Below are 144179 nucleotides of genomic sequence, written 5' to 3'. Positions count from 1 at the left end.
AATTTGTTAGATCAATCCTTATTTTGTGGACATTTGAGCTGTTTTTAATTTTTCATGATTACAAACAATGCCAGGATGAATACCTTCTTTACATAAACCTTTGAAAATTGCATTTCTATAGGATACATTCTTAGAGCTCCTTCAAGGAACTGACATGAAGGAATGATAGTTTTTCATTTTAATAGATATTGCCGGGCTTCCCTGGTGGCACAGTGGTTGAGACTCCGCCTGCCGATGCAGGGGACACGGGTTCGTGCCCGGGTCTGGGAAGATCCCACATGCCGTGGAGCGGCTATGCCCGTGAGCCATGGCCGCTGAGCCTGCGTGTCCGGAGCCTGTGCTCCGCAACGGGAGAGGCCACAACAGTGAGAGGCCCGCGTACCGCAAAAAAAAAAAAAAAAAAAAAAATTGCCAAATTGCCATCATAAAGGTTGTATCAATTTATATCCTAACAGTATATTCAGGTCCCAATTTTCCTAGGGGTGGGTGGGACTCTATAGGCAATCTGTTCTTATCAGAGAGATTGCAGAACCTCGAGATTCTTCATTCAGTTCTGTGAATGTCTGCAGTTCACACATCTCTCTGGTTTCTAATAAATTAACATGAATAGCAGCTCGAAGGTTTGCCCAAAAAAGGCCACACTTACGCCTATCCTTGGGCCATTCCAAGTATGCTTTCTTTTCCATGAGAGTTTTCAGCTTAGGATACCTAGTAGGAATACAGTAGAGCGGAATGGGTTCCAGTAAGATAAGAATTATGTAATCAGAACTTTCATGGAAGAGATTGTGATGGGCAAAGTAGAGTTCATAGTGGCACCACTCTGTCTGGACAAAGTTGGGAGACAAAACAAAGATGGACTTATAACTTTTCTCAATGCAGTTTATAGTATCTTCAGTAATGCTCTTGCCAGGGTCAGAGTTTCCCTCATGAAGGCAAATCAGGACAGAACTATCTTCTTTCTCTATATTGGGAATCAATTCATACTTCACCCAGGCAGAATCATGTTCACTGTATGAAATAAACACATGGAATTGGATATTTCTCTTGAGCTGTTCTTGGGTTGTCTTCCTAACCCTGTGCCATGTCTGTGTCCATTGACCTAGCATCCTGAGATACCAGGGCAGATCAAAGTGGAGGCAGCAGAAGGCCACAGCCGTCCCCAGAACTAGCATGATAACAACAATGGTGACAATCAACAAAGCTGTGTTGCAAGATACTTCAGGAAGATGAACATCCTTTAACTGAGTCCCCTTTAGATTCAAAGGGTATTCACAGATGTATGAATCTGACCACCCAACCATCATGCCCTCTGAGTATTTTTCAAGCTGAATAAAATCTCTTAATTCACAAGTACATCGGAATGGATTTCTTCCTACATTTAGAGTCTTAACTTCCTGGCAGCTCTGGAAAAAATCCAGAGATGGGCTGAGAATTAAGTTCATTTCAATGTTCAGAACTGAGAGTCTTCTGAAATGACTGCACCCAGGAAGATCAGTTAGAAAATTAAATGCAAGATTTAGCTCTTGCAAGGATGTCAGGTGAATAATGTCTTTAGGGACAGTTTGAATTTTGTTATTATTCAAGTCAAGTATTTGAATATTTCTGGGCAAGCACCTGAAAACAGAATCAGCAAATTTGTTGGATGACAAGTTCATGGTGATCAAGGTTTCTGGCCACAAGCAATTTTCATCATTTTCATGTTGTAACAGATTTTCACTCAGATCTAAGTGCCTCAAGGATGTGTTGCCGGCAAAGCAACTCACTAAGGAAAGTGTCTCCAATTTATTGTCCTTCAAAATGAGAGTTTTCAAATGAGGCAGTTGGATAGATTTTTTAAACACGTCATCTGTTAAGATATTGTTAGCAAAATTTAAATATTGGAATCTTGTAGGATATATAGGGAACAGCATGTGAGGCATTTGCGCATCTGATATTGTCAGGTTTTCTATATCCATTTTGGTAAAAAGCAAGTAGACTCTCTCCTGTGGGATATTAAAAATTCTGAAATGTACATTCTCCAATTTTATAGTTCTCATTACAGTATTTGAGTAGTCAAATGAATTATGGTCAAGATAAACCTTACCTCCAAAAGTCACATGTTGAATCTGGAAGTATTCTACTGACGTATGCCAAACAAATTGGAAGATAAGCACAAGATCATCCCAGGGTAAATCAACTTTATTAAGTAACAGAATGGATGTCTTGGCATTCTCTAAAATAAGATTTTGCTGAGTTTCATAACTTGCAAATTGGCTTTTGCCATCTATATTAGTAATTTCTAATATTTTTGAAGTCTTCATTCCATCACGCAAAAGAACCCAGAAATTTGTGTTCATTGGTAAAACAATGTGAAGTTTTGTTGTGTTTAAGATGGGCAGGCTACCTTCTTCATAATGAGAAAGAGTTCTCAATCCTAAGAAGACAGTATTTAGATGCAAATGAGCAATTTTCTGGAAATCTGATTTTTGTATTTTTGCCCCACTCAAACCTAGGATTTCCAGGTGTGACATGTTGCCAGTCTCCTCGCAGGTAGGCACAGTGTCAAAGTCATTGAAGGACAGATCTAAATGTCTGAGACCTGCCAGTGAGAACCAAGTTACACTCTTCAGTCTGTTGTAAGACACATCTAAATATCTTAACTCCTTGTTGAATTCAAAGGTCTTGATATCCAGCTCTTGGATTCTGTTATGGCATAGAATCAAAACTTTCAGTTTAGAGAAGGAATGAAAATCTGAACACTGGAGTTGAAAAAGGAGGTTGTAGGACAAATCCAGTATGGTTGTGGTTGGGGTCAAGTCTTCAGGAACCTTTCTTAAAGACGTGTTGGAGCAGTTGGTAGTCAATTCTGTTTCTTCTGGCAGCTTTGAAGCCCCACTATGCACTAACGTAACAATACTACAAAATACGTAAATGCTTCTGATATGTTTCATTGTAATTCTGAGGATTTTATCACTGGTTCACCTCAGATGACTTTTTTCACACATCACCTCATATGAATGAGGAAGGTGAGTTCAAATCCTGGAAAGACAACATATAATGTTAAGTGGTTATGTGATTTGTTAAACCCTGTAGGATTTTTTTTTTTTTAATGCCAACATCTGACTATATTCACCAAGAATTTGGATTAGGGTTCCAACCCATTTATTGAGTCTTTGACTTGATCTCAGAACTTGGCTCATAGATTTCCAAGCCAGGTACTCTGTCACACCCCCATCACTGAGGCTAGTCAGGATTCCCAGAAGGGAGATAGATATATAATAGTTGGCAGAAGTTCCTCTCACCCAGTTCAAATTAGGAACTGCGTTGCTAGGTCATATTCAACACCCCCCTGCCACATCCCCTTTTGATAGCCTGAAAGCTTTAAGAAAATGAAAAGAAATTTTTAAAAATTAAGTTTTTTTTAGAGCAGTTTAAGATTCACAGCAAAATTGAAAGGAAGATACAGAGATTTTCCATATCCCTCCTGCCTCCACACATGCACAGTCTCCCCCATTATCAACACACCCACCGGAGTGGTGCATTTGTTACAATTGATGGACCTACATTGACTCCTCATAACCATGCAAAGTCCACAGTTTATGCTATCATTCACTCCTGGTGTTGTACATTCTAAGGGTTTGGATACATTATGGATACATAATGATGTGTATCCATCATTATGGTATCATACAGAGTATTTTCATTTCCCTAAAAATCCTCTATGCCAATTCATCCTCCGCCCACCCCAAAACCGCTGGCAACCACTTGTCTTTTTATTGTCTCCATAGTTTTTTTTGTTTTTGTTTTTGTTTTCGTTTTTGTTTTTTGCGGTACACGGGCCTCTCACTGTTGTGGCCTCTTCCGTTGCAGAGCACAGGCTTCGGACATGCAGGCTTAGCGGCCATGGCTCATGGGCCCAGCTGCTCCGCGGCATGTGGGATCTTCCCGGACCGGGGCATGAACCCGTGTCCCCTGCATTGGCAGGCGGACTCTCAACCACTGTGCCACCAGGGAAGCCCTGTCTCCATAGTTTTGCCTTTTCTAGAATGACATATAGTTGGAATCATACAATATGTTCCTTTTTCAGATTGGCTTCTTTCTCTTAGTAATATGCACTTAGGTTTCTTCCATGTCTTTGCATGGCTTGACCGTTCATTTCTTTTTAGCACTGAATAATATTTCATTGTCTGGATGTACCCCAGTTTATCCTTTCACCTACTGAAGGACATCTTGGTTGCTTCCAAGTTTTAGCAATTATGAATAAGCTGCTATAAATATCTGTGTACAGGTTTTTGTGTGGACATAAGTTCTCATTGAAAGTAATTCTTCATCACTGAGTGCTGTGGGCCCCTGAATTAATGCCATGAAGTTGTTCTTCAACTTTGTATTTGTGAACATAGAGAGTCTCTTGAGTGAATATCTGACTTTCAGTAACACTTACCCATGTGTATAGAAAGTCCAAAACACGGAAATAAACAGAATGGTTCCTGTCCTTGCGCCTCCATATGTCTTTAGGTTGGTGGCAAAAGCAATCTGGATCACTGCCAAATAGCGATAATGATAGGAACAATTTCCATTTCTTGAAGCGTTTTGATGTGTTAAGAGATATACTAAACCCTTCACGTATATTATCTCACTTATCCATCACAAAACTCTGGGAGAGAAGTACTATTACCCACATTTTATAGATGAAGAAACTCATGGATGCAGAATTCTGAGGATTTTGAGAGAAGAATCAGGCTTCAAGTGTTTGATTAGACACAGAACAGAGGTGGTTGGAGAACTAAGAATTTCATATTATTATTCAAGATATTTTTTGAGTACCTACTCTGCCAGGCACTTTTTCTAGCCACTGAGGATATAACAGTGAATAGAACAGATAGAATTTCTCTTCTGACTCAGCTTATATTCTAGTAAGGGGTAAGAAAGGAGAGACTATACACAAAATAATAAATTTATCTGTTAGGTGGTGATCAGGGCTAGAAAGAAAGTAACTAAATGAGGGGACCTGAGGGTGACTGGGGAGAGATATTTTGTACAGGATGGTCTAAAAAGGCCTCACAGGACCTTCATGCCAAGATCTAAACGGAGTGAGGAAGTGAGCCACTTGTTGTCTGGGGATAGAGTATTCTGGAGAGAGAGAGCAGCTACAAGTTCAGGGACCTGATGGTGGGGGCGGGGGCATGTTTGGAAAATGTGAGGAATGACTTGTGGAATTGGGGGAGGTGGATTGAAGATGTCAGACCTTGTAAGGATTGGGGCTTTTCCTCTGACTGAAATAAGAACCCAGTACAGCATGTAGAGTGGAGGAGTGGCAGATTCTGACGTACATCTTAAGGAGTCCTCTGCTTGTCTGTTGGAAATGACTGGAAGGGCACAAGCCCGGCAGGGAAGATCCCCGGGACACTAGGGAATAATTCATGCAAGAAAGAAGGTAGAGAGGGAGGTGGTGAGAAGTGGTTAGATTCTACTATTAAATTAGTAAATTCTTCAACTTTACGTCCTCCCACACCAGGCACTCTGAAAACACAAGGGAAGGTAACTAGCAGTGGTGAGAGTTTTCCTGCTTCTACTTGCATGTGTTTAATACGCATTGACCCTCATTCTCCCTCAGACTGGTCACTCCCATAGACAAGCAGGCGGAACAAGAGGCAAACTCACGGTGTAGTGAGACTTCTCTGTACTGTTCATGCTGTCCCATTGTTCTGAGAAGCTGTGTGTGTGTGTGTGTGTGTGTGTGTATGCACCCACGCAGGGATGGTGGGGAGAAAAACTGGCAGAGCTAACACAAAAGGATACCTGGAATATTACTCGCTCTCATCTGGATTTTTCTTTCTCTAGAACCTGTCTGGTTTTATTGTTGTGGTTGTTCTTGTTGAAGCGAAGAAATTCTAGAAAACATGTTGATATTTCCTAAGATAACTTACAAATGAAAATACTTTATAAAATTGTTTCATAGAAAATAGGAAAAGGGAAACAGAAATGTCATGTCAAGCATCCTGTGACGTGAGTGTGAAGAGAGAATGTTGATTTTTGATATTCCTTGTCCATTGTGCCCTCAGTGGAAGAGGACCATGAAAGGCACTGGTTGGGGGTGGGGCTGAGGAGGGGCGAGCCCAGAACTGGCCTTTCACTTTTCCACTGAGATAGTCCCTCCATGTTTCTTTCCTCCAGTCCATCCCATGCAGCCCTTTCTTGGTCATCTTTTTCTGTAACATTTAATATACCATCCAATGATCAAAATAAGAACAAATATCAACATAATAAAAGAGTCTCGGGGCTTCCCTGGTGGCGCAGTGGTTGAGAGTCCGCCTGCCAATGCAGGGGACACGGGTTCGTGCCCCGGTCTGGGAGGATCCCACATGCCGCGGAGCGGCTGGGCCCATGAGCCATGGCCGCTGAGCCTGCACGTCTGGAGCCTGTGCTCCACAACGGGAGAGGCCACAACAGTGAGAAGACCAGTACCGCAAAAAAAAAAAAAAAAAAAAAAAAAGAGTCTCTGTGATATAACGTTATGTCCATGGTTATTTTCCAGATTTTAGGAATCCAGCAAAATAAATTTGTTGCCAATACCATCATTTTAATCCATACCCACATTTAAGATGACCTGAGTAATTGTTCTGTTTGATGAATCTACACATTTATTCAGCATGTCTGGTAGCATCTCCACGCCATGTTAACTCTCATGCAAATGAGGCAGTAGCCACCTACCGCCTCAGTAGTTTGGAGAGTTTGGATAACAACTACCATTCACTGACTTTCTGTAGATTGATTCCTACAACCACCACCTTGTAAGGTAGGTGCTATCACTGTTCAGCCTTTACAGGTAGAGAAGGTGGCTCTCAGAGAGGCCCTGTAACTGCCTCACAGTCACAACTTAACCCTTGGTGAGTGCAGAGCCTGGGCTCTTAGCCACTCTGCTATCTTGTCTCTCTAGGGTGAGTCAAGATAAATCTGTTTTCAAAATACACTATAATACATTAATCAATGAAATTATAGCTCACTACGTCATACTGAGTCTTTAACGTTTCCTTATACACAGTTCAAGGAATCCAGTGAATAAGTCTGCAAGTGCCACCCAAGTTTTAGGTCAGTTACTTACAAGGATTGACATGGATTGAGCCATTATGTTGAGCACTGTCTTGTTGAAGCCACTGTATTTTGGGGTCACTTGTTACAGCACCCTGCCTATGTCCTACCTAATGTACTATTGCACTTAGAATGAAATCCAAACTCCCAATACTGGATTATAACGTCTCCCAGGAGCTGGTCTTGATTCCTTCTGGGATCTCTTTTCATATAACTCTTCTCCTGACCCTCTGCATGCCAATCATACTGCCCTTCTCTTTGTTCCTTGGCCACATCATGCTTGCCCCAACCTCAGGGCCTTTACCCTAGTTTTTCCCTCAGCTTGGGATGCTCTTCTCTCATCCTTCCTTGGCGGGATCTTTCTTATCATTTAGGTCTTGGCTTAAAGTTTATCTCCTCTAAGGAACCTGATTTGACCACCTAATCTAAAGAGGCCATTTTGGGCTTCCCTGGTGGTGCAGTGGTTAAGAATCCGCCTGCCAGTTCAGGGCACACAGGTTCGAGCCCTGGTCCGGGAAGATCCCACATGCCGCGGAGCAACTAAGCCTGTGCGCCACAGCTACTGAGCCTTCACTCTAGAGCCCGCGAGCCACAACTACTGAAGCCCACAGGCCTAGAGCCCGTGCTCCGCAATAAGAGAAGACACCTCAATGAGAAGCCTGTGCACCGCAACGAAGAGTAGCCCCCGCTTGCCACAACTAGAGGAAGCCTGCGTGCAGCAACAAAGACCTGACGCAGCCAAAAATAAACAAAATAAATAATTTTTTTTAAATGGAAAAAAATGGCCGTTTAGAGTAACTTGGTGTTCATTCCCTTCAGCCTATTTTATTTCTCTACAAAGTAGAGCACTTACCACTTTCTGAAACTTTTGTTCGTTTATTTGTTTGTTGATTACATCCCCACCACTCACACCCATGAGAGAAGGGGTCTAACAATCTTGCTCATCTCTGTATTCCCAGCACAGAGACTAGTGCCTGGTACATCACATGTGCTCAGTAAATACATTAATGTATATATGAGTAAATGAATGATCTCAATTTTTTATTCCTTAGCACAATGCGGTACATAATATGCTCTCAAAAATATGTATCGGATGAATTAATTGGAGTTATGAATTCCTGTTATGATGCAGTGCATGGTAATTAGAGAATGAGTTTAGTGATAGGAATTGATCACTAAGGCATAAAAGAGATAATGTATATAAACCACTTGGTATCACACCTAGCATATCACAAATGGTAGCAGTTATCAGGGCCAAGACTAGGGTGATTTAAGGCACATATTTTAAGAGGCACCAAGAAACTCAGTAATCAAGATAAATAATATTTTAATTAAATATTTTTAAATTAATATAAAATCCATAATGAACAAAATATCAAATTTTTTCATAAAGACAGGGTTAGTATTACTGATTTTTCCTCTTGTCTCAGGTTCCAGTGTGGCTTGGTAGGACATTGGCATTACAGTCATTAAGAAGATGAGGTGGGGCCTCCCTGGTGGCGCAGTGGTTGAGAGTCCGCCTGCCGATGCAGGGGATACGGGTTCGTGCCCCGGTCTGGGAGGATCCCATATGCCGCGGAGCGGCTGGGCCCGTGAGCCATGGCCGCTGGGCCTGCGCATCCGGAGCCTGCGCATCCGGAGCCTGTGCTCCGCAACGGGAGAGGCCACAACAGTGAGAGGCCCACATACCACAAAAAGAAAAAAAAAAAAAGAAGATGAGGTGTTTTTAACATTATTATCTCACAGAGTACTTCAGTTCATAGAGACTTACCTTAAGTTGCTCCTATGTCTAGGAGCTATGGCCCTTGAAAAATGCCAGGTAAAGCAACTGGATTGTAAAGCAATCCAGTTGCTTTACCTGGAATCCCCTGAGTTGAGATGTCATAGCTTTCATGTTTTACCCATGTTTTACTCTTCTCTCTGTCCAATACCACAACCTCATCTGAAACTTATTCTAAAGAAGTGAGAGAGGGCTTCCCTGGTGGCGCAGTGGTTGAGAGTCTGCCTGCCGATGCAGGGGACACAGGTTTGTGCCCCAGTCCGGGAGGATCCCACATGCCGCGGAGCGGCTGGGCCCGTGAGCCATGGCTGCTGGGCCTGCGCGTCCGGAGCCTGTGCTTCGCAACGGGAGAGGCCACAACAGTGAGAGGCCCGCGTACCGCAAAAAAAAAAAAAGAAGTGAGAGGAACTCTTTCTGAACTTCTCTTAATATAATAAAATAAAAAGGTCCTGTCTCTCAGGCAATGCATATAAATTATGGCATTTCATTTAAACATTTTTAAAAGTAGGACAAACTTTTGATGAAAGATGCAGTCAATAAATATGTTACTATCATAGTCATGCTACTGTTACTGGGTGCTGAAAGCAGGTGAAAAACAAAATGACTTTCTTTAATAGTTTATGATTTAAAAGTCCAAGTCAAAAGACACCATGAAATGATTATTGGTGGCTTGCCAAAGAATACTTAAACATCTAATTTCTCTTTTCCCAATGATGCAAAAGAAAATGGAGAGGGGGTTAAAAACCCATCGAATGTTGAATAATCTTTACAACATAAGAGTAAGAAAGACTGACATTTTATGAGCGTTTCCTGTTCACCTGGCATGGAGCTAAATGCTTTCCATACATTCATTATCTTGTTCAGTCCTCTCAACAACCCAACAAAATGATGGATACTTTTATCCCCATTTTACAAATGGAGGAGCTAAAACTCAGAGGTTAAGTAACTTGCCCAAGGTGAGCCAGCGAATAAGCGGTAGAGCATGAATTTGAACCCAGACCTATCTGGTTCCTTCGGAATCCAAATGGAAGGCATTTCAAACTCTGAAATGAAATAGCTTAGGAAAAAAAAAAAGAAAAAAGAGAAAGAGCTTAGGGTGTGATTACCGAGGCTAATTCCGTTGCCAGAACTAATTACCACTGTGGCCTCTTCCTCTCTTCCCACCTTATGTGCCTCTCTCCGAAGCTATTTATACTCTGCTAGGTGTCATAAATTTCCAGAAACCAGCAAAAGGAAACCCAAACTCTCAAGCACCTGCAAGACAATTCCTCAGATCAATAGTGATCAATAATAAGCCCAAGGTCACTCACTAATCATTAACATTTAGATTAGTATAGGCAAAATAATAAATACTGAAAATCTGAACAAGGCTACTTTCCTCCCATTTACTGAATAAGTCTGAAAAATCTGAAAATCTGAACAAATCTACTTTCCTCCCATTTTCTTTAGAAAAGACCCATGCAGCCCTTATTTCATTTTCATGAGTGTTACAGCAAACAAAACTGAAGAGTTCTTACCCTCAGGCGTGCAGGGTCTCCGTCAGAGCTGCAGGTGTGGATGATTCATAGACAGGACTAGAATTGGCTGGAGGAGTGATTGAATCAAGCTTTTCTGTGAAGCTTACGCTCCTTTGCCCTCTACTGCATACTGGTGGCATTACATGTTGCATGAGTTCATACAATCTTAGATCACTTTTTAAAGAATTGCAGTAAAATATACATAATGTAAAATTTACCATTTTAACCATTTTAAGTGTACAGTTCAGTGGCATTAAGTACATTCACATAGTTGTTCACACATCAGCATCACCCATCTCCAGAACCTTTTCATCGTTCCTCACTGAAACTCTATATCCATTAAGCAGTAACTCCCATTTCTCCCTCTCTTCAGTCCCTGGTAACCACTATTCTACTTTCTGTCTCTATAAATTTGCCTACTCTAGGTACCTCAAATAAGTGGAATCATACAATATTTGTCCTTTTGTGACTGGCTTATTTCATTTAGCATAATGTGTTCAAGGTTCTTCCATGTTGTAGTATGTATCAGAGTTTCCTCCCTTCCCTTCTTAAGGCTGAATAATATTCTGTTGTACGTATATACCACATTTTGTTTATCCATTCATCCATCAGTGGATATTTGGGTTGTTTTCACCTTTTGACTATTGTGAATAATGTTTCTATGGACATGGATGTGTACAAATATCTGTTCAAGTCCCTGCTTTCAGTTCTTTTGGGTAGATACCTAGAAGTGGAATTGCTGGATCATATGGCAATTCTACATTTAACTTTTTGCAGAACTGCCATACTGTTTCCCACAGCATCTTAGAGCACTTTGATGGTGCTTTACTTCAAGGTTCGAATCAGTCATGCCGTCAAATCAGTCACCCATCAAATTGGGTGGGAAGGCCAAGTGATAAGAAGAAGAACTAGGAATCTGACTGGAAGAGAGTGGGAAGGGGTTTATTAGAGGCCTTGTCTTGAAACGAAGTGGTAAAACAAGCATGACATTTTTTAATGTAGACTGCAGAGAACAGATCAGTTTTTTCAAAGCAACACTTTTTGAGGTTTTATTTATACTTGACTTTAGGTTCAGATGACACTGCTGGAGATCACTAAGGAAGATGAAAATTTCCAAATGGATTTGTCCACAGGGGGTGATGGTCAATTTTTAAATGGATAATTGTAATAGGTTTATGTAAATGTAAAATTGGGGGGTCCTTAACACAAAATTTTTTTCACAATTATGTTGAGGTTCTTTAGTAAAAATGTATGTATTTCTACATATATTGTAGGGATAAAATCATACAATGAATAACTATAAAGAAAAACAAAAAAAACAGTCTGCTCTACTGCCCACCTAAACATATACAAACATGTCTACGTTCACATATACATGAAGTCAGGTGCTGGATGCATGCCCGTCGGAAATATTGGAGAGAGTGTTGTTAGCTTGTTGGATAAGCTCTAAAATTTCTTTCATCTCAGAAATTCTCAAACGACTCTGATTGGTACACATATTCTATACAACCCTCTCAAGAAAAAATAATCACTTGGGGTTTTTCATGTCCAAAGACATATTCTTCCTTTTCTCATAGCCCAACATTTTTAAACATTCTACGCTCTCAGTGAATGGGGAATTCTCTTTACTTATTTTTAATTTCCAGAAACAAGTCAAGTTAGAGAGTAGTATTCTGTGTCGTCATCATCATCATCGTTGTGATCACTATAGCTTGCATTCTTCCTAAGTGCAGAAAGTATTGCAAATAAGATATTGGCTAATCCTCACTACAAAGGACATAGAACATATATATGATTCCCATTTGACAGATGATGAATCTGGTTCAGTCAGAATAAGAAACTTGCCCAAGGCCATCCTCTGGTAAGAGATGGAGTCAAGATCTAAAACTGAGTCTAGGGACTTCCCTCGTGGCCCAGTGGCTAAGACTCCGTGCTCCCAATGCAGGGAGCCTGGGTTCGATCCCTGGTCAGGGAACTAGATAGCACATGATGCAACTAAGAGTTTGCATGCCACAACTAAGATATCCTGCATGCTGCAACTAAAGATCCCACATGCCACAACTAAGACCCAATGCAGCCAAATAAATAAATATTTTTTTAAAATAAATAAAACTGAGTATATCTGGCTCCAAAGCCCACAATACTCACTACTTCAGGTACCTAAGAGTTTGTATACTATTTCCTCTGCCTTCACCTGGAATTTCTAAAATCTTTAAATCCTTATTTGCAATTAGCAGTAAGAATAGTATGCTCAGAACCATATGTGCTGCTATCTTTGGCTAGGAATTTTTTTTATTCCCTTCAAATATCTTTGTCCATTTTCCTTCCTTTTTTCCCCTTCTCCTCTTACTCTGGGCTTCAGAGATATCTGCCCTGATATCCCTCCACCTGCCGCCCCACCCCCCCCCACATACTCAGTCATTCAGTCACTCACATACATTTCTTCCCTTATGCCTTCCCCTGATTTTAGACTTCTACCTGCCGTATTTCTGCCTTCATATAAAATTTGCAACCAACAGAGAGCTTTGGGTTACCTCAAGTGGATGGAGGTTTATTTTAAAGATAAAGCTCTTGCAGTCTAGCACATGGTCTAGTATGAAACATATGTTATTTGGGTAGAGTTCCTCTAGTTTAGTTATAAGTATCAGTAAGAGAAAATAGTGACAGAAGTTTTTTCTGAATTTCTAAAAAACAAATATAAGCGAATAAAATTCTCACATGGTTAGGAAATTCAAATCATTTATCATTCATTTACTACACTCAGTGAGTATAAGGAGGGGAGAAAATTTTAATTCAAACAAATAAGCAGTGGAAACCTAATAATTTTGCAGAGATTTGGTACTTTATTACCAAGGACTATAGCAGCATTGTCCAATAGAATATAGAAAGAATGCAAGTCACATAAGTAACTTTAAATTATCTAGTAAACATGTTTAAAATGACAAAAAGAAATTGGTGACATTAATTTTGATTATATATTTTATTTATTCCATTATATCAAAATGTTCGCATGTAAAAGGAAAAAACTACTAACAAAATAGTTTACGTTCTTTTTTCGTAGAATGTCTTAGAAATATGATGTGTATTGGGCGGCCCGGAGGAAGATGGTGGAAGAGTAAGACGCGGAGATCACCTTCCTCCCCACACATACATCAGAAATTCATCTACACGTGGAACAACTCCTACAGAACACCTACTGAACGCTGACAGAAGACCTCAGACCCCCCAAAAGGCAAGAAACTCCCCACATACCTGGGTAGGGCAAAAGAAAAAAAAGAATAAACAGAGACAATAGGATAGGGACGGGACCTGCACCAGTGAGAGGGAGCCGTGAAGGAGGGAAGGTTTCTACACACTACAAGCCCCTTCGCGGGCGGAGACTGCAGGTGGCGGAGGGGGAAAGCTTCGGAGTAGCGGAGGAGAGCACAGCAACAGGGGTGCGGAGGGCAAAGCGGAGAGATTCCTGCACAGAGGATCGGTGCCCTCAGGCACACACCAGCCCGAGAGGCTTGTCTGCTCGGCCACCGGGGCGGGCGGGGCTGGGAGCTGAGGCTCGGGTATCGGCTTTCAGTCGGAGCGCAGGGAGAGGACTGGGGCTGGCGGCAGGAAGAGAGCCTGAAGGGGTTAGTGCACCACGGCTAGCCCGGAGGGAGTCCGGGGAAAGGGTCTGGAGCTGCCGAAGAGGCAAGAGACTTTTTTCCCTTTTGTTTCCTGGTGCGCGAGGAGAGGGCATTAAGAGGGCTGCTTGGGGAAGCGCCGGAGACAGGCGCGAGCCGCGGGTAAGGCGCGGACCTCGGAGACGGGCGTGGGACGCTGGGGCTGCCGCCGCCGCCGCGGGGCCTGTGTGCGAGCGCGGGTCACTGTCCGCCCCGCCTTCCGGGGGGCCTGTGCACCCCGCCACTGCCGGGGTCCCGGGACCCGGGGACGGCTTCCGGGAAAGCAAACGGAGCGCCACGGGCTGCTGCAACGTCACGCCGGCCTCTGCCGCCGCAGGCCCGCCCCACACTGCGCGCCCCTCCCTCCCCTCTTCCTGAGTGAGCCAGAGCCCCCGAATCAGCGGCTCCTTTAAACCCGTCCTGTCTGAGCGAAGAACGGACGCCCTCCGGCGACCTACGCGCAGAGGCGGGGCCAGGTCCAAGGCTGAGACCCGGGAGCTGTGAGAGCAGAGAAGAGACAGGGAAATCTCTCTGTGCAGCCTTGGAGGCAGCGGATTAAAGCTCCACGGTCCATTTGATGTGCCCTGCGTCTGTGGAGTACATGAATGGACAGCGAATCATCCCAAATTGAGGAAGTGGACTTTGAGGACAAGATTTAAGACTTTCCCCCCTTTTCCTCTTTTTACAACGAATTATCCCAAATTAAGGAGGTGGACTTAGAGAGCAAGATTTCAGACTTCTCGCCCTTTTCCTCTTTTTACAACGAATTATCCCAAATTGAGGAGGTGGACTTGGAGAGCAAGATTTTTGATTTTTCCCCCTGCTCTCTTTTTGTGAATGTGTATGTGTAATCTTCTGTGTAAGATTCTCTCTGTATAGCTTTGCTTCCACCATATGTCCCAGGGTTCTATCGGTCCATTTTTTTTTTCAATAATTACTTTTTAATTTTAATAACGCTACTATATTTCATACTTTATTCTATTTTACTTTACCTGCTCTTTCTTTTTTTCCTACCTTCCCTTCCTCACTCCCTCCCTCCGCTCCTCCTTTCCTTCTTTCTTTTTCTTTCCTCCCTCCCTCCCTCCCACCCTTCTTCTTTCCACTTTCTTTTTCTTTCCTTCCTCCCTCCCTCCCTCCTGTCTTTCTTTCTTTCTTTCCTTCCTCCCTCCCTCCCTCCCTTCTTCCATTCACTCTTCCTTTTGCTTTCATTCCTCCCTCCCTCCTTTCTTTCCTTCTTTCTTTCCATCCTTCCTCCCTCCCTCCCTCCTTTCTTTCTTTCTTCCTTCCTTCCTTTCTTCCCTTCTTCCTTTCTTTCCCTCTCTCTTTCTTTCTTCTACTAATTCTTTCTTTCTACTTTTTCTCCCTGTTATTCTGAGCCGGCTGGATGAAAGGCTCTTGGCGCTCCAGCCAGGAGTCAGTGCTGTGCCTCTGAAGTGGGAGAGCCAACTTCAGGACACGGGTCCACAAGAGACCTCCCAGCTCCACATAATATCAAGCAGCGAAAATCTCCCAGAGATCTCCATCCCAACACCAGCACCCAGCTTCAGTCAACGACCAGCAAGCTACAGTGCTGGTCACCCTATGCCAAGCAACTAGCAAGGCAGGAACACAACCCCACCCATTAGCAGAGAGGCTACCTAAAAACATGATAAGGCCATAGGCACCCCAAAACACGCCACCAGACGTGGAACTGTCCACCAGAAAGACAAGATCGAGCCTCAACCACCAGAACACAGGCATTAGTCCCCCCCACCAGGAAGCCTACACAACCTACTGAAACAACCTTAGCCACTGGGGACAGACACCAAAAACAACGGGAACTACAAACCTGCAGCCTGCAAAAAGGAGACCCCAAACAGAGTAACATAAGCAAAATGAGAAGACAGAAAAACACACAGCAGGTGAAGGAGCAAGATAAAAACCTACCAGACCTAACAAATGAAGAGCTAATAGGCAGTCTACCTGAAAAAGAATTCAGAATAATGATAGTAAAGCTGATCCAAGATTCTATTTCCAAGATCCATAATCTTGGAAATAGAATAGACAAAATGCAAGAAACAGTTAACAAGGACCTAGAAGAACTAAAGATGAATCAAGCATCGATTAAAAACACAATAAATGAAATGAAAAATACTCTAGATGGGATCAATAGCAGAATAACTGAGGCAGAAGAACTGATAAGTGAGGTGGAAGATAAAATAGTGGAAATAACTGCTGCAGAGCAAAATAAAGAAAAAAGAATGAAAAGAACAGAGGACAGTCTCAGAGACCTCTGGGACAACAGTAAATGCACCAACATTTGAATTATAGGGGTTCCAGAAGAAGAAGAGAAAAAGAAAGGGACTGAGAAAATATTTGAAGAGATTATAGTTGAAAACTTCCCTAATATGGGAAAGGAAATAGTTAATCAAGTCCAGGAGGTACAGAGAGTCCCATACAGAATAAATCCAAGGAGAAATACGCCAAGACACATGTTAATCAAACTGTCAAAAATTAAACACAAAGAAATCATATTAAAAGCAGCAAGGGAAAAACAACAAATAACACACAAGGGAATCCCCATCAGGTTAACAGCTGATCTCTCAGCAGAAACTCTACAAGCCAGAAGGGAGTGGCAGGACATAATTAAAGTGATGAAGGAGAGAAACCTGCAACCAAGATTACTCTACCCAGCAAGGCTCTCATTCAGATTTGATGGAGAAATTAAAACCTTTACAGACAAGCAAAAGCTGAGAGAGTTCAGCACCACCAAACCAGCTTTACAACAAATGCTAAAGGAACTTCTCTAGGCAAGAAACACAACAGAAGGAATATACCTACAATAACGAACCCAAAGCAATTAAGGAAATGGGAACAGGAACATACATATCAATAATTACCTTAAATGTAAATGGACTAAATGCTCCCACCAAAAGACACAGAGTGGCTGAATGGATACAAAAACAAGACCCATATATATGCTGTCTACAAGAGACCCACTTCAGACCTAGAGACACATACAGATTGAAAGTAAGGGGATGGAAAAAGATATTCCATGCAAATGGAAATCAAAAGAAAGCTGGAGTAGCAATTCTTATATCAGACAAAATAGACTTTAAAATAAAGACTATTAGAAGAGACAAAGAAGGACACTACATAACGATAAAGGGATCGATCCAAGAAGAAGATATAACAATTGTAAATATTTATGCACCCAACATAGGAGCACCTCAATACATAAGGCAAATACTAACAGCCATAAAAGAGGAAATCGACAGTAACACAATCATAGTAGGGGACTTTAACACCCCACTTTCACCAATGGACAGATCATCCAAAATGAAAATAAATAAGGAAACACAAGCTTTAAATGACACATTAAACAAGATGGACTTAGTTGATATTTATAGGACATTCCATCCAAAATAACAGAATACACATTTTTCTCAAGTGCTCATGGAACATTCTCCAGGATAGATCATATCTTGGGTCACAAATCAAGCCTTGGTAAATTTAAGAAAATTGAAATTGTATCAAGTATCTTTTCCAACCACAATGCTATGAGACTAGACATCATTTACAGGAAGAGATCTGTAAAAAATACAAACACATGGAGGCTAAACAATACACTACTCAATAACGAAGTGATCACTGAAGAAATCAAAGAGGAAATTAAAAAATACCTAGAAACAAATGACAATGGAGACACGATGACCCAAAACCTATGGGACGCAGCAAAAGCAGTTCTAAGGGGGAAGTTTATAGCAATACAATCCCACCTTAAGAAACAGGAAACATTTCAAGTAAACAACCTGACCCTGCATCTAAAGCAATTAGAGAAAAGAACAAAAAAACCCCAAAGTTAGCAGAAGGAAAGAAATCATAAAGATCAGATCAGAAATAAATGAAAAAGAAATGAAGGAAACGATAGCAAAGATCAACCAAACTAAAAGCTGGTTCTTTGAGAAGATAAACAAAATTGACAAAGCATTAGCCAGACTCATCAAGAAAAGAAGGGAGAAGACTCAAATCACTAGAATTAGAAATGAAAAAGGAGAAGTAACAACTGACACTGCAGAAATACAAAAGATCATGAGAGATTACTATAAGCAACCCTATGCCAATAAAATGGACAACCTGGAAGAAATGGACAAATTCTTAGAAATGCACAACCTGCCAAGACTGACTCAGGAAGAAATAGAAAATATGAATAGACCAATCACAAGCACTGAAATTGAAACTGTGATTAAAAATCTTCCATCAAACAAAAGCCCAGGACCAGATGGCTTCACAGGCGAATTCTATCAAACATTTAGAGAAGAGCTAACACCCATCCTTCTCAAACTCTTCCAAACAATATCAGAGGAAGGAACACTCCCAAACTCATTCTACGAGGCCACCATCACCTTGATACCAAAACCAGGCAAGGATGTCACAAAGAAAGAAAACTACAGGCCAATATCACTGATGAACATAGATGCAAAAATCCTCAACAAAATACTAGCAAACAGAATCCAACAGCACATTAAAAGAATCATACACCATGATCAAGTGGGGTTTATTCCAGGAATGCAAGGATTCTTCAATATACGCAAATCAATCAATGTGATACACCATATTAACAAGTTGAAGGAGAAAAACCATATGATCATCTCAATAGATGCAGAGAAAGCTTTCGACAAAATTCAACACCCATTTATGATAAAAACCCTGCAGAAAGTAGGCATAGAGGGAACTTTCCTCAACATAATAAAGGCCATATATGACAAACCCACAGCCAACATTGTCCTCAATGGTGAAAAATTGAAACCATTTCCACTAAGATCAGGAACAAGACAAGGCTGCCCACTCTCACCACTCTTATTCAACCTAGTTTTGGAAGTTTTAGCCACAGCAATCAGAGAAGAAAAGGAAATAAAAGGAATCCAAATTGGAAAAGAAGAAGTAAAGCTGTCACTGTTTGCAGATGACATGATACTATATATAGAGAATCCTAAAGATGCTACCAAAAAACTACTAGAGCTAATCAATGAATTTGGTAAAGTAGCAGGATACAAAATTAATGTACAGAAATCTCTGGCATTCCTGTACACTAATGATGAAAAATCTGAAAATAAAATCAAGAAAACACTCCCATTTACCATTGCAACAAAAAGAATAAAATATCTAGGAATAAACCTACCTAAGGAGACAAAAGACCTGTATGCAGAAAATTATAAGACACTGATGAAAGAAATTAAAAATGATACAAATAGATGGAGAGATATACCATGCTCCTGGATTGGAAGAATCAATATTGTGAAAATGACTCTACTACCCAAAGCAATCTACAGATTCAATGCAATCCCTATCAAACTACCACTGGCATTTTTCACAGAACTAGAACAAAAAATTTCAAAATTTGTTTGGAAAAACAAAAGACCCCGAATAGCCAAAGCAATCTTGAGAACGAAAAATGGAGCTGGAGGAATCAGGCTCCCTGACTTCAGACTATACTACAAAGCTACAGTAATTAAGACAGTGTGGTACTGGCATAAAAACAGAAAGATAGATCAGTGGATCAGCATAGAAAGCCCAGAGGTAAACCCACGCACATATGGCCAACTTATCTTTGATAAAGGAGGCAGGAATGTACAGTGGAGAAAGGACAGCCTCTTCAATAAGTGGTGCTGGGAAAACTGGACAGGGACATGTAAAAGTTTGAGATTAGATCATTCCCTAACACCATACACAAAAATAAGCTCAAAATGGATTAAAGACTTAAATGTAAGGCCAGAAACTATCAAACTCTTAGAGGAAAACATAGGTAGAACACTCTATGACATAAATCACAGCAAGATCCTTTTGGACCCACCTCCTAGAGAAATGGAAATAAAAACAAAGATAAACAAATGGGACCTAATGAAACTTCAAAGCTTTTGCACAGCAAAGGAAACCATAAACAAGACCAAAAGACAACCCTCAGAATGGGAGAAAATATTTGCAAATGAAGCAACTGACAAAGGATTAATCTCCAAAATTCATAAACAGCTCATGCAGCTCAATAGCAAAAAAACAAACAACCCAATCCAAAAATGGGCAGAAGACTTAAATAGGCATTTCTCCAAAGAAGATATACAGACTGCCAACAAACACATGAAAGAATGCTCAACATCATTAATCATTAGAGAAATGCAAATCAAAACTACAATGACATATCATCTCACACCAGTCAGAATGGCCATCATCAAGAAATCTAGAAACAATAAATGCTGGAGAGGGTGTGGAGAAAAGGGAACACTCTTGCACTGCTGGTGGGAATATGAATTGGTACAGCCACTATGGAGAACAGTATGGAGGTTCCTTAAAAAACTACAAATAGAACTACCATATGACCCAGCAATCCCACTACTGGGCATATACCCTGAGAAAACCATAATTCAAAAAGAGACATGTACCAAAATGTTCATTGCAGCTCTATTCACAATAGCCCGGAGCTGGAAACAACCTAAGTGTCCATCATCGGATGAATGGATAAAGAAGATGTGGCACATATATACAATGGAATATTACTCAGCCATAAAAAGAGACGAAACTGAGCTATTTGTAATGAGGTGGATAGACCTAGAGTCTGTCATACAGAGTGAAGTAAGTCAGAAAGAGAAAGACAAATACCGTATGCTAACACATATATACGGAATTTTTTAAAAAATGTCATGAAGAACCTAGGGGTAAAACGGGAATAAAGACACAGACCTACTTGAGAATGGACTTGAGGATATGGGGAGGGGGAAGGGTAAGCTGTGACAAAGCGAAAGAGAGGCATGGACATATATACACTACCAAACGTAAGGTAGATAGATAGTGGGAAGCAGCTGCAGAGCACAGGGAGATCAGCTGGGTGCTTTGTGACCACCTGGAGGGGTGGGATGGGGAGGATGGGAGGGAGGGAGATGCATGAGGGAAGGGATGTGGGAACAGATGTATATGTATGACTGATTCACTTTGTTATAAAGCAGAAACTAATAAAAAAATATGATGTGTATTTTACAATTACAGCACATTTCAATTCAGATTTGCCACATTTTAAGAACTCAGTAGTCACACATGGCTAGTGGCTACCATGTTGAACAGATAGGGCTAGAGTCTTAAGTTAATAAATGGCCATCCTACAATTAACCAAAAAACTGGAACTCTAATTCACCACAAAATATTTCCCGGTAATGCCAAATATTGCTATTGCTTATTTCCTCACCTCCCTGATTCCAGCTCCTTCTCCCTTTCTCATCTGACCCTGTTCACTCTGCAAATGATCCCGTTCTAGAAACATCTATCAGGACCTGTGTCCTCAGAAATTATCCCAAAGGCTTTAGGGGCAAGAAAGAGAAAAAAATCTGTATAGATATATAGATAGATAGATATTTTGGAATGGGGAGAGAAGAGAGAGGATAAGCAAAGACTAAAGAAATATTAAAGAGGAAAAGAGAGAAAAATGGAAGGTTTGGAAAAGCCAGAAGGACAGCAGATTAGAAAAGGAAAAATCAAAGAGCTGGGAGAAAGAATGGAGGACAACAAAATGGAGAAAATTAGGATGGAAGGCAAGGGACAGGAAAGAGGAGAGACCAAAAGAAGGGAGAAAATAAAATATATAGGTTAAAGAAGGGAGTGGCAAAGGACCACAGTAGAGCAGTAAAGAGGAAAGTCTAGATTTCTCATTCAGGTGCTAATTATTATTATAACTTTATTAGTGAGTTGCTTGGCGTTTATCTTAGACAAAGTTATAGAGAAATTCAATGATGTATTGGTTGGCCAAAAAGTTAGTTCGGGTTTTCCATGTTAAACCTGAACTAACTTTTTGGCCAACCCAATAATAAACGTCCTATAAGACACATCAGCGTAGGATTCTCCCTGGATTTCCGTGTTTGCCTCCAAACCACATGGCAGTGTTTTGGCTGAATATGAAAAAATTACACACTGAATCATGCTTACTAAGATATGTTCCAAAACATCCAGTGGTCTGCTAGAGCCGGCTTACTCCAGCTCATGAGAGCCAATTTTTAATTTTCAAGAATTTGGTGGACTTTCCTGGTAGTGCAATAGTTAAGAATCCTCCTGCCAATGCAGCGGACACAGGTTCGAGCCCTGGTCCGGGAAGATCCCACACGCCGCAGAGCAACTAAACCTGTGTGCCACAACTACTGAGCCTGTGCTCTAGAGCCTGCTAGCCACAACTACTGAGCCTGCATGCCACAACTACTGAAGCCCGCATGCCTAGAGCCCGTGCTCTGCAACAAGAGAAACCACCACAATGAGAAGCCTGTGCACCAGAACAAAGATTAACCCCCACTCGCTACAACTAGAGAAAGCCCACATGCAGCAACGAACACCCAACACGGCCAAAGATAAAATTAATTAATTAAATAATCAAGCCCCCCCCAATTAAAAAAAAGAAAGAATTTGGTGAGCCAGTTGTTAAAAACAACCATTATTAAAAATTAAATTGTAGGGCTTCCCTAGTGGCACAGTGGTTAAGAATCCGCCTGCCAACGCAAGGGACACGGGTTCGAGCCCTGGTTCAGGAAGATCCCACATGCTGTGGAGCAATTAAGCCCATGCGCCACAACTACTGGGCCTGCACTCTGGAGCCCGCGAGCCACAACTACTGAAGCCCGCGTGCCTAGAGCCCATGCTCTGCAACAAGAGAAGCCATCGCAATGAGGAGCCCGCGCACTGCAACAAAGAGTAGCCCCCACTCGCCACAACTAGAGAAAGCCTGCGTGCAGCAACGAAGACCCAATGCAGCCAAAAATAAATTAAAAATATAATAAACAAATTTTTTAAAAATTAAATTGTATATACTTGCAATTAAGTAAACTATATTAAAAACAAAAGTAATAAGTACTCAAAACCCATCACTTCCTAATTATTTTACTATATATTTACTATTATGATGCTCTTGAAGTTATTTACATCTGTAGTATCTGTATGGTGGAAATATACACAGTGGTATATTGCTGGTACATCTCCTTCCAACCCCACCTTTAGTGACATCATATTGGAACCTTGAAAATGACCACACAGAGTATTTACACCATGAAATTGGCAAAAACTATAAATCAGGACTTTGTTTTGTTAATTTTCTGGAATTATTTTTGGAGAATCTGTTGTTAAACATTTACCAGCACACCACTGCCTCTGGTATCATCTATATCTAGCAAAAAAAAGGAAAGAAAGGAAATCATTTCTCTAACTCAATGGTTAACTCTTTAAAAAAGCTATCTCTTACTTTTGGTTAAATCATGTTCAGTGTTTACATTCTTGTGGTATGTAAATATTGGGGCACAGCTGAAAACTATATTGTATACTATGATTACAACTCCACGATTACACTTAAGTCTGACTTGTAGTTGATGCCATTCTGTAACGTCCTTGCCCCTCTCTCCTCTCTTAGATTTATTAGATTGTCTGTTTTCTGGAATGCGTGGCATCTTCTTTCTTGATTTTCACCTGTTGTTGGAACACATCTTCCCATAGTTTCCTAAGAAAGAGTGCTTTGACGGTTAATTTGGAGCAAGAACGTAAATGTCCTGCCTCATATTTGGTTGATTGTTCGGCTGGATCTAAATTTCTAAGTTGCAAATAATTTTCTCACATAATTTTGGAGATTTTTCTATTTTCTAGCTTATAATATTGTATTGAAAAGTGCAATGCCATTTTGATTTCTGTTTCTTTGTACATGCTTCCTCCCTTTCTCTCTCTTCCCCCACTCCCTCCCTCCCCTCCTCTCCACCTCTCCCTCCCTCACCCCCAGTTCTACCTGCCCTCTCATTCTTTCTTTCTATGGAAGCTTTTAGAATCTTGTCCTTGGTGTTCAAAAATTTCAAGGGAAAGTGCCTTATTCCTTTCATTTTGCTGGGCACGTTTTGGAGATGCAGGTCCTCCCATGGAATTTCTCTATTTTATTTCTTGGATAATGTCTTCCCCTCCATTTTCTCTTTCTGGAACACCCATTAGATGGATGTCGACCTCCCTGATTTAGCTTTTTTTTTTTTTAATTTATTTTATTTTAATTTTGGCTGCGTTGGGTCTTCGCTGCTACATGCGGGCTTTCTTTAGTTGTGGTGAGCGAGGGCTACTCTTCGTTGTGGTGCGTGGGCTTCTCATTGCGGTGGCTTCTCTTGATGTGGAGCACGGGCTTTAGGCATGTGAGTTCAGTAGTTGTGGCATGCGGGCTCAGTAGTTGTGGCTCGTGGGCTCTAAAGCACAGGCTCAGTAGTTGTGGCACACAGGATTGGTTGCTCTGCGGCATGTGGGATCTTCCCGGACCTGGGCTCGAACCCGTGTCCCCTGCATTGGCAGGTGGATTCTTAACCACTGCGCCACCAGGGAAGCCCCCAGATTTAGCTCTTATTTCTTATTTTTTTCTCTTGCATTTGCAATTTATCTTTTTGTTCTAATTCCTTAGAAATTCCCTTAGTGTATTTTCCAATGTTTTAATTTATTTGGGGGAGGGGACTATCATATTTAAGTTCTAAGAAGTCCCTGTATCTTCAAGTTGTCTTGAAAGAGAGGTGAACATCCTCATGGGCCAGATGTGACAACATCATCAACATGCAGCACTCCTGTCCCCTGACTCTCAAAGGCACAGTGCCTGGGACCTTGTTGATTAACTTTGATAATGGATTTTTTTTTTTTTTTTTTTTTTTTTTTTGCGGTATGCGGGCCTCTCACTGTTGTGCCCGCTCCCGTTGGGGAGCACAGGCTCCGGACGCACAGGCTCAGCGGCCATGGCTCATGGGCCCAGCCACTCTGCAGCACGTGGGATCTTCCCAGACTAGGGCACGAACCCGCGTCCCCTGCATTGGGAGGCAGATTCTTAACCACTGCACCACCAGGGAAGCCCCAATAATGGATTTTTATTAAGGGTAGTCATCCACTTGTGTGTAGGTGTTAACCTGGGGAATTCAAGAAGCGACTGTGTCCTAGTATGAGGATGAAGTCCATCAGAGAGCTCAGGAACAGCCAAGGAAGGCAGCGATGAGCTGGTCCAAAGTGTCGTGGAGACACAGGAAGAAACAGTCCAGAAAGAGAGCAGGCGAGGTAACAAGGAAGTTCAGCACACCTCTGAAACCCTCAGGAGGGACAGATTTCCTGTCACCACAGAGGTTGGGGGCCCAAATTGTTTTACTTGAAAATAAAAGGAAGTGGTAATCCCACAACTAGAAACTTTGGCGACAATCATGTTGCACTAATGAGGTTGAAGTTTTTCATGTGTTTCTTTTCTAACTGGATCCTGTTTGGAGCTGTCCAGCTCATTGTCAATATATCAGTTGGGATCTTAGTGATTTTCTGTTTTATCTTATTAGTTGTTTCTATAACAAAGGAAAAGAGAATTTTATCTGTGATGTTAGCTACCGGTTTACTTCCCAATTTATTATTTCCCCATTTGTCATTTTTAGTGGTTTTTGTTTGCTTATTCATTTGCTTGTTTGTTAACATAGAGCTGTTTCCAGCAGGGTTTTTTTGTAGTCAAATTCTGTCCCTTTTATGATTTTCTTTAATCTTAGAAAGCCCAGGACAATTTAGACTGAACATGATCAGCAGCTCAGCTCCAGTTCTACATTTGGTGGCATAAGATAATGAAGATAACAATAATTGCAATAATAATGACATCATTATAAGAGATAGCATTTATTGAACTTTTGCTTTGTGCCAGCCACTGTTCTTTGACATTACTTATATTAACTCATCTAATGCTCCTAACAACAGTATGAGACAGGTATTACTATTCCTATTTTACATCCAGGGTAACAAAGCAGAGAGGAATTCCATAACCACTCAGGGTCACTAGAAGGAGATGGAAGAGGCAGAATCCAGGCTGGGGTAGCCTGTCTCAGGAGTGTTCCTCCTACCGACTGTGCACCTCCAGCCCTAGAGTACGGAGCCAGACCCTGACTTTCCACACATTATACCTCTGGTTTCTTAACAATCCTATAAGAGAGGTATGGTTACTATGTCATTTTACAGGTGAGGAAAAGGAGCCTGGAAGATGTTAAGGAATTCATCCAAAGACACAGAGTTATAGAGAAATTGAGCCAGGATTTAATTCCAGAATGCTTATCTGCAGAACCCAGCTTCATAACCTTTATTCCCTGCTGCTTTCACGTCTAATGGAGACCTAGTTTTGTTCTCCTAAACCCCATTTCCTTTCTTTGTTGGTTGTAAAAATTTTAAGTATAGAAAAATGTAAAAGCAAAAGCAAGCATCAAGCACAGGCAAGTGGTGATAATGTTTTTGTATATTTTCATCTAGACTTTTTTCTCTGCCTATTTTTAACATATTGAAACCATCCTGTGCATACAATTTTGCATCCTATGTTTTTCATTTATATTTTAATATAAGCATTCTCTTATGTTAATAAAGAAAGACTTCCTATACCTTTTTTTAGTTTGTGGTAAAAAACACATAACACAAAATTTACCATTTTAGCTGTATATACTACTTTTTTTTTTTTTTTTTTTTTTTTTTTGCGGTATGTGGGCCTCTCACTGTTGTGGCCTCTCCCGTTGCGGAGCACAGGCTCCGGACGCGCAGGCCCAGCGGCCATGGCTCACGGGCCCAGCCGCTCTGCGGCATATGGGATCCTCCCAGACCAGGGCACGAACCCGTATCCCCTGCATCGGCAGGCGGACCCTCAACCACTGCGCCACCAGGGAGGCCCTGTATATACTACTTTTAATAATTGTAAAATACATCACTAAATGAGCCCAGCACATCCTTCCATTGTTGTAAATTTGGAGTGCTTCAAATTTTTCACTGTTAACAATGACTCTGCAGTTAACCTATTTGTAAAGAAATATTTGTCCACATTTCAATTTATTTCCTTAGGATGGATTTCTAGAAGTGGAATTACAGGTCAAAGATCATGAATATATATATATATATATATATATATATATATATATATATATATATATGTATGTATACACACACACACACATATATATGTATACATATATATATATTCCAAATTAAAGGCCCATTCCCTTGCAGTCTTGTTAATATAACAAGCTGATAAAAATGGAACTATTTTAATTTCAATGTGGTCGCGAACCCTGCAGTGAAGTGTGAGACTAGATAATTGCAACCCTTTGCTGACTTCTAGCCAATAAAAAAGATTGGAAAGTCTGAGAGAAATTAAGGATTAGAAGAGGATTTTGGAGAGGGTTTTTGGTATATTATGAATTCCCTCTTACCTCAATCCTAGGAAAAGGGGCTTCAAAAGAACCACTTGGAAAGTTGGCCATGTGAACTTTGCCCTCTGGGGGACGTATTGTAAACAGTCTTTAATTCATACCTGGAAATCTAAAGGTCTTGGCTAGCTACTCTAAGGGTACATTTTACAAATAATGAATTTAGGCTTAGAAAGTTAAATTATCCAATGTCATTCATATAAGTAATGGAGTTAGCATTAAAACCCAGATGCTGCAAATCAGAGCGTGCTTATGTACCCAATCTGCAATGTTTTTTTCTTTTTTAATTAATTAATTTATTTATTTATTTATTTATTTTTGGCTGTGTTGGGTCTTCATTGCTGCGCACAGGATTTCTCTAGTTGTGGCAAGTGGGGGTTACTCTTTGTTGTGGTGCACGGGCTTCTCATTGTGGTGGCTTCTCTTGTTATGGAGCACAGGCTCTAGGCACACGGGCTTCAGTAGTTGTGGCACGTGGGCTCAGTAGTTGTGGTTTGTGGGCTCTAGAGCACAGTCTCAGTAGTTGTGGTGCACGGACTTAGTTGCTCCATGGCATGTGGGATCTTCCTGGACCAGGGATTGAACCCATGTCCCCTGAACTGGCAGGCAGATTCTTAACCACTGTGCCACCAGGGAAGTCCCTGCAATGTTTATTCTCCTTTACCTGTGACATCTTTCTTACTTTCCTTACTATATATTTGTTCACATTTTGAACTGATTCTTCATCTCCCAACTTTGAATTCTTGAGCAGGAGATTCCACAAATACAATTTCAAGCTCCAAGGGGCCTCCCTAAGACCACTTATGAGATCAGATATTTACATATAGGATTGATCTAACTTCTCAAAATCTTGAGTTTGTTAAATAAACTTTAATTGACTTTATAACTCCCTTTGAGGATTTTTTTTAGACTTGCAATATGGAATGAGTTGAATTGTGTTCCCCAAAATTCATTTGTTGAAGTCCTAAACCCCCGTACCTCAGAATGTGACCTTATTTGGAAACAGAATCATGAATATTATATTAGTTAAGATGGGGTCATTAGGATGGGCCCTAAGCCAATATGATTGGTGTCCTTATAAAAAAGGGAAGTTTGGACACAAACAGGCATAGAGGGAAGCCCATGCAAAGAAACACAGAGAGAGACAGTCATCTATAAGCCAAGGGGAAGAGGCCTGGAACAGATCCCTCCGTCCCTCAAAAGGAACCAACCCTGCCAACAGCTTGATATTGGACTTCTAGCCTCCAGAACCGTGAGCCAATAAAATTCTATTGTTTAGGCTACCCGGATTTGGAGCCCTAGCAAACTGATACACAACTAGTACTGAACAATTGAAACTTGGTTATGAAATATTGAAGTTCAATACAGGAAGGGCATTCATCCTAGAGAAAACAGGAAAATCCAGTTCTAACAACTGTTGCAACTTCCATTACACAACGAGAGGTTTCATACATTTTTAGCATATATTTCATGGTTTTAAGTTGCTTTCTATTATAAATGAAATATAAATGATGACTTTCCTATAGCCCTAAATTTTAACTCCATAGCTTGACTTTTGAGACCCTTGACAATATGATCTTAATCTAACTTGCCACGCTTATATCTCACTGTTGTTTTTCATAAACTTCATGGTCCAGTCAAATTAAGATACCAGTCCCAGAATAGGCCTGGGTATTCCCGTGTCTTCTCCACATCTTTCTACTTAGAATGGCCTTTTCATTCTTCATAATTACACACTGAAAAATCCAACAGTCTTCTTTCAAGGCCCAGTGGAAAAACCGTCACTCCTATGAAGATTTTTTTCACTCAATCTAAATGGTCTCTGAGCTTCCATTTATGTTTTTGTTTCATTATTTTTATTTTAGTTATCTGCATACATGTAATGTCCTCTGACTGACTGTAAGTTTTTTAGGGCAAGAAACAACTAGCACAGGTTAAGTGTTACGTGGGTTTCTCCTCCCAAAAGTGAAGACTCAGACAAGAGCTTTGTGTGTGGGTCATTTGTTCTGAGGACGTTATCTCAGGGCTCAAGAATGAGGAGACTGAGAAGAATGAAACAAGGAAGAACGGAAAGCCAAGCCAAGAGTGAGTTATTGAGCTGGATACTCCTGTGGGCAAGTAAGTTTCAATCCCATGGGGGAGTCTGAGGAATGGTCTAGACTATGCCTCATTTTTTTTTACCCAAGAATAAAAGAGAAAGGAAAATTTATCTAATGACTCCCATCCCTTTAGAAGTCAAGGATCTCTTCCTAGGGTATCTCTTGTACTTCCAGGTTTGTGCATAGACCATAATAGCTGAACAGGCTTCTACAAACGTCCTGTAGAGTGGTATTAGTGACATCATGGGGGATAAAGTGAGAAGTAGATGGTGCAGCTATGACAAGGTGCTGCTGGGCTACACCTGCCTAGCACTGGCTGCCAGAGTAAGTCTCTAGAGACTGACTGATGAGTATGGAAAATAGCTGATATCATAAAGCTGGGGAAGAAAGTCTGATAAAGCCCATTCCTTGCACTGCTCCAATCTGCTCATGCCCTATTTTAATAGTTTTCCCAAAGACAGGGATGCTGTGTATAGAAGCAGTACACAACGACTATATTCCTCCCTCTGATCAAAAGAGCAAAGTCTCTCCTGCATGCTAGTTCAGACAACTAGAATCTTAGGAAGATATCCAGCCACAGAAAACCAGACTCAATTTCCATTTAGCCTGAAGTGCAACACACTCTTGGTTTGCAACCCTGAGACAAGTATTCTACTGCAAGTAGTTTATTTCAGAGGTGTTCCCAGGAAACACCCTTGGAGGAATGAGGATATGAAGTAAAAATAGAAAGGAAGCCAATAAAGTCATTTCTACCATAGAGAATCAGAATTCCATCCTACTGGGGGATTCAGGGAGAATGTAAAGTATACCCCGGGTTTGTCTCTCCCAAAATGGGTGAGAAAGTTGTGGTATTTATCTGCCAATTCCTTTCTGGCATTGGTTGATGGCTGCTTCCAAGGACAACTTCCAGCACTTCTGAATTGCCCTTTGTGTGGACTAAGTGGCTTCTCATGGCCAAGAAGAAAATCCCTCAGGCAAAGAGTCTCCAGTATTAGCAATAAACAGCCTTCAATATGCAGAGGCAAATGCTGAGTGGAAATGAGGAGGACACCAATAGCTTTAGAAATCTGCTTTAGAAACCCAGCTACAAGTATAAAATGCATGGAGTTTTCTAACAATGACCCTGGCACAAAGGGACATTTATCAACTGAAGTTGTTTGAATAGGTGCTTCTCTTGATTACATGATAAATTCAATGAATTCAGTCCTACCAAAGAAATAGGTGAATCCTGATGAATATAGATGCAAAAATTCACAACAAAATACTAGCAAACAGAATCCAACAACATATTAAAAGGATGATACACCACGATCACATGGGATTTAACACAGGGATGCAAGGATTCTTCATTATACACAAATCAATCAATGTGAAAACCATATTAACAAATTGAAGAATAAAAACCATATGATCAACTCAATAGATGAAGAAAAAGCTTCTGACAAAATTCAACACCCATTTATGATAAAAACTCTCCAGGGGCCTCCCTGGTGGCACAGTGGTTGAGAGTCCGCCTGCCGATGCAGGGGATACGGGTTCGTGCCCCGGTCCGGGAGGGTCCCATATGCCACGGAGCGGCTGGGCCCGTGAGCCATGGCCGCTGAGCCTGCGCATCCGGAGCCTGTGCTCCGCAACAGGAGAGGCCACAACAGTGAGAGGCCCGCGTACCGAAAAAAAAAAAAAAAAAAAAAACTCTCCAGAAAGTGGGCATAGAGGGGACTTACCTCAACATAATAAAGGCCATATACGACAAGCCCACAGCAAACATCATTCTCAATGGTGAAAAACTGAAAGCATTTCCTCCAAGATCAGAAGAACAAGACAAGGATGTCCACTCTCGCAACTCTTATTCAACATAGTTTTGGAAGGCAATCAGAGAAGATAAAGAAACAAAAGGAATAAAAATTGGAAAAGAAGAAGTAAAACTGTCACTGTTTGCAGATGACATGATACTATTTATAGAGAATCCTAAAGATGCCACCAGAAAACTACTAGAGCTAATCAATAAATTTGGTAAAGTTGCGGGATACAAAAGTAATGCACAGAAATCTCTTATATTCCTATAAACTGATGATGAAAAATCTGAAACAGAAATTAAGGAAAGACTCCCATTTACCACTGCAACAAAAAGAATAAAATACCTAGGAATAAACTTACCTAGGGAGGTAAAACACCTGTACTTAGAAAACTATAAGACACTGATGAAAGAAATTAAAGACGATACAAACAGATGGAAATACCATGTTCTTGACTGGAAGAATCAACATTGTGAAAATGACTATATTACCCAAAGCAATCTACAGATGCAGTGCAATCCCTATCAAATTACCAATGGCATTTTTTATAGAACTAGAACAAAAAAATCTTAAAATTTGTATGGAGACACAAAAGACCCTGAATAGCCAAAGCAGTCTTGAGGGAAAAAAATGGAGCTGGAGGAATCAGACTCCCTGACTACAGACTATACTACAAAGCTACAGTAATCAAGACAATATGGCACTGGCACAGAAACAGAAATATAGATCAGTGGAACAGGATAGAAAGCCCAGAGATAAACTCACAAACCTATGGTCAACTAATCTATGACAAAGGAGGCAAGGATATACAATGGAGAAAAGACAGTCTCTTCAATAAGTGGTGCTGGGAAAACTGGACAGCTACATGTAAAAGAATGAAATTAGAACACTCCCTAACACCATACACAAAAATAAACTCAAAATGGATTAGAGACCTAAATGTAAGACCGGACACTATAAAACTTTTAGAGCAAAACATAGGAAGAACACTCTTTAACATAAATCACAGCAAGATCTTTTTTGATCCACCTCCTAGAGTAATGGAAATAAAAACAAAAATAAACAAATGGGACCTAATGAAACTTACAAGCTTTTGCAAAGCAAAGAAAACTACAAACAAGACAAAAAGACAACCCTCAGAATGGGAGAAAATATTTGCAAACGAATCAAAGGACAAAGGATTAATCTCCGAAATATATAAACAGCTTAAGCAGCTCACTATTAAAAAAATAAACAACCCAATCCAAAAATGGACAGAAGACCTAAATAGACATTTCTCCAAAGAAGACATACAGATGGCCAAGAAGCACATGAAAAGCTGCTCAACATCACTAATCATTAGAGAAATGCAAATCAAAACTACCATAAGGGATCACCTCACACCAGTTAGAATGGGCATCATCAGAAAATCTACAAACAACAAATGCTGGAGAGGGTGTGGAGAAAAGGGAACCCTCTTGCATTCTTGGTGGGAATGTAAATTGATACAGCCACTATGGAGAACAGTATGGAGGTTACTTAAAAAACTGAAAATAGAATTACTATATGACCCAGTAATCCCACTACTGGACATATACCCTGAGAAAACCATAATTCAAAAGGAGTCATGGGGCCTCCCTGGTGGCGCAGTGGTTGAGAGTCCGCCTGCCGATGCAGGGGATACGGGTTCGTGCCCCGGTCTGGGAGGATCCCATATGCCGCAGAGCGGCTGGGCCCGTGAGCCATGGCTGCTGAGCCTGCGCGTCCGGAGCCTGTGCTCCGCAACGGGAGAGGCCACAACAGTGAGGGGCCCGCATACCGCAAAAAAAAAAAAAAAAAAAGGAGTCATGTACCACAATGTTCACTGCAGTTCTATTTACAATAGCCAGGAGATGGAAGCAACCTAAGTGTCCATCATTGGATGAATGGATAAAGAAGATGTGGCACATATATACAATGGAATATTACTCAGCCATAAAAAGAAATGAAAGTGAGTTATTTGTAGTGAGGTGGATGGACCTAGAGTCTGTCATACAGAGTGAAGTAAATCAGAAAGAGAAAAACAAATACCGTATGCTAACACATATATACAGAATCTAAAAAAGAATAAAAAAGGTTCTGAAGATAGGGGCAGGACAGGAATAAAGGTGCAGACGTAGAGAATGGACTTGAGGACACGGGGAGGGAGAAGGGTAAGCTGGGATGAAGTGAGAGAGTGGCATGGACTTACATATACTACCAAATGTAAAATAGCTAGCTAGTGGGAAGCAGCCACATAGCACAGGGAGATCAGCTCGGTGCTTTGTGACCACCTAGAGCAGTGGGATAGAGAGGGTGGGAGGGAGACGTAAGAGGGAGGAGTTATGGGGATATATATATATATATATATATATATATATGTATAGCTGATTCGCTTTGTTATACAGCAGAAACTAACACACCATTGTAAAGCAATTATACTCCAATAAAGATGTTAAAAAAAATAGGTAACTAATAAGAACTGCTGTATAGAAAAATAAATAAAATAAAATTCAAAAATACAAAAAAAATGAAATAGGTAAATCACTCATGTGGTAGAAATTAACTGTTTAAACTGATGAAATTTTAACATTTCACCAAATTTATTACCACATATATATGGGGAACTGGGGCCTGAAAGGACATACACATTTTTATTTACATCCTAAATTCAGAATCATGTTTATATCTATATTGATGCAAAATAAAGTCATTGCTGGAGCTTCCAAAAGCACCAACATTTTTTCCGAATGCAGCAGAGGAATATTTTTAGATTTGTGTGTGACTTATTTCTTTTGCTTTGTCCATCAGTTTAATATTAATGGATGCTCTTAGATTAGCCCAAAAAAGTCCATGTTTGCTCTTCTCCTTGGGCCATTCCAAATACGTTCTTTGTGCCATGAGAGCTTTGAGCTTGTGATAGCTGCTAGGAACAGAATACTGTGGAATGGGATCCAGCAAGATCAGGATTAAGTTATTAGATCCTTCATTGAAGAGATTGTGATGGGCAAAGTAGAGTTCATAATGGCACCACTCACTCTGGACAAAGTTGGGAGACAAAACAAAGATGGACTTGTAACTTTTCTCAATGCAGTTTATGATATTTTCCATGATGCTCTTGCCAGGAACAAAGTTTCTCTCATGGAGACAAATTCTTATATCTTCTTTTTCTAGGTTTGGTATTAACTCATTCTTCACCCAGGCAGAATCATGCCCACTATATGAAATAAAAGCATGGAACTGGACAGTTCTTTGGAGTTCTTCTAAGGGTACATTCCTAGCCCTGCGCCGGGTCTGGGTCCACTGACACACCATCCTGAGATACCAGGGCAGATCCAAGTAGATACAGAGGACAGTCACGGTAACAGCCAACACTAGCCCAGGGACCCCAATGGTGACAATCAGCAGAGCTGTGTTGCAGGATAATTGAGATACATGGAAGTCCTTTAGTGGGGTTCCCTTATAGCTTTCTGGATAATCACACTTATAAGAATCAGGCCAACCCTCTACCACTTCACTTGATACTTGTTCTACACTTTGGATAAAGTCTCTTAACTCACAGGTACATTGGAATGGATTGTTCCCTGCTTTTAGGGACCTAATCTTCTGGCAGCTCTGGAAGAAATCAGCTGATGGGTTGGAGACTGAATTATAGTCAATGATCAGTATGGAAAGGCTGCTAAAGGTACCACATCCAGGAAGGTGGGCTAAAGAATTGGAAGCAACATTGAGTTCTTGCAAAGTTTCTAGACTGGTGACATCTTTAGGGATGCTCCTTATTCTGTTACTGTGGAGATCAAGAACCTTGACCCTGGGAGGTAAACATCTGAAAACAGAGTCAGTAAGTATATTTGAAGACATATTTAAATTTAATAAACTTCTGGTCCAAGGGCAATTTCCTTCACTTTCATCATACTTTAGGGAATTCTGGCTAACATCCAATTGTTGTAGAGACTTCATCTCCTTGGTCATATGAACTATATTTGCGAGTTCTTTTAACTGATTCATTTGTAAACTGAGTATCTTCAAATTAGCCAGGTTTGCACAGTTTTTAAAAACCATGTCTGTTAAGAGATTGTTGGAAAAATTCAAATACAGAAGTGGGCTAATTTGGGATGGGCAGACCATGTGGACCATGTGTGCAGCAGACACTGTGAGATGCTGGATGTTCATATTTGAAAGGATTTTATAGATATAACCTTGTGGAAGACTGAACACATCATTGACAACTTGGTGTATAGATAAGGCCTTCAGTGAAGTACCAGAATAATCAAAATCTCTGAAGTCAACGTGACCTTGTAGTTTCACATTTGAAATTGAGAAATACTTGATGTTTGTATGCCAAACCAATTGGAGGATCATAATGAAGAAATTCCAAGTTGTTTCAATGTTGCTTAAAGTAAGATTTGATAACCTTGAATTCTTTTGAAGTTTTGACAGAACATTTTGGAAAGAAGAACACCCATTATTATCTGGCACACATTTGATATTAGACAGTTCCAGACTTACGGCGGTACTAACTGACACATCCAAAATAAAATGGAATTCATTTCTTGTGGGGAAAACTATGTGCAGACTCTGGGTGTTAAGGTCTCGGAGGCTCTCAGGGTCTTCTTTTTCCCCATATGTGTCTCCTAAGACCAGTAAAACCTTACTGATGTGCAAATAAGCAATCGGCAGCATGCTGGATTTTTGTAACTGTGTGGCACTCAACCCCAGAAATTCTAGTTGAGACATGTTGCCAAGCTCTTGGCATATGGGCAGAGCATCAAATGCATTAAATGAGAGGTCTAAGTGTTTGAGGTTCAGAGTAGGGTGGCAGGAAATCTTCTCCAGCTTGTTGTGGGACAAATCCAAGTATTCCAGTTCCTGGTTAAATTTGAAAACACTCATGTCAAGATACTGGATTCTATTATGAGAAATTATCAAAATCTTCAGCTTTGATAGTGATATGATGTCAGAAGTCCGAAGTTCAGAAATGTAGTTTTGTGATATATCTAAGATTGTTGTGTTCAGGGATAGGTCTTTGGGAACATGGGTAAGACCTGTTTTTGATCTGTCAACTAAAAATTCACTTTCATCAGATAACTGGGTTCTGATCTCAAGTATTAATATGAAGATGATGGCAAAATGGAAGATGCTAGAATTCGTTTTAGTCATTTTGTAACAGTAGACAATCCTAAGCGTAGTTGCTATTCTTCAGAGCATCTTGATACACATACAGATCCTAGGGGGAAAAAACTCAACATTAATTGACTGTATTAAATTAGGCATGGCTGACATTAACCATTTTTTACTAGAGACTCATTAAATGAAGGCTACATTATTTGGAGTCACACAACCTGAAACCAGGAAAATGTACATATTTATAAGCAATTATACTATCTCTAATTGAATTACTTTTAATATGGATGTGTAATGGGTTGAATGGTGACCCTCCCCCCAAAAGAGATATGTCTGCCTCCTAACCATGTCCTAATCTCCTAACTGAATATTATCTAATTTAGAAAAAGGGTATTTGTAGAGATGATTAAGTTAAGAATCTTGAGAAGATCATCCTGGATTATCTAGGTGGTCTCTAAATCCAATGACAATTATCCTGATAAGAGAAAGAGGGAGCATTATTTACAATAGCCAAGATACAGAAGCAACCTAAGTGTTCATCAATAGACAAATGATAAAGATGTGGTATACGTATACAATGGAATACTACCCAGCCACTAAAAAAAAACAATGAAATCTTGCCATATGCAACAACATGGTTAGATCTAGAAGGTATTATGCTAAGTGGAATAAGTCAGACAGAGAAAGACAAAAACCACATGATCTCACTTATATGTGGAATCTAAAAAACAAAACGAACAAAATGAAAACAGATTCATAGATACAGAGAATAAATGTGTGCCAGTGGTGAGGGGGATGGAGGGTGGGAGCAATAGGTGAAGGGGATTAAGAGGTACAAACCACCAGTTATATAATAAATAAGTTACAGGGATGTAATATACAGCATAAGGAATATGGTCAATAATATTGCAATAATTCTGTATGGGGACAGATGGTTACTAGACATATCGTGGTGATCATTCCATAATGTTTTCAAATGTCAAATCATTATGCATTACATCAACTACATTTCAGTTAAAAATAATAATTAGAATTTTTTAAGCATAAAAAATTATAAAAAAGAGAAAGGCAGAGGAATATTTGACAGAGACAACAAAGACATGGAGAAGAAGGCCATATGAAGATATGAAGATAGCCATATGAAGGCAGAGAGTGGAATTATACACCCACAAGGCAAGGAATGCCAATAGCCAGAGAGCCACCAGAAGCCGGAGAGGCTCTGGAGAGAGTGCAGCCCTGCTGATGCCCTGAATTTAGACTTCTGGCCTCCACATCTATGAGTGAACAAGCTTCCGTTGTTTTAAGCCACCAAGTTTATGGTAACTGGTTACAACAGCCACAGGAAACTAATACAGTTGGGTTTACACATTCAAGGCGAGTCCTCTGACCCCAACCTCCCCAAGATCCTTTAGAGCTCACACTAGGATTCACAGCCGGTGTACTTTCTACATTTGATACGTACCCCCACCATGGCTTTTTTGAGAGTTCCGTCCCTGTGTGGTTGAATTAGGATTCTTTTTGTATTACCTTTTGTTATCTACACACAGTTTGGTGCCTAAATTTGGTCTTATTCAAAAGACAAGGATGTCCACTCTCGCCACTCTTATTCAACATAGTTTTGGAAGTCCTAGCCACGGCAATCAGAGAAGAAAAAGAAATAAAAGGAATACAAACTGGAAAAGAAGAAGTAAAACTGTCACTGTTTGCAGATGACATGATACTATACATAGAGAATCCTAAAGATGCCACCAGAAAACTACTAGAGCTAATCAAGGAATCTGATAAAAGTTGCAGGACACAAAATTAATGCACAGAAATCTCTTGCATTCCTATATACTAACAATGAAAGATCAAAAAGAGAAATAAGGAAACAATCCCATTCACCATTGCAACCAAAAGTGGCAGGGGGAGGGGTGGTGGTGGTGGGATGAATTGGGAGATTGGGATTGACATATATACATTAATATGTATAAAATAGATAACTAATAAGAACCTGCTGTATAAAAAATAAATAAAATAAAATTCAAAAATTCCATAAATAAAAGAATCCTCCTGCCAATGTAGGGGACACAGGTATGAGCCCTTGTCTGGGAAGATCCCACATGCCAAGGAGCAACTAAGCCCATGCACCACAACTACTGAGCCCTCGTGCCACAACTACTGAAGCCCACGCGCCTAGGGCCCGTGCTCCACAACAAGAGAAGCCACCGCAATGAGAAGCTCACACACCGCAACAAAGAGTAGCCCCCACTTGCTGCAACTAGAGAAAGCCCACACGCAGCAACAAAGACCCAACGCAGCCAAAAATAAATAAAATAAAATTAATTAAAAAAAAAAAGTAAGGGTGGTATTTTTATGTCATTGTTTGTATTTGGCTGAAAGACCCAGACATGTCCCAAGTCTTCCTCTCTAGCTTCCTGAAAGAGCTACTCATACAAGGAGAAATATTTCAGTGAGAATAAAAATAATACTCAGTTACTGCCTGGGCCAGTGCCTAATATCTCAGAACAGAACCATCCTGTATAAGCTATATTGAAGTAAAAGTGGTTTGGGCTTATGGCTCGAGTAGGTTTCCCTACTTATTCCTAAACCTGAATCCAAATCTGGGGATCTTTTAACTTTCTGGCCAAACTCCAGAGTTCAAGGAAGCAGTGATCAGCACCGTCAGGTATGGTGCACAGCGTGTGACCGGAGAGACAAGGGGCAGAGACAGGATCCCACACACAGACGTGAGTGCTTAGCACACAGTGAACCCATCACAAGCAAGATGAAAGCTGTCTTTGTTTCCTTAACAACAGCAACCATCACAACAAATTTAAATTTATAAAACTGAGACAGCCTGGGAGCTGGGACCCTTTGTGGCAGTGCTGCAGTGCTTGCATCTGGACAAATGACTCCTCAAGCAACAAAAAACACCAAAACAACTATAAGGGACTAAAAATAACTGCAAGCATGTGCAGTTGGGGCAAATTCTGGACAAAAGACACAAAAAGACCAAAAGAGCCCAGCTGCTGCTTCTACAGAGCCTGGAGCAAAAACAGGGTGTCGGGAGCAAAAACAGGGTGTCGGGAGCAAAAGCAGGGTACTGCGCATGCCCCCTGTACACAGCACCACTAAGGGGAGGGCAAACCACCAAGCCACGCCTCCAGCGACCCCCTGGACACACCCCTAACCTCACCCCATATAAGGAACCAGCTCGCCGCCCCCAACCTCGGGCCAGCAAGCAAGGGAAACTGTTACTTGTTCTTGCTCCCTTCTGCTGCGGCAGGGGCCCCAATAAAGCCTTGCCTGAATTTCCTGTCTGGCCTCTAGTCAATTTCTATTTATTGGGGAAGGCCAAGAACCCCGGTCAGTATCAAAACTGCCTGTCTTCAAGCATTTAATGAAAGCATGGCTTCAGTTTTCTATCTAGCTTAATTAGTTGACTCAAATATCTTCTATTTGCTCAACCTCCATTTTGCCCTTTCATTTATAGTCATTATTTGAAGCACTCTGTTTATGAAACCATCGTATTACACCTGAGGAGATCAATGGCCAGCTCTTTTTACATTCCTTTCTGTTTATGCCTGACTGTCCCATCCCTTTAATGGGAAGAGATTTGTTAACTAAGTTAGGGGCCACTCTTTCCCGAGGGGCAAGGGAACCACGCTCATCACCAAATGGTTCTAACAAAAAGCAAAAAGGAACAGATAAAATCTGAAGCTAAAATAGAAGCCTTAGTAGACCCTGGAATGTGCAATATCGAGGTTCTGGGCTTGGCCAAAGATATCCAGCCAGTGATTATTAAGTAAAAAGGGTTATACAGTGTCTAAATATAAAGTACAAATTTCTTAAACCTAAGGAAGATCTTCAAAAATGTTTGTAAGTAGGGCTTCCCTGGTGGCGCAGTGGTTGAGAGTCCTCCTGCTGATGCAGGGGACACGGGTTCGTGCCCCGGTCCGGGAAGATCCCACATGCCGCAGAGCGGCTGGGTCCGCTCCGCAACGGGAGAGGCCACAACAGTGAGAGGCCCACGTGTGGCAAAAAAAAAAAAAAGTTTGTAAGTAGATTAACAAAATAGGAGGCCGCTGGTCTGACTAAACTGACCATAGCTGATATTCAGACCCTGATAGGAATTTTGTAAGAGGCCTTCTCCCCTAAGCTAAATAAGGAAAAGTAAAACTTTCCAACATAGGTGAATGGTTATGTCAGTCCTTCAATATCATTGAGGTAACCACCCAATTCTTTGAAAATTCTTTGTAACAAGTGTCCTTGTTTTACAAATGTAGTCTTTACAGGACCAGAGGTGTAGTTCCAAAAATAATCCAAAACCCACCAATCCTTTTGCCACTCCCAAAGCCTTCCCTATTTATCTTAAGAGGCTTGAAAGTATTAAACAAAGGCGAAACAAAGTCATCCTAGGAGGAACTTGCCTGTACCTTTGAGATGCAAATGTCCTATCTGGTCTTCTCAGGAACCCTAATCTCTGACATCTTTTTAAATGGAAATTTTAAAAAAGAGGGTAAAGTAATTTAGAACTTGACTGGTCAAGGTAAATAGAAATCTTAAGTGCCTTTTCTGTAAACACTAGTAAAAAGGGTTTGTTCCATCTGCTAGAAGCCCAGTTTGAATCCAGCCCCTTGTAACTGATGGCTTTTATGCTATACCTGACTGAGGGCTGAAATTTTGAAATGGGTACTATAAGGCTTCTGTGTTTGTTTGTGTGTTCATATGTATCTATATGTGTGTTGTAGGTGTATGATATTGCGAAAAATGAATTTGTAAAAGAGCTCTACTTAATAGGCTTAAAAAAATTAAGTGCTTATATAAATACTCAGAAACAGAAAATAATCTGGCCAGAATGAATTTCAGGTTCATGTTATCTGGATAATATTCACTACTAAACTGATATCTGGTATTGAAGGTGGCTTAAGCTTGTTGGTTTGATTAATATAGACATGTAAGAGTCATCAATGTTAAGTATAATACTTCTATCGTAACTAGGTTTTTTTTTTTAAGCTTTTTCCCCCATACATTTATTTATTTATTTATTTATTTACTTACTTACTTACTTACTTATGGCTGCATTGGGTCTTCATTGCTGCACACGGACTTTTTCTAGTTGCGGCGAGTGGAGGCTACTCTTCCTTGCGGTGTGTGGGCTTCTCATTGCAGTGGCTTCTCTTGTTGCGGAGCATGGGCTCTAGGTGCACGGGCTTCAGTAGTTGTGGTATGTGGGCTCAGTAGTTGTGGCTTGTGGGCTCTAGAGCTCAGGCTCAGTAGTTGTGGTGCACGTGCTTAGTTGCTCTGTGGCATGTGGAGTCTTCCCGGACCTGGGCTCGAACCCACGTCCCCTGCATTGGCTGGCGGCTTCTTAATCACTGCACCAGGGAAGTCCTGTACCTAGGTTTATTAGAGGTCATATAAGACCTTATTCTATCTGTTACAAATTTGTCAACAAGAAAAGTAACTCAAAGTGAAAAAAACTTTTAAGAAAAGTGTTTTTAGTAAAAAAAAGGTGTGAAGAATGAAAAATACTGAAAAGACTTATACATGATCAGGATTTTCTAAGATTGGATTACATTTAGTTGGGTAAATGGATTTTGTTGGGAGTGGGCTGGGACAAGTCTGGATTTGGTTTCTCCCTCCACAGTTTTCTTGAAATCCTGCTTTTAATAAGAGATAGTATGAGTGTCTTTGCCTTTAAGTGATCTGTATTTGTTTTTGAGATCTTTTGTAACTTTAGTTAAGGAATAAGTATTGTCTCACAGTGACCTATGATCTTATGTGCCAAGTGTTTTAAAACTTTTTGACAAACTTCCCAAATGTCAAATTTTAATTAAGTATCTTTTGATTTCCAGCTAACTTTAGAGGGCCCCTGAGGTATCTTAAAGAGAAATATTTAACTAGGATTATTTGGTATGTTAAGTTAAATGTAATCATTCATAATTCTGGTTATTGTAATCAAGTTTCTTTATCGATTACACTGTAATCAGATGTTTAACCATACCTTTTAAGTCTTTTGTCATTTATAGATATTTTTGTACTCTGATGCTGTTACAAAAAGTGTTTCATCATCAAGGAGATTCACAGAAAGGCTACGGAAGCAGTTACAATGGTTCCACACCAAGATGATGGCTCTGCGAGGATTCCAGCCCATACTGACTTAAAACAAGGAGCTGTCCTGCCCCTGGGGCGCCTAGATCAGGCATCCAGAGATTTTTACTCTGACAGGCAAGGTCAACGCCCCTACTCAGCCTTGAAGCTCTTACAGAAGACGGAACATTGCCCTTCTGCTTCCCATAAGAATATGGGAGTAAAATCTCTGAGCGGGGAATGAAACAGGAGGGAAGGGGGCAAGTCACAACCTTTGAAAGAATGACATAGCCCAAGGACATGACATAAACTGATTAGAACAAAATGGGCCCAAGATGGCGGACAACTCAACTTCCGCTAGACCTTGAGCCTCGGTATATGCTCACTGTAACACATCAGCAAGCTAAATGACACACCCACAGGCACCATGACAGTTCCAAGATGGACCACAAGGATCAAAAACTGGGTGGTGGTCCAATTCCTGGAAATCCCCTTCCCTTCCCAAAATAGCTAGAATACTCCTTCCACTCATTAGCCTATGAAATTACCCACCCCTATAAAAACTGACAACCCCATACCCTGGTGTCTTTCTCACCTTCTGAGATGGCCTACACTCTTGTCTGTGGAGTGTGTTTCTCTCTAAATAAATCCACTTCTTACCTAAAAGAAAAAAGAGAATTCTATAATTAAGAAGCCAAAGTGTTGCATACAAGAGGAACTGAGTTTTAGGCACTTACAGGAGCTATAAATTGTATATATTAAATTTGCTAGATCAGTGAAAAATCAATATTTTTTGTCAAAGTCCTAATGACCAGCACTGAATCTCATCTGTAGTAGAAACTCAAAACTATTTTATTGCCAAATAAAATTATTATTTGCAAAGTTGATTAGTAATAGGGTGCTTTAATTAGAAAGTATAAAAATATCTCCAGGTGTGTTTATGTCTATTTTCATGATTATGATAGGTTTAGCCTCACCCTTTATGATCCAATGCATCAATACATGCGAATCGCCTTTGTTTGAAGACTTTGGGGGCATCCAGTCAGGACTTTGACTTGTCTTAATAGCTAATACTCATACAATCTGGCCCATTAAGTTCAGTCCCACAAATATTTATTGAGAGTTTTCTTTGCACCAGGGCAACTAGCTATTAACCACAGCCTGAAAGGATCAGAACCAGTTCAAGAGCTTTTCTGCTTTGTTTCCTATGTGGTTTTGTGAACTTTTGCTTTCTGTTGTAAAGATGCACTCACAACTCTTTGGGTCCAATTGCGGATAGCCTGGGAAACATTTTCAAAACCTGCAATTCCCCCTGACTAGTAGCACCCCAGGATAGTTTCAGTGGTCTGAGAAAACAGAACTAAATAAATAAATAGCTTGTGGAAACAACCCAGAGAAAAAACTCAGATGAACCTGCCCATAAAAAACAGACGAGTCATTCGGCAGCACGGCCTCCAGGAGTAATTTACCTATAACCCATTGTCCTCAGCATAATCACTGCGAAGGGATAAACCAAGAGGACAGGATGAAGAGCAGTGTTACCTGAAATCAACACCTCGCAGCTCTAGAAGAAACCCATGAGGAGACGTTTGTGACCCAAATATTCATCTCCCAACTGAAACATATCTCCTGAAAGCAAATCACTCCTGAGATGAGGTTCATTCAGGAAAAAATAACACACACACACACACACACACACACACACAGACCCTTTCTCTGACTTAGGACAAGGAGCTGATAAATAAGTACATATCAGAAATAAACCACTTACAAAAACACCCAGGATTTAATCATAGAGATGTGCGAGACTTTTGTGTCTAACGACTCATTTTACCATTATTTTATTTTATAGAATTTAAAAAGATGTCGCTTACCAAGATGCCCTGTTCCTCTGTCCTGTTGGTAGTCTGTAGGAAAATCAAGTACTTCCTGAAACGTTTATTTCACTGGTAACCACGTTTAATGTTTGGGGCTGGGGTGGGGAAGCTCTTTCACGCCACCTACTGAAACCCACTGAAATTACATTACACAGTCAGTGTAAACGTACTTTCTCCTATTCAATGTAGAGAACGGTCTGCGGGTTAATTGCTAGACCCAGCATTAAGATAGAATTGCCTCTCCGTGGCTCTCCTTCACTACAGTTAGTTCACTACTGTCTACACTAAGGAAGTGAAGGAGGTGGTGCTAATAATCCACAGATGATTTATTGGCTGAATTCGAAATTGCTGGTGGAGGTAGGGGTCCTGGCCTGAAGTATTCCAGGTGCTTTGCTTATCTTATTGCCATATATATATATATATATATATATATATATATATATATATATATACAATTATTTATTTATTTGTTTATTTATTTTTGGCTGCGCTGGGTCTTTGTGGCCGTGCACAGGTTTTCTCTGGTTGCGGTGAGCAGGGGCTACTCTTCGTTGTGGTGCGCAGGCTTCTCATTGCAGTGTCTTCTCTCGTTGCGGAGCACGGGCTCTAGGCGCGCGGGCTTCAGTAGTTGTGGCACGTGGGCTCTGTAGTTGTGGCTCGCGGGCTCTAGAGCACAGGCTCAGTAGTTGTGGTGCACGGGCTTAGTTGCTCCGTGGCATGTGGGATCTTCCCGGACCAGGGCTCGAAGCCATGTCCCCTGCACTGGCAGGCGGATTCTTAACCACTGCGCCACCGGGGAAGTCCATCTAATTGGCTTTTGATCAGGCCACTATTAAAGGTGGCTGAAACAGGGAAGAGGGAGGGGTCAAGATCAAAGTTTTGCTAAAACTCATTCATAGAGAAGATCACTCATGGGCTTTTACCAAATGGATGCTAATCATGTCTTTTCCGACAAACTGGTTTTCAGAGAAACTCTGGTGCTCAAATTTTTTTCCATGGATATTTCAAACTTTCTTCAAAAAGTGATTTTTGAAATCTCCATGTGAAAAACACGCTAGCTAACATTCTCTTTTCTCCGATAAGGTCTAAGACATTTCCTGTGGGTTCGTTGATGTTGTCGGCATGCTCAAGGAATCCAACCTGATAACTCCACTCTGGTCTTTTAAAACAACAGTAACAAAATAACAAATGGGCAAATAAAGCTAAGAAATGCTAGCTAGCTGTCTTCCTCTGAATTTGTGCTCAGCCTGGTGCTGCATGATGTCCTATACAAGCTGGATGCAATTCTTGCTGGAATCAGCTTTTCTCTCACAGCAAGCAAAGTCAACTTCCCTAAGAACCCTGAGATTCTTTTTGACTTGTACTATTCTGTCTATCTCTGTTTCCTCCTATCCCCTCACAATTTGTTTAAGGGGGAGGCATGTCTATAAATATATTTCTGTGACTGAAAGAATGTACGTCCTCCCCCCCCTCCACTCTCACTTACCATTACTTCCCCCAGGTCCATAACTGGAGATAAGGGAGCTCTTTGATTAACAATTCAGTTCCTGGCTCCCAAAAGGCATTTGACTTTGTGAACCAAATCTAGAAACTAATGCCCAGGACAGAGAAGTCAGCAGGGCAGAAAGAAAGCACTTTAACACTCAAAAAGTCCTATGTTTCCCTTCAAGCTCATCCCCACTCTGAGTTGCCCACCCGCCTCTTTTTTTTTCTCCCTATTATCCAATAGGTCAGCAGTCCCCAACCTTTTTGGCACCAGGGACTGGTTTCGTGGAAGACAATTTTTCCACAGAAGTGGGTGGGTGGGGGATGGTTCAGGCAGTAATGTGAGCGATGGGGAGCGGTGGGGAGCAGCAAGTGAAGCTTCACTCGCTTGCCCACCACTCACCTCCTGCCGTGTGGCCTGGTCCCTAAGAGGCTGCAGACCTGTAGTGGTCCACAGCCCGGAAGTTGGGGACCCCTGTAATAGATAACCAGGGGACAAACATACTTGTAATTATGTACACCCAGGCACTGATATATCCACCTCTCCTAAGGAGAAACTTTAATTCTCAAAGAACATGCTTTCTTTTAACTTTTTAAAATATTTAAACCAATATATCCAAAATATCATTTTAACATGCCATCAATATAAAACATTATTAATAAGATATCATATATAATATTCTTCATTCTAAGCCTTCAAAATCCAGTGTGTGTTCTACATTCACAGCCCATCTCATCTGGGCTCCCCACATTTCAGGTGTTCAAATGGGCACACATGGCTAGTGGCTCTACCATATTGGATGGCCTGAGCCTAGACGGAGTTATCACAGCCATGAAAATAAGTACAAGCCTAAGTCCAGTCAATAGCAGCTCAAAGAGCTAACTCAAAACAGAGGTTCCATATCTTAGACTCTAGGCACCTCTTTACTTCTCTCAATAGCAGTTTCTGCCCACTCTTGATTCCATACCCAGGTGTTTCTTTTTGGATCCAGGGCAATGTAAATATTCTGCCAATTACATGTGACCTGTACTTGTTTATTTTTTTAAACAAAAGTCTTATTGAGATATAATTCATATACCATAAAAAATTTCACCCATTTAAAGTGTACAATTCAGTGACTTCAGATAAATTCACAGAACTGTGCAACCATTACCACAAGCAATTTAGAACATTTTCATCACCCTGAAAAGAACCACACCCCTTAGCTGTCACCCTCCAATGCCCCATTTGCCTCAGACCTAGACAACCACTATAGATTGTACTAGTCTCTATAGATTTGCCTATTCTAGATATTTCATATAAATGGAATCATATTATAAGTGGTTCTTTGTGTGGTTTTTTTTCTTTCACTTAGACTAGTGTTCTCAAGATCCATCCATGTTGAACCATGTGTCAGGATTTCATTTTTTTGTTGCTAAATAACTTTCCATTGTATGGATATACCACATTTTATTTATCCATTCATCAGCTGATGGATATTTGGGTTGTTTACACTTATGGCTCTTATGAATATATAAACATTCATGTACAAGTTTTTGGTAGACATACTCTCTTGGGTATATACTTAGATACTTAGGCATGGACTTGCTGCATCGTATGGTAACTGTGTTTAGCCTTTTGAGGAGTTCCAGGCTAGCTGCACCATTTTACCTTTCCACCAACAGTGTATAAAGGCTCCAATTCTCCACATCCTTGCTAACACCTATTATCATCTGACTTTTATTATAGCCTTCTTACTGGGAATGAAGCAGTATCTCATTATGGTTTTAATTTGCATTTCCTTGGTACCTAATGATATTGAGCATCTTTTCATGTGTAGATTAGCCGTTTACATATCTTCTTTGCAAATTTGCTGAACTTGTGTATTAGTTCTAATGGTTTTTTAGTGGATTCCTAAGTATTTTCTGCAATTAAAATCATGTCATCTGCAAAATGTCATCTTCTTCCTTTCCAAGATGGATACCTTTTAACATGTTCTTGCCTAACTGCCCTGGCTAGCACTCCCAGTACAATGTGGAACGGAAGTGGTGTGAGCAGACATCCTCATCTGGCTCCAAGTGTTAGGGAAGAGCTTTGAGAACCATTAAGTATGACGTTAGCTGTGAGTTTTCCATTAAGTGTGATGTTAGCTTTTTATCAGGTTGTGGAAGTTCCCATCCGTTTCTAGTTTGTGAGTGTTTTTTTTTTCTGGAAGAGGCAGAAGTATTGTTTCTTAATCAACAAGGAAGAAAACAAATGCTCTGACCCCAGTGTCCTAGTTTGGGAGATGCCTCTCCCAGTGGAGTTAGTTCAGTTGACCCTTGGACAAAGCAGGTGTTAAGGGTGCCTAATATGACTATAACTTTACAGTTGGCCCTTTGTAGCTGTGGTTCTGCATCCTTGGATTCAACCAACCACAAATAGTGTAGTACTGTAGTACATATTTATTGAAAAAATATCTGTGTGTAAGTGGACCAGTGCAGTTCAAACTCATCTTATAAGTTCAAGGGTCAGCTGTACTCACAGCTGTGTTCCATTCCTTCCTTCCCTCCCTATTTTCCTGACAGAAAGCACAATTCCTCTCTCCAACCTGACCCTAGAGTTCAAACTGTGCCCCATGAAGCTGGCTGGGAATGAAAAATGACATCACTAGGACATTTAGCATTTAGTTAATTCCCCCTTAACTACTTAAAATTTTCCAGCAATTTTTTTTTAAGTTGCCACCTGAGTAAATCTTAGGCTAAGGCCAACCTGTCTCCAGCTACTGACCTGAGGGGAGGGTTCCTCTTTTAGCTTCACGAAATGTTAACCAGCAACTTTGTACACAATCTTGGTCCAAGTTTTTTACTGTTGGCTTAGGATAAATTCCTGGAAGGAGTAAATAAATGTCTTGGATGGTTTTTCATGTTTATTGATAATTTCTATCACTTTTGTGAATTACTTGTTCATGTCATTGCCTATATCAGGGTTATGATTTTACTATTTAATTATACATTCTCTTTTATGTTACTGACACTAACCCTCCATCAAACTTTTGGCAAACATCTTCCCTCATTGTTTATCTTTTTATCTCATGATCTTTTGAACCAATAAATACGTAACTTTTTATATAAACAGGTAAGTTGACTTTCTCTTTGCTACTACTGTCAGTTAGTTGTGTGCTGGTGAACCAGGTTACAAAACAAAAATAAAAAGCCTGATTTTTTAGCACTTGCCAATATCTATGGTGTAAGTATTTCCAGTATAGCTGATTTCTAGCTACCAACTGACCTGCCTGCAAAATTTCTGAATATTTAACCACTGGTTCTCACAAGTGTGTACAAACCAGCTCCAGCAGACTACTGCTATATGTTGCTTTTAGGTTTAGAGAGTTCTTCTTCAGAACAAGGTCAGATAAATATATGTGTATATGTTCTCCTCAAACATAATTTTTCAGTTAATTTGATCTTTTTATTATCCAAGTAATAAATGTTTACTGAAGAAAACAGGAAATATGAATAAATAAAAACAAAATTTCAAATCAATAATAACTTACCATATAGAGATAAACCAATATCATTTTTGGAGCAACCATGCAGACTTTTTAATATATATATAAACATGCTTTAGGCTCTTGATGCCTGTTGCCAAATTGCTATTCAGTAAGATTGTACAGTTTACATACATACACACACACACACACACACCTGCCCCCTCAGATGGCACTGGAACAAGTATTCTGTTTTGTAATCTGCTTTCTTTTTAAAAAATTAATTAATTAATTAATTAATTTTGGCTGTATTGGGTCTTCGTTTCTGTGCGAGGGCTTTCTCTAGTTGCGGCGAGCGGCGGCCGCTCTTCACCGCGGTGCGCGGGCCTCTCACTGTCGCGGCCTCTCTTGTTGCGGAGCACAGGCTCCAGACACGCAGGCTCAGTAGTTGTGGCTCACGGGCCTAGTTGTTCTGTGGCATGTGGGATCTCCCCAGACCAGGGCTCGAACCCGTGTCCCCTGCATTGGCAGGCAGATTCTCAACCACTGCGCCACCAGGGAAGCCTTAATCTGCTTTTCTTAATCCATAATGCATCATAAATGTCTGTTTATATCAGTAAATATCCACCTACAGCTTTGTTATTATTGGCTGAATAATATTCCATTTTATTTACAATGTATTTTTAAAATATTTTAATTAACAATGTATTCAAGCAATCTTTTTAAGTTGTCTCCAAACTTCACATTATTATCATAAACAACTCTGCAATAAGCAGCATGTTCATCCATTTTCTTAGGATGTGTATGAGCAATTATTTCCTTAGGATACATTCCATGAAGTGAACTCTCTGAACCAACTGACATAAATCCATACCATTTTTCTCTATTGCTATGAATGTCTTTTTTATTTTTATTTTTTTTGTTATGTCTTTTTTAAATGATTATTTAATCCAAACTTAGAATAGATTTTTAGGTTGTTCATCTGCCATATAATTCAATAGCCTACTGACAATTTTGGTTTCCCTTCTTGTCTGTTGGTTCTACTGATTATGGTATAGGGTATTGACTGGAACTTTTCCTATGACTTGGGTCCAAAACCAAGGACTAGGAAGTGTTACTTACCCCATAGTCTAAGGAGAGCTCTCAACAATTCGGGCCAAGCACTTCCTAAAGCAGTTGAACCAGACAGTGCAATCCCCACCATCACCCCATCCTCACATTTCCCAGGTACATATACATAAAGGGGCAGCAGTGAGAGAGTCAGCAACATTGAGATACCAGTGTTTATGATGTAAGGCTACACCCTATGATATGGAGAAAGGAGAAGACCTTTAGATGGAATTGGAGATTGAAAATGTTAAGTTAGAGTGCACTGTTAATACCTCAGAAGGGCTGAAGATGTCTGAAATTTGCTCACAAAAATTACTTCATATTTAGACTTGACTCTGTTGAGATTCCTTACCCCGTGCTTAAAATGCAGGAGGCGTGGGTTTGATCCCTGGTCTGGGAACTAAGATCCCACATGCCATGAGGCCAAACAAATAAGCAAAAAACAGAAAGTCCCTGTGGCTTTAGAAATCCCTTTAAGTCTCTTTATCTGCCTGTAATTTATTCTCATTCTCTTCTGATCAAACCAACCTCCAGAAATCTAGACAGAAAGTGACTTCCTCCTTTCCCAGTGTTGCGTTCTGTGTTCTCATTAAGAATCACTCTCTCCATTTATATCCCAGTCATCCAGTCACTGTCTCTTAGTCATGCTCTCACACCCCTCCATCCCATCTTCTCTGCCAATCTCTCCTTTTTTTGGACTTCAGAACTTCAGAACTGTGAGAAATACATTTCTGTGGTTTAAGGCACCCAGCCTGTGGTATTTTGTCAGGGCAGCCTTCGCAGACCCCTATACCACCCTTCTCGACAATGGTCACGAGGCAGGTAACCCTGCTCCCCACTCCTCAATCCCCATCCTCACCCACCACCATGACACCAGGTCATGACAAAGAGCTTGACTTTTGTTCTAACTGCAAGGGGAGGTCATTAGAACGTTTTAAGCAGGGGAGTGGCTTAAAATAATTTATACTTTAAAAATAATTACTCTGATTGCTGTTTGGAGAATGTATGAGGCAAGAGTAAAAGCAGGGAGGCCGGTGAGTTTACTGCAGTCACACAGGTGAGAGATATTGGTGGCTTAGTCGGGACAGCGGATGCTCCGCTCCAGGTTACAGAGTGGAACATGCACACTCTGTCCCTGATGGCCTGCAGACTCAGCTGGGGGTGGCAATAGAAAAAAAGGGAGGGAAGAATAGGACAAAAGCTGCGTGGGTCCATGAGACACTTCTGTATCCTTGAAATAAACACGCCCTTTCCCAAGTTGGTATCTGCTACTTGCAACTGGAAGAATTCAAAAGAGGAATCAGAGGATTCCTGGAGATAGAACATCTTTCTCTAAAAAACAAACTGATCTCTTATGATAGAGCTTTCATATGTCTGAAATGTGTATGGTTTCATATGTGACAAAAATACAGGTTTTGTTTAATTCTATTTGAAAATGCCAAAATTCTATATTTTCACTGTCAACAGTATTTTGTGGGAAACATATTGGAACCATTTAAAAATATTTGATCACTTAGAATGTGTGACATAGTTTGTTTGCTTTTTTTATGAATTTATTTATTTTTTATTTATTTTATTTTTGGCTGTGTTGGGTCTTTGTTGCTGCGCACGGGCTTTCTCTAATTGTGGCGAGCGGGGCCTACTCTTCCTTGTGGTGCGCAGGCTTCTCACTGAGGTGGCTTCTCCTGTTGCGGAGCAGGGGCTCTAGATGTGCAGGCTTCAGTAGCTGTGGCATGCAGGCTCAGTAGTTGTGGCTCGCGGGCTCTAGAGCGCAGGCTCAGTAGTTATGGTGCACGGGCTTAGTTGCTCCGCAGAATGTGAGATTTTCCCAGACCATCAATCAAACCTGTGTTCCCTGCATTTGCAGGCGGATTCTTAACCACTGCACCACCGGGGAAGTCCCAGTTGTTTGCTGTTTTGGTTTTGTTTGTTGGCTTGGGGATTTTTTAGTTTAGGGAACAAGTCCAACAGAGGCTAACCATTTGGGAGAGGGCCTGTGGAAGAAAGTAAGTGCTCTCCTGAAGAGAGCAGACAGAAGATGACTCTAATACAATTTCTTTAAGGCTAATTTCTTTATAACTATTAATTATGAAACCAGTTTATTGAATGAGCTAAGTCCAGAAGGAAAGGGCTTTATTTTTCTCTCTAACCATAGCTTTACAAGAAAGTTTTGTTGAATCTCTCCCTCTATAAGGATCTATTCAGGATCTATCCTGAATCCTGCATCCCATAGATTTTAGTGACAAGTCTCATTTTAGTAACTGCACCTCTATTTCAGGCATTGAAATGTCCAGGCCAGTCCAGTTTAACATCAGTCTCACACCTAATTCAAAATTCTGCTTGGCCCTGGCTCAGGCCTTTCTTGCAGTGAAGCGGGGAAGGAGTGTGGTCAATATCATCACTCTTCCTCCATCTTCTCTGCCTTCTCTATATTCTGGATGTTCCCAGGCCACTGTAAGTGAAGAGAGTATTAGAGAAAAAGGAGCAAGTCTCCCTGCAACTAACTACTGGATAAGGCAGGCAGGGTATCATGTCTCTGCCTCTGATTATGGCGGAGTTCAAATGTTGGCTCTTTCACAGGATGCATCTGTGGGTCATTCAGAGGCCTTGGGGGGATCCCACATTGCACAGCTCTTTGATGCAAGTGGCACATTCTCTGGCTGACCTCTTGCAGCATCCCCCTGACCCCCCAAGTCATACGCCTCTTCTCCATAACCCCTTGCCTCTTAGCAGTATTGTCCCTTTGCACAACAGGCTGCCCTATTAGCTAAGGTCGTATCATGACAACTCAAGCCCAGATACCCTTCCCATGGTCATTATGGCCCACAGGAAATCCACAACACTTCTGCCCTGCCAAATAATGGGAGGGTAAGTTGCAATCACTGCTTCCTTTCTTTCCTCATCCTGCCATTTCGGGCTGCCCAAGCCACCCTCTTACCTCCTGAATTCTCCAGGTGAGAAGCACTCATCCATTCATTCATCAAATATTTATCAAGCACCTATATTTGCAAAGCATTGTTTGCCAATAGGTGACACTCATCCAGCTCTTCCAAGAGCTCTCACTCCATACTCTGTCTGCCGCACTGGACCTGTGCATTCCCGTTACTCTGCAAGCTTTCAGGCTCGGAGTAAGATGTGAGGTTACTCTTCTCCTAAGCTTAGAGCCCATCTCGTTTGCCTTTGGAATAAATCCAAAGCAATTTCCCCATAAGTCTAGAACCTCTGCATAATGACTCTCTAATCACCCTTTTGAAGCCAGTCTTCTGAAAATGGGTAATATGAGTTGATAGTTACTGATAGTTGCTGACCTCTTTCTGCTATTTTTTAGTAATTCCAGCCTGGCTGTGTCTAATATCTGTTTAAAATGTGGTGATATTTACTGCCTTTTGTCAGCTTTGAGGCATTTGCCAAAATTCTAACACAACCAGATAACTCCTATTCAATCGGTTACAAATACATTTGGCTCTGAGTTTCCTTGGCAAGCCAGTAAATCATGTCTTTGGCCTCAACAGCCTATGACTAAGACTCTATTTCCCTTTATATACATAGACTACCAATGCCATGAGTCGTTACTGATTAATTGCATATTTGTGTAGCAAAGTCAAACATTTTATAAACTATTACTCAGATGTGAAGAAAAAAAAAGTATCTTTATTTTCCATATCTGGTCTAATTTTTCCCCCAGCCCCAAAGCAGAGCAGGATAACAGAGCCGACCAGAGGCCGATGAGGATCCACAGGACACTCCAAGTACCACTGCGTACAGTTCTGAGGTTGACTCTTTCCTGCCGTGAAGTTTCATAAACTCCTGCTCACACAAAATCCTCTGGGGAAAGGAGAAGAGAGGGGAAATGTCCTTGAACGACTGAGCATTTACTCAAAAGAGCTTGTTTCAATGTGAAACAGAATGGTTCAACCAGAAGAGACTGAGCTACCTGTCCCCAGCACGTTTGAGCACCACCACAGCCCCCAGTCTGGTCCCCAGTTCAACTGGAACACAGTTTGCATTGAGGGCTTCCTGAATGCATGGAGTTAATGGAGGCAGCATCCACAATAACTTGAAAGCACAGTGTCTATCAGAATCCAAGTTAATAATGGTTTCTTAAGTTGGACTTCTGATCTTTTTATTTTTTTAAGCTTTCACATCATCATTTTCAGTGACTAGTATTAATTTAATATTAAAAGCAGCTCTAATATTAGCCCAAAAAAGTCCATGTTTGCTCTTCTCCTTGGGCCATTCCAAATACGTTCTCTGTGCCATGAGAGCCCTCAGCTTGTGATACCTGCCAGGAATGCTGTTCTGTGGAATGGCTTCCAGCAAGATCAGGATTAAGTTATTAGATCCTTCATTGAAGAGATTGTGATGGGCAAAGTAGAGTTCATAATGGCACCACTCACTCTGGACAAAGTTGGGAGACAAAACAAAGATGGACTTGTAACTTTTCTCAATGCAGTTTATGATATTTTCCACGATGCTCTTGCCAGGAACAAAGTTTCTCTCATGGAGACAAATTCTTATATCTTCTTTTTCTAGACAAGGTACAAGTTCATTCTTCACCCAGGCAGAATCATGTTCACTGTATGAAATAAAAGCATGGAACTGGAGAGCTCTTTGGAGTTCTTCTAAGGGTACATTCCTAGCCCTGCGCCGGGTCTGGGTCCACTGACACACCATCCTGAGATACCAGGGCAGATCCAAGTAGATACAGAGGACAGTCACGGTAACAGCCAATACCAGCCCAGGGACCCCAATGGTGACAATCAGCAGAGCTGTGTTGCAGGATAATTGAGATACATGGAAGTCCTTTAGTGGGGTTCCCTTATAGCTTTCTGGATAATCACACTTATAAGAATCAGGCCAACCCTCTACCACTTCACTTGATACTTGTTCTACACTTTGGATAAAGTCTCTTAACTCACAGGTACATTGGAATGGATTGTTCCCTGCTTTTAGGGACCTAATCTTCTGGCAGCTCTGGAAGAAATCAGCTGATGGGTTGGAGACTGAATTATAGTCAATGATCAGTATGGAAAGGCTGCTAAAGGTACCACATCCAGGAAGGTGGGCTAAAGAATTGGAAGCAACATTGAGTTCTTGCAAAGTTTCTAGACTGGTGACATCTTTAGGGATGCTCCTTATTCTGTTACTGTGGAGATCAAGAACCTTGACCCTGGGAGGTAAACATCTGAAAACAGAGTCAGTAAGTATATTTGAAGATAAATTTAACACCACTATACTCCCAACCCAAGTGCAATTTCCATCATGTCTATCATATTCCAAAGAATTCCAGCTAACATCCAGTATTTCCAAAGAGAGCATACCCTTAGTCATAAGACCTACTTTGAAAAGGTCTTTTAATTCATTCTTTTGTAGAATAAGTGTCTCTAATCTAGTTAAAGTGTGGCAATTTTGAAAAACACTATCTGTGAAAATATTCTGGGTGAAGTTCAAAAACGTAAATGTGCTTGGTTTCTGAGGACAAAGCATGTGTACAAAAGGTGTGTCTGATATGGTTAACATGGTAACAGTCATCTCAGAAAACACTGTGTATAATGCTGTCTGTGAAAAAATAAAAACTCTGTTTATAACATGTTCTATATTCAGTGCTTTCAATGTTGTTTCATGATAAGTAAAAACTTCTTCACTGATGCTTTCAACTATTGTTAAATTGTAAATATTGAGATATTCTACAGGTTTGGGCCAAAGGAATTGAAAAACTCCAACCAAACATTTCCAAGTTGTTTCCATATGGTTTAGGGTAAAATTCAGTAAGCTTGGCCCTCTAGTGAGTTCTGACAAAAATTTAATTAAAACTTGACAGTTGTCATCATTCAATTTAATATTAGTCAGTTGTAACCACCCTAAACTATTCACTGATATGTTCACTTGGACAAAGAAGAAGCTATTTGGGTGAAAAACAAGGTGAAGTTCCTTTGTATTCAGGATTTGAAGACTTTCTTTCTCGTTTTCTTTCACAAAATAACCTTCCAAATCCAGAAGGATGCAACTTAGGTGCAAGTGAGCAATTGGTAGTAGATCTAATTGCTGGAACTTTGTAGCACTTAATCCTAAGAAATTCAGTTGAGTCAAGTTGCCAAATTCCTTACAGATGGGCAGGGCATCAAAGTCATTGAATGAGAGGTCTAAATGCTTGAGACTTGTAGTGATCGGATGACAGGATATCTTCTGCAACCGATTGTGAGATAAATCCAAATATTCCAAATCCTGGTTGAACTTGAAAATACTAATATCAAGGCACTGGATTCTATTATGGGAAAGTCTCAAAACTTTCAGCCCTGAGAGAAAGCCGATGTCAGAGAGGTGAAGCTCAGATATGTAGTTTTGAGACATATCTAAGACTTTGGTTTTTGGTGACAGGTCTTTGCGAACACGAATAAGGCCTAATTTTGACATGTCCACCACAAATTCACTTTCATCAGAGAAATGTATTATGGTTTCAAATACTAAGGTCAGGATGTAAACAAAATGAAGGTTTCTGACAGCAGATTCTTTGTCTTTGGTCATGATGTTGAAGTGGCTATCCCCTAGAGGGTTGTTGCTGTTCTTCAGAACATCTTGATATGAATCTAAATTCTAGAAATAAAATATACATTAAGATGTATAAAGATTGGATGATTGCTCTCAAACCTCAGCTTACTAAACACAAAATTTCAATGAGTTCTTCATTCATTATCAGAATCATTTCTGTCCCCATAATTTAATGTGTTATTTTTTCCAGTTATACAAGTTGCTTGTGCCAGGAAAGGCAATACAGACCTTGTTAGTGTGTGTATTGTGGTGTGTGTTATAACCTGTCTGGTGGCTCTCTGAGGGATCCACTCAGGAGCGTGCCTTTGTTTCATCCCATCCAACTCAGAACTTTCCCAGGGCTGCAGCAGCCTCCTGGACAGTGTTTCAAAAACCTTTAAAGGCATGAACACTAGCCACAGCCACCTGGAGCAAGGGATAAGATATGGGGCAGGCAGCAGACACACCAAAAAGCCAGAGAAGGAGGAAGCTGGGAAAGGAGATACATGGGAGAAAAAAGGCTCTGGAAAGCTCCATGTATCCCAGGTAATCTAGAGGTCATAAACATGCCCAGGGCTGGATGCATGCTCAGAGAAGACCTGAAAAAATCCTAAACATTCACCTCTGGTTGGCTTTTAGGCTCCGTGCAAGCAGAAAGTAAAAGCTAAGGCAGAGTTGTAAACAGCCTGGATAAGCACTGAAGAAGTGCTTCAACACAGAGTCAATCTGCAAAGATCAGGTGTTTTTTGTTTTGTTTTGGTTTGGTTTTTTTTCTCCAGATGTTTAAGAAAATCTCTGTCAAATCACTAGCTGACCACTAAGCCAATGGAACAGAGAATTCAATGGCCACACACAAGAAGGAATACAGTCTTTACAAAAATAGTTTAGAAACATCACTAAACAGATAAACAACCAAACCCCACAGCAAGCAGCAACAACAAACCCTGGGAAAGAGGAGAATCTGAGTTACCACATCCTAATATTTCCAGAGTTACCACGTTATAATATTCAAAATGTCTGACTGAAGCAAAAGAACTATAAGGCATGCAGAGAAATAAAAAAGTATTGTTCATTCATAGGAAAAAAAATTAAAAGAACAAAGTTAGAGAACTGACACTACCCAACTTCAAGACTTACATAAAGCTACAGCAATTAAGACAATGTGGTATTGGTGAAAGAATGGACAGATAGATCAACTGTCCAGCATAGCGAGCTCAAAAATAAACCCATCTAAATACAGTCAACTGATCTTTTACAAAGGAGCAAAGACAATTCAGTGAAGACAGGATAGTCTTTTTAACAAATAGTGCTGGAAGAACTAGAACTTTCCACATGCAAAGAAAAAAACAAAAAACAAAAGGTCTAGCTCAAAATGGACCATAGACCTAAATGTAAAATACAAAACTATAAAACGTATAGAGGTTAGTATAGGAGAAAATCTAGGTAACCTTGAATTTGGCAATGACTTTTAGACATAGTATGAAAAGTACAATCCATGAAAGAAAAAAATGTTAAGTTGGACTTCATTAAAATTAAAATTTTCTGCTTTGCAATTAAGAAAATGAAAAGACAAGCCACAGACTGGGAGAAAATATTTGCAAAGCACATATCTGTTAAAGAACTTGTATCCAAAATAAATCAAGAACTCAAGCTCAACAGGAAAATAAACAACACAATTTAAAAATGGGCAAAAGATCTGAACAGATATTTCACCAAAGAAGATAAACAAATGGCAAATAAGGACATGAAAAGATACTCAATACCATGTCATTAGGGAATTGCAAGTTAAAACAATGAGGAACTACTACATACCTGTTAGAATGGCCAAACAATCCTGAAATAACATCAAATGTTGGTGAGGATATGGAGTAACTGGGACTTTCATTCATTATTGAAATTCAAAATGGTACAGATACTTTGGAAGACGGTCTGACAGTTTCTTACAAAGCTAAACATAGTCTTACCATATGAGCCAGCAATCACACTCCTGATATTTACCCAAATGAACTGAAAATCTATGTCCACACAAAAACCTGCACGTGAGGGCTTCCCTGGTGGCGCAGTGGTTGACAGTCCGCCTGCCGATGCAGGGGACACAGGTTCGTGCCCCGGTCTGGGAAGATCCCACATGCCACAGAGTGGCTAGGCCCGTGAGCCATGGCCACTGAGCCTGTGTGTCCGGAGCCTGTGCTCCACAACGGGAGAGGCCACAACAGTGAGAGGCCCGCGTACCGCAAAAAAAAAAAAAAAAAAGAGGGTCCAGGTATTAGATTCTATTAAGAAATAAATGTTAATGTTTTATAATGTTATTTGGCTATGTTAGGAAAATGTACTCTTTTTAGAAATACAGAATGAAGCATCTAGAGATGAATCATTAGCACGCCTATAATTTAAGATATTTAAGTATAAAAAGATAAAGTGAATCAAATGGGAATTTTTTTCTTAAATATTTTTTAAAAGGCACGATTATTTTCACCTACCAAATTGGGAAAATTCAAAAATATCGTACCCAGTGTTGGCAGGTGGGACTAAAATAAGAACTCTCACTTACTGCTGGCAGGAATGAAAAATTAGTACATTTGTGAAAGGCAATTTGGTCCCATGTATAAATTCCTTAAAAATATGCTTACCCTTATTTTAGCAATTCCACTTCTCAGAATTTTCTTCTAAAGAAATACACATAAAAATATTACTATGAGGTTGCTCATGAAGATGAAAAATTGAAAAAAATCATAATGACTAGTAGAGAAAATTGTTTAATCAGTTATGGTACACCCATACCATGGAATAGCATGCAGCCTCAAATACTGCACTTCGGAAAAAAAATTTCTACGATATAATGTTAAGTGAACAAAAGAATTCAAAATCGTGTGTGCAGTAGGACTCTAGTTTCGTTAAATATGATTAAAACCTGACATGTACAAAAAGCCTAGGGGAAAAAAACGAATGGAAAGAAATATACAAAATGCTAACAGTGGTTATCTCTAGATCTCTAACTCATAGATGAATTTATATTTCCAAAATTTCTAATTTTGAACATCTTCTATAAGTTGAAAGCCTTGTCTGGAAATATAGCTAATATAAAAGTATTCTATATTTAAAGAAATATAATACACTTGCATTTGTGTGGAGAGAGAGAGAGAGGGAGAACTTCTTCCACGTGATAGACAATTGACATCCGTGAATGAGAACCCACTCAGAGGTCTCTGGATGGTGTCTGTGTTCAGGGGACTGAAACTTAGCCACTACGTGGGAAAGTTGATCAGCTTCCTGTATATCACCCTGCCTCCAAAACACAAATATTCCTCCCCGATCATTTATGTCCTCAAACGTTTTCTAGTGTTTACATTTAAGCCAGGAGCTTCTCTATTTAAGAAAAAAAAAAATATGGAGGGGGGAAAAAGGGAGACGAGAGAGCGGAAGATTACAGAGGTCACAACTTTTTTTTTTTAAAGGAAGTGTAAGAGATAAAAGGTAAAAGGTTTTTTGTTTTGTTTTTTTTCTTTAATGCCTCAGATGAAAGGTGTGGGTGGGGGAGACAGATGAAAGAAGCTCTATATCAAGAAAGAAAATGATGGATAGGATCTATGAAAATTAAAACTACGAAAAAGGAAAGACCGGAAAAACGTGCAATTCCATAATCAAATCAACAAATATGCAAGAGAAATACTGTTTTATTTGTCAAAGCTTAGGTGAGGAAGTTGAATGAGGCAAGTTCTGGGCCAGTCCCCACCACTTCCTCCATTTAATAAATGTTTATTCAGAGTGTATGTGCCAGAACTGCCCCAGACGTCCAGTGCTGGGGGTATAAATACGAATAGCACAGGCATAATCCCTGCTTTCAAAAGCTTATAAATTAGTGACAGACACAAATAAACAATTATAGAACCATGTGACAGGAAGGATCAAACACTCACACCTGTGGTAAAAATACATAACATGTGATAGGTGCCATATCAGCGGCACAAACTACTGTAAACCTTACTGAAAACAAGGAACTAGGGAAAGGCGAAAAGAAAAAATGTAGTAGACAAAAACAGAAGGAAGAAATAACATCAGTTCGTTTTTTCCTTAACTATGACAAGTGCTAGTTATTTTTATATCTTTCAAGATAGCCATATGTTTATCTTTCTTGTCTAATAAAAAGAACGCTTGCAACATTAAAAAAAAACAACCTTAAATTATTTTGCAAAAACTTAAAAGAAACTTTACCTATTTCCTATACAATTGTTAGCATTTTCTTGCTTATTTGAAGTAATTATTCCATAATTTGAAAAAGCCACAAAAGGCTTCTTACTTACCAAGATTTCTTTCTCAGAAGAAGAGAAAATAACTTCTAAATGCACGGAAAAATAAGTGCTTGACAAAATGCAAGTCCTTAGTTCAAGTAAAGCAATACCATAAAAAACGGTTTGCGCCACCTGTCGGACATTACTGGAATTACCCCTGCACACGAATTTCCCCTTCAAAGGTCCTGAGCAAAGCATGTGGTCAGTAGGTTTTTCTGGGCTACAGATTAAAACAGTAATCAAAAATTTTAATTCATATGATCACGCAGCTTATGACCATTTCAGTATGAAGAAAAATGTTTTTCTAAGGTGATATTTATCTGTAAAAGTTTGCAGCCTGAATGTTAAATTGTCACCACAATGGAAAGTTATTGAACTTTGCCTGTTTTATCACCATTTTTAATATTTCCAATATAATTGCAACTACCATGATCAATCAGTTTTGAAGCATTACTTTAGCTGGATGGGATACTTTAAAATAAAATGAACTTAGGTTCAAGAACTGGTTTTTAAAAAATCAACTTTTAAGGAAAGTTTAGTAGTTACCACACCCGGGGGGAAATTACATCCTGTTTCTCCATGTTCTGACCAACATTTGGTATTGTTAGATGTTTTCATTTTTAATTCTAAAATAATAAATACCACCGAGATCCTGCAAGACTAATTAAAAATCAAATTTCTAAAGGCCATTTAGAATAATTTTAGAACAATATCAACAAAGCTTGATGATACAAAAAGAGGATGTCTGATTAACCAGCTACTTCACGCAGCCAGGATACCCTGTTCCCAAGACTTTCCCTTAACTGAGGTTCTGTAAAGAACTGAACATATGAGTTAAATAATCATTCTATAATTAATCCCACTGTTTGGCATTATTTCATCGTTAAAAAAACAAGTTAAGACTGTACAGTCTGACCCACGACAAAGTTGGACATCAGGGTTAGAATCACTTCTGCTTTCAGGAGGAAGGAAAGGCCAACTTCTTACTATTCATTCTTACTCATCAAACATAACGGGAAGCCTTCACAGGCCTGGGGAGGATCAACAAGCAGTGGCTGGATCTCTGCTGAATGAGCAGAGGAGACGGCTAGAGTGGAGTGGGTGCCTGTGACCCTGGGAAGCCAGCTTTGTGAAACAGGCAGAAGAGAAAGGAACCAACTATGGGTTTGAGGGAATTTCAAACAACACTGAGCCAAAGTCTTTAAGAAATAAGCACACATACATCGCTGCAGATTTGGTCACATCACACAGTGACAAAATGTTTATGAGCATTTGGTCACAAACGCTCATTAGGGTATTGCATAATAATGCTGGTTTTCAGGAACAGAGAGCATATTCTTGTTGAGGCTGTTAGAATTCTGAGAAATGTCTTTAAGGAGATGAGAAAACCCACAAAAATCAGGTAATGTGCAAGATGGCATGGCAGTGGAACAAACAAACAGACAGTGCTGGGCAGAAGTCCTCCAAATGCCATGTCCTAGCTGTATGGCCTTGGGAAAGTGGCTTAACCTCAAAGACTCCATTTATTCATCCACAAAATGGGAGTGCTTGTGACTTTTTTGGGAAGATAATAAATAAAAAGTGTCTGGAATAGTGATTTCCATGGAAGACAAGTCATTATAGTAAGGAGTTTTAGAATTCTATGCAAGCCTCACATTTTTTATGCTGAGGTGGAAAGACTATTAAATGAAGAAAAGCAAAGGGCAGAAGAGTATGGAGAGTATTTCAGTATTTGCATAAAATCCGGTCCCTCAGACATCTGCACAGGTTATCTTCTTGCCAGGAGTAAGGCACACACAGAGGAGAGACACACACACAGAGAGAAAGGAACAGGCCAGGTGAAAACAGAGGCAGAGATTGGAATTCCAAAGCCAAGGAATGCCTGGAATCACCAGTAGCTGCCAGCCCTGCCAGCACCTTGATTTTGGACTTCCGGCCTCCAAAAGTGTAAGAGAATAAATTTCTCTTGTTCTAAGCCACCTGATTTGTGGGAATTTGTTATGGCAGCCCAGGCATGTAACACAAGGGTCTACATACTTATGCTGACATCTGCATAAAAATCTTTTTTTCTGAGGGGATACTTAAGAAACTGTTACCTTTGAGCCAAAGAACAAAGGGAGGGAGATATTTTTACTCATCATTTTATGCTCTTTTGTCCTGTTTAATTTTTTTTTTTACTATGTACATGCATTACTTTTATTTTTAAAAAATAAAATAGCCTTATAGTGGGATAAGTAAAATAGTCCAAAGCCAGCAAATATACTGTCCCCATATAAACAGAAGCAAAACATTACTTTAATGATTTTTGTTCTTTAAAAAACCTTCTCTTGGGGCTTCCCTGGTGGCGCAGTGGTTGAGAGTCCGCCTGCCGATGCAGGGAACATGGGCTCGTGCCCCAGTCCGGGAGGATCCCGCATGCTGCGGAGCAGCTGGGCCTGTGAGCCATGGCCGCTGAGCCTGCGCATCCGAAGCCTGTGCTCCGCAGTGGGAGAGGCCGCAACAGTGAGAGGCCCGCGTACTGCAAAAAAACAACAAAAAAACAACAAAAAAAAACCTTCTCTTTCCCTGGAAAATCAATAAAAAAATATCAATTGCCTACCAACAGCTTTGAAACAAGTTATATAAAAATGATCAGCATCATAAAATATACAAACCACTAGAAATGAAATTGATAACTTAGATATTAAATATTAATATTAAAACCAAAATCTTCTGCTGAATTAAAAAGAAAAAACAAAACACATTCCAGAAGATACTTCTAACACATATAACCACAAAAGGATTAATATCTGAAATATATAAAGAATTCCTATAAATCACTAATAAAATGTCTAACAAACCCAATGGCAGCAGGGGTAGGAATTAGCAAAGGATATATATAATCAAATGGATAACAGGATAACATTAAAACAACCAGGAGTCACCACTGTACACCCCTGGGATGGACAAAAATTAAAACATCTAATGATACCAAGTGTTGGTCACAATGTGAGGAAACAGGACCTCTTATACATGTCCAGAGATTCTGACTTAAATAGTCCAGGATGGGGCCAGACATCAGTATTATTTTGAAAGCTCTTCAGGTGATTCCACTCCAACCCAGTGAGGATCAGGGCGCCCTGAGACCTAAACGCCATCCTGAACACCGCGCCCTCTAGTGGTCCCTAGTGGTCTGCAGTGGTCCCTCTTTTCTTCACACCTCAGGGCCTGGAGGTGATGTAGGTTTCCCTGACTCTCACTGCTACTTCCAGATCACTGTTCTTCCCTCCAGCCCTTGAAACCTACCCCTCCTGGTTGCAGCCATCCACAGGCCCATCACTCCCTCATTCATTATTTTTGCACCATTCACTGTCTGAGTCCAACACCACCACTGTCATAATTCTAGTGATTTCAGTAGCTATGTAGAGATTCTTTCATTCCCCTGGCTTCTTAGTTCTTTGATATTCTCTCTTCTAATGAGCTTGTCCTGAAACTTACCTCAGCCATGCATTCCCTTATTGTACCCTACATATTACCAACGGCTGTGCTCTCTCCGTAACCTCTCTTGCCAGCATCCCGCTTTTCAACTAGCGCCTCTAACTCTCTCAGATGCCAACAATTCCCCAGTCCCACTGCACTGGACTGAAAGATCATGGTCCACCCTTTTAATCATCTCTCTGAATTCACCCTCAGCTACCTTACTCCTCTCTCCTCAACCCAGGTTAAATCCAACTCGCCACTGGACTATATTGAGCCTGACCAGCTGAACATAGTTGGAGAAAATACACACCCATACTGACTGTCTCACTTGAAATTCATGACTGGGTCCCAACCTCAAGAGGGAGAAGCCATCCTACTATCCTTTTTGCTCCCCTTCCCTAGCCCATTCACTCTCACTGTCTTGACACATCCTCCTCTTATGCTTCCAACACCTCCTTTCCTTCCTCACTATCAGCTGCTGATGCTTCATTTTTCAGGAAGAAAATAAATGCAGCCAGAAGAGCATTTCCACATCTTCCCTCCAAAATTCTACTAGCGCCTACTTGTCCCTGTTCTATCTGTGTTTTCCTCTGTTCTCCTGAATGAACTCTCTGTGTCGAGCCAATTCCTCCCCATTAAGCACTGAACCTCACTCCTGCTTATCTACTCAAGGAAATCCCTTCACAATTATCCTCTCTACGTTGCATCATTTTTTTGCTCTAACGTAAGATTCCAATTAGCATATAATGCTACAATTTCTCTCATAGTAAAAAACAAAACTCTCCTCTGAACCCACAACCTCTTCCTCTCTGCTCCTCTTTACACCAGAAATCCTTGAAAAAGTTGTTTTACTCACTATCTCCAATTATTCTCCTCCCATCTTCTCAAACCCTCTCTCTCTCTCTCTCTCTCTCTCTCTCTCTCTCTCTATATATATATATATATATATATATATATATTCTTTTTCATATTCTTTTCCATTATGGTTTATTACAGGATAATGAATACAGTTCCCTGTGCTATACAGTAGGACTTGTTGTTTACCTATTTTATATAACTCCTAATTTATCCCTCCCCCACCCCCTTTCCCCTTTGGTAACATAAATTTGTTTTCTATGTCTGTGCATCTGTTTCTGTGTCATAAATAAGTTCATTTGTATCATATTTTAGATGCCACATATAAGTGATATCACATGGTATCTGTCTTTCTCTTTCTAACTTTCTTCACTTAGTATGATAATCTCTAGGTCCATCCACCACCTACCTCAAACCCCAAACCTGTCCACTTTGCATCCTTCCTCATCTCAGTAAATGATACTTCTATTCTTGCAGGCTAAATTCCTTGGAGTAATTTGAGACTTCTTTCTTTTCGCTCAAACTCCACACCCAATCCATGAGCAAATTTTGTTGAGTGTTTCTTTAAAATATATCCACAAGCAAAACCGCTCTCATGCCCTCCACCACTCCCACGTGGCCAAACCATCAACTCCCTCACGTGGGTAACTGCAGTGGACTCCTAATTGGTCTGTCTGGCTCCTCCTTTCCCTCCACCCCCCCCCAACCCCATCCCAACCCAATTAAAATCATGGCACACTCCTACTCAAAAGCTGTAAGGATTCCCTTGCCGCTCAAAGCATAAGCCAAATCCCTACCATGGTTTGCAAGGCACTGCCTGGTCTGCCCCATCTCTCAGTCTTCAGTGCCTCTGTGGCCTCACCTCCTTCCACTCTGCCCCATCCTCCCTCTGCTCCAGCCACACTGGCCATCTTACCATTCTGTGAGCACACCAAGCATGCTCCCACACTGCTCCTGCCGTTCCCCCTGCTTGAAACTGTCCCCACATATCACCGTTGTTCATTCCCTCACTTCCTTAAAGTCTACAGTGAAGTGCCGCTTTATCTGCAGGGCCTTCCCTGACCACAGTTGCTCCCGCCCATCATTCCCTAGACCCTGTAGACTATATTCTGTTTTATTCCACCACCTGGCACATTATCTAGTTAGAGTCTATCTGCCTTGCGACAGAATATAAGCTCTTGGAGGGCAGGAATTCACTCTGCTCCTTATTTCATCCCTAGTACCTAGATCAGTTTTAGGTATGTAGCACACTCTCAGAAAATTTTTGTTTAATGAATGGCTGGGACCACAGTGTAGAACGATTTCATAATATCTAGTGACGGTAAACTGGCTATTCCATTTCTAGCCTGGGATACAAGAAAACATATACAAAGTTGACCGTTGCAGCTCTATATGCAATATAGTAGATAGCACTATATTGGCATTCAGCACATGTAACAACATGTAATAGTGAAACATGAAACACACTAAATGTCCATTGTGTGGGGAATGGATAAATTGTGGCACATTCATATAATGGAATCCCATGAAGACTTAAAAATGCATTTACTGGAGCTACATGTATGAATATGAATGATTCTCAAAAATATAATGTTGAGTAAACAACTGTACAGGATGTTATTTATAACATTTTAAAACACTGAAAAACAATTTTATATAGTGTTGATGAATGAGGATATGTGCAGTCAAATGTAATAGAACTATGGGTGGGAAGGATGCACAACAACCTCAGGACACTCCTTACCGTTACCTCCGGAGAAGGTGGAGACTAGGGGGAACAGGGTTTCAAACACATCTGTAACTTTTTTCTTCTTAAAAGAAGGTTCTAAAATAAATGTGGCAAAAAATCAAATTCGTTAACTCTACATATTGTCATACCATTTTCTACTTTCCTTCCACACATAAGTATTTGTCATATTGTTCCCAACCTGGGTTCTTATACTCTTTAATCAATAGAAATTGCTAAGAGGCCAGACGAGGAATTCAGGCAAGGCTTTATGGGGACTCGTGCTGCAGCACGAGGGATTGAAAACAAGTAACAGGTGCCTTTGCTTGATCCCCAAGGTGGGTGAGCTGGTCCCTTAAATGGGGTGAGGGTGAGGGCAGATTGGTGGGTTGGGCTGGAGGGTGGCTTCAGTTATTTGCCCACCCCCTTGGTGGTGCTGCATGCAGGGATCATGCTCAGGACCCTGCTTTTGCTCGTGGCACTTCAGAAGTGGCAGTTGGGTTTTGGCTTTTTTGTATCTTATTGTTCATATTTTGCCCCAACTGCACATGCATAGAGCTATCTTTAGTCCCTCATAGTTTCTTTATATTCTGTTGCTTGAGGAGACATGTGTCCAGGTGCAAGCAGTGCAGTAAAGGGTCCCAGGTCCCAGCCTGTCTCAATATTATTCTCTAGTTTTCTATATTTTTTAACTACTCCTGAGTTTTTTAAATAAAAATTGCTTACATTGCCAAAAATTAAAGTTTTGAAATAAACCGGGTGGGCTTGAAGCAGCAGCATTTGAGTAAAAGGGCATAATTAGCAGTTGGCAAAAAAAACCTGTTGCTTGATTGATAGTCTCTTATTGTAAAAGTACAGTTTGGGTCAAAGGAGAAAGAAAACTGGATAAACCTACCTAAGGAGACAAAAGACCTGTACTCCTAAAACTATAAAACTGATGAAAGAAATTGAAGATGACACAAACAGATAGAAAGACATACCATGTTGTATATACCATTGATTGGAAGAATCAATATTGATTCAAATCAATCAATCAATCAAAATGACTCTACTACCCAAAGCAATCTTCAGATTCAATGCAATCCCTATCAAACTACCACTGGCATTTTTCACAGAACTAGAACAAAAAATTTCATAATTTGTATGGAAACACAAAAGACCCTGAATAGCCAAAGCAATCTTGAGAACGAAAAACGGAGCTGGAGGAATCAGGCTCCCTGACTTCAGACTATACTACAAAGCTACAGTCATCAAAACAGTATGTACTGGCACAAACCAGAAATATACATCAATGGAACAGGATAGAAAGCCCAGAAATAAACCCACTCACCTATAGCCAATTAATCTACAACAAAGGAGGTAAGACTACACAATGGAGGAAAGACAGTCTCTTCAATAAATGGTGCTGGGAAAACTGAACAGCTACATGTAAAATAAAAAAAGAAATTAGAACATTCTTTAACACCATACACAAAAATAAACTCAAAATGGATTAAAGACCTAAATGTAAGGCCAGATACTATAAAACTCTTAGAGGAAAACATAGGCAGAACACTTTGACATAAATCGCAGCAATATCTTTTTCAAGCCATCTCCTAGAGTAATGGAAATAAAAACAAAAATAAACAAATGGGAACTAGTTAAACTCAAAAGCTTTTGCACAGCAAAGGAAACCATAAATAAAATGAAAAGACAACCCACAGAATAGGAGAAAATATGTGCAAATGATACAACAAACAAGGGACTAGTCTCCAAAATTTACAAACAGCTCATGTGCCTCAATATCAAAAAAACAAACAACCCAGTCAAAAAATTAGCAGAAGACCTAAATAGACATTTCCCCAAAGAAGACATACAGATGACCAAGAGGCACATGAAAAGATGCTCAACATCACTAATTATTAGAGAAATGCAAATTAAAACTACAATGAGATATCACCTCACACCAGTCAAAATGGTGTTAAAAATCTAAAGATAATAAATGCTGGAGAGGGTGTAGATAAAAGGGAACCCTTCTACACTGTTAGTGGGAATGTAAATTGGTGCAGCCACTATGGAAAACAGTATGGAGGTTCCTTAAAAAACTAAAAATAGAGTTACCATATGATCCAGCAATCCCATTCCTTTGCATATATTCATAGAAAACTCTAATTCAAAAAAATTCATGCACCCCAATGTTCATAGCAACATTATTTACAAGAGCCAAGACATGGAAACAACCCAAATGTCCATCAACAGGTGAATGGATAAAGATGTGGTACATATATACAATGGAATATTACTCAGCCATTAAAAAGAATGAAATAATGCCATTTGCAGCAGCATGGATGGACCTGGAGATTATCATACTAAGTGAAGTAAAAGAAAGACAAATATGATATCGCTTATATATGGAATCTTAAAAAAAAAAAAGGTACAAGTGAAGTTATTTACAAAACAGAAACAGACTCACAGACTTAGAGAATGAACTTCTGGTTACCAGGGGGTAAGAGTGGTGGGAGACAGATTAGGAGTTTGGGACTGACATGTACACACTGATATATTTAAAATAGATAACCAGCAAGGACCTACTGTATAGCACAGGGAACTCTGCTCAATATTCTGTAATAACCTAAATGGGAAAAGAATTTGAAAAAGAATAGATACATGTATATGTACAACTGAAACTAACACAACATTGTTAATCAACTGTACTCCAATATAAAATTTAAATTTAAAAACAAGGGGAGGAATGCCTGATTGGGCTGTTGCTTTTCAGCAGGCAAGGAGGGGCAGGTGTGGCAAAGGTATTTGCTATGCCCTAGGCAGGCACAGAAGTCACAGGCAATGGTGTTTGTGTCTGTGGTACACTAAAACACACCTGTCACACCTGGAATACAATTTGCTAACACTCACAATGGCAGAACTCAGAAAGAATCACTGTTTTTAAAATTAAATTTGCCCTAAACTTTATACAAAAAATTACAATACATATACATATTCACAAGAATAGGTTTATACTATATATACACTTTTGTAAGCTTCCCTTGCTCTCAACTTAATATTCGGCTATGGCCCGCCTTCCTTCCATATCAACAAATTGGACATACAGTTATAATTAATGACTACAGCATATCAGATTGTTTGAAGTTACTATAGTTTACTTCACCAATCTTTTTACTGGGGGACAGATTATTTCCGCGTTATTTTCCCCGGCATAAACAACCACAATAAACATCCTTGGACATACATATTTGCACATTTGACTGTTTACTTAGTACAATTCGCAGATGTGGAATTCCTGGGCCAAAGCTAATACATTTGAATTTTGATCCGCATTTCTAAACTGGCCTTCTAGAAAGTATTTTTATTCGGTTGATTGGTTTTAAATCAAATTACACTCCCACAAACAGGGTAAGACAAAGCTGTTTAAAGCACCACCAGGGGATCGAAAACTCTTACTGAACTTGAGCGGCCCCTTCTCGGTGAAACTGTCTGCGGGGTTTCCTGGGCGCTTTTAAAGGAAGGAAAGGGATCCGGAGAACCCCGAGTCCCGCCCTGGGTAGGGGTGGGCGCCCCTCCAGCTCACCCGGAGGCACAAAGCCGGAAAAGCCAACTTCCCCAAGGTTGGTCGGAAGCGCGGCCGCGACCCCCACAGCCTGGGGAAGGAGGTGCCCGAGGCTTCCGCCGCGCTCTGGGCTGGGGCGGGGTCACGGGGGGGCGGGGCCCTGTCGGGGCCGCGGGGCGGGGCAGCTCCGCCCGTCAGCACCCGTCCCTCTCCCGGCCCGCCCTCAGGCCGCGTCCCCGCCAGCCCTGCCGACGTGGCGGGGCGGGACCCGGCGGGCGCTCCCGCGCGCACTCGGCCGCCTGAGCGGTAAGAACCCTGGGCACCTCTCGCCGTCATCCCCTTCCCCGGGCGGGCAGAAGGGGAGGGATGCGGGGACAGCCGCCGCGGGGTGGTGGGGAGACCCTGCCGTCGCTGCTCGTCCTGTTCCCGGAGTCGGCAGGGGCTTGGCACGGGGCGCAGGACCCGGAGGACCGGCCTTGGGGTTTGAGGGTCCCGGGCGGCGCGAGCGGTGCGGCCGAGGGCCCTGCGTGGGTGCGGGCGTGTGAGTGTGTGTGTGTGAGTGTGTGTCGCTCCGGGTCCACGCTCATGCACACACCCACACGCCCGCACTCCGGCTCTGCCCCCTCGGCCGGCGAGAACCTCTGCGGAGCCTGTCTTGTGCTCCCGAAGTATCCGGTCCAGCACCATGCAAGTCGGAAAAAGTTTCCCCAAGGTCCCAGGTCCGACTGAGAGGTAGGCTGCGGGGTCTCCGCAGCTGGGGGCACAGAGGAAGCAAGTTCCATACCGGGGTTCGCTGCCCTTGGCCTCGGAAAACTGAGCTCAGGCCTTGACCTCCCACCCAAGCTCATCATCTCTCCCCCTGCAGACGCCGGCCGTGCTGGCTCTTCCACCCCAGCCAGCACCCTAAGCCAGCAGCACCTCCATTCACAGCCCCCAGGTTGAGTGCTACTCCCTACGCCAGCTCCCCAGCCCCCCACCTGCCCACCCAGGTGGCTCATCTTCTTCCCTGGAATCTGGTGAGTATTTCCAGCTATCTCAGATCAGGCGCCTAAACTTCACTGCCCTTTCCTAGAGTAGGAGACCTCTCTGTATCATCTTAAGAGTGATCTCTGTCCTACCGATCCCATCAATTCCCATCCTAAACACGGAGAGAGTCAGGCAGGTGGCTTTTTAAAATCAATCTCTTGAACTCCAGAAGACCTCAACCAACCTGAGGAAACTGAGAATGAGGCAGGCTTACTCCTCAGAGGCGTCTCTCTGCCCTCTTTTCCGCCTAGTGCTCCTTTCCTACCTCACCCATATCCATTCCCTGCTCTCTCCTTCCTTTCTCCATCAAAACCTGAGCTCAGGAAAGACTGATCAACTCCTTACATCATAAGCTTTAAGCAAAAGAAGGAAACTTTCAGGGTGGAATTTGAGGCTCCACGGAGCCAGTGCAGAAGGAATTTGAGGGTAGGAAGGGACCTTGCTGAATCTCAGGGATTCAGACCATATAAGCAGCCATTTATTTATAAGACCAGGCTTATATGGAACGTTGTTTCTTTTTAATCAATATCAAACAATATATTTCAGTTCAGTAAATATTAGAGGATCCAAAGCCAAGCTATGTGCTTGTTGGTCACAGTTCTGGAGGAGAGAATGACACAGAAATAAATATTCCTTTTAAATGCCATAGAAGTCCATGCAAGGTATCACGAAAAACATGGAAGAGAGGGTAATTCATTCTTTGGAAGGAGTGGGACAAATTCAGGAAAATTTCAAAGTAAACAGTGACATTACACATTGAGAAACAAATAGGAGCTTGCCAGGCAGTTGGAGACAGGGCATCCTGGGCAGAGAAACCAGCATAAGCAGAGGTGGGGACGTTTATGAGCTGTGCCGGCAGTGATGGAGTATCTGGTGAGGGAAGAGTGTCGGGTGTGTTGAGAGTTACAGAAGCGGATAGAGAGATTGGAGCTGGATTGTGCAGGGCCACGGATGCCATACAAAGGTGTTTAAACCTAATGGTTTTTAAACAGGGGAGCAGGTAGGTCCTCTCCGTGTTTCATAAAATTACCTGGCAGACATGTGGAGGCCGGACAGGAGGAAAAAGAGACTGGGCTCTGGGCACGTGTACTTGTCAAGCACCATAGAAACTCTTGCAACCTGGTTAAGAGCCTGTTATCCACAGTTTTTGTTCCTGGTCTTTCACTGGCACTTTTTGAAATTGAGAGCAGTGATTTCACACAGGGTATGGTATTACCAAATTCTTATTTTGCCAAGTGAGACCATTAAAAAATAAATCAATGCACTACACCACTATTTCGTAAAATGAAAGACATTTTAATACCAGGAAAAGCACGAAGGCTAAACTTGAAAGATGAAGGCAGTACTTTACATTTAATAAATTTAGATCGATGCAAAACTCGCTATCTTGTCCTCATTTTTCTCTGTCATCATGGACTGGTTCCAGTCCTGCAGTGTGGTGTTGGGGAACAGAGTATCCAGATCATTTTATCCAGCCTTACCCTACATAGGAGGGAGTGAGGAAGCCCAACAAGAATGAGTTGTACGCCCATAGAGGGATGGTGGGACCAGAGCATGGCTCTTTGCGCCTCAGCATCCATCCCTCCCATCCCTCGCTATTCCTCCATATCGCTCTTGGTCCAGCCACACAGCATCTCTTCTGAATATCTAGATTCATTCTTGGGCATTTGCACATACTCTTATCCCATCATGCCTGAATAACTATCAAAGCCGCTATCAAGGTTCTCCCATGTATGAGATCAGTCTATTTCAGGCACATCTTTCCCTGCTTTGATGTGCTGTTTTGCATCATCACTTAACCATTTCATGTTAGATGCAATAGTTTCCTGGGCCTTCACTGACCAGGAATAAAATGAAAACAGATTATTTGTTTTCTGAAGGATAGTAACCATGTCTTCCGTTTTAAACTTATTTTTGGAGCTATGATGTTGCTGCTCCAATACCTAGCATAGTTCTGGGAGCATTTTAGGTGATGAATGAATTTACTCATGAAAAACTAACTTATTCCCAGCCCATAAAGGCTTCTTTATATGCCGCTCTTCCTCTCCTTGGAATTTACTGAAGAAGCCTCCTTGTTTCTGTGGGTTGAGGCTCCCTAGCATCAAAGCCACAGGACGTGGCTGCAGTGATCAACATTCCAAACCATAAATCAGGGGAGATTTTAAGTCTGACTGCTTCTGGGGCATCCAGGCAGAGATGGGGGCTGTCCCAGGAAATAGCATGTATCACAGTTGTAGTCCTTCTGGACACCAACAGTCACTGCATAGAAACAGCTGTGTCTTTAGAACACAGACTTTCTAATGGCTTCAGACAAAAGGTCACCGTCTTAAAAATGATTACATGTCTCCTGTCATAATAACATCCAGAGTAGACAAAGGTCTACCAGGACAAAAAAGTTTTGGGGGGCATTCTTTTTTGCTTTTGGTTTAGGGAAAATGTGGACCTGTAACAGGCAGAAGTTCATGTACAATTAGAAGTTAAAGTAGGGCTGAATATTAATGGTGACCATTTTCATTATTTGAACAGATGTAAAAATATAGTCTTTCTGAAATTTATAAGTTGTCCATAAATATTTCCTAACAGTATTGGTTCAGCACCTGATAGATGAACTTCGGGCATGTTTCTGAAGGAATGGCTTCATGCTGATGCTTGAATACAGAGCAGCTGCAGGGAAGAGAGGTTTTGTTCGATAATTTTTCCACAATTGAGGTGAGCTGACTTAGGGCAGTTTGGCCATCTGAGATGGATGAGGACTGTAGGGCTCCTCTGTGCAGCATCACTACCAAGACTGACTGTACCATGAATCCACCTCTCAGATGGAGTTCTGCCTCACACTCACATGTATATTAGCGACCAGGCTCAGTTATGTAGCTTGTTCTTGTAGGTTGATGAAGTCCTAGCTCTCTTTGCTTTTAGGACTGCTCTGGTGGCAGGACTCAGCTAACCTTCTAATCAGGCTTTGATGTTCTCCTGCAATTAGCAGAAGAACTAGAAAAACTCTACTGCAAAGTTCAATAGCTGCTGGACTGAATATAATCTTTTGCTCTGGAAATGGAAGAGCTGAAAGCACCTGTGCATAATTTCTTGCCAATCCACTTTAAGCACTATTTCCATTTTATCAGTGAAAAATGCTTGTAATACCCCTTAGGATAAGTAGTACCCCCTGATAAATAGCGATCAGAGAGAGAGGGATAATTGAACCCTCTCAAAAGGTGAACACTCCATTACAGAATCTGAAATGCTAAGTAAGTAAAGACCCTGGAGAGTATATTCCTGAATAGGGCACTTCAAATGTTAACCAGCCACCCTCAGGGCATAAAATACAGCTAACTCACATAGATGTCACATGGTATGTGCTGAAATATTTTAGCACTGGGAACAGTATCACAACAATTGAGGGTGAAGCAGATACGACAAAGTGTTTATAATGCTTTTTATTCACCCATGAATGTTTATCATAACCAAGTTTATTCTCATGTTCCTGCTTATAGAGAAGTGAAATAGTTTGGAACTTCTTAATAATCCAGATTAATAAGGATTTTCAAATTATCTTACAAAAAAATTAAGATATCAGACAGTGCCTATGACCAGCTGTTGATGAACAAAAAATGGGAATATAAGTGATGTCCAATATGGACCCATTCTCCTTATGGTTGTGCCCCTAGGACCCAGGCGGGGATAGGGCAAATTAGGACAGAGAACTCTAGGCCATGGCCGTCAAGCACTGTCCTAGACCATGGGTTAGCAAACATTTTCTATAAAGGGCCAGCTAATAAATATTTTAGGCTTTGCAATTTTGTGGGCCATATGGTCTCTGTTGCAGCTATTCAACTCCACTGGCATACTAGGGAAGCCATAGACAGTACATAAACAAATGAGCATGTCTGTGTTCCAATAAAATTTTATTTACCTAAACAGAGGGAAGGCAAATTTAGCCAGCAGGCTGTAGTTTGGCAGCCCCTCTCCTAGGCCAGTCCTGACTCAAGGTTTTCATAAAGATTTTGTAAGTTTCCATGTGATGATAGCTTTTCCCTCAATCTCATCCCCCTCCCATGAACCACGGTAACTACTCCTTTTCTGTACAGTGGCCTTTTTCACTCTTTACTATTTCATCTAGGCATTGACCATACTCATTGACAGACCGTATCCAACCTTGAATATCTGAAATTTAATATCCCACCTAAAAGGAAATATGCATTATTTGCCTTTCCCATCTGTAGACTTGTTTACAGGTGTGTTATCAGAGAATTCAAGTATTTTTGTTTAAAAAGAGACATTCTAACTCAGTTATCTGGGAGGTGAAGGAACAAAGGAAAGACAATATGGGTCATTTGGAACCACTTGCTGTAAGATAACTCCTGAGTAGTGAATGGGGTAAAGACATTTTCTGCTTGCTTTCATTCCAAATTACACTTTAATTTTAAATCTCCACAAAAATATTAATATAACTCAACACACATATTTGTTGAGCTTCCCATTATGTTCAAGAAACCATGTTAAGTGCTATGTAAAATACGAAGACAAAACAAGGAAGATCCTTGTCTTCATAGAATTTACAGTATAGTAGGAAAACACTCAAACGACTCTGATCAAAGACGATTATAACCTTCCAAAGTGAGACAGATGCAAGGCACTGTGGGAAGTTCAGAGGAAGAAAAATTATATCCAGTTGGGAAGAACAAAAATAGAGGAGGCAGTTATTTTAAATGGGCCTTAAATATGTTAAAACATCATACTGAACCAACAGCCACCTGAGGTTCTTTTGTGAATGTCAGGCATTTTTCACATACTTATGTTGTCTCACTTAAGGATTTGGAAGGGCATTGTGGGAGGTAAACCTAGTGGGATCAGAGCACAGAGGTCCTTGGATGGCAGCTGAAGGATGTAGCTTCATCTCAATAGGAAGTGGGAAGCCCCTGAGGCTGTCTGAGCAGGAAGTGATGTAATTAAAGCAGTGAGGTAAAGGGTGGGGAAGGATGGGGAAGTGAAAGGGAGAACAGTGGAGAGGTGAACCCAATATTGAAATCAACATGAATCAAATTGAGGACCTGATTGAAGGTGATGGCAGGGAAAATAGAACTAAAAGAAAGAATATGGATTCTGAATAAAGAGCCTCTAGGATTTGAGCACTGGTTGAATGTAAGAGAAGAGGCAAGTGGCATTGCAGATAGGGCTCTGACGTGGCTCAATCTCAAAGTCAGATGTGGGTTCAGATCTCAAATCTGCCACTGTTCCTTAAAGTGTGACCTCTGAGCATCAGTTGCCTCATCTGTAAAATGAAGCTTGTCGTATCTAACTCACAGGAGATAGCACATTTAAAGAGCTTGGATTTAATAGGCACTCAGTAAATGATAGCTATTGATATTATATATTCTTGAGAGAGTAAAGGTTTGGTCAATGACAGCTCTGAGATTTTAAGCTTGGGTTATTGGAGAAATCTAGGTGCCATTAAAAGAAACACAAAGGTCAAAGTGAAGATCTAGAATTAATGGCAAGACAACAGGTTTCCTTTGGGACAGAAAGAGATGTTCAGCTGACGATTAGAACTGCTTATCCAATGGTAGAATTTTTTCTATGGCAGTGTATAGAGATATAATTCATACATAACAAAGTTCACATACTAAAAATTCACTCTTTTTAAATGTGCAGTTCAGTGGTTTTTAACATGTTCACAGAATTGTGCAGCCATTACCACTATCTAGTTTTAGGACATTTTCATCACCCACAAAAGAAATCTATACCCATTAGCAGCCATTACTCATTTCCTCTCCCTTCAGCCCCTAGAAGCCACTAACTTACTTTCTGTCTCTATAGAATGGAGGTAGATATTTGAGAGTCACAACATAGAAGTGTGTAAAACTGTGAGAAAGGAACGTGATTCACCGAGGGAGAGAATGTAGCAAAAGAAAAGAAAATAGCTAGACAACTTTAGGGAATGTCTGAGGGGACAAGAGGGTTGGCATGGGCATGTGAGTTCTAAGTCTGTGCCATCATGTGACCAATATGTAAAATGGCTTCCCATATACTGTGGTTTTAACAGTGACCAGAGATTTGACCAACTGGTAAACACTGAGGTCAACAAAAATACCCACTGATTTTCCTGAGACTTGGCTTCCTGTGTAGTGAGAACACTGTGTCTTTATTTTAGACTAAGAAAATTATCATCTTGAATAAGCCTCCCAGATATGAGTTATCCAGTAAGATAGCCACTAGCCACACATACCTGTGTAAATTTAAGTTTACATTATTTAAAATTAATTTTTTTTTTTTGGCTGTACCGCATAGCTTGTGGGATCTTAGTTCCCCAACCAGGGATCGAACCCAGGCCCACAGCCCTGAAAGCACCAAGTCCTAACTACTGGACTGCCAGGGAATTCCCTAAAATTAAAATTAAAAATTAGTTCCTCAGTTGCACTAGCCACATTTTAAATGCTCAACAGCCACAGGTGACTGTTAGCTACCATATTGGCCAGTGCAGATACAGAACATTTTCATTATCACTGAAAGTTCTATTGAACTGCACTGTTCGATATGATAGCAATAACTTGCAAGCTTCATAAAGAGTTTTCTGCTTTGTAGGTTATTTTGTAATGGCTACATTCCTTATTTGGCTTAATATTGGCTTCTTTTTTTCTGTTTCTTCCTTGTGTTTTTCCATCTAAACTATTGTCCAAATATAGCCCAGGCCTTCACGGGCTGGTACCCAACAGGGCACACTTATGTGTATGTATGTCTCTCTCAATTTGAATTTCAGACCACATTGCAAAGCCAAACGTCAAATATTTTTTATAAGCTCTCAGGTATTTTCCATGCTTATTCTCATTATGGCTACAAATATAATTAATAAAGTCATATTAAATAAACACTTTCACAGATACAGATAATACTCTTAGTTCCCATATGAACATTTATTTCTTCATACCAAGTAAGAGATCCATGAAAGTTTAAAGAGAGCACGGTTGGCTTGTATTAGTTTTTTATAGCTGTTGTAACAAAGTACAACCAACATAGTGGTTTATAATAATACACATGTATTCTCTTATAGTTCTGGAGTCTCTGAGGGGAGAATGGTTTCCTTTGACTTTTTCAGCTTCTAGTGGCCACCAGTGTACCTTGGCTTGTGGCCCCTTCCTTCATCTTCAGAATGCATCACTCCAATCTCTGCTTCTATCATCACATCACCTTTTCCTCTTTGTAGTCAAATCTCCCTCTGCCTCTCTCTGATAAGGACACTTGTGATTTCATTTAGGGCTGGAGACAAAGCAGAAAGCACCAACATGCCCAATAGTGATACCTTACCCAAAGATGCAGAAGCTCACTGTGATTCAGCTACGATTTCAAATGAGCTAACGCCAGCTGACCCCAGAGGAGATGTGCGTGAAAATGCGGCTGTTCAGGGTGCAGAGACTGCTGACACTGGACTCACTGAGCAGCCCAAAGACCCCGGTCCCGTGGAGCACCCCCCCAATGGAGAAGTGACTGAGGATGCCCTTGCTGAATGCATTGACTCCGTCAGCCTTGAGGGAGAACCTGGATCTGAAATACCCCTGAAAGAACAGAGTAATCCGGTAGGAGTGGTTCACTTGACTCAGTTCAACCTAAGTTCTTACTGATACTACCACGGCCATAGATTTGTGCCAGGCTCTGTGGGTAGGGATTAGGAGTTCAGTATACATTGTGACATTACCTCTGTCATCAGAGATGTGTTGTGTGGTGAGAAAAGGCATATATGAGAGTAATTGGTCATTATAATATTTGCATTTTGATAATTGTTTTATTATTAATAATAACAATCACCAATTATTGGGCACATCCTGTGTGCGAGGCACTCTGCTAGCTACTCTATATGTTATGTAATTCACTCTATACAACAGTTCTTTGAGGTTCTAGGCTGGATATTATTGACCTCAAGTTATAGACGAGGCAACCAGGCTCAGAGATATTAAGCAACCCAGTAATATTAAGCTACTCAGTCGTAAATGGAAGATATTGTAATATTGAACGTAATGAGTCCAAATTATTAATGAACCTGATTCCACCCTAAACAAGTCAATGTTTCTTTAACATCACTCAAATTTTAATACATATTTACAAATCTACTGTGAAGATCTTAAACATTCAGATCATTCATTTATTATCACATACCGCCATCCAGGGGACCAGAGGCAGAACACATTCATGCTTCCCTTCAGTGCCTGCACCTGTCTCTCTGGGAGATTAGACAGGCCTGTGTCTCCCAGGTGGTACCTGGTTCCACATCAATATGACCATCAAGCTGGGTTTTCCTGACACCTTCCCCTCCATCCATGTGGGGACTGCAAAGGGTGGGGAGGCACTGTCCTCCAGTCCTGCCTTCTAGAAGGATGCTATGGTATAGGGGAAATGAGAGTCTTCCCTCTGCCAGGCCCAGCCCTGCTCTCCTGGAGTGCCACAGATCACCGCCTTGAGGTGACTCTGCTGCAAGCAGTGAGGGACGGGAACGAAGCAGGGGGTCGGGGGGCCTGGGTTTTCATCCTCCATCTATCGTTAACTTTGTTAGTTTGAGCAAGACACCTAATTTCTCTGTGCTTCAGTTTTTCCTCTGTAAAATGAGGACTTTGCACACGAAGACCACGAGGTATCCTTCCAACTAATGTTCTGTGATTCTTTTATTCAGAATCAAGCTTCTTAGCCACAGTTTCCTCAAAGCGACTCTTAGAATTGTTCTAAGATAAGATGAGCTTCCTCAGGGAAGAGGCGGGCTTCCCATCACTGGAGATGTTTAAACAAAAGCAAACAATCATTCTGCAGGAACGTCATGGAAGGCATTTGAGGACCAGATGGGAGTTTGGATCAGATATGTAAACATACATGTAAAATTTTGTTTACAAGTTCCATGATATCACAGACCCTTTAAAGCCATCCATGGACCCCCCTGAAGGAATTCCTAGACCAGAGGGTCTCAACCCTAGCTGAACATTTCAACCACTGAGAGAGCTTTAAGAAATAATGATGCCAGGATGTATATTAGCCTGAATTCTCCAGAGAAAAAGAACCAATAGGATATACCCTATTCTTGTATTTACCTATATGCCTGACTCTGGAACCTGGGTTCCCTCCATGCTGTCTTTCTATTGGGGAACCATTGGTTCCCAATTGTTATTGTAAGTGCTACTATTGATACATATCTTTGTACATTAAGAAACTGTGTCTTAGCCACACCATTCTGACCGAAGACGACTTAAAGAAACTACAAAAGCTCCACTGATTCAAAATAAGTGAGTTCATGAAGGCTAGATTATACATTCCAATTTCAGACTTCTAAAAGTTATAACAGGGCTTCCCTGGTGGTGCAGTGGTTGAGAGTCTGCCCGCCGATGCAGGGGACACGGGTTCGTGCCCCGGTCCGGGAAGATCCCACATGCCACGGAGTGGCTAGGCATGTGAGCCATGGCCGCTGAGCCTGCGCGTCCGGAGCCTGTGCTCCGCAACAGGAGAGGCCACAACAGTGAGAGGCCCGCGTACTGCAAAAATAATAATATTTAAAAAAATTAAAAATAAAAACAATTAAAAGTTATAACAGGGCCTCCCTGGTGGCGCAGTGGTTGAGAGTCCGCCTGCCGATGCAGGGGATACGGGTTCGTGCCCCGGTCTGGGAGGATCCCATATGCCGCGGAGTGGCTGGGCCCGTGAGCCATGGCCGCTGGGCCTGCGCATCCGGAGCCTGTGCTCTGCAACGGGAGAGGCCACAACAGTGAGAGGCCCGCATACCGCAAAAAGAAAAAAAAAAAAAAAAGTTATAACAAAATTGCTAATAAAGATAGCACCAAAAAAAGTCAGTATGCTCCTACACATCCATCTTCCTAAGTTTTGAGCAAATCGAATGAATCCTACTCTTGCAAGCACTTTATAAACCTCCTTAGTGCTACAGGGACAGAGCCAGCTGGCAGACAGATAACTCCCCTCCTCTCCTAGCACCACTGATAGCTTTCAAGGACTTTGAAAGGGTGAGCATTTCCTCCTAATGAAGCATCACAAAAGTATCTGGTTGGAAATACAAATATTGGCCACAGACTTGGGGCCATGGCTCTGCATGTATGTGTGTGGCATTGCATCAGGAGCTCAGATAGAAATGGGGTGTAGGAGGAATTCTTGTGAGTATATTGGTTCTAAGAAGGCAGAAAGCTGATATGGGTGGCTGGAAGGGCCTTGAAGGGAAGGGATATATCTCTTTCACCCAGGTTCCATTTAAACCCTTCTAAATAGGTACAAATATAGTCTTTTTTAAATAATTACCAGAAAAGGGGGTTCTGCTATCTCTCGTGGCAGCCTATCCTTGTATCTTAGGTTAATATAGAAGAATTCAGTTTTGTGCTTTGTCTTCAAGCATTGTTCATTTGCTGTTTTATTTGCTGTTTGTTGGACACTTATAAGAAGTCCTTTTGCAGTGATGAAAACAACCATTTTTCTGTTGATTCAGCAGATAATGAATTCTACAAAAAATCTTCAATGAAAAGCTCATTTACAGGTTGGCTGTTTGGATCTTGAACACAGTTCCCCTGAGGAATGTCAAGTCCTATAGGAGTAGTCAAGCTCCAAAACCTATCTGATTCCAGGTGTATCTGAGCCTAAAAGAATCTCATCACCTTTAAAAAAAGTTTCTAAGGGAAAATGCCTGCTTAAAAAAAAACCTGGCAGAATAGTCTTTGAAGAAGTAACCTTATATAATCTAGGACACTAGATTTTGTGATAATGGGTTTAAATGTATATATTTTTCTATAAGTGGTCTGAGTTCCCTTAAAATCCACATTATTAGCTTCACCTTTGCCTGAGCCAGCATGGGGGCCATAACTTGGCAGGTAGGGTGGTGTGACAAGGAGGGGGCCTGGGGCCAGTGGTTCTGCCAGCTGCTCAGCTGGCACCTCTACTTTGAAGGATCACACTGTTCACAATTGATGCACTCAGAGAAGGTATTTCTGTCTTTAGGGCCCCTTTCTCATCCATTCTGATGTACAGACTCAGAAGCCATTGAGTTAAGGCTTCCTTCAGGAATCCACTCTACAACATCCATAAGAGATGGTCCCCGGCCTCCCTTGAACTTTGGAGGTTGTACTAGATCCTTTAAGGCCTCAACCAGCCTCAGGATACATGAGTTATGCCCCAGAATCTGAGTAGTACAACTATCTTCAGGACGCCTACCATCTAGTTGGGTAAGGCAGTGTTGCATAAAAGCAACTATAGCATGTCTTATAGTACTAGATAGGACAGGCACAAGGTAGCCTTAGATGGAGCACTCAAATCAATCTTAAGGAGTCAGTGAAGTCCTCAGCCTCCATTCAGAGATGTTTGTCTTGAGTGCTAGCCTGGAGCGACATTTATTCCCAGAGATCTTGTGGGACCTTATTATATACCAGTCTATCAGCCCCTAAAAGATCTAATCTAGATAAAATTTCTCTAAATTTTTAGCACCAAGAAATATTTCCCAGAATAAAAAAAAATTCATCCCTACTGTCCTACACCAGTGCATAAGGCAATTATGAAGAAGGTAAAGAACGCAATGCTACAACTAAAAGTACTCTCAAAGGAAAACATAGACTACCACTCAGTAGTTATGTCCCTGGAAAAGGAAAAGCAGGGTGTTTAAGAGCAATAAAATTGCTATCAACAGAGACAAAAATGAGAGAACATAGGCCAAGACATGCTGATGATAGATTTTTGCCTCTTAAATGAGTGAGTAGAGTTTGCTCCAATTCTGTTGGAGTATTTCTCCTTTTAAGCACCTGACTTTTTTTCTCCATCATGGCACCTGATTTTTGACTTGGGCAACCAGGTGGATGGTGTTGCCTTATGGCTATATTGGGTAGTGCTTCCTAAATCTGGTGGTATATTAGAATTACCTGGGAAGCTTGTTAGAAATTCAGATTCTCAGGGTAGAAACCCGGAGAGATTCTTGTTTAAAAATTTATTTACTTATTTATTTTTGGCTGCGTTGTGTCTTCGTTGCTGTGCACAGGCTTTCTCTAGTTGCGGTGAGCAGGGGCTACTCTTCATTGCGGTGGCTTCTCTTGTTGCAGAGCGCGGACTCTAGAGCGCAGGCTTAGTAGCTGTGGTGCACGGGCTTAGTTGCTCCACGGCATGTGGGATCTTCCCGGACCAGGGCTGGAACCCGTGTCCCCTGCATTGGCAGGCGGATTCTTAACCACTGTGCCACCAGGGAAGCCTGCTGAGAGATTCTTATTCAGAAGATCACAGTAGAAACCAAGACTCTGTATTTTTAATAAGTTCCCCCAGATAGTACTCTTGCAGTCAGTCTGTGGACCCGTGTTTGGGAACCACTAATATGGGAATCGTGTAAAATTGAGAAGATGGTGAGTTCCATATTGAACATGAGATGAGACATCCAAGTGAAGATATTTTGTGGGCAGTTGGTTATAGTGGTCTGGAGCCCAGGGGATAGAGAGAGATTTGGAGGCCATCAGCAACTGGATGTTATTTAAGTAATGGGAGTGGGTAAGATTGCCCAGGTGTTATATATAAATAAAGAAAGAACAGAGGCCAAGGACCTGGCCCTGAAGTCTCTTGTCTCTAAGCCACTTTGGTCATGGACAGCTCTTTGATAAGTTGTGGTTGCCAGCAAAGTTCATTCTATAAATGAAATCAAATCTCAAATCACATTATACTACACTGACATTTTAAAATTAAACATTAATTAACAAGAAAGTTAAAGATAGCTTGTGAGAACTCATGTAGGCTTGAGAATGTGCCATTGTTTTGGACTTTTAGGTGCTTTGACCACTACCCTGCGTGAAAGGTGCATTCAATGCAAATGTCTAGAATTCTAGGGGCAGGGGTTTCTTCTCTTATACCTGGCATCAAGAAACCAGAATTCTCCAGAGTTCAGAGATGGATAGAAGATCATTTAGTACAGGGAAAAACCCTTTCTTACACCCTATTCATGTAAAGGTAGGAAGAGGCTCTAAAATATATTTAACCATCTACAAGTGTTTAATACCTTTAATTTCACCATCTAGAACCCCTTTCAGATATTTAAAATGCTAGTCAGCAGTCCACCATGTTTACCAGTTAAAGCCCATTTCTGTAATTCAGTATGCTAATTAGCAAAGCATCATACGTTAATACAGATGCAAATAATAGAAGTGTTCATTATAGCTGCCTTTGGGGTATGGCTTTCCTGATTAGGATGCCAGCTGACCACCTGGACTGTGTGTATTTTATTGGAATGCTGGAAGCAGTTGGGTTGTAACTTAATCTAGGGAGCTTCCATAATATCACAATATGCATGTGGAAACTTTCTAAAGTAAACTGAAATCATCATAATAAGGGATGGACAAAAAAAGCAAGAGTCAAAAGATAGGTCATGAAAGCCATGAGAATAGAGTCTTTTAAGAACTGAAAAGTGCTTAAGCTTCTGATGCTACTGAGAGGTCAAGAAATAAAATGACTAAAATGAGTCCATGGCTTTGACAATGAGGAAGCCATTGTGATCTTGGTGAGAATGGTTTCATGAAACAGTGACCATGGGAGAGTCACCATGGTGGGTAGAGGAGTGGAGCGGGTGGATACAGAAGGCAGGCACCTTTTTTTAGAGTTGAAGAAGAAAGAAGGACATGGAGCAGAAGCCAGAGAAGTTCAAAAGAAACATTTTGTCATTGTGATTTTCATTTGCTCGTTTTAAGATGGAGGAATCGTGCACGTCATTAAATGTGGGAAGCAGCCAGAGAGAAAGGTTGAAAAACCAGGCAAAAAGGGAGAACCAACCTTCCCAAGCCCAGAGGAGTTCAGATGGAGGTGATAATTATAACTAAGAGGAAGATATCATCTCCGTTATGATAGAAGGGGAGGAAGTAATTGTGACCAGGGGTGCAGTAAAGTTAGATTTGTATTGAGATAGGTTTTTGGTGTAGGCCAGTGTGTGTTTTGTCCATAAAAAAAAAGCTACTCAGACTTTTAATTTGGTTTAAACAATTAGTGTTCAATATATTAAGGTTACAGATTCAGAATGTCAGTTCTCCCTAGTATTTACATTCATCTCACAAATCTTACTCTATTTAGAAGCCTAACATAATTGAACAGTCACTTTCAAGGGGCTTTTGATTAATGCTTTGTCCTTTGTGCCAACTTAAACACTGTCAAATATTTTTAAACTACATCTATAAACTTAATATACTTTTTAAGTACCTCATTTATCTACTTAAACAAAATCTTGCTGAGTACTTAAAAATTGTTGTAAATCTTAAATTTATAGAGTAGACTAAACAACCCCTTAGGTGGCATAACATTATGCATAAACTTAGGAAGATTTCAACTTAAAAATCAGAAGTCTAATAATTCAATTATTCATTTTAAAATGATTTTCAAAAAATTGTCACTCTAATCAGTCATATTCCTTAAACATCAGTAGTATAGAAAAGACCAAATATGCACAAAATGATTAATAGCATATTTCATGCTTTAAACCTTTCCATATTTGATGTTAAATCTTCCTAGAGTTGAATGATGCATACTCACCAAAGAACAAGATTACCTGGGAATAACTGAGGCCATTTTCAAGCAAATATTTCGACAGAGCTGCAGGCATCCAGAGTAATTTACATCCTCCCAAATGTCACACTGAGCCCTTTTTAGAACAGCTGTGTCACAAGTTACAAAACTTAAAAAGGCTTTGGTCTCATAACTCCTACTGTCCACATCCCAAGACCAAAGTTATACACAATATTTTATTCTTGATCTACTCAAGGAAATAGGACAACCAGTTTGGTCTTTATCCTTTAAGAGAGGTACATATATTTTCTATCTAAATGCTAAAGGCCTTTGAATTTGATGGAATTCTAAGATTTGTACATATTTTTCTATCTAATGATACCTTTGAACTTGATAGCCTAAAAATAAATAAATGTCTTTTAAATTTAAAGAACTTCGAACTTGATAGAATCTTGCACTCTTTCATGTTCTTAGGACCACACAACAGTTATAGATGTTTAAATGATCTCCAGTTGAGTTTTGGAGATCCCTCTTGATCAAACCAAGTCTGATGTGCTGTTAGAATATGCGGTCACTCTTCTGTGAGTTTATGAGGAAGGGACAGGAAGTTGAGAGAGTTCTCATCTGATGGCTTCTGTTTTCTCTGTAAATTAGGATGTGAAGTTCTCTGGTAAAGGAGGTGGGGGTTACATGGGTGAGGGTGAGAAAAAAGCTTTAAAATATCCATATATGAAAATGGGAGATCTGAGTAGATCCATGCTGCCTAATTTATAGTCTCATAAACATGTGACATTAAAGCTATTTAAAGTGGAGACAATACTCAAGATGAGATATATTTATAATTTATGTCAAACATTCAGTTTTTGTGGTTTTATATTAAATGTGCACATTTAGTTATTTGAGTATTTGCCATTGATAACAAATATTCTTTTTAGCTGATCAGGAAGTCACAGCTCAATGTCAAAGGAGCTTTATTAATAAGGCAACTGAAGTAGTCACAATGCAAAAAGTTCTAGACTCATTTAACATTAATTTCCATTTGCTAGTCAATTACCAGCTGTCAGGGCATATTAAGTATTGTAAATTTGAGTCAGAAACTGTCACCCCTAAGTGTATTAACTCTCCCTAATCACATAGGTAGAAATTTGTCCAATGAAAGAACTGTATTAATCACCAACTTACATCTGTCTTCATGATGGTATAAAATTGCCACTGGCTTCATTGCTGAAGTGAAGTAAATCAATGTAGACACCAAAAATGAAAGCAGACTGTCATGAATCTTGAGTATTTCCATTCATGTTAACAAGCTTCTCATTGTTTCCAAACAAAAAAATAATGTCAGCCAACTTTCAAAGCTTTTTGCTTCTTAGTGTTAAAAATGTAGTTACTTCTTCTTATTATTATTACTAGTTAACATTTCTGGAGTATTTATTATGTGCTAGGCACTATGCTTACAGATTTATGTGAATTATTTCTTTTAATTTTCACAATAACCCTGTGAGGTTATTGGTTCTTACACTTATGGTTGCATTTTTGTAATGAGTCAGTGATAGCTAAACATGTCCAAGTGGCAGAGCCTGGAGTCAAACCCAAGCAATTTAAGTCCATAACCTTTACTCTTGACCAGTAGTCTATGCTGATGGATGATGTTTGATATTTACGAGGTGAATCACTTAGGAATGCATTTGGCTGCAAGTAACTAAAACCCAACATATATTAGCTTACAAAATAACAATTAATTTTTTCTCACTTAACAGAAAGAATGGAGATATGCAACAACTCACATTTGTTTAGTAGCTTAGCAGTACCAGGACCAGTGACTCTGTGATTCCCTGGCCTTTCCCTCATGGCAGCAAAAATGGCTGCTTCAGTTTCAAGCATCAGGTCCACATTCAGGGCAGGAAAAAAGGAGAGGGGAGAGTCGGCACCAGACAAAACTGTGTAATTTATCATGAAAGCAAAACCTTTCCCATTTATATCTCATTTGTCAAAACTGTTTCACATGGCCACCCTTATCTGCAAGAGTGGAAGATAAGAGTGGAAGACTGCATGCAGAAGGAAGTTGGGGATGATGATGGACCAGCCTTGAGTCAAAAGTTATAGAATCTACAAACTCTGTAGGAATTTTTCATTTCCTTCTTAACTTCTTCCTTTCTTTTCTTGGAGTGAAAGAGCTGTTATTCTCCATCTCCTAATGTGTTCTTGCCTCATTTTCTATAATGCATTCCTGGATATTAAGGGAAAGCTGTGGTTCCACCGAGTCAGGATGCATTGGTTGCAAGTAACAGAAACTAAGCACACCTAAGAAAATGGATGAATTTCAGTCATTTATTTAACAACTAAATTTATTAAGCACTCATTATACGCCATGAATTCTATGCTCTGTGGACATAACAGTGAACAAAACATTAAAAGAGAGAGAAACACTGTGCTAGAATCTCATAAAACCCAAAAGTAGGAATGCAGCAGGGCCTTGAAGAGGGACAGGAAGCAGAGGCTGAGAAGCTCTCTGGAATCCAAACAGCTTCTCTGAGCGTATCTCAGAGAAGATTCTGCTCACTGTGCTTTCTCTTAATTCTTAGTCTGTATGGTGGGTAGAATATGGTCACCCCACATTGTCTGAATTTTTATCTTCTATTCAAGCTGAACCAGAATATCTCAGTCCCAATCGAAATACCTAGGAAAAAGAATTTGAATCAAGTGAGCCCAGGGACAGTGAGAGATATAGTTACAGGGGTCATTGTGAGTGGAGTGGACACCTTGAAAGTTGTCTACCTCAAAAGGCTTCCTGTTGCTATTCGCCATCTCCAAGCTTATTGATGCTTTTCTAGACACTTTGCCTACTACCATCCATGCCAAAGCTCCCTCCTACCACCCCAGAGATTTGAAAGTTAACTTTACCTTGAAGAGCACATTATTTTAGTTCTGTAAAAATTGCATGAGTCAAGGTTGTTTTGGAGTTTTGAGAAATCACTCTGTACCCTAAAATATTAAATCTCCCCCTCCCCTCCACAGCCCTATCCCTGTCTTCCAGATAATGGGAGATTTGGGTCTTAGTTGACATCACATTCCCTTCTCACTTCAAGCTAAGCCCTCAGAAGCCAACACCACTACAAACCAGTTTGGTTCCAAAGTACACATTGCAATGTAGACTGGTTTATGGCCCTTATAAACTATAAGCCAATGAGATATGGTTGTTGGTGATTTTTTTTTAACCTTCTCTTTGTTTCAAATGAATGGGTGTTTTTCCATTCAGGGATAAATGAAATTGCTGACCTTGTGGGTAATCTGGTTTTTTGCAGGCCGTGGATTCCTCTCCACATGGAGGGGGCTGGGCAGGCTGGGGCTCCTGGGGCAAATCTCTGCTCTCATCAGCATCTGCCACAGTAGGTAAGCATTCCACATTGCGTTTGAATGGATAAAGTTCAGGAGCCAAATAGGATATGACATTTTGATCATACCACGTACTGATAGAGTTTAACATTAGCTCATGACATAATAAGAGCAAATTGTTTTTTGTGTTTGCTGTTCTAAGTGCTTCCTGTATATTAATATATTTATTCTTCAAAATAACCCTATGAGGAGGTACTCTTATTTTCTCCATTTTAGAGGTAAGGAAGCTGAATCACAGAGAGGTTAAACATTATCCAAAGTCAGGAGTGGCTGAATTGGGCTTTGAACCACACAGTATGGCTTTTAACCATTATATTATACTGCATCTTCGAATATAAAATTTAGGCTTTTATAATATATCCTTAATGCTTTGTGATTATCATCCCACTTGAACATTTTAAAATATATAAATAGCCTACTCCCTAAAAGGATTTGAGGTATCTCAATAAAAGGCATTCATCACAGGGTATTAAAATACAAATACAAAAAGAAATATGCAGGTTGGGAGGAGATATATATCAAGGCTAATATAATTGAACATTGACCTTAACTCTGAGACTCTTGGCTACCAGTAGATTATCTATCTCATTGAGTGATAAAACAAGACAGTTTATTTAGATAAATTTATTTTCCTTGTATTAAACTTTTGAAGAAATGCCTCGTATTGGCTCGTATACAAAGAGAAAATATAATGGACAATGTCTTCATCAGTGAAGGTTTGTCAAAATATTCTTCATGTGACCATTTCTTGTATCCACTCTTCATGAAAACTGAAGGTACAACATAAACATGTCTATGATAATGTAGCTATAGCATTTCATCTTGAGGGTAGAGAGTGAAGAGTAGGACAGGGGAAGTCACAGGTAACACAGCTTGCAGATCATCTAACTCAGGTGTTCTCAAGGTATCTCTGTGGCATGAGGATCTTGTGATGGGCCATGAATTGGTCCAATTCACTGTTACTCCTAAAACCAGCAGGGCTGAGGTCTTTGACCCCACTCTAATGGACCATGGTCACAAGCAGTTGAAGGGCCAGATACCTAATCTGATAGAATTTAGACTCCCTGGAAGAATGGATAGATTGCATTCTCCTAATTCTATGTCTGTCAAGTATCAGGAGAGCTCTGGCAAGAAGTAGGTGGTGGTCAAATAAACATTGCCCTCTGCATGAGAGCCTGGAAAGCAAATTTTTTTCTATTGCTAATTGAAAGGCCAGGTATGCCATGGATATTACAGATGCAGATGGAATATTTAATCAGATTAAAGTAGAAGAGCCTGTTTTGTTTTTTGAACAGGACAGAGTCTTTTCATAAGAGTGAAGACAGGAACCTGAAGGCATCCTACTTCCTAGGGAAAATGTTGAGCTTTTAGTGGCTCTCAAATGGATCTTGCCACTGGCAACACTCAGGATTGCCAGCGTTCTGAACCAAAATTAAAAAGGTGCAGTCTAAAAGTTTTTGAAGTTGTGATAAGTCATGGAACGGTAAATTATATGGTCACCAAATTATACAGCTCTCCTCATGGTTTACATCATAAAACAGTACAGTGTTTTGGGTGCTTCCAGTTATAATGGTGTCCAGAACTGCCCTGGCTTATAATGAACTTGTTGCTTCAGAAGGTTCTATTATAGACAAAGGATTTACTTTCTCATTAAAAATTTAAATATAAGCTCCTTCCACGGTAAAGACAGCTATCAGCTGCCCTGTGGGTGTCATGTGCAGGTGTTTTTGGTACACTTACAGGTGCACTCACCTGTGACTGCTTTGCTCCTGGTAGGTCTGACTCTTTGCTATTGTTTCTTATCAGTCAGCGACTACACCTCACCATTTGACTTTGGGCTTTGCTGGACCTTTATAAAGTTTTCCATCCATCAACTGGCGGCTTGCCTGTTGAATTTACTGTCCATTATCTTTTTCAGTGTCCTGTTGTAATCTGACCTTTGAACATATACAGCCTAGTGCAGCCTTCATCCGGTGGACTGTGCTCCAAGACCTCTAGGTTTTGTTACCTGATTCAGGTATAACCAGTAGATGATGCTGGCTTTACTGCTTAAAAATCAGGCTGTGACTCCGAGGGCAGGTCCCAGCCCATACTGGTAGGCACTCATCTTTTAATTTGACCTCAAGTCAGTGTCTTAATCTTTAGCCTGTGCTTGGGTTTGGGGTTACTCTTGAGGTTTCCCTAAGGCACCCCGAATAAATGTTGTGTCTTGTTAATGTTGCAACCACCTAAAAGTTGTGGTTCTTCTCACCTGGCTCTGTGCAGTAACTGATCCAGAAGAACCTGGGGAGATAACTGCCTGTGGACCAGTAGAATCGTTGTGCCATCACTACTGCCATTTCCCTCTTATGGTTGGTGGAGACAGGGTTCCTCTGAGATGATCTGACAGTCACACATTGCCCCATCAAATATCAGAATGAAGTTCAAGTAGACCCTCTTGTATTCACTTCTGTTGCTGTGTAACAAATTACCACACATGTGGAGGCTTAAAACAACATACAGTGTTTATCTCACAGTTTCTATGGATCAGGAATTCAGGTCCAAGATAGCTGGGTTCTCTGCTTAGTGACTTGCCAGGCTGAAATCAAGGTGTCAGCTAGCTGCATTGTCATCTGACATTCAGGGTCAGTTTCAAGGTTATTCACGTTGTTGGCAGAATTAGTTCCTTGTGGTTGTAGGGCTGACACCCCTCTTTTCTTGCTGGTTATTGGCCAGGGTCACTCAACTCCTAGAGGCTGCCCTCCAGTCCTTTTTCAAAGCTAGCAGGATAATTTCTCCCATGCTTCCCATCTCTCCCTTTAGGAAGGGCCCAAGTCCCTTTTAAAGCCCACCTGATTAGTTCAGGCTCATCCAGGATCTCTCTTTTGATTAACTCAAATTCAACTGATTAAGGACCTTAATTACTTCTGAAAAGTCCCTTCACCTTTACTGTATAATGTAACCTAATCATGGGAATGAATCCCATCATATTCACAATCCTGTCCACACTCAAAGTGGGGGGATTACATGTTGCATATGCCAGGGTTGAGAATCTTGGGGTGATCTTTCAATTCTCCCTAACAAACCTCCCTTTTCCGTTTGAAAACCTCATCAGTTATACCAACGATGCCAGAAACTTAGTTTTGTGTTTGTTTGTTTTTTTTTTTGCGGTACGTGGGCCTCTCACTGTTTCGGCCTCTCCTGTTGCGGAGCACAGGCTCTGGAAGCAGAGGCTCAGCGACCATGACTCACGGGCCCAGCCGCTCAGCGTCACGTGGGATCTTCCCAGACCACGGCACGAACCCATGTCCCCTGCCTCGGCAGGCGGACTCTCAACCACTGCGCCACCAGGGAGGCCCGAAACTTAGTATTTTTTAAGGGCTCTGGCTACATGTTGGAATTTTTTTTTCAGGAGAAGGAAGGATTTATTATTACTTGCAGTAAGTAAGGAGAATACCAGGGATCCTTCCCAAAGCACTGTCTCCCTGATATATGTTGGAAGTTTGAAAAGCATTTTAATCTTCGCATTTTTCTCTTATTTGCACCCACAATGACCAAAGGGCACATGAGGGAGAGCAAAGAAAATTGGAAATATTGATACTCATTCTAAGAATCCCTTTGGAAAAATTGGAGCTATCTTTAGAGATGTAGAGACTAAATTTGTTCATCACCACTGGTCATCACAACCCCAATAAATGCAATAACAAGATAGCTGAATGCCATCCCTAAGTTGTTCTCCAGGTATATTTTGGAGATTTTTGGTCAGGATGGGCTTTAACTTTACAAAATAATAGTAGCTAAACTAATACCAGTATATACTTGAAAACGAGATAAGTATTTTGGTGGACCTGATAGAGAATTAAAACTTGAAGCATAACGGGAGGCTTAGCTTCCAAGGCTGGAAACAGGCAGTGGTGGTGATTGGGAATTTGACTCCCAAAAGATAACAGGGATCACAAGTGTCCCACAAATGGAGAGGTGTCACAGCCAGGCTCACAGCCTGAAACAGAGGGTTAGAATAGGGCTCAACCACCTGTTTACAGAAGCTTGAAAAAGTTATGGGCACCGTCCTGGGCTGTGGTCTATCTTGAGCTACTATCTTTGGATTGAGAGAGGCAAGCAAGGCAGACCTTCCATTCTGTACGGGCAAATAATATCCATCCAGGGCTTTGCAGCAGTAACAGTTTATTATCACAGGGCAAAACAACTTATTGGAAAACAGAGCACTCACAGCAGCAGACAAGCTCTTGAAGGTTTATAAATTGCCTGTGGAAAGTAAAGAAAGAAAATAACCACATATTCTACTGCAATTAATTCCCACTCAGAAACCTCATGTTACCCCCGGGGTAATTCCAGTTGCAGATGGAATTCTATGCAAGACAGAATCTATAACAAAACTCAGAGCTGTCAATTGAGCACTAGAAACAGAAACTGGTACTTCTTACAGTTGTTGAAAAACTGTAGTCACAATCATTAGAACTGTTTAGAGTTGGCAGGAGAGTAATTGGAGAATGGAAAGATTTAGAAGGTGGTTCTGTCCTGGAAAGAGCACTGTATCAGAAGTCATAAGACCTGAGACCCGGTCCCAACTGCTACTAACTTGTGATCTCAAAGAATTGTCACTACCTAGCTACACTATGCACTGAACCTCTCCAGACTCAGCTCCTTACTTGGAAAATTATGGGTAGAAGAACTTGAGAAATTCTAAGATTCCCTCCATCTTCCAGAATATGATGATTCCATAGTTTGTAGCCGTATATAGCAGGAGAAAGATATTTGTAACCACTGTGCTAAGTAGAAAAATATAGAAAATTGATTGACTTTTTGCTACACTGTATTTTTATATTTTGTCTTTTGCCTCACTACTTTGACCCCCAAGGTTAAGTGTGAGAAAAAGCAACCTTTCCAATGTTTATATAAAATCAAACATTTCTCAACCAACAATTGTTTTTGGAGAGGCCATATCTCCTGCATTAGTTTCGTTGACAGCCATGCTATTATCACATTCTAAGAAGACTTGATCAGCTGCCATTCATGCCTTTGGACAAGTTCATAAGATACAATGAAAATGGTTGTTATTTAAGATCCAGGAAGAAACCAGAGTGGGAAAGGAAAATGTAAAAAAAAAGAAAAAGCAATTTTGATGATAATTCAAAGTACTGTTGTGAGAACCAGATGTGATTTCCCACAAGCACCTTAGAGACCTGACTTAATCATAGAATATATTGCTAAGCTAAGTGGTGGACCAGTAATCAAAATGAAAGTCAACAATGCTGAGATATATACAAATATACCAAGGTAAAAATTCTATAGTAGAATAGATCAACTTATTTCCAGATACTACAAATGACCTACATGTTTATTTAAAATTCTAGTTTTGACAGTTTTATGAGTCTCAGCACCTTGTATAAGAGTACCTGAGGAGGGGGAGAGAGATCTGATCTGCATATTTACCTCTTCACAGTTACCATTGTTCTCCTTCCTCATCCTCTCCTGAGTTACACGATTTTTTCCTTCAGCACATTTTAATGAAAGTCTTCTACCAGCACTGTCAGAAATAATAACCATGTCTTTTTATCACAGAGAACGGCAAACTTATCAGAATGATACTACAGTAAGAACTCTTAACTAGGTATTTCAGTATCAATATCCCATGGATTCATTTTTGAAGGTGGCATTGCTGATGATGTGAAAATTCTCAAGGATCATTGATACAAAAGATAATAGAATTAATGCTTGGAGTTTGTTCACAATCCTTTACAATCTATGAATAAGTTAATGAATTCCTATGTGATGGCAAGGCAAACACTATGAGTTCAGAAACTCTTGTCAATTTTGAGCCTAAAGAGAAGTGAGTATCTAATTACAGAGTAGGCATCAACCATCATTATGGAGAGAGAAGACTTTTCCAAAAGGAAGGTTGATTGGCTGCAGTTTCTACTGCCCTGAAGTTGGCTTTAGTAGAGCACAGCAACACCATCTATGTGTTTTTCTAAATAACTACTTCTCACAACTATAATATCTTGAATTCATTGATAGTAGAGTCTGAAATACAGCCAATATTTTTATTTTTATTTATTTATTTTTTTAACATCTTTATTGGAGTATAATTGCTTTACAATGGTGTGTTAGTTTCTGCTGTATAACAAAGTGAATCAGCTATACATATACATATATCCCCATATCTCCTCCTTCTTGTGTCTCCCTCACTCCCACCCTCCCTATCCCACCCCTGTAGGTGGTCACAAAGCACCGAGCTGATCTCCCTGTGCTATGCGGCTGCTTCCCACTAGCTATCGGTTTTACAGCCAATATTTTTAAATTGTTCTATTTCTCAAAAATTCACCCAAAGAAGAGTAGAACTTGGCACAACCTTCAGAAGAGCAATTAACACTATCTATAAAATTTTAAATGCATGTGTCCTCTGTCCAGCAGTTCCACTGTTTATTCTTTGCAAAAGTTCATTAATGTATATGTCCAAAGATGTTCAATATGCAATTCACTCAGCAAATACATATCTTACCAGGCCCTATTCTAGGCACTTGAGGTAAAGCAGTGAGTAAACAAGATGAAGACCTTGGAGTAGAGCTTACAGACTCGTGGAAGGATGCAGACAATAAACAATACACATCCAGCAATCCCACTCCTGGGCATATACCCAGAAAAAAACCCAAAATTCGAAAGGATACATGCACCCCAATGTTCATTGCAGCACTATTTACAATAGCCAAGACATGGAAGGAACCTAAATGTCTATTGACAGAGGAATGGATAAAGAAGATGTGGTATATATTTATATAATGGAATATTACTCAGCCATAAAAGAGAATGGAATAATGTCATTTGCAGCAACATGGTTGGACCTAGAGATTATCATACTAAGTGAAGTAAGTCAGACAAAGACAAATATCTTATGATAGCACTCATATGTGGAATCTAATTTTTAAAAAGGCTGAAACAAATGAACTTGTTTGCAAAACAGAAACGGACTTACAGATATCAAACACAAACTTATGGTTACCAAAGAGGAAATATTGGGGGAGGGATAAATCAGGAGCTTGGGATGAACGTACACACGCTACTATATATAAGATAGATAACCAACAAGGACCTACTATATAGCACAGGGAACTCTATTCAATATTCTGGGATAACCTATATGAGAAAAGAATCTAAAAAAAGAATGATTATATACATATTTATAAGTGAATCACTTTGCTGTACACCTGAAACTAACACAACATTGTAAATCAACTATACTCCAAAAAAATTAAAGTTTTTAAAAATTAAAAAATAAACAATACACATAATGAGTAGGAAAATTATAGAGAGGGTTATAAAGTGTTAAGTCTATGAAAAATATAAGGTAGTGTCAGGAGTACAGGTTAAGCTTTTAAAAAGGGTGGTGTGGGGTAGATCTTAATGAAATGGTATTTGAGCAGAGACCTGAAAGAGCTGAGGGAGTTCACCAGGCATGTATGAGAAACTGGAAACAACCCAAGTATCCATCCACAGAGGATGTTAAACATGACAGAGCCATTTAGTGGAATTCTGATTCTATGCAACCGTTAAAAAGAATGAGGTAGATCAGTGTCCTAGATCAGATGCCCAGGGAGAAACTGAGGCAGGGATGAGTGTCCTGGAGTTTTATTAGGAAGGACCCTCAGGAACAAGTCTTGCAAGAGAGCGAAGGACTAGGAAAGCGGAACTGGGCTGCAATGCAGTTGCATCAGAGGCCACAGCCCATCCCATAGGGAGCTTGGGGGTTGGGATGACTCTTCAGAGCTGTCCCAGGGCATAAGGCACAGGACCAGGCTTTTGTATCACCAACTTCCCCACTGACCAGTCATTACAGTACAGTCTTGAAGGAGCCAATTCCCTTTGGTGAAGGGCATTTCAAAGGGAGGCGTTTAGCTGAGAGCTAGCTGTCAGCAGGGGTGAAGGAGCACTGGGATCCCAGGCAGCACACACAGCCTCCACCACCATCTACACATGCTGAGACCTCCACTGTATATGGTGAAGCTGGGTCCAAGACACTTATATATAGGGATGTGCTTTTCAGAACTTTTCTGTGAAAGGAATCAATAAGAAACAAATCAGACTTGTTATCCTTAGAAGGAAATGGGGGGTAGGGGGTGGGGCTGGAAGGAAGGCAGGGCCTCTTTAAGTCTTTTAAGAGCCCCCTCCTTTTGGAAGTCCCTGTCATATCACAACAAATATAATAAAATGCACCCACATCCCTCATTAAATATATAATTTATATATAACTGTGGAAGAGTTGAATTTACTTGAACTATAGTTGACCAGTTGACCAAGTATTACATTTTTGAATACATTTAAGTAAATATTATTTAATTTCTAATTTGCAAATTTTCTTTTCTGTCTTTTAGAACCAATACTTCTTTTCATGTCTTAAATCATTCCATAGGCCCCTGTAAGCTCATAGACTGTATTGGCTGTTAGGTCAATAGGCGCTGTTCAGGGAGAAAGAGGCTGGCCCACCTTCTGTTGTCTATGTTTCTATACTCTGATTTTGCTAACATTATAAATGTTTATTTTTACTTATTTATTTAATTTTACATTTTTTATCACTAATTAAAAATTTTATTTTGAAAAATATTCAGACCTACAGAAGAGTTGCAAAAATGTTATAATGAACTCTCACAGTACCTTGACATAGATTAACCTAATAAATGTTTATTTTTAGAAATCAACCAGATATATCAGAGAAATGGGATTATGGGATTTTTTTTAAAGTTTCTTTTCTATATATCCACCTTTTAAAAAGAAAAAGAAAGAAATGAAATGAAAAAGAAGGAAATGTTATATTAAAAATTAAAGCAATCTAAAAGGGGAGAACCCTCTGAACAAGTTAGCTGCTGCCCTCCTGGGGGGTCCTTTATCATAAGGGACCAGCAGAAAGTACCCATAAGGCTACCCAGCCATCCAGGGTGCTGTGTAGAACTACTGTTGCTCCCCTAAGTTACCACTTGGTCAGAGAGACCCTCCTACCAACAACAAATTATTTTCATCCTCCAGAAAGAGGGGAGACCTCCCTTCAATGGGGTTTTGATCTTCTCAACAAGAAGTGAGGTTGGTAAAAAAATTTTGAGAAAAAATTAAACTGGAGGTAGAAGACAGCACCATACAGTGTCTTGGGATCCGTGCCTGCACAGCACAGGGATGATCCTAAAAACATTAAGCTGTACCAACCCAAGGCACAGCTGGGAGGGCCAGGGTTAGAGGAAGGTTTCACTGCAGGGGTGACCTTCACCTGGCTGTTTGGTCAAGGTAAGGTAACTCAAGCTAATTTTAACATAAACCAATATTTTAAAGATGAGGAAGCTCCTGATTAAATATCTGATTTCCCAGGAGTTATAGAAATGGGACTAAAATGACGTTTAATCAACTACAAATGGCATGTAAGACTTTCTTAACATAACATAGTGATTGAGCAAGTGAGTTTTAGAGTCAGAAATATGGGGCTCAAATCCTGCCTCTGCCACTTATTGGTTTGGGGACCTTCAGCAAGTAATTTCACATCACCAGGTCTCAGTTTTCTCAATCGTGAAATGGGCATAATAGTATCTCTTACTTCATAATGAAAAGATTAAATAAGATAATTTACTACACTGAAAATATTTAGTCCAGTGCCTGGGACATAGTAAGTGCTCAATAATGTTGACCAGTACCAAGGGTTTCACATATTTCTTCTCAGTGACCTTATAAAACCCTGGGAGGTAGATGTTATAAACCTCCTTTCAGAGAAGACACAGCAACAGAGACTCAGAAAGGTCACCAAGACCACATGGCTAATAACTGATGGAACCAAAATTCCTCCACAAGACTCCTGACTCCTAAGTTTAGGGTGTTTTCCACTAGAGTATGGATGATAAATTAAACACCAGCCAATCATTTAACATTTGTTTTTAAATGATACAGTATCACGGCATGTATTATCTTACTTTCTTTGCAGTACTCACCTTTTTACTGCAGTAAGTCAAGGAGTAGAGGATATTCCGTCTTTAGAACGATAGAATTTGGATGGGTTCATTTCTTGGGGATACTTAGGGTTCATGATGACATGTGAAGAAATGAATCCATGAACTATACCTGTAGTACTATTCATATTGGTTGTTTTTCTCTGTTGTTGGTAGAACAAAATCAGTATCTCTGAAAATGAATCACTCTCAGTCAAAAGGCAGCAGTCGCTCCATATTATTACTTCCTTGTCTGGGCACTAGATGTCACACTAAGTAAAATTTTAGAAGTTATTCTTCAAAGTAGGGTGTGGCATAGAGTCTAAACCCTAGCTATGAAAAACCATAGCTTTATATTTCTAGTAGAGTGTAGTTAAAGATGTACTTTCACTAACAAAAGAACTCAGAAAAAAAGAACTGTTAATCAGAAAATATAATTGGAGGGATCTTGAATATGTGCAAATCCTTGTACATCCATTATACCTCAATAGTGTGTGTATGTTTGTGTGTGTGTATATGTGTGTGTGTGTGTGTGTGTGCGTAGGTGGAGTAGCAGCCTATTGTCATGTCTGTTAAAAAGACACATTCTACTTATTATACACATAAAATGGTATTTCCTTCCAGAAACAAAGCGATTTTTCTAGAGACAGGTAATGCATACATATCCATAGTCGTTTGTGAGAAGCTGAGATGGTGAGAAGCTTTTCTTCCCCAGGAAAAGCTTCAGACATGGCTCTAGCCTGCAAAGGGATGCAGAAGGTGAAAGAGGAGGTAATGACAGTGAAGTTCATTAAACCCTGAATAGTCTCAGGGAAGGATATGGAATCATCTCTCTTGTACAGTTTACACAAAGAAGATATAGCAGATGCCTACCAGCCTTCTGAAACTCATTTATCCCTTGATTTTAGCTCTCAGAAATCTAAATGAGAATCATGGATGGAGATTTGGATGTACATTATTTCCTTTTTGAAAATATTTGTGCTTTTAAAGGATGTCAAGGAATATTAGCAGTTATAGTGCATCTTTTTTAAAAGTAACTCAATAATTAATTTGGACTATGTCTAATGATCTACACATGAATATAGTCATATGTTTCTGTATGTAATTAATGTTGTAAACACTGTAAATAATGTTTCCTAAGTTTCAGTGTTTTCTAGACAGTGTATAATAACAGGTGATTCCCACTGGATATAATTAGTCCTCTATCAGTTTGGCAAATTTCTGTGCCGTGATTAAGTTAAGATCCCTCTGATAAGCAAGCTTACGATTGATGAAGTATGACTCTTTGGGTTTGGAGTTCATCCATGTCTTTCTCTTATTCAGGAGATGGATGGTCAGTCATTTAAATGGTGCCCTCTACAACTAGATGGTTCTCTTTGGCTCTCAAATCCTGCTGTGACTTGGCCCTTTTTCCCCCAGATATTAATATTGCTGCTGCCTTGGGTTTCAACAACCTGAGGTTGCCTAGGGTCCTGAGTGAATCTTTCATTTTCTCCCCGAGCACTAAGGGGGAGGTGAGTGCTGTGATGATGACAGCCCAGGCTGCTTCTCCAAGAATTCAAACAGCCACTTAGGACATCACTAGACTATTAGTTTTCTAAGGAGAAAAAAATGGCTCCAAAATAAAATGTAGACAAAGCTATTTCTCTGTCAAGCCAAAGTTTGTTTGTGTGTATGTGTCCAGGGCGGGGTGGGGGTAATGAATGAGAAGGTCAGCTCTGTATTCACTAAATAGTTATTGATATTGAATACACACTGTACTGGGCTCCAGGGAATTATAGGGATTGTCCCGGCTCAGATAGAGTAAAATTAGTGCCCCTCATCCTGGCCGACTATTCTTACATCTTGTGTTTGGACTGTTACTGCTTAAGATAACTATCAGAGCTGTTGAGTGCCCTTTCTGGTTTTCCCACTGGCTTGCCTTTGGATCTTGACATGTCATCTCCAGACCCTGCTCTCACACATACAGACCGTACTAAAGGAATGACTGACACTTTGTTAAGCCTCAGCTGATTTCTATTCAACAAGTAGTAATTGAGTACCTACAATAGGATAGGCCTGCAAGGAATCAAAAAATGAATGACACATACCTGCCTTGAGAAGCTTAGAAAAGAGGAAAGAGGGTAAGACAGGGATACCCTTCACAGATAATATCTTGGGTTGGAAACCCCAGGTTGCTAGTTAGATAGTGTGAGAAGTAAGAGGGACTAATAAAGCATCTGGGAGCCCTGTACATGCACTTATTTGCTCCTCCTGACAACACGGTGGAGAAATTGAGTCACAGAGAGGTGGTAACTTCTCAAAAGTCACCCAGCTGGGTGATGGTGAAACTGAGCTCAGACTGGAACCCACATCTGAGGGCTCGCAAAGTCTGTGCTGTTAATCACCACGTTCTCTCACAGTCGGGATATACACCTACAGCTTACAAGAGCTCTGGGAGGTGAGCTATGGAACCTGCAGACCGTGGGCTTCTATTGTATCTATGAGCCATATTTTATTTCCTGACAGGTCATGGGTTGACAGCCGTCAAGGAAAAAGCAGGGGCCACCCTCCGGATTCATAGTGTGAATTCTGGCTCTTCCGAAGGGGCCCAACCTGATACTGCAAATGAAATCCCTCAAAGTGAGTGGTGCATTTATTTGGGGATTTCTTGGACTTGGGCTGCACTACACCATGTGCACAAATAGATTTCCAAGTTCATATCAGCAAAATGAACTCTAAAAGGGTGTTTTTCTCTTTAGTAGCAGTTGCAGCCGCAGATCAGAGGCCTGCAGAAAGCCCACCCACTTCTCCTTCATCGGGGTCTCGGGGCATGCTGTCAGCCATCACCAATGCGGTTCAGAACACAGTGAGTCATTAGCTGCTTCCTCTGTTTTCCCTGAGGTCTGCCAGTGCCTTTTTTTGATATTTCTATTTACCAGTGACCTAGATACATCAGAGAAAAGATGGTCTTGCTCATAACTTCGGATTATGATTTTGTTATGCTTTCTCCCACAGAGTAGGCATAACCTTGGAACCAAAATGATAAGAACAAAATGAAATATATTTTGTGTTTAAAAGAAGGGAACTGCTTAGAAGGAGCATTTTTCAGTCTGATATAACATTGTCCTTTCCAATGGCTGCAAGGACAGCCTCTGTTTGCGGGGAGAGAGCGCTCTTTCCTAGAGCTGTTTTTCTGAGATGCTCTATGTTTCTTAACCTTCAATTTGAAAAGTTATAAAGTGATTCAGGTATATGTATGTATATATGTATATGTGTATATATATATATATATATACACACATATATATATACACACACACACACATATATATATATATATATATATATATATATATATATATATATATATATATATGCCAGTAAAGAATCAGGAACATTCCCCAACATGTTTCTAAAGTGTTTCCAGATAACTAAGACCAACATTCTTCCTCCATCCCTACCTCCCAGTTCCCACTCTCCTCTTTCCTTGAATAGCCCTAATACACATCCCTCCTTCCCAGGCCCCTTCCTTTTAAAGAAGCTTAAGAAGCTTGTTATTGACAACAAAACACTGATGAATAATGAAAAAAGGGGGATGCACCCCAACTTAGATAAGGCAGTTAGCTGGTCTTCAGGATCAGAAAGAAAAGGTTTACTTTCTGCTATGTGAAACCAAATAACTAGTTTTTTAAGAAATATGGCTCACGTCCAATTTACTCATTCATTCATTCATTTAAAAGAAAAGGTAATTAGCTTGCATAATATCCCAAGAGCTATGCTAGATGCTGGGCATAAGCTGAAAGACAAGAGGGCATAACATCCTGGAAGGTGGAGGCAACTTAACAGGTGTCAAATGCAGTGCTGTATGGGAAGAAGAGGGGGCTGTGGACACACATATGGGGGTGTCTTAGCCAGACTTCAGGTCAGGGTATGCCAGAAATAGGAAATGACTGTTCCTTTCCTTGCTACTCGAGGTCCTCTAGACTAAGCAGGGAGAACGGGTTCAGCAAGTATGTTTTAGGAGTCAGATAGCAGTACAAGTCCAGTATGCCCACAGCAGGTGTGCGGGGAGGGTTGTAGGGCTGGGGATAAGACAGAGTGCTTTCATTACCTCTGGCGTAAGAAGTGAATTCATGGGGACTTCCCTGGTGGTCTAGTGGCTAAGACTTCACGCTCCCAACGCAAGGGAAGCGGGTTCGATCCCTGGTCAGGGAACTAAGATCCCACATGACGCATGCTACAAAGGCATGGCCAAAAAAAAAAAGAAAAGAAAAAAAAAAAAAAAGTAAATCCATGGTCTCCCTGAGCTACGAGGCAGGGCCCTCTGAGTTTGTCCTCAGCATCCTCACATTCCTTTCTGTGTGCTCTCCAACCTTCCGGTTCTCCCTTTTCCCAAGCTCCAGACACCCCCCAACCAAGTCTGCTCTTACTGAAAGTCCCTTCATCCTTCCTTCTCCCATCTTATTCTCTACTGAAGTAATCCCTCACAGGATGTTAGGAGAAAGTAAATCAAATTATGCAAAAGTGTGAATTGCTGATATCCCCTAGTCCTCCCAAAATATGTGCATTTAAAAATCTGTTTTGGGGCTTCCCTGGTGGCACAGTGGTTGAGAGTCTGCCTGCCGATGCAGGGGATACGGGTTCGTGCCCCAGTCCGGGAAGATCCCACATGCCGCGGAGCGGCTGGGCCCGTGAGCCATGGCCACTGAGCCTGTGTGTCCGGAGCCTGTGCTCCGCAACAGGAGAGGCCACAACAGTGAGAGGCCTGCGTACCGCCAAAAAAAAAAAAAAAAAAAAAATCTGTTTTGTAGTGTGATTATTGATTGGCTCCCAAATCGGAAAACAGTCTAAATGTCCAAGATGGAGATGACTAATAAAGCATATTAATCAGTGAAATCAAATATTGCTGCTGAAGTGATAATTATGAAAATGGATAACGCCTATAAAGAATAATGTAATAATAAAATATAACCTATGCAAACTCAAGTAAGGTGAGAAAAAACACAGATATATGCATATTGTAATTGTAGTTGTATAGTTGGGGTATAGGCAAAGAAGATGTTGCAAAGAAATGTAAGCAGTTTTGTTTGTATGTACAGTTTATGTGAGTAAATCTTGGTTGTTTTACTCTTTTTTTTAAAAAAAGAGAAACAGTGACTGGCAAAGGAATTTGCAGTGGTTAACTACATAATAGAACAATTTCTAAAGCCAGAAGCACATGGAATCAACCTGTCTTAATTCATGAAAATACTAATTATAGGCAGTTATTGCTACTTTGTGAAAGTATGCAAGAGCCACTGAAACAGCCTGAGGGTCCTACACTCTAGGGCCCTATATTAAAGAATTCCCTAAACTGGCAAGAGTATTTGACATTTTTATAGATTGCTCCAAATAATTCTGTTACTTGGGTTAAAATTTTTTCAAACAAAAACAGCAATTGGGTCACCTATTAATTTTTTGTCTTAGGAACATATCGATTCATACACACAGCCAATAAAATTAATCCCTAATGTGCTTTGGTTTTCTTAAGCATCCTTATTTAATAACATTTCATGTCCTACAAATTATATGACATACGCTCTTCCACGGAAAAGAAAATAGGATTAAATGGATGATAAATCTCCTGATGAGAAAAAACGGTGACTTTATATTGCTTTTAATATTTGAAGATAGTGCAGTCTAGGAGGTGCTGACTGCCTCGGAACAGCAAAACATGAAAACCTAATCTCGTGCAATTATCTCATTGGCAGGGTAAAAGTGTCTTAACAGGTGGTCTTGATGCTCTGGAATTCATTGGCAAGAAAACTATGAATGTCCTTGCAGAAAGTGACCCAGGTTTTAAGCGGACCAAGACACTCATGGAGAGAACCGTTTCCTTATCTCAGGTGGGATTATGTACTTTTGTGATTTGTTCTTTCGGTCAATAAAGTGAATAGATTTTTATTTACCTTTTTTAATAGATATTTTAAAGCACATGTCAAATTCAAATGACACAAAATATCAGGGAGTGAAAATTGAGTTTCTAATGCACCCCTTTCCCCAGCCACACATCATGGGAGACAACCATTGTTAACAACTTCTTACAGATTCTATCAGAGACATTATATGGACAGATTTAGATATAGATATAGATATGGATATAGATATGACTATATAGATAGATATAGCTAAACATATACATATATATACCTGTGCACATATATACATACAAACTTTTTCAACCAAATGTTAGCATACTAACCATGCTCCTTTGTACCTTGCTTTATTAAGTATAAATTATACTTAATTTCTTGAGGATGATTCTATTGATGCCATTTGTCTTAGACCATTCGGGCTGCTGTAACAGAATACTGCAGACTGGGGGGCTTATAAACAACAAACAGTTATTTCTCAAAGTTCTGGAGTCTGGGAAGTTCAAGATCAGAATAGCAGCAGATTCAGTGTCTGGTAAGGGCCTGCTTTCTGATTCATAGACAGACGTTTTCACACAGTTTCATCTCATGGTGGAAGAAGGCAAAGGAGCTCTCTGGGTCTCTTTTATAAGGACGTGAGTCCTGTTCGTAAGGGTTCCACCCTCATGACCTAATCACCTCCCAAAGGCCCCACCTCCAAATATCATCACACTGGGGATTATGTTTCAACATAAGAATTTTGGGGAAACCCAAACATTCAGTCTGTATTACCATTATATTCCAGCTCTACCACGTTCTAGCTACATGACCTTGAGCAGATGACTTAACCCTTCTGTGCCTCAGATTACTCATATGTACACTGGGAACATCAATACCTACTGATAGCTTTGTTGTGAGGATGAAATGAGTTAGAATAGAACCTGACTAACAGTTAGCACCTGAGAATGTTAATTGTTGTCATTGTCTTTTTTATGTGTCAAGATGATAGGTAGAAATGGTATCTCATTGGAATTTTAATTTATATTTCTCTTACTATGTGCAAGGTTAGACTTCTCCTCTCATACTTCCAGCTCTAAAGTGTTCCTCCTTGAGAAATATGGTATGAAGAATTTAATCTATGTTTTGCTTACTAACAGTAGTCAGTAAAATTAAAAATAATGTTTATCTTATTTTCCAAATACAAAACTCTAATACCGAACTTGCTCCTTCTGTTGACACATGACCAGCTCAGACCCCATAGTGTCAATCATGCCCCTTTTCCCCTTCCCCCTTAAGAGTCTGATACACCAGGTCTCTCTATGTCTTATCAAAATCAGGAGCAGCAGATGCAGGATCATATCAATTTCACAGGCAGGACAAACACATCTTCCCATGGCTCAGTGCTGGGAAGCCACAAAGGAGCTATCACTGGCAACAGGTTAGTGGCAGCTCCTGAAAAGTTTGATTTTTAGGTTATTTCTTCTTGGCTCTTCCAGAGTAACCCACATATAACCACTGTGATATTACAGCCCAGGTACGGACTTGGCAGGATCAGCTAGACCATCACCCTCCTGATCCTTAAAGAAGAAAATAGATTTTGTATTAATCAGGACATTAACACTAGATGTTATACAAATACAAAACAAAACCAAAAATAATAATAATAACCCAAGTATCAATGTGGCTTAAAATGAAGAAGTTTTATCGTTTATTCCTATAGTGTTAGCGTTCGTGGGCAGCCCACGTCTTGTGGCTCTACCATCTTAAAATCCTTTACTTCCAGCCTCATAGAAAGGGGAGAAAAATATGTGGGGGGCCATTACCCACTTCAACTTCCTTCCAAACAGTAATTTTTCATTCGGTCATTCACTCCACAATGCATTTTGAATGTCCACTATGTGCTAGGCACTGTTCTAAGCACTTGAGATACATCAGTGGTCAAAATGAGTAAATATCCCCGTCATTATGGAGATTTGTTCTAGTGAGGAGGGACAAACAAGCAATAAACATTATCTCATATTTTAGAAGATGATGAGTGCTGTCAAAAAAATAGAAAAAGTAGAGCAGAAAGAGGGTAATCAGGAATATGGGAGTGAGGGGCAGGTTAAGTATTAAGTCAGATTGTGAGGGAGAACTTCATGAAGATACATGAATGACGTTTGAGCAAATACCTGAAGGAGATGAGGGGCTTGACTATGCAGAATCTGGGTGAGGCACATTTCAAGCAGAAAGAGCAGCTTGTGCAAAGGCCCTGAGGCAGGAGTGTCTGGTATGAACAAGGAAGAGCAAGGATGCTGTGTGGTGGGAGAGGAGTGAGCCAGGATGAGAGTTGCTGAAGATCAGGCCAGAGTCGTCATGGGGAGCAGGTGATGGAAGATCATGGAGGGCGTTTGTAAGAACCTTTGACTTTACTATTAGTGAAATGGGGAGACCATTGCAACGTTTTGGAGTGACAAGATCTGATTTTAAAAGTATCACTCTAGTTATGGTGTTGAAAATAGACTAGGTTGGGGGGAGGGTGAAGGGCAGGGAGACCAGTTAGAGTGTGTATCAGCCTACATCCTCCCAGAAGCAGATGCCAAGGTAAGTTTAAACGTGCAAGGATTTTATTGGTAGAAATGACAATGTGAGAGAAAATTTTGGGAGTTGGGGGAGAGCCATCAGACCACAATGCAAATCTGATCCCAGTGGAGGGGAACAAGAAAGGAGACTGGGTGCAATCATCCTAGACTGCTGTGCAGTCTAAGGAAGGTTTGGCAAAGCCATGGGAGAGTCCTTCAGCCAAAGTCCACTGACAGAGGAGTTTCTGTCTCCCAGGAGAAGGTCTGCCCTAACATCCCTGCTGCACCAGTGATCGGCAGGGGGCGGTGGTAAGAGGCATGACCTCAGTGCAAATGAAGAGTGGGTTTCAAAGCGCACCCTCGGGGCTCTTGGTCATTTATGCTCCCCTCTCACAGCCTCCTCAGGAGGCGTTTGCATGTATCTAAACAAAGGATAATGGTGGCTCAGAGCAGTGTGAAGCCATGAAGGTGGTGATGAAGGCTGGTTCTGGTGTAGTTTGAAGGTCGATCCAGAGTTCCTGGTGGACTGAATATGGAGTATGAGATAAAAGGAAGAGGCATGGATGATTCCAGGGTTTTGGCCTGAGCAGCTACAAGGATGAAGCTGCCATCAACTGAGAGAGGGACATCTGTTATGTTTTTCCTAATCCACACTAAATAACTCTAGACATCAGAAATGTTCATGCTTGCCCTCCCTAAGTTTCTCATGCATTCTGTCTTACTCTTTGAATAACATGGGGACAGGATGATTCTCAGATCCCACTGGTGTAAGTTTCCAAAGCTGCCTTTCTGTCCCAAAGTCTTCCATGCCAGAATCGCTCACTGCTATTTAAACCAATCTCCTTTTCTTCTCCAGAAGGAATGTAGCAGCAGCACCCCGAAAGCCAGTTAGTTCTTCTTTAGGCCACTTTAATTTCACTCTCCATTTCTTGGGTGAATCCACATCATTCCAAAGTGACAATTTCCCTTTACCTTTTATTGCATCCCTTTTTCCCTCTAACCTGAATTAGAATTTAGAGATGGAAGTTGGTATAGGAAAGAAAGCAATTTCAGTGTCACTTTGTTACTTTATTTCACCACAACCAAGCCAGTGAGATCCGTGGGAGTAGCTGGGTTTTATTGTAAATGTTAACAATTCCCAGGGATGATTTGATGGGGCTGTTTTGAAAACTTTCAGATCTTATACTTATTTAGTCTTAAAGACAGGCAGGAGGGAGAATTCTGTCTGCAGCCTGGTGGGTTTGGGGTTAACAACCTCAAGAACCAAAAAGGAGAATGAAGCTGATTGTTTATTGACACATAATAAAAACCAAAATGTATTCTTTCATGATCTTCCCCTTGTGACCTTGTGGTGGCCAGTGCATTTATGGTGCTCTTCACAGATAGTAAAGAACCCTATAAACTAAATGCCACAGTCACCTTGATGAGGAATCACATAAAAGATGCTTAGAATCGAAGAAAGCAAAGGCAGGAAATTAAGAGTAACTGGTGGACTTGTGTTTATTTTACTGTCTTATTATTTAATCAACAGAAAAATAACTGGAGAAAAATGATCAACCTGGAGAGGAACTCGGTTCACAGTATTTCTAGAAACCAATCTATCAAAGAATTGATAAGCTAACATTCTTATTTATATTAATACTTACATTAAGTATCTGGTGAGGAATACACTATGAGTTTATATTTTATTAATTATTTTCATCAAAGATGTTTAATAACCACACACACAAAATTTTTCAATAACTCAAATAAAATCAGACCAGCTTATTTTTGCTTTGAAGTCTGCCTAGGTGCACAAGTTGCAATTAATCCTGTCACAATAGATTCAACTTTCCCAGTGTACATAGAATTTGCTCATTGTAGAAAATCTGGACATTTAAAAAAATAAGATTAATCACACATATGGAAAACACTTCAGTAGAAACCACTGGTCAGCTTTTGTTTGCTTTTCAATCCTCTTCCTGGGTGTAGAATTTTTGCTTTGTTTTGCTGTGTACATATGAACATGAAAAGTTCAAAGTGGAATATTATGTAAAAAATTGTGAGTAAGATCAATGCAAAAAGTCATTTTTTTAGAAATTCCACAGTGACTAAAACCTACACTTCACAAGTACCAAGTCAGTGCTCATCTCCCCCAACATCTTCCGCAGGAAATGCGGCTTTTAAGCGTACACCTAATGTACAAACACTGTGTATTTGTGCAGATGTTGCGGGAAGCCAAGGAGAAGGAGAAGCAGAGGCTGGCACAGCAGCTCACGGCCGAGAGGACCGCACACTACGGGATGCTGTTTGATGAGTATCAGGGTTTGTCACACCTGGAAGCCCTGGAAATTCTGTCCAATGAAAGCGAAAGCAAGGTATGTCTGTCCTCGTCATTTGAAGTAGCATGCTCATGAATACGTCTTCTTTTTTTTTTTTAATGTTTAAAAAAAAGTATTAAAAACACACACACACACACACACACACACACACACACAAACAGGGTCCCTGTACTCATCTCCCACATTTGGGGTCTGAGGACTGTCTACTACATTAGAGGCATCTGGAGTGAATATGTCTTCTTAAACATGAAAGAAAGCCTCCTTTCTAGAGCCTCATTACTGTGCTGAGGTCACAGATACTGTCCAGCCTGATGAACCCCCTCAGGTTCCATATTATTTTCTCTCTATCCTGTGCCTAGCTGTTCCCCCTCACCAGCCCCAGGAGGGCCAGCATGATAGGAGTCATCACCAACCCCAACTTACGGCCCAAAAGGCCATGCAAACCCTGGCTGTCAGCGCCTGGCCTGTGCCTCCCTTTGATGATGTAGTACCCAGATCAGAGGTGCCCTGCCAGGCCACATCTTCATTCCTACCCAGTGGAGACAAAGCAGCTGGTATTTCTCCCAGACTGCAGGGTTCTAATATATTTAGTTTCATGGATGATATAGTTAGTTATTCACCCATTTGTTAGAATGCCTGGGCCACAAAGGGCAGGATTATCTTACTGGGCATTAAAGTTCTATTTAGTGATGCTCCTGAACAGAGCTCTGGGAAATTACCTAACAGCCCTGCACATTCACACTCTCTGATCCCAAGAAAACAAACATGAATAGTGGAAGTCAGCAGGGTTGGTGATTTCTTTTTTGTAAAAGGATCTGTGTGTGTGTGTGTGTGTGTGTGTGTGTGTCCCCAAATGTGTGTGTTTTTATTTAACAAACACTTATATGGCATTTATATAATCACTAATCTAAGTACTTTAAAACTTAACTCATTTAATTGTATATACTGCTCTTTTTGTGAGTCAGGCTGACTGTAGTCTGGGGTGTTTTTGCAGTGAAGGCCACAAGGCAGTACCCTCTGGACCTCCTGGGAGGGGCCATGGGCCATCCCAGTGACATTTACTTGGGGGAGAGGCAGGTCCTCAGACAGGAGGCTGAACTTGGAAGTAAGCCTTAGAAGCGAACAGTGATTTTTGACTCTCTGTCGGCCTTGTCTTCTTACATTTGGACTTTGGGGGGTTGAGACATTCTTGAAGCCCACCTAGTCAGGGAAAGATGACCTCTGCCATATAACAGGTAACCAAGAACCAAACAGGATGGACACACACACACACAAGATTACAGAATTACAAGTTACTCTGTGTTTATTTCCTTTTTCGTTATCCATCAGCCATCACTGACAGTCTTGTGGTTAAACTGTTAACGGGTCATTTTTTTTAAAGCAAAATCATGACTCATGCAGATACCAAATGAACACAAATCAAAGAATTTACTTACCTCATTAATTAAATGAAAGAACCAGACAGATGTTATAACCGGTTCGAAGGAAAAGCCGAAGAAGCACAAATTCATATGAAATAAAGCAATTTTGAAATGAATGTACAAATGCACACAAACCTGGTTTTTCCATAGAAGGAGAGGTTGTCCCTCCACTGGGCAAAATTCATTATTGTTTTGCACTGCTATCAGCTATCTACATTTTAAGGAGTTATAAAATTACTCCCATGGAATCAGAATCCAATAATCTGGTAAAGTGTGATCTGGAAAATGTAGTTTTCCACTAAAGCACAAACTTTTCCCTACAAAAGCAGGGTTTGGGGTCAGACGACATGTGATCAAATGCCACTCAGTAGCTGTATGGTTTTGGACCTGTCTGACCTCAATCTCCTTATCTATGAAATGGGAATGATAATCAACTTTGTAAAATTATTAAAAGAATTAAATGAGATAATCCATGTGAAGCTAGTTGCAGTATGCCTAATACATAATAAACAGTCAATAAACGCTAGCTGCCATTTTATACATACACATGTATATGCATATATAATGTTGATGACATTTTATTTTTATATGCATTCTTATATATACATGTTATTATTGTGTGTGTTGTGTATTATTGTGTGTGTTGAAAACATTACAGGGGAGCATGGCCCCTTGAATCTTATCACGGTGGTAGAGAGACATTCCACTCTGGCTGGTTCCAATGCAGGTCTAGCTGTAAAACAGCCCCAGGCCTCTAGAAAAGAGCCCCAAAAGACTGATGTTGCCAGGAAGGCAGTTTGGTCCCTGGAGGGGGGCATTTCCCTCTGTTGGCATACTGCTCCCACAAGCTCTGCTTTCTTTCCCCAGCCTGGAGATTTTTGTAGTTTTCATAGTGAGAAATGCAGAACTTTTTCTTGGCTTAGTAATAATAGTTACTGGGTGTTATAATAAATAGTCCTGAAAATATATGGGTCAAAAACAGTAAGAGTTCTCCTCACTCCTGTGACAGTCCAAGATATGAGTGTCTGGTCAGCAGGCAGCTTTCCAGCATTTAGGGATCCAGAAGCCGGGCTCTGTCCATCTTATGGCTCCACTAGTCCCATCCTAATATTCACAGGCTCCTGGCAAGAATACAAATGGAGACCCTACTGGGATTGTCAAATTTAGCAAATAAAAATACAGGATGACTAATAAAATTTTAACTTTAGATAAACAATGAATACTTTCTTAGTATAAATATGTCCTATGCAATATTTGAGTTATACACTTATACCAAGAAAACATTCATTGTTTATCTGGAATTCAAATTCAGTCAGACCTCCTATATTTTATCTGGCAACCCTGCACATACCAAATATTTAAAAGTTAAAGAGCTTTTGGAAACAAACTGTTAAAATACATTCTGTCATCCTTCCTTGACAAATGTACTTTCATAATGGCCTGGAAGGCCAGGTTCCCATTTAGAATTCTCAGACTCCTCAAATTTTCATATCGCCCTCCTGCCTGCTCTCTTCCCTTTATCTCCAGCTGTCTGTTGCTTCAATGACCCTCATTGGCACGAGTGAGGATGCCCCAGTTCAAGCACCATCCACATCCCCTGCAAACGGCCACCTTTGTCCATCCCTTGGGCCTAGGAGTGCACACTCCAGTGGATGGTCCCACCATAGGGAATACAGCCTGGGGAAGAGGTCCATACAGATCATGAAAGGGAAACTTCAGTTACCTGGAGAGTGATCTAGAAGTGGGAGTGTGGGTTCTCGGTGGGCACATCCCTTTGGCCCTCTGGACTCCCCTATGACCAAGTCTAATGTATTGGATTTCACTCTCCTCTAGGGCCTTGTTGTCTTCTTCATCCCACCAGCATAAGGAGAGAGAATATAGAGGGGACGTTCCCATTTGTTAAAAACTCTAACCCAGAAATGGTACACATCTCGTCTGCTAACATTCCATTGGCTGAAACTTAGACAGGGTGTACAGAATTATAAGGAATCATTACTACCTACTAGATTGATTCTAGGATGGCAACAGACATGGCAACGTGCTGTACTGTAAATCTTAAGGAAAAACTATTATTTTTATTGCCATTATACTCAATACTTAACCAAAACAGTAAACAAGAATCCTCAAAATGACACCCCACACCCCCTTTCAGGGAAAAGGTTTACAAGGCAGACTGTTTACCCTTGTGTCCCTGACAACACTTAAGCACAGTGCCAAGCATATAATCAGCATTCCATGAATATTGAGGAGTGCATGATTATTTATTATTTATTATCGGTTTGAAGTAAAGATTTAATGCACATTGTGCTAGCATAATGGAATGAACTAGGAGGAAGCAAAAGAGATGCTGTAGGGCCTCCCTGGTGGCGCAAGTGGTTGAGAGTCCGCCTGCCGATGCAGGGGATACGGGTTCGTGCCCCGGTCTGGGAGGATCCCATATGCCGCGGAGCAGATGGGCCCGTGAGCCATGGCCGCTGAGCCTGCGCGTCCGGAGCCTGCGCGTCCGGAGCCTGTGCTCCGCAATGGGGGAGGCCACAACAGTGAGAGGCCCGCGTACCGCAAAAAAAAAAAAAAAAAAAGAGATACTGTAATAGAAAGATGCTGACCAAAGAGTACTTCACTAAAAAGAACCCTTCCTGGGAGATGCCAAAAGCATAAAACCCCAATGCATTCACTCCTGGAGGATGGCTACCCTCAGAAGACACAGAGAAACCAAGAGGCCCCACATGTGTGTATACTTTTTCACTAAGCATTGTACTTTAACATTTATTCAGTTACCCATTTTTCTTTACTCTGAGAAAAGTGCTGTTTAGAAAATATATCTGAAGCATAAAGATATGATGTGGGCATATCTAGGACCGTGAGCCCTAAACATGAGTGTATGAGCTGAAATGAAGACTCTGAAGAGGTCAGGGCAGAAGGGAGTGGTGGCGGCCAGCATGCAGGGAGCATTACTTCCACCTGCTGAACTTGGTGCCTAATGGGTTTTGTGTTGATGACTTCCCCCTGAACTTCCTCTCAGAGCCTTGGTGCCAGTTGCATTATGTCCTGATGATGTGCATTAGCAACTTTTAGGGACATGGTGTCTGGCCTTGACGATGCCCTCTTTAACTCTCTCACTCGTCTGGACTGCAAGTCTTCTACCATAATCAATATGAAAACACAATCCACAGAGTGTGGCAGCTTCTCTGCTGGCTCTCCCTCCAGAGCAAGTGTTTGACCTGCAGAATGAAAAATTTTAAACCTTACTACTTTATAGTCAGACTTCACTTTTTATATGGTTCTCCGTGCACTGTGACCATTTTGGAAATTCAAATGGTCTTCAGATTCACAGAGGTTGACTGACCATCTGTACAAATAATTTTTAAGTGCTTATGAAGGACAGTTTCAAAAGAGGGGTTCTGAAGACAGTGAACAGGGAGCACCAGTTTAAGCATCATCCTCTGTGCAGTATCCCTGCTCACCCTCTCGCCTCCCCAAGGGGCCTTGCAGCCCCCTTGCTGGGAAACCCCCTACTGTCACTACACTCACACCTGGTGTGGCTGTTATCTGTTCACATGGGCCTCCCTCCTTGAGACTGTAAGATCTCTGAGAAGAAAAATGTATCTTGTACGCTTTTGTAACCCCAGTACCATAAAACATCTAGCAAGTGTATTAGTATGTATGTCTGTAATATGCATACAACTATTTATTTATATATCTGTTTACATACACGTTTTTATTGAAGTATAGTTGCTTTACAATATTGTTAAAGTTTGTTTGCTAGTTTGTTAGTTTCAGGTGTACAGCAAAGTGACTCAGTTATTTTTTTCAGATTATATTCCATTATAAGTTATTATAAGGTATTAAGTGTAATTCCCTGTGCTGTATAGTAAATCTTTGTTGCTCATCTATTTTATATGTAGTAGTTTGTATCTGTTAATCCCGTACTCCTCCCTCCCTCTCCCCTTTGGTAACTATAAGTTTGTTTTCTGTCTTACATATATGTTTGTTTACATTATATATATAATTTATTGACCACGATAAATACTCCTGAGTACATCATTTCATTTAACCTTCAAAACAGTCTTATAAGGTAGATGCTATAAGTTCTCATTTTAGAGATAAGAGAACTGAGTCACAGAAAGGTTGAGTAAATTACCCAAAGTCACATAATTAATAAGTGAAGAGCTGATATTTGAATCTAGGGTTGACACCAAGGTATGTTTTCAGCCACTATGACAGAAGAGCTGCCACCAACATTTACTTAGCATCTGCTGTTTGCACCTGTGCAATGTTGTTTCATTTATTCCACAAAGGATCACAATGAAGTGTGGCTCTCAGTTTAAAACAGAAAATTTCCTTTGGGTGTATACCCAGAAGTGGAATTGCTGGATCACATGGTAGATCTATTTTTAATTTTTTGAGGAAGCCAAAAACAGGATTTTGAAGAGATATATATGCACTCCCATGTTTATTGTGTTAGTCACAATAGCCAAGATATGGAAACATCCTAAATGCCCATCAACATGAATGGATTAAAAAAGGTGTGAGATATATACACAGTAGAATATTATTCAGCCATGAGAAAGGAGGACATCCTGCCATTTGCAACAACATGGTTGGACCTTGAGCATCTTATGCTAAGTGAGATAAGCATGATATCACTTATATGTGGAATCTCAAAAAAGTCAGACTCATAAAAATCAGTAAAATGGTGGTTAGCAGGGGATTGGGGGGAGGATAAGATAGATGTTACTTAGGGGTACAAACTTGCAAAAGTAGTAAATAAGCCATAGAGATCTAATGTGTAGTATGAGGCATATGGACAACAGTATTGTACTATAATCATCAAACTTGCTAAGAGACAATTTCAATTGTCTCAACCACTAAAAAGAAAGTATAATTATGTAATGTGATAGAGGTGCTAAATATCGCTACAGTGGCAGTCATATTACAATATACACATGTATCAATAAAATGTTATACACGTTAAATTTACACAGTTATCTGTCAAATATATTCAATTAAAAACATGAGAAAACTGAGGCCCAAGGAGCTTACGTAACTTACCCAAAGTTGCACAGTTACTAGGCAGTTAAATCCAACATTCAACCCAGTGTTACCTCCCACACCATGAATCACCTGGGAGAACTGGGCACAGCTGTACGTAAACATCATTAATGAGAAGAAAAGATGACAGTTATGCTGACCTATTTCTTTTTTTCAGGTTCAGTCATTTTTAGCATCACTTGATGGAGAGAAGCTGGAAGTCTTAAAAAATGACCTAATTTCCATTAAAGATATCTTTGCAGCCAAAGAATTAGAGAATGAAGAGAATCAAGAAGTGGAAGGTAAAGGAAAATAACCAGTTAAATAGCAAGACAAACGATTGGTACCATCCCTACGAAACTGCTGTTAATAAGCATAGCCCTTTGAACAGGGGAGAATTACTTAATTGAGGTGCTTCTCCTGCTCACTTCCAAACTCTCTGTGCATCTGCTCTTGTTACAGGAGCTGGTCACACATTGACCTATGGTCCTCCTGTCCTTTGGGCGGGAACTCTTGAGTGAGGCACCTTTATTTCTCTGGTGTCCCTGGCATGTCACAAGCACACAGCAAATGCATCTGGTCAAGTGAACAAAGAGCACAGTGCACTCAACAGGGCCCTGAAGACTAGAGTTTATGCTCCAGTGTCTGATTTTTTACCTGCATGTGGAAGTTGTTGAATGTGGTTGATGTTGATGGTGAGCAGGTCTTTCAATGGATTTCTTTTCATATTTTTCTTCTTCCTTTTAATTTCTGTGGGTAGGAGTTAGGGTGTATTTGTAAGTGGCCTACACTTCACCCAAAAAATAACAAAGGCACACGGTGCATCAAGGCGTGATTTGTCAGGTTTGATTTAGTCAATCACTAAAGTGAGCCAGGTACAGTCTTCCAGCCAGACAATGACATGACCCCAAGGAGACTAGAACCTATTTTGTGAGAAACAAGGCTTCCTTGAGAGAGGAAAAGAGGTTCCCAAAGTTGGATGTGCTTAATGATTAAGTTGTCCATTTGGGAGCAGAATATAGTAAAGCATTTGCTGTGTACGTGGAGAGTGATTGATGTCATCACCAAGCACTAGACAGTTGTTTCACGTAGGTTACGCTGAAAACTTAAGCAACCTTGGACACACAAGGCTGGTTTCTCCTGGGATCATCTGAAGGATCTTATTTGCAACATTTTCACTACTCACTTGCTATTTGTCCTTGAACAAGTTATATAACCTTTCTGAAATTCAGTATCTTACCTGTAAAATGGAGACAGTGATACCTATTCCTGAGGGCTATTGTAAGGATCAAATTAGATAATATATGCAAAAACATATTACAGAGCCTGGCACACAGAACTGCTCAAAGTGTTAGCTGTTATTATTATTAAAAGTGCTAACACAATTCCAGGAAAGTAGTAAAGATGCAATAAGTGATAACTTTTATTTACAATTGTACTTGTGATAATGTACATGTATATCATGTACATCACTCTCTGGAAACATTTTGTGCCCAGACGTGTTACATACCTTTAATCAAAGCTCAAACACAAGAACTCAAATGCTTCAGCCTAGATGCTCAGGGCAAAATTATTCTAAGCATTTGCAAACTGTCCTTTAAATACTATCTCCCACTTTAGCCCCGCATGCTGACCTTATGTGCCTTCAGTTTAATGAGATTTATGCTCACTGCATCAAAATAGAAGAATCAATTATACTGAAGCATAGGAAAAGGTCAATATCAAAGAGACAGTTGGAGAACAATGTTTTTGAGCATTTGTGTGTTTCTACAAGGTCACAAAGGATGACAATCTTGTCTTTGCTTTAATAATGAAGAAACTAAGATACTAGCTGTCAAAGGTCATGCAGCTAGTATTCTGAACCCAAGATGAACTAATGTAGGTGCCTCTTTTCCAGAGTAACAATCACCAAAAAGATGCAGGCTATTTTTCTTCAGTTTATGATGCCTGAGGTAGACCTTTGCCTTATTGGGTGTGTCATTCAGGACGGATAAAAACAGGATCCCAAATTCTCCCTAACATCAAAGAAATATTGTTTCCAGTGTAAGTTAATGCAGTATGGCATCCCCAACTAGTGCAATTTCTTGGAGAGAAAACTTGATTCGATACTGTTAAATAGAAAATGTTACTACATGTGTTATGTTCCAGTCTTAATATAGAGCTTCAGTAAATGGAGATTTTTGAATATGACCAAAAAAAAAAAAAAGTGAAGTCCTGAACAGCATGCTTAAGAAATGGTAGATTAATCTCTCTTTAAGTGGTGGAACCCTGTTACCTCCCATAATATGTCCATTTTCCTAAAGGGCAGCTCCAGATTATCAAAACACAATTACTTTTAATTAACTTAATTTAATAAATAAATGTCATTTAGACACCTAAAGAAGAATGGGAGAGAAGAATAGCAGGGTTGTCATTAAATCAATCCAATATGATGGAGTGTTACGACTCCAGAAAGGTGAGGGATTAATTAAAAGCTGTCAAGAGCAATCTCATTAGTGAGGGAGAGCAGACAATCCAGGAGCAAAATTCTGGGAGAAACCACAGCATTCTCATCATATTTTTTCTTGTAAGCACTTGCATTCCTAAAAGCCCCCAACACCTAAATAATTTATTTGGTAGTCTTAGAAAATGTAATAAACTCATTTTTAGATAAATTTAATATTGGACTCCTCTGCATTTAATAACATTAGCTAATGATTTGCATGTTTGTCCTACCAGCAGAGTGTAATTTTATCACACTGCCGTGGGTCTCTAATTTGGTTTACCACTGCTGTGAAAAGATTTTTAAAAGATATTTTCTCTTTTTATTGACTTGGTGAAGATCTTCTCAGCCACACATACAGACCAAGAATTGTAGTAATAGGTATTCTTTGTTGCAACATTCTTTAACATCTGTTTTTTATTTATGTCCATTTTTCTCTGTGATGATTTTCCTAAAACATTTGTTACAAGTTATTGGTGTATGTCTCTGTCTTATAGAACAAATGCACATTTAAAAGCTGGAGCTACAGAGAGTACGTGTATCCTAATTCAGTGTTGATTACTCTCAAATATTTTTAATCTCCCTATGTTTATGTCTTTGTAACACTTAACAGTATAGTTTATATAAAACTCTAGTGTTTACAAAATACTTACACATTTGTTGTATTATTTGCTCCTTACAATAACACTAAAGAGTAGATGGCTGGGTTTTATTATCCTATATTTACAGAGGAGGAAATGGGGGCTAAGAAGCCCTGTGACTGGCCCCAGGTCACAGAGCCACTAGTGCAGGAGCTGGGGAAGAACCTCCACGTCCTCAGCCTCAGTCCAGGTCTCTTTCTGCCCTGCAGCACTGCCTCACGGAGATGAGAAGGACCAGGCAGTTTGGAAATAAGACCCCCTGGGAATTGCCCCTCTTACTTTGCCTACCTAGAGAGGATGAGACCAAGATCTCTGCCCAACAGAGACAGAATCTCAGCTTTTGATGCCCTCTCCCTCTCTCTCTCTCTCTCTCTCTCATTCTCTCTCTGACTCAGTAGCCCTCCAGCTCTCCCTTTGTACATGTGACTAAAGCCTTCTCATTTTTGAAGGCTCTGTTCAGGCGTCACCTCCCCAAAGAAGGTTTCTTAATACCCCTGAGAATTGGATCAAGTGTTGCAGAAGACTGCTCCGTCTGAACACTTGCTTTATGGGTTTTATGATTTGCTTGTATCAGCTTCACTGTGAACAAAGACAGCCATCTCTCCCCCTACCACAAGGCACATGCCTCCCTCCCCCTGTGGCGGTCACCCTGTCCTCCTTGCTGTCCCTGAGCAAGCCAGGCACACTCCCTCCTGGACTTGACCCTGGCAGTGCCTCTGCCTGGAAGGCTCTTCCCCTGATCTGTGTGGCTCATCCCTCTCCTCCTCTGGGTTATTACTCAAAGGCCATTTTCTCAGCTCCTCTCCATTTGAAATTCCTAACCCCCAGCTGTCCCTATTCCTCTCCCTTGATTTATACTTCTCCATAAAACTTCTCACTTGACATATATGTTTTACTTCTCTAGTTTGTTTATTGACCTGCTCCCCAATGAGAATATATAAATTCTAGGTGATGATAAACTGATTAGGCCAAATTCTTTGAACAAAGGCCTACAAGTTATCCTGGCTATCTTCACATGCTGCTGATTAACCATTTTGTCTCTAAAACAGAAATAAGCACAAGCAGACAAGTGTTAGATACAGTATTTCTCACGTAGCTTAGTCCTCTCTGAAGCTACTGCCTTCACCCACTAACATAGGCCACGGTATTTTCTTCTCAGAGGGTTTCTGAGATCATGTAATAAGGCCAGATGAATGATGCTTTTATCCTTCCACTACCGCCCCAAACTGGTGATACAATCCATTGTGATATCAATTCTTTAGCACTTATAAGAAACTTTGAAAATGGCCTCAACTTGTAGATACAAACGAGAGATATAATATTGTAACTTTTAAAGATCTCTCCTCTTTATTGCCCACCAATAATATTGTTATTTTTATTTCATGATATATATATATATAACATGTTATATTATAGATAATCCATATATTAGTATCTATGGTATAATATATTAGTAAATTATTTATTAAATAAATATTCATTTTAGCACTTGTTATGTTCCAGGCACTGTGTTAGATGCTCTGGATTCAGGAATGAGCAAAACAAATATTGTCTGTATCCTTAGGTAGCTTCCAATCTGAAGGGAAGACATATCACTATGTAATATTGTAGGACCAGGCAGGTGTCCTAGGAAACCGTGGGAAATTTCTCCAGAGATATAATGTTGTTATAAGTATTAAGATATAAGTAGATGATCCATGGAGACTAATTCTGCTTGCTCAGTACTGTAGCTCTGTGGACCTAAAAGTGTACCCTGAGTATCATTAAGGGTTGCAATGCTAAGCATAACAGTACTGGAAGTCATAAACACAGTGTTGTCCCAGGGCTCTCAAGCCTGAGAAGGGTCATTCATTTGTTCATTCAGTCATTCAGCAAACAGCTACTGACCACCTATAGCTGTGAACAAGACCAGTAGGTCCCTCCCTGCCCTCATGTGCCCTTCGGGCCAGCCCAGGGGTGCCCCAGGTAGAGCTGCGAGCAGCAAGGCTCCACCAGCCCCTCACCCAGCTGCAGCCTCGCCTCTGTGCTCATACACGGGCACAGCTCGTCTTTGCCCGGCGGCTGGAGGGCGGGCTGCTGCTGCCCCCACTTATACTCTGACTGCGGGCTGTAAAGTTGGGGGAGCTGCCACATTCTGAAGGATGAAAAATAAATCATGCTTCTTACTTCTGTCATTTTCTATTTCCAGGGATAGAAGAAAAGGGAGAAGAATTTGCTAGCATGCTTACAGAGCTTCTCTTTGAATTGCATGTTGCGGCCACGCCTGACAAACTCAATAAGGTCAGCACCGTATGAATCTCAGTTTTTGCTTGTTGGTTTGTTTTATTTTTAAAAGGTCTCGGTTGTAAACTCCAGAAATCCACCTGAAATAGAAAAACCCCAAGTCCCAGTGGCACATAGAGGGAGGGGAGTCCCAGGTCAGTAATTAAGATTCGAGGAGGCAACACCATGAAATGTGACTGCAGAGAACCTGCTAGGCTGTGTCCTGAGACCTGCGTTTTAGTTGCAGTTTCACTGGTAATTACCTTGTGACCTTGAACAAGTCATTTCTCCTTAAAATAGGGTCTTAGATCAGATCAGTGGTTATCCTCAGCCTACAGGAGGAAAGAAGGTGCGGAATCACCAAAGGGCTTTTTCAAATTCCATCTCCCCTCCCCTCGAAAGTGACATGCCAGCATTAGGCAGAGAAAGCACATCTGCCAGAGCCAGGCCACTCACACAACCCCTCCCACTGGAAAGCTGGTGCTTTGTCGTGTCTAAGACCATCTGAGCTTTCACTGTCTGGGTTCCTCTGAGAGTAACACTGGATGTTTTGCAAGTTCCTACAAGGTCTTGCTATGGCATTTCTTAATGAAGTCACTGATCATTAATTACTTAAAAATGTCATTTTTCCCATTCTTTCTCTCTCTCTTCTCTTTTCTTTTTTTTGGAATTTTTGAATTTTATTTTATTTATTTTTTTATACAGCAGGTTCTTATTAGTCCTCGATTTTATACACATCAGTGTATACATGTCAATCCCAGTCTCCCAGTTCATCCCACCACCACCCGCTCTCTTTCTTCTCTTTAGCGATCAGTGGTTGACACAGGTCCTCACTCATCAAGGTGGGTGAGGAAAGGGCAGACTGAGGCAGTGAAGTGGAGAGATGAGCAATTTCTTTATCTCTGATAGAGGTCACTGATTCTGGCAGGTCAGTGACTTGAACACAACAGGGAAATTGCCTCATTCATCTCCACACAGCACCTGCCGCAGCTCAGAGAGTGTGTGTGGTGCCTCCGAGGTCTCACTGGCTTATTTACATAGGTAAACCTTTGTCCCTAAAAGAGGACACACCAAGCATGGTTTGTTAGGTTTTGTCTCCCCTAATCTTCTCCCCATTAACTTGCCATCAACACCATGACACGTTAAACTTTGACATGCAAGCTTTCAAATGAGAAGTAAGTTTTGCATAAGCTCAGATGCAACTTAAGCAAACAGCTTAAACTATAATATGAAAGCTGGTGAGTCTGCCCTTTCAAAATTCAGGGAGTAACAGATAGGGAAGGTGGTTTCTGCTTGTTCAAAAACTTTTAAGGCCACAAGTTGCTCAAACTGCACTCATGTGAAGTGAAACTCATCACAGTTCTTCTCTTGCTCCCACCCCCCGACCCCGCCCTGAGAGCTTCTGGCATGGCTGGAGAGGAACAGAGCCATCTTCATCTTCCGGTGTGGTACATTATTAGGTTCATGAAATATTAAGGGCTTCATGAGACATAGCAGATGAGGAAATTTGCTTTAGCAATGACCCTGGCTAAATTTCATATATGAAATTTTACATTGGTCACAAAAAGTGAAAAATATACTATGGCTTTTCCAAAGTGATGGTCATTTTTATTTCTATCTGAGTATCATTTTTTTAAAGATTTTATTTATTTATTTCTTGGCTGCATTGGGTCTTCTGTTGCTGTGCACTGGGTTTCTCTAGTTGCGGTGAGCGGGGGCTACTCTTTGTTGCGGCGTGAGGGCTTCTCATTGCGGTGGCTTCTCTTGTTGCGGAGCACAGGCTCTGGGCACGCAGGCTTCAGTAGTTGTGGCACACGGGCTCAGTAGTTGTGGCTCGCGGGCTCTAGAGCACAGGCTCAGTAGTTGTGGCGCACGGGCTTAGTTGCTCTGCAGCATGTGGGATCTTCCTGGACCAGGGCTCGAACCCGTGTTCCCTGCATTGGCAGGCGGATTCTTAACCACTGCGCCACCAGGGAAGCCCTGAGTATCATTTTAGAATGCTTTCCAAAAATTCCTCTGGCCCTGCAGTTATCTCTCCATACATTCTTTCTATTCTGTCCCTTTTTCTTACTGTATTTTTTACCAGAAAGCAACAGCAAGGTGTTTTTAAGGAAGTTGAGGAATTGCCCCATCACTCTTTAAACGTACAGAGAACCACCCTTGGCGGTTTAGGGTTTGATCCAAGTCATGGGATTGGCTTTTGTGTCTCCATATTTGTACAATAAACATATTGCTTTGGTTGGGGGCCTTTGCAGGCCATGAAAAAAGCTCATGACTGGGTGGAAGAGGATCAAACTGTGGTGCCAGTAGACGTGGCTGAAGAGTCAGAGGACAAAACAGAGAAGGAAGAAAAGGAAGAGAAACCTGAAAACCCCGAAGAAGACAAGAAGGAAGAAAGGAAAACTAAGACAGTCGAGGTAAATGCATTACAGATCGTCCGCCTAAAGAGCAGTAATATGATGTTCATTTTATCAACAGCCTAATTTTAAGTGAGGCAAAGCCATTTCATTTTCATTTATACCCTATTCCACACTATAGAAATATGAGTATTAATGTAATAAACACTAAAATTTCTCTATACCAGGACATTTCGTGATTTAGCATAGATATTGTAGCTTTCCTCCATAGCGTTACAGTTATAATTTAAAGGAAAAAAGATATTTAAGAACATAGTTGATTTATCTTTAGGGTAAAATTCCATCATATCAAATTTGTAACCATAACATGTCCTTATGCCCCATAACTAATGAGGTAATTGAAGCTTTTTCCAAAAAAGCATTTCATTGCCACAGTTTTTATTCTGTAGTTTAATAAATTTATATATTCATAATTTATAATCTGCCTATGTTCAAAAATGAGTTTGTAATAACTTCATTTTACGTTGAATTTTAATTTTAGAGAAAGTTTCAAATTAGATTGCTCTAAAGAAAAATGTCCACTGAGGTCTGTTCAATTCAGCCACCCTTCCACACGCTTTCATGAGTACCTGTCTGTTGTGTGCCCAGCACTGCTCTGAGAACTGGGGACCCAGCTGTGAAGAAGGCTTGTTATGTCCCTGGGACCTGGTGACACTTCTGTTTTATGGTAGCATTTCCACTTAGAAAAGTCTTAGGTACACCCATTAATCTTTGGGTAAATTTTTTCTGGTCATATTTGTTTTGGGGAATTTTTTTCCAGGAATTATATAATTGTTTTAATGTCACAGGAGTTTTTTAGAAAGCATCTGCCCAATGAATAATTTTCTGACTTGTACTTTTTGCTTTCAGGAAGCATATATGCAGTCCATCGAAAGCCTGGCAGAAGTAACAGCTCGCTGTATTGAGCAGCTTCATAAAGTAGCAGAATTAATTCTTCATGGCCAAGAAGAGGAAAAACCAGCTCAGGACCAAGCAAAAGTTCTGATAAAGTAAATGTTACTTTTAATTCTTATTTTTCCAATTTTATGTATACGTGCCATTCAAATGCGCACACACACGCATACACCCTCACCTACTAAAGATTCAGATTTCATGTCAACTAATTCCATTGTTCTGTGGTCATCTTAAGAAATAAGGACTCTCTTAAGAAATGAACCAAGTTAGCGAGAACAGTAATAATTAGCTAGACATTCCAGGAATTATTTATGAAGAGATTTAAGAGAAGACACCCTAAATCATTCAGAACTAAGTGTTTGTTTTAATAGATCAGAATCTTGAAAGTACAGACCTTTGAATATAATTACATTTTCAACATGCCACACAGATAAAAGACACCTTAATGGACCTTCTCAACTAGTTTCAGAGAAACATGCAAACACACCCCCACTGTTCCGAGGGACTTACACCAGCTCTGCATATTCTGAATTCTGGCAATGATGGTCACTAACGTAAGCCAGTTCACTGTGGATTGCTTTTGCGTGCGTATTTGCTATCATATGTTTACTCTTCAATAAGCTACTATTATTAGTTTAGTGAAATAAAAATGTGTATATATATATATATATAATGTTATACACATGAAAATAGCTGGTATGGAGCGTTCATTAAAATAGTTGATTATGGAGCTGAAGAATAAGTCATTAACTTTTACGCATATGACTGTAAGCTGTGGTATAGAAAATCAGCACGGGTCCAAATGCCCTCTCATTATTATATAGACACAGGAGCCAAAATAAGAGCCTACTAAAAATATATGGGTACACAGACACAGACACACACACACACACATCTCAACACATTCACTCACTTGCTAGCTAACTAGTCTTCACTTATTACTACATTTGTCATTGTAGGTTGGGGAGCAAATTTTTGGTGGAAGAACCTTCCAAAAATTCATTATTAGTGTCTCTGATGGCATTTTTCCTCACTTGTACAGATTTGTGATCTAGTGTAGATTTTCATATCTAAACGTGAAAATCGAAGATATTATAAGCACTGCACAATCCTGCCCTTAAAATGCCTACAAAGAATATGTACTTGTCTCGACGTAAAGAAGGAAGAGGAAAGGGCAAAATAGGAAAAGTTTCAAGTATAGAGGAAAACATCTGAGTACTGTTTTATATTTGCATGCTGATTTGAAAGAGGAGGGCTGAAGTCAGAAGTTTCTGAGTATGGAAAGCAGAACCTTACCCTTAGCTCCTGTCTGATTCTCAGCCCCTGATTGTCCCAACCTTACCAAGCTGCTCCAAGCAAAATGTAATAAGGCCTCATATATATCTGCACAATAAGTGCCTTTCCACCCACCTGCCCAAGAACATAGGCAGAACTACTCTTTGCTATCCCTTGGCCTTACTCCTGACCCTTTCTGCAGATAAGTTTTGGATGGTTGGGTGGATGGATGAGCAGTTGGATGGATAGATGAGTGGAAGGAGGGATAGATGGATATAGCTCAACAAACCTGAATACATAGCTTAGACAGAACCCCTATTTATCAGAACGAAACTTGCCTCTACTGACATCACTAGATCTTTTTAACATGTAAGATTCTTAACTTGAAGTTATTGTTTTGCTAATAGCATTTTAATCACTTCATAAAAGTCATACATACTTATTGTTAAAAAAAATCAGGCAAAATGCACCATTGTTAGGTAGATTGTTTTCAGTTTTTGTCATCATCTATAATGTTAGGACAAACATTGCTTTGTCAAATATTTGTATCTACTTGCATTATTTTCTTGGGGTAAAGTCCTAGGCGTGGAATGGCTGGAATAAACATTGGGGTAAAGTTTTGATGTATTTGATGTAAGTCTTAAAAAACATATTCTACAGGATCTTTATTTTGAGGCATCTCATAAAAACATAATCAAGGGCTTCCCTGGTGGCACAGTGGTTGAGAGTCCGCCTGCCGATGCAGGGGACACGGGTTCGTGCCCCGGTCCGGGAAGATCCCACATGCCGCGGAGCGGCTAGGCCCGTGAGCCATGGCCGCTGATCCTGCGCATCTGGAGCCTGTGCTCCGCAACGAGAGAGGCCACAACAGTGAGAGGTCCGCGTGCCGCAAAAAAAAAAAACAAAAAAAAAATAATCAAGATATGAAGAGACATCTGAGTTTGAATTTCTTCATCTATAAAATGGGAATAATAATGGACCCTAATAAGGTCATTATACAGATTAAGTGTGATTATGCATATAAAAGTATTTAACATAGTACCTCAGTGAATGTTCATTATTATTTTCAAATGAACAATGCTGGAGAAAAGTCCCTTGGCAAGAGTTTTATACCCCTTGTGGAGCTCAAGCCTGGTATTTTCCTGCATATGCTTTTGCTTCGAAAAAGAGATAGGGTGAGAATTAGATTAAACTGTGATTGTGAATCATGGAAGAATACTGAGGAAAACATTTCTACAGAACATCTTCAAACTTGAGTGCCCTTCTTTTAAAGGGAATACTGTATTAATATCAATAATTGTATTAACAATACAATTCTTTTTCTTTACTAAAAATACCCAAATCTCTTTTTTTCTTCTTTCAGATTAACTACTGCAATGTGCAAGGAAGTGGCCTCCTTATCAGAGAAGTTTACAAATTCTTTAACCACTGTTGGGGTAAGATTATGATACTGATTCTTTTTTCACCTTTTTGAGGGGAAGGCCTACAAGGGGCTGTGATATGAAGTGGAGGACATAGTACCTTCTTTGATAGCTCCACAAAGCAGAAACTCTGCCAGGACATTTGCTAAAATGAGGCCTGAATATCTTCTCTAGCTATAGGCAGCTTAAGGCTCTCATCTGACTGAGTTCTAGCCCTGATACCACCATATCAGACATACAAGGTATTGGGTGGATTTTCAAACCTCTCTGGGCCTCATTCCCTTTATTTGTTCACTAAGGTTCCTTCTATTATTTAACATCTGTGATATATAATTCCACAGTCTCTAGTAAAATAATTCATTTTTAATATTCACATTCACTGTTGCCCTGAAAGCCTATTTTATAAGCCACACAAGACAAAAATGTCTGTGCTTTATTGTTACACTTCAACTTTGACCAAAAGAAAAAAATTTTACCAATCTGTAGAAGTGTTTCTATTCTCGAGGCAACAATTTTGAAAGGTTCAGCATTCATTTGGAGCTATGGCTTCTGGTTATTTTCTTTAGAAATCAGTCATGTTCTGTAACTCAACCTAATGGGATTGGAGAAGACAGTGGCAATTATTCCTTTTCAACCTTTCTACTTTTCCTTTTAAGGCCCTGGATGCAAAGGCAGATGATTCTTTACATGAGAAATAGCAAGTTTCACTTCCTGTTTTAGCTAGGGTGTTTGGGTTACAAATGTATTAGTTTCCTAGGGCTACCTTGACAAATACCACACTGGGTGACTTCAACAACAGAAATGTATTGTCTCACCATTCTGGAGGCTAGAAGTCTGAAAGTAGGATATTGGCAGAGCCATGCTTCTTTTGAAGCCTCTAGGGAAGGACTCTTCTCTGCCTCTTCCAGCTTTCCAGGTATTCTTTAGCTTGCAGCAGTGTAACCCCAGTTTCTTTCTCTATCTTCACATCATCCTCCCTCTGTGTGTGTCTGTGTCCACATTTCCCTCTTCTTATAAGGACAGCGGTCATATTGGATTAAGGTGTGACCAGTACAACCTCATCTTATCTAATTGAAACTGCAACACCCTATCTCCATATAAGGTCACAATCTGATATACTGGAGGTTAGGACTTCAACATTTCTCTTTGTAACACAAAGTAACAGAAACAAGCACTAAATAATTTAGACAGAAAGGGCAGCTTATTAAAGGTAGTGGAGGTATATGAGCAGCCGTGGGGGACCCATCACCGGAGCTCATGTACCTTCTCTCTAAAGTGTTGTTATTAATGTGACTCAACTACAGCAGTTCCTAGTTCTCTCCATTCAAATTCCAGGATCCTGGGTGAGAAGGTTTGAAAGGCTCAGATATGCATCTTGGTGTCTCCAGTAGTGATGAGGACAGGGCCATATCATGTAGACCTACTTTGCTGCTGGGGTACACCTCTTCCCACCCCCACCCCAGGCAAAGAGCAGTTCTCAGAAAACACAAAAATGATTGTGGACTGGGCTCTCCGAGTTGTGTGCCTCTCAGACTTCTGTAAGTGGCTTAGTTGATAAAGGATGAGCTACATACCAACTATTCATTCTGCTGTCAAAGAATATGGTTTGCTTCTCCTATTTTGTAAAAGACCAGCTTTTATATTTGTCTAATTTCAGGCCTTCAGCAATAGAGCTTCACTGTAAACAGGCAGAGTGAAGGGGGAGGGTAGAAGCTCATTGATAGGATAGGCTTGATAAAATACATTTATGTGATTGGCATCATCTAAGTTAACTGATGCCCATGGACTTTGGTGTAACTGCTAGATTTACAGAGAGGTGTGAGCTCTTAATCAGGATGGAATGACCTTGGCGACTCAGCTTCCCAAGGCTCTACTGTACCCTCTTCTCACTCTTTCCAGTTTACTACCTGAGAAACTGAGTCTCAGAAGGGTGAACGATTCACCCAGTTGACTCAACTCCCAGTTGGCTGCCCATCAGACAAAGCAGACAGCTAACTGTTTGGTTCTCTACGGTTGCCTAGTGATGAGGATGTATATGTCTGTATCTATGTGTGTTATATGTTTTATATGATTCATGTTAAACATTAATTAATTTATGTTAGTGGGTAATATTCATGGTATTGCTTTCCATTCCCTTTAATGTATTGTATTCCAGCACAGTGCTTCTCAAACTTTAATGTGCAAGCAAATAACCTAGAGGGTTTATTAAATGCAGATTTTGATTCAGTGGGTCTAGGATGAGGACTGAGATTCTGCATTTCTAACAAACTCCCAAGTGGTAACAGTGCTCCTAATTCATATCCTACATTTTGAGGAGCAAAGCTCTAGCAGATAAGTGTGTACTTGAATGAATACACACACATAAAATACACACACACAGGGCTTCCCTGGTGGCGCAGTGGTTGAGAGTCTGCCTGCCGATGCAGGGGACATGGGTTCGTGCCCCGGTCCGGGAAGATCCCACATGCCGCGGAGTGGCTGGGCCCGTGAGCCATGGCCACTGAGCCTGCGCGTCCGGAGCCTGTGCTCCGCAACGGGAGAGGCCACAACAGTGAGAGGCCCGCATACCACAAAAAAAATTTTTTAAAGAAAAAAGAAAAAAGAAAAAAATACACACACGCACACACTTATGTCCAAATGTTTGTATGAACAAAATCAGGAACACACAGATTATTGTTTGGAGAAAGAAAAATCCAAATCTAAATGGAGTTTACTGAAATACCATCTCACTACAACAGTACCTCTCATCTTGTGCTGTGATGAATCATTCACATCGTCATTGTTTGTATTCTCTAAAAGAGCCATTATTCATAACTTGAAGTTAATGAGTGTATATTGCTCTCCAGACTCTATTTAAATTGCTTGCACATCTCATTGATTCTGAAAACCAATGCCATTTTATTGCCCTCATTTTGATTATATTTTAGAGGTTTATTGATAATCAAATAAACATGAAAGCAAACCATAATGGATTTTCTGGTTACTTACTAAAATGACTGGGTTTTTTTTTTTTTTTTTTTTTTTTGTGGTACGCGGGCCTCTCACTGTTGTGGCCTCTCCCGTTGCGGAGCACAGGCTCCGGATGCGTAGGCTCAGCGGCCATGGCTCACGGGCCCAGCCGCTCTGCGGCATATGGGATCCTCCCAGACCGGGGCACGAACCCGTATCCCCTGCATCGGCAGGCGGACTCTCAACCACTGCGCCACCAGGGAGGCCCATGACTGGGTTTTTAAAGAGTTTTTTCCCAAGACTCCATTCTGGTTTCCCCAGTAGGACATTACTTAGCCCTTGGTAGAGTAATGTCAGTGAAAGCGGGCTGCTCTGGGAAGAAATAGTTCATTTATATACTTTTGTTTGCCATAAAGTCTTTCAAGTACAGTGAGGGAAAGCAGCCTATTAAGACTGCCCTCTTCTTTCTAGTCCCTGTAATTATTTATTATCTAAGAGTGGATTGAACATTTTAGATAGAGAAGACTGGACATTATAATAACGGCAACATGAACACTAACTCCCACTTTTTGAACACCTACTTAATATCAGGTTCTGCTTTCCATGTTTTGCAAACTGGGATATGCTGACCTGTTTGCAAGTTATATTTAAGAGTGTTTTAACTTTACTGCCAACCTTGAAAACACACCCTATAACCAAGTACCCGTGTTTGCATTTAAAAGAAAAAAGACTACAGACCAGGGCTGGAACTAGGGTAGGCAAGTAAAGGTACTTAACATGTCTACCAAATTTAAGGGGACTCCCCCCCCCACAAAAAGAGACAAAGAAACAACCCCAGTCATCTAGATAGATATTTTAATGCAGTATTTTAAAAATCAAAATTAACACCAAAAAATCATGATGAAAAAAATATCAAAATTTTAAATAAAGACTGAATCCGACCCTGTACAACTCAACCTCACTCACCTCCCCCTAATCCCAGACCTGCTACGAGCTTTAAATAGTTTAAAAGGTCTGAGTGTAAATTTCTAGCTACATGACCTTAAGCAAGTTACTCAAACTTCCTGATTCCTATTTTCTCATCTTTATTTTTTTTAATTTTTTTATTAAGATTTTTTTTTGATGTGGACCATTTTTAAAGTCTTTATTGAATTTGTTACAATATTGCTTCTGTTTTATGTTTTGGTTCCTTGGCAGCAAGGCATGTGGGATCTTAGCTCCCCAACCAGGGATTGAACACGCACCCCCTGCACTGGCAGGCGAAGTCTTAACCACTGGACCGCCAGGGATGTCCCCTATTTTCTCATCTTTAAATCGGGGTTATCATGGTACCTACCTACCTCCTAAGATTTCTGTGGAAATTAAATGATCGTGTAGGGGAAGCACCAAATATGAAGCCTTGTCTGTAATAAGCATTCCACTTCTCCCCTTCTTCTCTAAGAGATTCCTCAACAAAGCCAGCGTCTACATTTTCTGGGACAAGCCTTGGAGTACAAGCACCTAATCTGTCAATTTCATCCTTTTGATTTCACAGAGCAACAAGAAGGCTGAGGTCCTTAACCCCATGATCAATAGTGTATTGTTAGAGGTAAGTGGCCTCCTGGAGAGAAAGTGCTTCTGAATCAAAGCAAATGTTAGAGCTACATTTTTTTTTCTCCCAGGCAGCAAGTGTTATTGCAATTCTAAATTTTATCGTCTACAGTCTTTTTTGAGTACATTTGTGTAGTTAAACCATCTGTAAACCCTCGGGTGAAGCAGCAGTACCTCATTTTCAAGAATTCTGATTATAAAGAGAAATGCTAAGCTCGCATGTTATTTCTGTCGCTGTTTCCCCCGACAGAAGCACATTTCTGCTGCCAAGTTTGACACCAGATTCAACACTGTGATAATTGGCTGCAATGAGGGGTTCTTGCTCAGTGGTGATTTTCATAAAAATGGGCACTTCCCTCCATTTACATAACCTTGAGTTTAGCTGGGTCTAAGCTCCAGACTGGCAAAAATGACAAGTAGAATGTTTAGCATCTGCCCGTTCAGTGACCAGAGGCAAGATCCTCTGTGACCACTCACTCCGTGGCCTGCCCACCCATCAGTACATTGTAACATGGACATGCAGCTGCCCCGTACAGCTGTGGCTTTGCCAGAAGTAATGATGTAAAAGCGAAGAAAAGAGGCCCAGGAGGCCTCATTCTTGACTCAGAGGCACTGTGTTCCACCTGTGATTAGTGGGGGAAAACCTATTAGGGACCAACTCTAAGGAACTGGCACATCTGTAGCCCCAGGGCACCCCACTGAAGCCACAAGGTGTTGACAAGTTGAGTTTGAACATGGGCAATGCATATACAGTAGTTTCTTGCTGTCTGAAGTACCTGTCAAATGCAAAATTTGGAAATTAAAAAAGTCAGGGAAGGCTACCTATGTATTTATAGCAATGCGTTTAGGAATTGGGTCTTATCATTAAGGGAAACTACCAAGGTACAAGAATAACAATGTGGTGACAACAAATGTTATTGTTTAAGACACAGTCACAGAGGGGGATAGAGTTGACAAGATGAGACAAGGAACCATAGAGGCAGGTTCTGGAGGACACAGCTAAGAGGAAACCCAGGCAGTCAGAGGCAGAATAGAAACATCCAAAGAAATGTGTTTACATCTTTTTTTAAGCACCAACATTAAAAGAAAAATATTCTAAAATAGTGTGGGATATGAGGAGAAGGAACATTATCAAATGGGAGGAATTGTCAAGCTGGAACTCTGACAATAACCCTCCAACCACAATTTTCTCCCTTCATAGGGCTGCAATAGCACCACATACATACAGGATGCCTTCCAGCTGCTGCTGCCTGTCCTGCAGGTTTCACACATCCAGACCAGTCGTTCCAAAGCACAGCCATGACCTGGCCAGACTCCATCTAGTTAAAGGAAACAGCAGGCCCTGTTGCTCTGATATATACCATTTCATGGAATGTTTTCGACACATCTGACCACAGATGCCTGTTTGGAGACACTACAAGCAATTTTGCACAGACAGATTGAGAATGCAAGTTCAAAGACAATATCATTTCTCTTAATGTATATGGTTGTTTTTACAAGTAATTATGTTTCCTTTATGTTAATTTAAATTTACATGGCTTTGTATTAATAATTTCCTTTATCTGGAGTTCACTCAAAATATTCACTTCTATTTTCCTGGTCAAGCATGTTGTATTTGGAAATTCATGGGCAGACCCAAGACTTTAAATTTCCACTTTTAAATTTCCCATTTTTATAGTATGACTTAAAATCAATTCTTATCCTAAACTTAGTTTTGTTATATTAATGCCACCTTCAGAGATAACACTACTCATAGATATTACCTATTACGGTGAAAGAGGAACGTAAGTATCTGTTTATAGTCATGTATTCTCAGAACAAGCATTTATTGAGCTCCTACTGTGTGCTCACAATAGAGGAACATGATCTCACCCCAGTATAGACAGATATTCTGAGAGAGGATTTATAATAATTCTTTAAATGCTTTAAAATACTACTAACTTTTCTAAACCCTAAAAAATTTGAAGAACAAGGTAAATTAGTGTTTTTTTTAAATGTTCTACCCTTCAACTGATTGTACTTTTTTATCCCAAACTTTACATATGGGATGAAAATACATATGAAACGGGATACTAAAGAATATTTTGTTTAAAATTGAATCCTTGTGACCATAAGTACATAATAGCACAATCATAAAGCTTGTAAGTATTCAGATAGAAAATTAAGGGAATTACAACAGAGTAGACCCCCAGGACTGCATTTTTAAATCTACTACAGTTGAGTCAAGCTGTTCCATGAATACACAGATCACACTCGCCAATGGCAAATGTAATGATTGCTTCTAAAGACAGAAAATGCTGATGTGTGGATGACTAAATGGTCACAATCCAGGAGGCTGCACAGAAGACCCTGCGGCCAGGAGAGGCCTTGTCAATGGGCATTTCTCGCCCCGAGCCCCAGATGGTCACTCTGGGGAGGGGTCCTGTACAATGTTCCTATCTGGGAGCCCCACTGACGTCCCTCCAGGTACTGTCACAAGGTGTCTTGCACAGTGGCTCTCTCCAGGCCAAATGAAGCCTATACTTTTGCCAGGGTGAAAAAATCCCTCATTCACTTTTGGTTTTATTCCCCTGATAGAGTTCCATACAGGCAAAGTAGGGATATTTTCATATCATCCTACTTCTCAGCATTTTAGTTTCCAATATTCTGCATTTCATTTGTGTATCTCCTGAAACAACGAAATGGAAAATATAAGAATTTATAATCTGGAAAAAAATTCTCTGAGGAATCAATTAAAGCTGGGTTCTCCTACTTGGTTTTTTTTTGTTTGTTTTTTTTTTGTTTTTGGCTGCTTTGGGTCTTTGTTGCTGTGCGCGGGCTTTCTCTAGCTGTGGCGAGCGGGGGCTACTCTTCATTGTGGTTCGCGGGCTTCTCATTGTGGTGGCTTCTCTTGTTGCGGAGCATGGGCTCTAGGCGCTCAGGCTTCAGTAGTTGTGGCACACGGGCTCGGTAGTTGTGGCTCGCGGGCCCTAGAGTATGCGGGCTTCAGTAGTTGTGGCACACGGGCTTATTTGCTCTGCAGCATGTGGGATCTTCCCAGACCAGGGATCGAATCCGTGTCCCCTGCATTGGCAGGCAGATTCTTAACCACTGAGCCACCAGGGAAGTCCTCCTACTTGCTTTTTGATTGCCTGAAATGTTTCTGCTATTCAGTCTAGAGAACAATTAACTCATGAAAGTGTTCCATTTGCCTCATCATAAATTTTAGACTTTTTGTGTATAGAGCAGAAGAAAGGGTTTAGAGTTACAATTTCTTCACATCAGATGTTTTAGCATCAGATGGATTTATAGACGTTAACTGGAAATGTAAAAGAAACCAATAGTTTCAAAGGGGCTAGATTCCCAAAATTAGACTTTAAGCCTAACTGCACCCATTTAGTGCATAGCAAAATTTTTAATCATAAAATGAAATAGAAATCTGCGAAAGAACAAGAGAGATAATTATTCATTTAAAAGTGGTTGACATTATTTACATTGCATTTATATATCTTTTAATGATAGAATGTCGAGGGTTGCCAAATGGAAACGTAGGCCGAGGGATGATTCCTGGGGCCTAGTAGCTCCATGGTCTGTGAATTACATTATTTAAGAGAGAATCATCACTTAAAATATATCCACCCTCCAGGATTTCTCTCTTTCAATACTGTTTTTCACCGTCACTTTTATTTTATTTTTTATTTTTGGCTGCGTTGGGTCTTCGTTGCTGTGCACGGGCTTTCTCTGGTTGCGGTGAGCGGGGGCCACTCTTCGTTGCGGTGCGCGGGCTTCTCATTGCAACGGCCTCTTTTGCTGCGGAGCACGGGCTCCAGGCGCGAGGGCTTCAGTAGTTGTGGCACACGGGCTCAGTAGCTGTGGCCCACGAGCTCTAGAGCACAGGCTCAGTAGTTGTGGTGCACAGGCCTAGCTTCTCTGCGGCATGTGGGATCCTCCCAGGCCAGGGCTCGAACCTGTGTCCCCTGCATTGGCAGGTGGAGTCTTAACCACTACGCCACCAGGGAAGCCCCCACCATCACTTTTTTTTTTTTTTTTTTTTTTTTTGCGGTACGCGGGCCTCTCACTGTTGTGGCCTCTCCCGTTGCGGAGCACAGGCTCTGGACGTGCAGGCTCAGCGGCCATGGCTCACGGGCCCAGCTGCTCCACGGCATGTGGAATCTTCTCGAACCAGGGCACGAACCCATGTCCCCTGCATCAGCAGGCGGACTCTCAACCACTGCGCCACCAGGGAAGCCCCCCACCATCACTTTTAAATAACTGCTTCTTTGCTTTGCTTTAAAAGCTAGCAAAGCACAGGATCCAGATCTGGGCACATGTCAGTCCGTTACTGAATGAATGATTTAGCAGGCTTACTTTGGAAGTTTTGTATTCCTTCAATAATCCTTTACATAAATTGGGTTCATTTCACTCTATGCAATTACCCTGAACATGCATGCCAGTTTTTTATTTTTTCCTTACATCAAGTGCAAAAGATGTTCTAGTCTAAATAATGAATGTAGTCCTGTGCCTGTGCCTTATTAAATAAAAAGCATCAAAAGCATATTTCAAATGCAAAGCAAAATGCGTCCAAGGAAAAATTGCTTTGGGGTATTGATACATACAGCGCTGGAGGGCAAAATCCCAAATCTTAAAGCAAAGGCCTAAGCTTAAATATTCTATCCCACCGAGGACAGAAGCCTCTCTTTTCTGTGGGTCTCACACTGGGCTGTACATCAAGCCCATGTTTAAATGAGCAGTGTGGCTCACTGGGGCAGTGCCAGGAATGAGCTGCTTCAGCTGCACCCACTAAGGAACCATGGACCTCAGCTGCAGAACTCAAAGGCGAAGAAGCACCAGCCTTGGGAAGGCAAAGGAAAGTGCGAATTACATGGTAGAAGTCCCAATGGAGAAATGAGAGTGTTTCCAGTGCTTTGTAGAAGTCAGCTGCCCTGAGGTGCTTGCATATCTGGGAAATTACCTTCTGCACAGGCCAGCCAGGCTGCACTTAAGCTAGAAACAAAAGCAGGCAGATTCCAGTCACAGCCATCTCAGAGGTCCAGGATATAACGTCTTATGAAGTAATTCAGCAAAAATGTGAAATAAGCATATTTCTCTTTTTTCCTAAAAAAAAAAAATGTATGTATGTATGCTGAACAGATGGGGTGGATCATAACACATGACTTCAATCCGTATTTAATTTTATAAAAGCAGTTACTCTTCAAGGTCAAGGTAAATTTTGTAATGTAAAAATTACCCTTTGGTCTTCCTCTTAAGTGTGCCCTACATTCTGATATTCAGATCCAGGCTTCAACTTGGTTTCTTAAATTATTGTGTTTGTAAAGGCACATCAGAAGAGATCATAATGAAAATTCAGTTCAGAACTGCAATTCTGCCTTGATTTTGTAGTTGATTAGAATTCAAAAATCTAATCTAGGAGTGGATTCAGACCAGCCATTCTTCACATTAAAGAAAAAAATCATGGGGTTAACCATTTGTTGTATTTTTCTAGATATCTCATAACTTATTCAGGTTGGTGTTCATTTTCTGTATACTTACCTATAAATAGATGCTCCACTACAATATCTGCTATTAAACAAATCTAAATTCTTTGTGTGTGTGTACACGCTTAGGTCCTAAAAATAATCTGAGTTATTCTATCATTTGGGCATTTTACCTTTAGCAATGATTAACTTATTACAACCCAACAGTAAGAAATCAATGGTGTTTCTGATATTTCTAGTGTCTCTTGTCAATCATAGACTGGGAATAGAAGCTGATTATGGAGGGTAAGAATTTTGTGTTGGAATTGAAGCTACATTTACCTTTGTCTGAATCAGAGAATATTTTTCTCTGAATGAGCTGTCAGCCAAAAAGCAAAAGGATTATGTCTGCCTTTGGTCACTGCTGACTCACTTGACAGGCCTGTCTCTTCTATTAGTCTCAAAGAAATTCCATACTGCAAAAGACTAATATGTACATTTCGTATATGCCTTCCCTGAGAACAGAAGTTTAGGGTAATTCAGAAATGGTCTGTCTCCTTGCCCTGGGTTTCACCACTAGCTTTCTAGAGCTGCATTTGGAGGAAAAAGCAAGCATTGAAGCCAAGACCAGATGGATGAAACCTTGGCAAAAAAGCAAAGCTAATTCTCTGCCTCGAGTCCCTGCCATCTTTATCCTTTTTCTCTCTCAGGACTTTTTTGACAGTCATTAAGTGCCTGTCTTCCAGGATCAGCTTTTCACATCCTGCCTCTCTTTTTCATGTCTCCTCTTCTATCCTTTCTCTTTCTCTACATTTATACTCTCCTTTCCCCATTTACCTCACCAGAAAACAATCCAGCCAAAAGATTTCTATAATGATCATTATATGTATTTACTGTTTGCTGGGCACTGTGCTGAGTGTTTTATATGCATTATCCCATTTAATCTCCATAAGTACCCTATTGGGTAGATATTATTACAATTTCCACTGTCTAAATGAGAACATTTAGACCCAAGGAATTATGTAACTCATCCAGTCTTACACAACTAGTAAAACAGAGCCAGGATTCAAATCCATGTCAGTTTGTCCTGACCAGCTAGCATTGTAAACTATTGTGTAGAACTTCCCAACAAAAGAGAAAAGTAACATGTTATTTTAGAGACACCTGAACACTTATGTGTTTAGTTCTCTTTATGCCGTGAGGTGGATTTGTAGCTGAAAGATTTGGTCGTCAGCTTTGGTTGTTTCCACACAACTGAGGACACACTGGGGCCAAAGAGACACAGAATGAAGCCATGCAAGGTTATTGAGCCCCTGGATGGTTCTCACCGCAGGCCTCTTCACCGCTTCACAGACATTTACATCAAGCAGCTCCCTGGTCAACTTCAGCACAGCAGCCTGTCTCCCAGGTGCCTTTGTCCTAAAATGGCTCCATTTCCCCCTTTCCCTCCCCCTTCACTGGTGCCAAGGAAGCCCATTTTCATATCACCACCCTTCCTGAAAATCCTTAACCCTCTGCTATTTGCCTGAAGCTTGGGGTTGTTTTATGCTTCCCTTGCCTTGAAGATTACTGACTTTAGGCAGCCTCTCTGCTGAATCTTCAGTACCAGGTGCTGTGAGATACAGACAAGTGTTTTAAGGATGTACTCAGTAATGCCTGCTTGTCCCTGAACTTGGTGCTGTTCCCTGGTAAGCCCAAGAAATTATGGTGGTGGTAGTGATAGAGATGATGGTGGTGGTGATGGTGATGATGAACTTATTCACTAAGTACTTACTATGTCCCAGACACTTTATCTCCATGATCTCAATTTAATTCCCAATGTCAACCTTATGAGATAGCGACTATTATCATACTCATTTTACAGATGAAAAGCGAAGCACAGAGAGATTAAATAATCTGCCTGAGGTTATCCAACTGATACTCGGAAGAGATAGGATTTATATACAGGCAGTGTATAAAATGCTAGTCAGAGCCCACAGACAAGGAGATACCTGGTCATGAAAAGGAAAAGTTGCTCATTTTCCCTTAGGTTGAGTTCTTTTCTTCCAGCTAATACCTAGGCTCTCCTCTCTCTACCCTGTGGCCTCAGGCAGAGACAAATTGCTCCACAAATCTCCCTGTCAGAAGGCTAACCACATTTTTCCTGATGATGTTTCTGATCCCAAGAGAAAGTGGGTAGCCTGTGTGTCCCATTCTCTCTCATGTTATAAATCTCAGGCTCAGTGGTCCATTTCTCATTGAAAACTGTGATTGCCTCTTAATACTTCTGCAAGAAAGCTCTAGTCTACTATCTTTGGGGAAAAATCCGCTGCTAGGAAATGTGATAAAGGACGAGAAACCAATGATGCACTGCAGGGCAAAAAGACTGGTCATTTCTGTCAGAAAGAATTATTTGGTCCTAGAGCGCATCTTAGTCAGGGATACATAGGATAATTTTCTTCCAGACAGCTTCACACATCCCTCCCTCACTTCTTCTAGGTCTTTATTCAAAAGTACACCTTCTTGGTGAGGTACCTCCAGGTCAAATTGCAACCCTCCCAATATTCCCTTTCCCTGCTTTGTTTTTTTCTCCTTAGGATATATCACTATCTACCATCTTTACATATTTCTTGTCTATTATTTATCTCTTGCATTGGGATGTAATTTCCATAAGACAGGGATTTTTTTGTCTGTTAACATATTCCTTGCATGCAAACCAGTGTTTGGCTCATAGTAGGGGCTCAGTAATGATTTGTTGAATGAACAAATACATCAAAGTCTTTTTTTTTTTTTTTTTTTTTTTTTTTTTTTGCAGTACGCGGGCCTCTCACTGTTGTGGCCTCTCCCATTGCGGAGCACAGGCTCCGGACGCGCAGGCTCAGCGGCCATGGCTCACGGGCCCAGTCGCTCCGCGGCATGTGGGATCTTCCCAGACCGGGGCACGAACCCGTGTCCCCTGCATCGGCAGGCGGACTCTCAACCACTGAGCCACCAGGGAAGCCCCATCAAAGTCTTAAAGGTGCAATCTGTAAACACTGAATAAGAGAATGGAAACAGCCATATTATGGAGTAATTAATGATGGAGAATATCTGATCGAGTTAATGTTAACTATAGAAGTCCTTGTGTCCATTTTAATGGTATTTGGTGTTGTAACGTAAATGGGCATGATTTGGGGGCTTAGAAGTACATAAACATTTTTTCCATTAAAGTGAAGAATTTACATTTTTTACTTAGAAGAATTCACTCTGTAAGGGAGTTTTCAAGACTCTTCATCAGGCCAGGGTAGACTATAGTGAGAAATTAGAACCACCTTAATAAGTAACTATGGTATACCAATACTGTGAAATATTATGCAACGGTTAAAAAGAATAGAAAGAATATGTCCTGATCTGTTTGGGCTGCTGTAATAAATATACCATAGACTAGGTGGCTTAAACAATAAACATTTATTTCTCCAGTTCTGAAGGCTGGGAAGTCTATAAGATCTAGGTGCTGGCAGATCCAGTGTCTGGTGAGAGCCCACTTTTTGGTTTGCAGATGGCTGTCTTCTCATTGCATTCTTAAACAGCAGAGAGCGAAGAGAGAGAGGAAGCAAGCTCTCTTATGTCTCTTCTTATAAGCGCACTAATCTCATTCATGAGGGCTCCACACTTATGACCTAATTACTTCCTCAAGGCCTTGCCTCCAAATACCATCACATTGGGGATTAGGCTTCAACACATGAATTTGGGTGGAAGAGATCTCTGTACTAATGGAGCTCCAAAATGTATCACTGAGTGAAAAAAGAAAGCTACAGTATGGTACTTCTAGTATATTTTATCTCAAATAACATGTGCACACACAAAAATATACTACACACACACACACACACACACACATTCCTAGAAGAAGATCTGGAAAGATACACACAAAACTATTAACAATGCTTGTGATCAGGGGTGGAAAAGGTTGCAATAGGGTGGGGAGAACATCAGAATTTGACATAGTAATCAAAGGAAACTCCAGTGTTGTTTGTAATATTTAAATATTTTTATAATGAAAATATATTAATGGATGACTTATATAATGAAAAATTTAAAATCAAAACAAGAAGCAAAAGAGCATAGCTTCTGATGAGGGAGACAAGAGGATAGGGTCCTGCCAGAGACTTAAAGTGTAAAATACACAGGTTATTTTTCAACAGAAGGGCCAGAAGTGTGAGTGAGAGCATCTAAATGATTTGGATTTCTTTGTCATCAATGTTCCTATAAAGTTCTAAGACAATTTTGAGGACTATACAAATCTCTCCTTCCTTTCCTCAAAAAAGCCCAAAACCAAGTATTCCAAATGCATAGTTTGTAAAGACTGTGATGATGTAAACAGAAAAATTTGTCATTTCTATATCATTGGAAAAGGCCAACTTCTTTAGCTGGATAGTCTCTCTAATCTTCCTACTAAACCTGAAGAATTCTACGTCTATGTAATGACTACAAAAGCAATTTCAGAAACTTCTGGAGGGAAACACCACACAAATGAATGAGTCTGTGGTTTACAATTATTAGTTTGATGCCCAAATGCATATCATATTTGCAAGAGGCAGTTTACAATCTGTTCATCTTGACAAATGTAGCACAAGGGGATTTAAATCCCTGCATTTGCAATTTCTGTCTCTCCCTCTCCAAATTTATGGCGAAATTGTAGACATGAATAATGTGTCAGGGATGAGTGAACTGAGGTCTGTGCTCTGTTCCTATAGCTCCATTTCACTCAAAGGAGAGTAATGAATGGAAAACAAAGAAAAGTCTCAGCAGATAATGAATTTGAGTCCTAATGACCTTCCTGAACTATAAAATGGATTTTCTTGGCATTGCCCAAACCATTTGGTGCCTGTAGTGAGGTGTGAAAACATTTTGACCATTTGGGGCCAGAACCATGCATTTTAAGTATTTTCTCGATGATTCATGAAGAGTCAGAACTACCTTTCCATGGAAAGGTAAAAGTCATCCACCAGTGGTAATGGAAGACTTGTTTCCAACCTGCCCTGTCTATTGCCTTGACGGCAGTGTGATTGATTATTAAGGAGTCTTGGACTATTCTGCAGCCCCCTGGGACCATAGTATGGCCATTTATATAAGATATGGGTATCACAATCCAATGCCTGGTATCCTACATTTCTTTCTTTTAAAACCAGTTGATCTCTGGCAAGGAATATAGAGTGAAGACTCACATTTACTCAAAGAAAGTCATCTGCAAAATAACATGTTTGCTTACTGAACAGTAACGAGTCTGTCGCTTGACTGGTCATCTCCATCTGGATTTGCTGCAAAGGCAGCATTCAATCAGTCACTGCTAGGGCTTCAATACCTAATGGGAGTAATATACATCAATGGTCTGAAATTAGTTGGCATAAAAATGAAAGGCTCATTGGCTTTTAAGAGCAGGAATACAGTCTTCCATGTATTGCATCCAAACAACCCATCCACTGTGGCCTTCTTGCTTCGAGATAGTCATATTTTTCTTCTTTCCAGAGCTAAAACTGAAACAAATCATGAGATAAAGTAGAAGAGGAAAACATCTATTGATTTTCATGAAGCTCTACCCTTCATTCATTCAATTATCCATTCATCCATATATTCATCCAGTCAGTACATAACATTTATTGCAACTGTTGTACCCTCTAGTAATTAAAATAGGGTTCAATTTGAAATTCAAACTGAAACTGACTTTGCAGTTCTCTTATCCAAAATTATATAAATCTGTTTGGGCAAAAAAATCCACTAGGTATATCCATGGTTTCTACAACCACCCACCTATATGTTAATGACACCCAAAGTTCTACCTGGAGCCCTGATATCACTCCTGGATTCTAGCCATAGAGTCAGCTTCCTACCAGACACCTGTACATCAATATTTGGGTGTCCTAGTAAATTTAATCTGAACATGTCTGAATTGAATTCCTCACCTTTCCCCCTCCTCCTACATTCTCTGTCTTAGTTGGATGCACAGTGTTACTTCTACCAGAAGCCTAGCTGTCACCCTGGGCTCTTGCTTTTCTTCACCCTCAACACCCAATCAGTTTCCAAATGCTATCAGTTACTTCTTTGTATATCTTCCTCAATCCC

At 40.5% G+C, this 144179-nt stretch overlaps 4 protein-coding genes across 11 annotated transcripts; 1 reads left to right on the top strand and 3 right to left on the bottom strand.

Annotated features, from left to right (window-relative positions):
* Nucleotides 1-494: 494 nt before the first annotated feature.
* Nucleotides 495-2930, bottom strand: TLR10 (toll like receptor 10). The gene has a single exon (XM_060091548.1). The coding sequence runs from the start codon at nt 2928-2930 to the stop codon at nt 495-497; it is 2436 nt and encodes an 811-aa protein (XP_059947531.1).
* A 30797-nt stretch (nt 2931-33727) lies between these two features.
* Nucleotides 33728-70752, bottom strand: TLR1 (toll like receptor 1). 5 transcript variants are annotated; one of them, XM_060111168.1, is made up of 4 exons: nt 70670-70752; nt 42919-42983; nt 41304-41630; nt 33728-36351 (listed from the first exon to the last, which is right to left on the bottom strand). In XM_060111168.1, the coding sequence occupies exon 4, from the start codon at nt 36282-36284 to the stop codon at nt 33894-33896; it is 2391 nt and encodes a 796-aa protein (XP_059967151.1). In that variant the 5' UTR covers nt 36285-36351; nt 41304-41630; nt 42919-42983; nt 70670-70752; the 3' UTR covers nt 33728-33893. The 5 variants fall into 5 exon arrangements, with proteins under 5 accessions (XP_059967151.1, XP_059967138.1, XP_059967145.1 ...); XM_060111155.1 differs by lacking the exon at nt 70670-70752 and adding an exon at nt 67120-67198; XM_060111162.1 differs by lacking the exon at nt 70670-70752 and adding an exon at nt 44198-44255 and having other exon boundaries at nt 41296-41630.
* On the bottom strand, nt 53901-70765 carry TLR6 (toll like receptor 6). Of its 4 annotated transcripts, none has more exons than XM_060111102.1 (3): nt 67120-67184; nt 63356-63579; nt 53901-56838 (listed from the first exon to the last, which is right to left on the bottom strand). In XM_060111102.1, the coding sequence occupies exon 3, from the start codon at nt 56767-56769 to the stop codon at nt 54376-54378; it is 2394 nt and encodes a 797-aa protein (XP_059967085.1). In that variant the 5' UTR covers nt 56770-56838; nt 63356-63579; nt 67120-67184; the 3' UTR covers nt 53901-54375. The 4 variants fall into 4 exon arrangements, with proteins under 4 accessions (XP_059967085.1, XP_059967103.1, XP_059967111.1 ...); XM_060111120.1 differs by lacking the exon at nt 63356-63579 and adding an exon at nt 59403-59438 and having other exon boundaries at nt 67120-67180; XM_060111128.1 differs by lacking the exons at nt 63356-63579; nt 67120-67184 and adding an exon at nt 70670-70765.
* On the top strand, nt 64106-135396 carry FAM114A1 (family with sequence similarity 114 member A1). The gene is made up of 15 exons (XM_060097220.1): nt 64106-64144; nt 70665-70954; nt 78924-79242; nt 89458-89545; nt 102016-102129; nt 102249-102355; nt 105240-105374; nt 110146-110298; nt 116893-117016; nt 122026-122117; nt 124355-124516; nt 125366-125505; nt 128049-128121; nt 132590-132643; nt 133847-135396. The coding sequence occupies exons 1-15, from the start codon at nt 64106-64108 to the stop codon at nt 133946-133948; spliced, it is 1992 nt and encodes a 663-aa protein (XP_059953203.1). The 3' UTR covers nt 133949-135396.
* Nucleotides 135397-144179: the final 8783 nt, after the last annotated feature.

This window comes from Mesoplodon densirostris, chromosome 1, assembly GCF_025265405.1.
Source record: "Mesoplodon densirostris isolate mMesDen1 chromosome 1, mMesDen1 primary haplotype, whole genome shotgun sequence".
Lineage (NCBI taxonomy): Eukaryota > Metazoa > Chordata > Mammalia > Artiodactyla > Ziphiidae > Mesoplodon > Mesoplodon densirostris.
This window is presented reverse-complemented; position numbering and strand designations above follow the sequence as displayed.

Bases quoted from the DNA above. Each gene is read 5' to 3' on its own strand.
- TLR10 (XM_060091548.1), bottom strand. From the start codon at position 2,930: ATGAAACATATCAGAAGCATTTACGTATTTTGTAGTATTGTTACGTTA.
- TLR1 (XM_060111168.1), bottom strand. From the start codon at position 36,284: ATGACTAAAACGAATTCTAGCATCTTCCATTTTGCCATCATCTTCATA.
- TLR6 (XM_060111128.1), bottom strand. From the start codon at position 56,769: ATGACCAAAGACAAAGAATCTGCTGTCAGAAACCTTCATTTTGTTTAC.
- FAM114A1 (XM_060097220.1), top strand. From the start codon at position 64,106: ATGGGGCCAGACATCAGTATTATTTTGAAAGCTCTTCAG. The intron at 89,546-102,015 runs GTAAGCATTCCA...ATTTCCTGACAG, and splicing joins ATCAGCATCTGCCACAGTAG to GTCATGGGTTGACAGCCGTC. The intron at 102,130-102,248 runs GTGAGTGGTGCA...TTTTCTCTTTAG, and splicing joins TGCAAATGAAATCCCTCAAA to TAGCAGTTGCAGCCGCAGAT.